The sequence below is a fragment of the Notechis scutatus genome, chromosome 10 (assembly GCF_049901735.1).
Source record: "Notechis scutatus isolate UNSWTSFEM ecotype Mainland chromosome 10, rNotScu1.2, whole genome shotgun sequence".
NCBI classification, from domain to species: Eukaryota; Metazoa; Chordata; class Lepidosauria; order Squamata; family Elapidae; genus Notechis; species Notechis scutatus.
Genome location: NC_142018.1, coordinates 12035343 through 12156999, shown reverse-complemented (window position 1 = coordinate 12156999; position 121657 = coordinate 12035343). Strand labels below are relative to the sequence as shown.

Here is a 121657-nt window from a genome sequence, read left to right as displayed (position 1 = left end):
CACACACACACACACACACACACACACACCAATTCAGCATTAATGCCTTTCTATGTTCCTGGGTACCGATTCTTCATAGCTTCTGTGAGTGTAGCATAACGTGGAGGGTTAGGGCAAAACATACAATATTTCCAATGTGTCTTTTGAACAAATTGGCAGAATTTTTTTTATTTTATTTTTTAAAGAAATCTTGTCAGTTTATTCTGGAATGAATCAAAATTCCAACCAGCACCTGGAAAAATGACACCTAGTTACTAATGCCAAGTTATTTCTCCAGGATGCCTTTTTTTTGTGTGTGTAACAAATACCAAAACAGGTTAATTGGTCTAATTACAGCAGTATTTAAAAACAATAGCTTAACAACTGAATGGAAGGATATTGTTTTGGTCATTTCCCCAATAGTTAAATTCAAAGGGATTTGGTAGTATCACACAAAGATTGTTGAGTGATATAAAACCTCTCCTAATTAACTGCTATTTTAGCACAACAATGACTGAATGACTCTAGAAGAAATTGAAAATCAATGGTGGAGACATGGCTATTGTCAGAGACTCCAACTGTTCCATCTTTGTCATTTTAACCCAAGATGACTCTTCCACGGTTGAAGGAACCATAGTCCCATTCGCCCCCAGCAGAAAAAAAACAAAAATTAGAACAAAATTCAGGACTCTTGAATTTTGCATGGTCATACTGGACAAAAATGATTTGCCAAAAGATTTTATTTTATTTTATTCTGGGGGGAGTGGGAAGTTTAAAAAGGGTAGATAGATATTGAGTGGCAAATTTGAGACAACTTGAAATGAATGTTTTAATTCCTGATACAACCCTAGAAACTGTACATGCGGGAGACTGCAGGTAGCCCTTGACTCACAACCGCAATATTTCCGATGCTAAGCAAGACAGTTGTACAGCTGTGTGAAAAAGTCCTGCACGCTTTCAGTTTTAAGCTGTATTTACATATGTTTAATCAACTTTTCACTCATAGAAACCATGCAAAATTAGTACTTTGATGAAAATTTCTATAGCCGGATTGAGATGCATACTTTTTATTAATATAACCAAAGTCTTTTTAAGGCACCATATTGTCACCAAAGATCACGTGCAAAGGCTTATACAGTCTATGCCAAAGCGATGCCGCCTGGTGATAAGCAATAAGGGCTGGCCAATTTCATAGTAGTAACCATGTTTGGTTACCTAAACGGTCCATTTCAGGGCCACAAATATTAAAAATGTTAACAAAACACTAGCTTTGGCCTTAGTAATTGCAACACGTATGCCACTGGGTATGCATCAATTAATCTGTTTTCATAGTCATTGTAAGCATGCATTGTAAGCATGCAAGAAAATTCCCAATCCCCATCCAAAGAGCACCAAATTGCAAAAAGCTTATGCTTTTCACTCAAAAACCACCAGTATTTAATTTAAATATAACAATATTTGCATAGCAGTTATCATAAAATATCATAAAATCAATGGCCTATCCAAAAAAAATGTCATAAACTGTAAAGCGTGCGGGACTTTTTCATGCCGCTGTAAAATGAGCCACGCCCAATTGTATTGCCTTTTTGTCCCAGCCGTTAAGTCAATCACTGCCGTTGCTAAGTGTGGTCCTTAAGCGAACCGCTCTTCCCCCATGGACTTTGCTGGTTGGGAAGTGATCACATGACCAACTCTTGGGCAACTGTCATAAGTACATGCCAGTTGCCAAGTGCCCAAATTTTGATCCCGTGAGTAAAAGGATGCTGCATTTGGTCATAAGCGAGAAAAGCTATCATAAATCAACTTTTTTTCCCACGGTTGAAAGTCCAGGACTGCCTCCCACAACAAAACGCACCATCACTCCTCCCTCAATCCTGAATTTTGTTTACAAAAATGTCACTTCCAAAGTTCTTTGGTTTGGAGCCATGACAGTGAAATGGACATGACATTCATTTTAGTTAGAGATAACGTCGATGTATAGCTTGCAGGCTTTAGCATTCATTCACCTAAAAATAGTCTTTCTAAATGTGTTGCTCTTTATAAGAGTTGTTCTACAATTGCGGGTGTAGAGTTAGACAACAGCTGGTACCTAACACTGTCCCCATGGCAAACATTAATTTTTATTAATGCTTTTATCATAGCTTTCCCCAAGAACTTGAGGGGTTGCTTGCTGAAATCCTCCGCTCATTTTATTCCCAAAACTCCAGCTGACTTTTCCTACTTTCTGGAGCTTCTGAGGTTTTAATCTTAACAGGTTTAGAATTGCATTGCGTTACAAGGTTATCCTCAACTTACGACCACAATCAAGCCCCTAATTTCCATCACTAAGCCAGACAGTTGTGAAGTGAAGTTTGTCTCATTTTACGACCTTCCTTGCCAGAGTCGTTGAGTGAATCACTGCAGTTGTTAAGGTAGTAATACAGTTGCTCAGTGAATCTGGCTTCCCCATTGGTTTTGTTTGTCAGAAGGTCGCAAAAGCGGATCACGTGACATCCCCCCCCTCGATGCTGCAACCGTCACAAACACGAGCCAGTTGCCAAGTGTCAGAGCATTTGCAGCATTACTACTACTGTGAGACAAACCAGGAGCAAAACACAGCACACAGAGACTTAGACATTTACCAGACATACATGTGGTAGGCAAATACCAGACAAGCAATCAATCTTCTTAACTCTGCACAAAAAACTCTGCAATGGATACAGGACACAAGGAGAGAAAAACACACCCTCTAATGGCTGCCTTTATATAGACACCTCTTAAAGGGGTAAAACTTCTGTGGACCCCTTCTTCGTCTAAAAACGGCAATACCAATACTGATTCATCTTCATTGCATCAGCCTTACATTGCATCAGCTTTACAGCTGGTCAGCTCTTAAATCCCAATACCTTAACACCAAGTTTCTGAATTTTGATCACATGCTGCAACGGTCGTAAGGGTGGAACATGGTCGTAACTTGCTTTTTTTCAGTGCCATCCGTAACTTCAAACGGTCACTATAAGCGAACTGTGGTAAGTTGAGGATTACCTGAGCTTTATCCCGCTGAAGCATGTCAAAGAAAGGCAGAGTTGCTTGCATTCACCTAACGTGCTGAGCTTGGTTTGTGTTAACCTCGATTAAGTGTGTGTGGGGGGGAGGTTGATGTGGCTTGGTGTGGTGCAAACCTCGTTTAGTTAACGATGCAGTGTATTTGTGCAAACCCGAAGAATGGGTTGTTTCCCCTAACTCAGTTAAGCATGGTTGTGTGGATGCAGCCTCTGACTTCCTTGTTACCAAAAAGTGCCCCTAAAGAATACAGGGTAGGACCCTTAGCGACTTGCTACCAGGAGCCAACAGCAATGTCACATATGCAGAGTGAAACAGGGTGACTTAAAGATGTTTAATATAGATGTATATAGAAATATATGTATTCAAAGCTTAGTTTTCTATGAATCTTGCTGTATCTTACCTGCCTGTATGAAATTCAACATATCCTGCCTGAGCATATTCAATTTATTGCTGGATTGTATCAGGATTTAATTTTCTCTGTCTGGATTGTGGTGTTTTTTTTTCTTTTTGGGATGGGTGGTGGGTGGGGAGAAGAAGCAGTTATCTGCATAAAAAGCAAGCCAAGGTTTAAATTCTTCCCCAATGGAATAGACCTCCAAGCATCTGTCAGAAATGGTACAGAGTCTCCTGCTTGGGCAGGGGGTTGGACTAGATGACCTACAAGGTCCCTTCCAACTCTGTTAATCTCTATCTATCTGCTATGCCTCAACAGACTTGCTGTCCCTACAGAACTGCCCCAGTGAGGCTCCGCTATTAAGGGATGGAGAGAAAGAGATGGAATATATATTGTGATTATGATTATTATTTTTGAGAAGATGATGCCTAACATTGAACAAAGACCTCTCATCTTGAAGAATTGGGATGGAGGTGTGTTGCTGCAGGTTTTCCGAGACAAGCATTAGAAAAAGAAGCAATGGGATCATAAGACTGAGAAACGTTGAATTTTTCTGATGAATTAAGAAAAGAATGTATTCTGTATATCTACGCACAGATACCCACACCAGCATACCCATATAAAAAACTCAGGAATATCCTCAAATGCTATAACTCAATAATGGAAAAATCATAATTGGGTTTAAGCAGTAATCCATATTGAGAACAAAGTACAGTATGTAACATATACCCACATGTCAAACACAAGTTCAGTCTACTGGTGACTGCAAAGATGGGGCTGTTTATCTAAATCAAAGAAAATTTAATTTTATCAAGGAAAAGATTGGGACTCGACATTTTTCTCTTGGGCTAGACTGGTCAGAAAGCTGGATTTAGGAATAATTTGAGCAGGGAAAATAACACTCAAGTCTACCAGCTTGAAGTGTGCAGAGATTTTTTTTTCTCTTTTCCTTTTATTGGATTAATTTACATCCATAATGTTTGATTCATTGTACAGTTGGAAAGCTGGGAGCGGTAGAGAGGGCTCCCATTTTGGATTGGGAATATCTGAGCTGCTGATTTTGGATGTTTTTGTTGAAGTCTTTCCTTGGGCTGCCCTTCGGTGGGAGGATGTGTTGAGGGCTAGAAGGAAGAGCAGTTTTCTGGAGCTACTATAGCCACAGGGAGCCCCAAATCATCAAGCAGAGAGAAATTGGGTTCAGATTAACAGCACACATGTGGTCTCAAATTAGAGACCGATGGGAGAACACCTTGACCTGGTGTAGCCAACTAACCCTGCCACTCCATTATTCTTTCATTTGGTTCCCTCACTAATGGCTGGGTGATCCCTTTATCAGGGCCATTCAAAGGAGGCTCAATTTGTTCAAGAGGTTGAGTATTTCATAACTCTTCTTCAGTCTGGTGTTATTTTGTTAATAAAAAGTAGGATGAGGGAATGGAGTATGTGTGTAGATGGATGGATGGATGGATGGATGGATGGATGGGTAGGTAGATGATAGAGGAAGGGAGGGATAGATAGATTAGATAGATAGATAGATAGATAGATAGATAGATAGATAGATAGATAGATAGATAGATAGATAGATAGATAGATAGATAGATAGATAATCAAGGAAAGGGAGGAAGGAAAAGGGAGGATGAAGGAAGGAAGGAAAATAAAAGGAACAAAAGAATGAAGGAAGGAAGGCTGAATGCTTATGTTTGACCAGCTGTATGAGAGAAAAGAAATAGCAGCTCCTTTTGCTCTGAAGTTCTCATCAGTAAATAAAACCTATTGCACTCAGTTTGACTACACCTGGTTTGAAATGTACTGTTAGGAAGAAGCAAATTGGGGCAAAGAGCCGTGAAAAGAAAGTGATGGCTAAGGGATTTAACAAGCAAGGTGTCTCAGGAATGCCTTCCATACACTTGAGTAGGCTTTGAACGTCAGCGTAGAGCAGAAGTTGGAGCTCTCATCCAATATTGATAACAAACAAGAGAAGCGTTGTTTTCACAAGGTCCATTTTGGGTTTTTGTGGCAGATCAGTTGCTGAAAACAACATGTGTTAAGCACTTGGCTCCCTTCAGTACAAGTTGTCTTTATTGGCCAGCACAGATTACAAGTTGTTCTTCAGCAAGCTGCTTATCTTATATTGTGGTCGTTCCTTCTGTACCCAAACCATCCTCAACAAACTTTCTTTCTTGTTAAGAATTGTTGCAATTTTTTTCTGTGAAAAGGCACAGGGAGTACACCACAATTAGCTCTTCTGACGCTTTGTAGGTCAAGCAGAGTATTTTATACAAAGAGGGCATTAGATTGTTTCAGCCCTGTGATGCCAATAAGTTGTTCATTTTGCTGGGCCACCTTAATTAAAACCACACACCTCTTTTCTAGATACTATGGGAATTGCATCAAATGATCTATATATGATCTTGGATGGTCTTTCATTTGTCCTTCCTGCTAAAAAGAATTGTAATTCCTTTTTGGTCTTCTTAGTCTATTTCTTCTTCTATATAACTTCTCCCTTATAGTGTGTGAATGAATTGATGTAGTAATACATTGCAAGAAGATTGGATTGGATCAACTGTTTTCATCCAGGAAAGAAGGAACACAAAGGATGCTTGAACTTTCCATTCTTGATTAATTCACAGTTCTATCCTGCAGTTTGTTTCTCAGATCTAGCAAGTTGTGAGTAATTGCAAGTGAATATCCCCTGTTCGGCACCCATGCCATATGGTCACTCTTCTGTGTGACATCCTGGCTAGGAGCAGTTGTTCACCCAGTCTCTTGTGGATCACCCAGATCAAAGATCTCCAAACTTGGCAACTTTAAGACTTGTGGACTTCAACTCTCCGAATGCTTGGCTGGGGGAATTCTGGGAGTTGAAGTCCACGAGTCTTAAAGTTGCCAAGTTTGGGGACCCCTAATCCAGATGATAGACTTGCATGAACTCTCCTTCCCAACCAAGTTTTAACATTTGCTTCAATGCATTGAACTGATCTGCTCAACCGATCTGAAGGCACCAGTTTTGCTCCATTCTGAATAGAGATCATGCTTTCTAGATAGTTTTGAAGATGAGAAATCCATATCTCTAAGAAATAACCTGGATAGTGAAGATAGCACTGAGGGTTCATCTCAGACTCAGTTTGATATTAGAAGTCATGGAGTATCACCAGTGGTGGGATTCAATTTTTACTACTGGTTCTGTGGGTGTGACTTGGTGGGTGTGGCTGGGGAAGGATACTGTAAAATCTCCAGTCAGAGGTGGTATTTGGCGGTTCTCCAAACTACTCAAAATTTCCGCTATCGGTTTTCCAGAACTGGTCAGAACCTGCTGAATACCACCTCTGAGTATCACGCTCCAGGATGAAAGTTTCTTGTGCTACGTTTTAATGAAATGAATCTATTCTCAATGCCAAACAACAGTATGGTATAAGATTATTTTTTTAGTTTTCTTCATGCTTTGGGGAGGTACTTCCTCCTCCTTCTACTCTCTTTTAATATGGTTCTAAAAATGTCTTTGTGAGCTTCATTCATGCCAAGTCCGATAGAGAGATGCTGGTTCTTCTGCATAGCCCCTTGCCTTCTTCTGTGGAATACTTCTGCACCATTATCATCCTTCAGAAAAGCCACCGTCCTTTCTATTAATACCCCTTTGTATGCAGGACGGAATCATCACCTATCCCTTCTGCTTAGATGAAGCCACATTTGCTCAGAAAGGCACTTAGTTCCCTGCTTGTTGGGCTTTAATTACACATTCCACAATCCGTTGCCATGGATTTGCACAATCAGGGTTGTAATTAACGTCCCTGGCTCAGAAGTTGAGGGGAAAAAATATATATCATAAAAATGTTGTGCTTTGGTGATCGTGACAATGTCTCCCAACACTCCCCCTTCTCCTTTGTTTTCTCCTCCTTTTGCTGCTGTTCTACTCAGGATGGAAAGTGTGGTCCTGATGGAAGAGACCCATATTTTCATTTATCCTATCAGTATGGCTGGCTTTTTTTACATTCTTTGCTGCAGAGCAACTGAGCATCAGTATGGAATTTGGTTGAATAGGTAACAAACTTGGCCAATATCCCAACTAGGTGAGTATCAAAAGGCCCTTATTGATGTTGTGAAGATAGAATTCCACCATCAAATGTTTCTGGTCCAAACATAACTGTAGAAGAGCACCAGTCAAGATGAAGCTACTTTTCCAACATGGTCATCTTCAGAAGAAAACTGATGGAGTGATGGAGGGGTTTGGGATAGGGCAAGGGTCTCCAAATTTGGCAATTTCAAGACTTGTGGATTTCAACTCTCAGAATTCCGCAGTCAGCATGTTTGGCTGGGGAATTCTGGGAGTTGAAGCTCACAAGTCTTAAAGTTGCCAAGTTTGGAGATCTTTGGGATAGGGAGATTAACAATGGAGCTATGAAGATAAGAAGAACTCTATGTGTTCCTCTCTTTAATAAAAGACAAGTGAGACATTGTACTTCTTCATTTCACTGCTTTGTTGATCATGCCCCTTGTTTAGTTTGGAGAATCTCAGATTCCTGGAAAAGCTAAAAGCGTAACACGGAGAAAAACATTTACATAATCAGCTCCATCGATCCCACTCAGAATTTTCTGGCTATTGTTTGTGGCTTTGTATTCCCACCTACTCATAAACAGAATTTGGAATGAACAAACAGGAACCAGGATGCAGATGGTCAACACTTTCCAGTTACATCTCAGTGTATTTAGCCTCTTTCTATCAAGTGATGATCCTTCCAAGCCAATATGTTCGGATTGTGAATTTTGGAGAGAAAAGGCTGGAGAAAGAGAGGGACTCCTAATTATCATATGCCAGGATCCCTGTGATCCGAATGGCATATTTCAGAAAGAAGAATTACACTTAAAATTATTAATTTTATCCTTTCTCATAAGGGGACAGAAGGGACAGCTAACCAACCGCAAGGTATGACGTAGAAGGAAGGATGAGTGCATTTTTTGAGGGGGAAGGGTAGTTCAGAAAGTCTACCCCTAGGAAAATTCAAGAACTTGCTGATGGACCAGTGATTGCAATTCTAAACCCCCTGAATTCTTTCCAGAGCAAATATATAGTAGAAGATTGTAAATACTTCTATGCTCATACTTCAGTGGCCAAACTCATTGCCATTTTGTAGCTCTAGGTAGATACCAAAAGCCCAATTGTCAGGTAAAAGCCGACAACAATGAAATCCAATTCAATTCAGTTTATTTGCTTACTCCCAATGGACAGAATCTTGCCAGACTAAAGGTATAACCTATTAACCTACTTGACATATCCTGAGAAATTCTAGGGTGAGCCCAATTGTCAGGTAGAAGCCCAAAGACAACAATGAAATCCAATTCAGTTTATTTGCTTACTCCCAATGGACAGAATCTTGCCAGACTAAAGGTATAACCTTCTAACCTACTTGACATATCCTGAGAGATTCTAGGGTGAGCTCAATTGTCAGGTAGAAGCCCAAAGACAACAATGAAATCCAATTCAATCCAGTTTATTTGCTGACTCCCAATGGACAGAATCTTGCCAGACTAAAGGTATAACCTTCTAACCTACTTGACATATCCTGAGAGATTCTAGGGTGAGCCCAATTGTCAGGTAGAAGCCCAAAGACAACAATGAAATCCAATTCAATCCAGTTTATTTGCTGACTCCCAGTGGACAGAATCTTGCCAGACTAAAGGTATAACCTTCTAACCTACTTGACATATCCTGAGAGATTCTAGGGTGAGCCCAATTGTCAGGTAGAAGCCCAAAGACAACAATGAAATCCAATTCAATCCAGTTTATTTGCTGACTCCCAGTGGACAGAATCTTGCCAAACTAAAGGTATAACCTTCTAACCTGCTTGACATATCCTGAGAGATTCTAGGATGTAGTTACCCTGAACCTCTCGCTTCCTCCCTCCTTCAGTTCAATAGTAAGCAGTCTCTTGTCTTGGATCCCTCTCTGGGAAAGCTCTGTATTTCCAAATCTTCCCTCACTGCTTCTCCAAGTACGCATTCCGTCACACAATGGTATTTAAATGAATTTGGTGCAGGAAGACAAATAGGAAGATGGTTCAGATTTGTGTGGCAAAATGTGAATTCCTATTTCTAATTGTAGATCTCATTAGACCGAAAGGAATTCAAAAATATTCAGCTTGGCGACACAATTCCTAATATCATGAGTTCTTTCTGATGAATTTAAAGAGTTAAACCTATAATCCTGGACAGGTTTACCTGCAAAGAAGCTTCACTAAACACAGAGAGACTTTTTCTGATCTATGGGATTTGCATTTTTTTAATGTATTAATAAGATGTCCCTGTCGCTTTTCTTTGTTTCTTTGAAACATTTTTTTTTGTGTGTGTGTAGACAAGCAAGACTTGCTTTTTGACTTCCAAAATGTTAGATGAAGTTTCATCTTCAGGACAGATAAAATGTCCTTGGGTGGTAGCTAGGCCTGAATTCTCTCTGTGACCTATAAAAATCTGATAAGATGAACTACTTTCTGAGCTGGCTATTCATGAATTCTTTGGCCAGAAAGCAAGGAACAAAGTTCCCACAGACAAAAGCCAATTTTAGTTAGCCTTCCTAGCTTTTCCTCCACTTCTTCCACTAGACTTTTTTTTTTAAAAAAAATGGCTTCTTGGCCCAAATCTTGCCCAAGATGTTATAACTAATAATAACAAACATTGGGAGAGTGGAGGAAAGAGATGATGAGCTGGACAGCTAGCTGACATTTTGAATAATTGCTGCAAATGTGTGACTGTATCAGAGCTCACAACTGACTCAAGTAAATGCTCCCCCTTACTTTTCTTTCCTTCCCATTGTTTAGCAAAAAAAAAAAAAAGCCAGAGGCTTGTAGCTATATGAAAGTATCTTGAAATCTTTTTTTTAAATATAATTATATCACCACTATTGTCACAAATGTGCTTTTTCAAAAGGCAGCTGGACTTTGTTTTTTCTTGAAGATGTTTCACTTCTCATCCAAGAAGCTTTTTCGGTTCTTAGTTCAGACAGAACTGAAGAAGCTTCTTGGGTGAGAAGTGAAATGTCTTTAAGGAAAAGCAAAGTCCAACTGCCTCTTGAAAAAGCAGCTTTGGGACAACCATGACCTGGATGACCAAAAATCTCCATAGACATATCACCACTATTGTAAGAAAGGAGGGAATGTTCTCAAACCATTTTGATTTCCTGCCCCAGACTTTAAGGAAGCACTTTAACCGATCGTAAGGATGATGAATCCTACAAATATATATTTAGCCAGGCACATTCACATGTCCCTGAATGACAAGGAGACATAATCTCCCTTGTGTCAAATGATCAAAGATGAATCGAAACGCGTTCCTGGCTTTATCCCAGAATTGTTTCGGAGGCAAACTACCATATAAGCATGTGGCCAAGAAGATTAAACATCATTAAACCTTGTATATTATTGTATAGAACTGCTCAGGAAAAAAAGAATGAAATTTAGAAGATAGTCGTTGTGTAACCTGAATTTGGATTATGGCTGTGTTTCAGCTGGCAAAGTCATGTTAGCAAGTGGTTTTGAACATTGGTTTCCATGTAGAAAACCAATTCAGAATATCTTCTGGTTTTTCTACAGAAGTCATTTTTTAAACTGTTGATCCCAACTAGGCTTATTAAAGATCTGATCCTACAGAACTCCCCTGGATTTGCAAAACTACATGATTAAGGCTGTCCTTGATGAGTGTTTTCAGTTTTGGCAACTTGAAAATGTGTGTGGACCTCAACGTCAGGAGGGGAATTCTTGAAAGTCCACACCTCTTCAAGTCAAAATGGGACAACTCACCGCAGCTGACTCGCCATGGAATAATTTAACAATTCAATTTAATTATTTAAAGTAAATATTTTTTTAAAAAAATTTGTCATTCACATTTCATTATCTCCCTCCTTTGGCATCCTTTCTTTTAAGGATTATATTTCATCATTTGTTTGATATTAGTATCACTCTTGTGCTGTAGTGAGCTGGCTGCGATGAGTTGGCCACTGCCCTAGATGGTACAATATTGAGATGAACAATCTCTCTGTAAAGGAATAAAATATTTTATTTTGCTGCAGGACGCCAGTGCTTTGCTTCTTTAATACTTTTTTGTGTATGTTAGATTTCACTACACTCTCTGGTAAATCTTAGAAATTCATTTTTGTTCCTTGTACCCCTAGATGGATTTAAACATCTTTTCTTTGAGAAACTTGTGTACAGCCAAGGTAATCTAAGTCATCTGCCTATATTAAAATCCAGCTAGCACTGTCTTTATACTAGTTGGTCTTGCCATAAGCCAGTTGCAAGACAGAAAGTTTTGTTTTGTTTCATTTTTAAAAATTCCTTGATGCATGGTGATGTGAAATTGAAAGGCAGACCATACATCTACTTTTGAATCCTAATTCTTGCCCTTGTACAGTATCCAGAAATGCATAAGAGAGAGTTTTTATATTTCTGAATGTTGTACTTTCTACTCCTTGCAAGCTTGGTAAATACATGATCTAAATGTCTTAAAAGGTTGTCTCAGTGTGATGAAATCTCCTGGAACCAGCTGGACATAAAGTGGGAGGGAGAGTTGGCAGCCATCCATCCCAAGCGTCAATGGTTTTCATAGAAAAGAATAAATAGGAGACATGGTTTTGAGGTTTTCCAGCGGATGGAATATTTTGAGATTCGGGCTCATTCACATTCCTGCAATTGCTTGCAAACATCTATATTTTGTATTCTTAGACTACAAGTTCCATTCAGTTGGGGAAAGTTGGATTCATTGATTAATTTCTTTTAAAAGGATTGCCTGATGGCCTCATTGCCATGTCTTAATGTCAGGGATGCTGGAAGACACAGAACTGACGAAGGCTAAATGCACTGGAAGCTTTCAAGAAGAGATTGGGCTACCATTTGTCAGAAATGGTGTAAGGTCTCCTACTTGGGTGGGGGTGGGGGTTGGACTAGATTACCTACAAGGTCCTTTCCAACTCTGTTAATCTGTAAATCTACTCTCCTTCAGGGGTCCTTGATGCTCGCTAAGCTGGGTTGTTTCTTTGCAGATGTTTCATTACCCAAACCAGGTAACATCTATGCAGCATTTTTAGCAGTTCAAGTTTGATGGATAATTCCTGCTGTTGTCCTCGTTGACACAGGTGAGCCAGGATGGGGTGGGAAGGGGCAGGTAAGGTGATTAATGCTGACCTGCAGTGCAGGAGGGTCAGTTTGGCCTCGAAGGAGACTTGGAGGACAAACCAGGAGACAATTTGGATGCTGAATTGTAGCTCAGTGACCTGTTGACTGGACATTTGATGAAGAGATCTGAGCTCTCTGTATGGTGAGGACAGCAACAACAAAGAAATAAACAGTTCATGACTGTTTTCAGAGTTGTGGAAGTAAAGCCAGTGTCCACCTACCATATCTCTTTAGGGCAGCGGTACCCAAACTTGGCAACTTTAAGACTTGTGGACTTTTACTTCCAGAATTGCTATGCTGGCTGGAGAATTCTGGAAGTAAAAGTCCACAAGTCTTAAAGTTGCCAAGTTTGGAGACCTCTGCTTTAGGGCCAACAACATTTTAACTATTTGTGTATATATGATGCCCCTTCATTTGAAAAGTCACATAAGCACAGGCATCTCTATTGATCTCTTGCTGTATACCAACGACACAAGACTGCACAACTATAAGGTATACAACTGTACTCTGATCAACTGCTCGATAGTGAGATGGGTAGTAGATAAATCTAATTAATAAATAAGAGACCTATGATGGATCGTTCAAGTAAACCATGAATAGTCTGAATGAATACAAAACTGAATGAAAAACTGATGGCGACCTTCTACCGCTGCACCATAGAGAGTATCTTAACTTACTGCACTTCTGTATGGTTTGCCAATTGCACTGTGGCAGATAGGAAAGCACTCCAGAGGGTTAACCTCATTGTCCAGAGGATCATGGGTTGCCCTCTCCCCTCTTTGGAAGAGCTTTATAGTTCAAAGATCCCTCTCATCCTGGGAACCCTTTTTTTAAACTATTACCATCTGGCAGACAGTACAGGATAATAATAAAAACAAGGACAAATAGGCTGAAAAACAGCTTCTATCCCAGGGCGGTAGCTCTGTTGAATTCTACTGTATACTGTAGTACACTGAAGATGGTTGTACGATGTGCAATGACAATAAAGTAAACTAAACTAGCCATAAGTAAAACCAGGGGGTGAGAAAAGATGAATGTTGAAATCTTGATTTTAAGACCCCTCTTTTAGCAGATTCAAGAGACCAAATTTCCATCTGAACGCCTCTTCACGGAAGTGTCAGGCCAGCCCATTGATTTACATGCATTTTTACATCAATTGCCACTATTTTCATTTACATAATGGCATTAGATGAATGACACCAATAGATCCAAATGACATAAATCACCACCAACACTTTGTAATGCAATAAACATTTGGCAGTAATGGAATCTTTTCTCTCCCCAACTGGTCCATTAAGTAGATTTCACTCTGATGATTTCACTGAAAGAAACAGTGCGAATATTATTATATCGTTTGGAAATATTCCCTGTTTCGTTTTTTTTTAAGAGATGGGGAAATGTGCTAAACCCTATCAAGATGGTTTTTTTCTCAAATCATGTATGGCCCTCCAAATGTTTTTTGGATTGAACCTCATCAATCTAAATGACAGGCTATATAAAGCTATGAAAACAGCACCATCTGGAGGAACATCTGCTGCCACCCATACAGATATTCCTCTTTCCATGTTCAAAGGAACAGTAGCCTAGCAATATTCATCTAGTGTCTGAGATACGATGAACGGTTGTAGGAACTGGGCATGGCTAGTCTAGTGGAGAGAAGGACCAGGGGAGACAGGATAGCAGTCTTCCAATATTTGAGGGGCTGCCCTAGAGAGTAGGAAGGGGTCAGGCTATTTTCCAAAGCACCCAAAGGCCAGAAAAGGAATAATGGATGGAAACTGATCAAGGAGAGATTCAACCTAGAAATAAGGAGAAGTGTTCTGACAGTGAGAACAATCAACCCGTGGAACAGAAGTTGCCTTCGGAAGTTGTGGGAGCTTCATCACTGAAAGCTTTCAAGAAGAGATTGGACTGCCATCTGCCAGAAATGGTGTAGGGTTTCCTGCTTGGGCGGGGGGGTTAGACTAGATGACCTACAAGGTCCCATCCAACTCTGTTAATTTGTAAAATATTTTGACAGCTGGTTCTTCTACCTGCTTCTACCATGACAGTCAGTGACCAAAAAGAAGACAAAACCAGGAGCTGTCATCTGAGATATTTGAAGAAGATTCAAGTTGTCTTTGGGTTTTTACACTGCCAATGTCAGTTTGAAATTACCCAGTTTTAATAACACTGCACACTAAAATCCATATGAAGAATGATGTAGCACAAACAGCAATGAGGTTTTTTTGAAAGAATATGATTTTCACACAGCTTAAACATCAATTTGTTGGTTATTTTTATGTGAATGCACACATTAAAGTTTTAGGTCAGGTTATGAATGACAAGAAATGTAATACACACAAATGGCACTAATGGAAAATGCAGGAAAAAAGAATCACATGCCTCTGAATGCTAAAAGGCATGTTCATCTCACCTATCCTTGGGGCTATTAGGATAAAAGTTTGAGGCAGACATCCATCGTTCACTACACAAAATAAGCAAGAGAAACCTAAAAGTAAACAGTCTAGACTTCTGCCAACCTTGGTGTCTCCTGAGGGGTGGCAAGTCAACTTCCAAGTTGTTTTTATTGACATAATTTCAGGGTTTAAACACACCCCCAGGTCTGGCTTCCCTACATGGCTGACATCATTTGGAAGGGGAGAATTTACACATTTTCCCCTCCAACTCCTAGCAACCTAATAACATATAGATTGAAGATATAATGATGATGTTATCCATTCCGTCGTGTCCGACTCTTGGTGATTCTGTGGGCCAGGTCTCTCCACATCTATCTTGCACTACTTCTTTTGAGTTGTTCTATGCTCTGGCTGGTGTGCGCTTTGATGGTGTTCCACTACCGTGTTCTTGGTGGCCTGGTTTCCTTTTATTGCTAATTTTTCCAAACATAATACCTTTCTCTGATGAATTTCCCCCATACGACATTATATTGAAAATTATATTGAAAATAGAACGTTACATGATTAGCATTGTTTTCAGTAAACGTGGCCAAAGGAGCTGGCCCTGAATCTGCAAGAAATCTTCTGGATACAGCAGGTATCTGGGCCCACTGTTCACATACAAGTAGTATGTAGTTCCTCCACTTATAACCATTTGTATAGCGAGTGTTCAAAGTTACGACAGCACGGAAAAAAATGACATACACCATGTATGAGCCGTGGTGGCACAGTGGTTAGAGTGCAGTACTACAGGCTATTTCTGCTGAAAGCTGGCTGACTGCAATTGGTCAGGTCGAAGCTTACCAGGCTCAAGGTTGACTCGGCCTTCCATCCTTCTGAGGTGGGTAAAATGAGAACCCAGATTGTTGGGGACTGACTCTATAAACCGCTCACTGGGTTGTAAAGCACTGTGAAGTGGTATATAAGTCTAAGGGCTATTGCTGTTGCCATTGCTACTCATAACCATTGGAGCATCCCTACGGTCACATGGTCAAAATTCAGATTCTTGGCAGTTGGTATGTATTGATGATGGTTGCAGCATCCCACGGGGGGCATGCGATCACCATTTGCAACTTTTCCAGCTTCCAACAATCAAAGTCAATGGAGGAAGCCGGATTTTGCTTTTAATGACTGAGATTCACTTAACTGCACTGACCCAAAGGTGCTTTTTTCAGGAGGCCACTGGACTTCTTGGTTTTTACTTGAAGATGTTTCGCTTTTCACCCCAGAAGCTTCTTCGGCTCTGACTGGATGGTGGGGAATGGAAGGATTTATATTCCTTGCAGGCAGCTGGTCATTTGCATCTTTTTTAGAGAGTCGTTGAGGCCACTTGGAGGTGTATCTGTGTCCTCAGGGTGACCTGAGTAGTGCAAATGGTTCCTGTAGTCTGCAATTTTTCCTCCCTCTGGAAATCCATTCCTACTCCCACATCATTCGAAGGGTGTTCAATCCCAAATTGTATAGCTAAAAGTATGTAGAGATTCTCAGTCATCCAGGTCTTGGTTGTCCCTAAGGTGCTTTTTTCAGGAGGCAACTGGAGTTTCTTGTTTTTTTCTTTTGAAGATGTTTTGCTTCTCATCCAAGAAGTTTCTTCAGCTCTGATTGCTTTGCTTAACAACAGAACTCCTGGTCCCAATTGTGATCATTAAATGAAGGACTACCTGTGTTCACCCAGCGCAGCTCACTCTGCCCAACTTCCAATGTTAGTCCTTCTCATTTGGTGGCCGCCTTAATTTTGTGGATGGCATATGGGCTGGATTCCTTGGGGATCCAAATTTCATCGCCTTCGTGGCCTCTTTGATCAGCTGCCCCTTCCAAGGCTGCAGTCAGTTCCGGCCCAAAGATGTTGGTGTTCCGGTAATTGGAGGTAAGATGGCTGAAAGAAGATTCAGAAGAGCTTTCCTCCCGATTTTCTTCATCTTGGTCATCCTGTAACTTTGTTGTCTCCAGTTGCAAGGACTCAGTCACATCTGCCTTTTTGAAGGCCCCTTTGAAGTCATGCAAGAAGGTTGTTTTGGGGGCAAAGAAGAGGAGGAGAAAGATCAGTCCTGTAGAAACCCCACATAGGAAATAAAAGCCCACCTTCTCGGGAACACCTGCAAAGAGAGAAGCTGATGTTCAGTGCATTTAGTCTGAATTCACAAACCTCACAAGCCATGGCTTGTTCAACCCTTGTTTACTTGTTTACATAACCGTTCCCTGAATGTGCACTGTTTGTCTAGGTAGAGGACTGTACTTGGCTTTGTTAGTAGCCTCATGAATCCTACAATCCAAAAAGTAACTGGTGAGGCCAGGAGACAAAAATAAATTTAATTTCTCTTATGTTTAATGAAAAATAAATACAATTAGCCTGTTCCTTCTCTACTAATGTTCAACCAACATACAGCGTGGCTTTGCATGTGATATGAACCACATCCTCTAATTCCTCAATCTTAAAGATGAAAAGTTAAATAGTTTTCTGGTCTCGAGGCTGGATATAAACTTGCCCTAAATTCTCAATGGTGAGAGAGAAATGAAAGAGTCACAGGGATAGTTGAATCCCAAAGGATTGCAAAAATCTAGCTATATACTATTAAAATTCTTGTGTCTGTAACCTTTAACTAGACATAAAGATATAGGTGAAGGTTCCCCTCACACATACGTTCTAGTCGTTTCTGGTTCTAGGGGGTGGTGCTCATCTCCGTTACAAAGCCAAAGAGCCAACGCTGTCCGAAGACGTCTCCGTGGTCATGTGGCCGGCATGACTAAACGCCGAAGGCGCACAGAATGCTGTTACCTTCCCACCAAAGGGGTTCCTATTTTTCTACTTGCATTTTTACATGCTTTTGAACTGCTAGGTTGGCAGAAGCTGGGACAAGGAACGCGAGCTCACTCCGTTACATGGCGCTTGGGATTCGAACCACCCAACTGCCGACCTTTCTGATCGACAAGCTCAGCGTTTCAGCCACTGAGCCACCACATCCCTTAAAATGGTGCATATGGTAGGGCAAAACCTTTTTCAATTAAGGTACTTTAAATTGGCTAACTTAACAGAGTCTGTCCAAAATCTAGCAAGCGTGACTCCCATAGAGTTAGAATTTGGGAAATTTTATAACACACTTTGCAACATGAAATTATCATAAAACATGTTATAACAAAATACAAAACACCACGGAACAATTCCTGCGGTCAACTGTTGATGTTTGACTGTGCTGTACAGTTCAACATGTGATACTTTCAACATGTGATACACCTCTGAATATCTCCCTGCATTTTGAAGAACTTCTCAACTACATTAGAAGCTCTGCCATGGTTGAAGGCATGAAGGAATCTGGTAAGGGAACGATGACTGGCGGTGGTCAAAGGTTGTGTCTCATGTAGGATGAAAATCTCATGTCACACCATGCACTCCTGTATGGCCAAGAAGGATCGCACGTACCCCAAATATGGGCTATTGTTTCCAGAGAGTTAGTAAATATCATCAGATTTTCTTGGAACCGCTTGGACAGCCTCGGCCCGGTGTACCAGCCACCTGTAGCAAATAAGGGGACAGGATGGTCTTACTAAGGATGCCTCCAGTAGCAAGAGAAGAAAGTTCCGGTTCTTAGTCTGTATCACTTATGGGACAAGCATAAACTCACTGGCTCATGCATCTTTTGAAGGCCACATCTTCCAGATAGGGGATGGGTGACTTTTTGACAACCAAAACCTATGTGTTACTCCCTAACTGACCCAAATCCCTAAACACGACAGACCCTCTGTAGTTGAAGCAATGATTCCTTTATTAGGACACCAGCAGCCCTGGCAAAAAAGTTATTTTCACCACAGGCTAACAAGTCTGTCCTGCAGGGAGATGGATAGTTGTCTGCCACCTATTCATCTCTGGCCCCTGCCTTTTATCCCCAGAGCTAGGGTGTGGCTTCGCTAGCAGCAGTTGCTCTTCCATCCTGAGGATCAGCCCATGGATTTCCACTGCTCTCCTCTCCTCTGCCTTCTGCGCAGCCATGCATCAGGCACTGGACCCAGCTGTTCCTCCTCTTCTCCATCAGCCACTGCCAGACCTGGGGACTGTTGACTCTCCATCTGAGGGCTGACAGGCTCCACCTCTGCCTCTCTTTCTCTCCCTCTCCCTCTCCCCCCCCCCCCGACAGCTCCATTCCTTCTTCCCCCTTGGAGCTCTCAGGTTGTCTTGATGCTGACCCTGACTCCCACACCTCCTCCTTCTCCTCTGATTCAGCTGCTGGAAGGGCCGGCGGCTGACAGGCCACAACACTAGGCCATCCTCTGTGCCACTAGTTTTGGTGGTCAAGAACTCCAGAAGGAGTAGGAATGACATCAGGCAAGGAAGTGTCTCACTGATGACATCATCAAGCAAATGGTATCGTTGATGCAGTTTTCATGATGATGCTCTGTTGATATGATCTCACGGGAGGTTTCCCAGATGCATGTGACCAGGAATAAGCAACTTTGGTCAGGTTGAAGGGTATGAGAAAGACCATACTTCAAAAAGCAGGGTGGAATCAGGTCCTCTGGAGGGAGCGAGGAAAGTTTAAGGCAGCCATTTTGCTTCTCTACCCATCCATCCCAATGTTCTAAACCAGGGGTGTCAAACTCGATTTCATTGAGGGCCACATCAAAGTTGTGTTTGACCTTGGGGGGCAGTGTTTGTGTGTGTGTGTGGCTAGGATGGGAGTGTCCAGCTTGATGTCACACATTGAGGCTCCGTTTTTGGCCACGACAGCCTTCCTGGGCTCTATTTTTGGCCATGATAGCCAGCAGCAAAAATGGAGCTCAGGTGGGCCACACATGGACTCCTCAGCTCCCTTTTCACTGGCAGAGGCACCACAGGCTGGTCCTTCACTATTTCCAGGGTGGGCCCATGAGCCAGATCTGGGCCCCGGGCCTTGAGTTGGATGCCCCTGTTCTAAACTGTGCAAAAATGGAAGAGATATTTACGACTCTATTTGCACAGATTGACTGCAGGCAACCTCAGGCATGACACTCCGCTAGATCTGTTCACAGTTATAACAGCCCCGTTGTCCCAATGTGGTTACCAGATTAATGCACTTCTGGCTTGCCACACTACAGTGAACCTAATAGTCTGCTATGTACGACATGCTAGTATGCCATCGACTACAAAAGCACCAAGCAACCCTTTAACCAAGCTTATGACATGGTGGGAATTCAGTCATTTCATTTCCCATCAGAAGCCAGTAGGAAATCATTTTTGCTATTATTTGGCAACCTGCCTCCATGTTCCAGTAGCAAGATCCCAGGAAGGGATTATGTTCTAATAGGAGGGAATTATGTCAGCGCTACAGGCTGCTACAGGTTTATTATCTATGGAAATACAACAGGGCTCTTGAGGGAATGCAGTTTTCCCTTGGGGAGCCCAACTGAAATCTCATGCCATGGGGAAATCAGAAAAGAGCCACTGGGAATTCTGAATCCCACTGGGAATTCTGTTCTCTTCAGGGCAAAGGGAATCGAAAGAGATGCTGGATTCAGAAGCTGGAGAATGGATTTCGCTGAGGGAGGACAACAATATGTTGCTTGCATTTCTTAAGCACTTCCCACTGCTACTGAGGGAGGGCTTCTCCCCTCCATTTGGCAGACGGAGGGTGGAGAATTTGAGATCCTTCAGACCTTGCTGAGCTACCAATCCCAGGACGGCTCACCCTGGTTCAATCCAACTGGTGCTGAGAGATGGACCATGGCAACATCTGGAGGATGTCAAGAGTTCTTTATAGGATGGGACACAGAAGAGGCACAAGGAAGCATCTTCCTTCCTTTCCTTGGGTTGACCTCCACAGGATTTTCTCCAGGGCAAATTTTGCCCAACTGGGCTAGATATTGTTGTTACATCCTCTCAACCCAGGGGTCCCCAACCACGGTCCGGGGACCCAGTTCACCGGTCCATGGAACAAGTCCTACCGGCCGCTGGTTGTTGGCACCGCCATCTTTTTGATGAAAAAGTGCTTCCGGTGAGCTTTTCCGGTAGAAAGCTCACCAGAAGCACTTTTCATCAAAAAAAAGATGGCGGCGCCCCAGCTGATGCCGGGTACTGGCCAGCGGCGCCCAGCTGATGCCGGTACCGGGTCAGCGGCATAAAAAGGTTGGGGATCACTGCTCTAACCCCCACTCCTTTACCCTTAAACTATCCACTATTGACCTCACCCCATTCCTAACAGGTCTGTAAGGGGCATGCATAAGTGCACAATTGTGCCTACTTTTTGTCCCTATTTATTCGTACCTATTTCCTGTATTCTTATTCATGTTTATACTTATACCTACTGTGTTTCTCATATAATAAGGCCGGGTCTTTTTTTTGGCGTTGGTGGGGTACTTTGTATCAGGGTCAACGCAGGCAGCACCATATTCGGGTGTGCAACAAAAGTACTTCCTAACAGTAAGCCCCCCCCCCGCCATTCCCCCCCATTTCGCATGTTTTAATATAGGCCTTAATTTGGGGGAGGGACTTAATTTCATTTCATGCCTATAAAACATGCTGGGACTTCCTATTGGGGGAGGCCGCATTGTTGGAGAAACAGGGTATTATCTTGTAAGCGATTGACAAATCAAATAAATAAGTAAAATAAATAAAATATTTGGGTCCCAGAATTCCCAAATAAAAGGCACCCCTTTGGGAAAATCATCCCAGGGGCACCCACCCTTTTTACAGTGACTTTCTATTCTGTGTGGAAAACAGGCTGTGAAAACTTGGCCTGTTACCTGAAGACCTGATGGAACCTATGGAAAAATGTAGCAAGAGCATCATCCCTCCAATTGAGTCGGTTCATGTTTCCAGCCTGTGATTGGCTGGCTTTGTTCAAATATTTTTTTTGGGGTCTTTCTCCAAATGTACTAGGTTTCCTATCCAACCCTGGTTTTGCCTTGGATGGCTGCTAACCAGGTCCAGTCTCTATGGAACTATTTCTTGAATGGGAGGGAGTTAAGTCCTTGTAGCAAACTTTGGAGCTTCATGTACACACCGCTGTTCTCTTCTACTCCTCTGCAGCCACATAGTGGTCCCAGATTTCTCCTCGGCATTCATGAATTCAAGGACTGTTATCTCTACACCATTTGATCAGAGATGGTGTTCAGCCAGTTCTGACTGGTTCTGGAGAAATGGTAGCGGAAACTTTGAGTCATTAAGAGAACCGGCCAATACCACCTCTGACTGGCCCTGCCCCCGTCTATTCTCTGCCTCCCATCGAGTCCCACCTGATCGGCTGGGTCTCCTTTTGTTGTCCTGCACAGGAGAACGGAGCTGGAAAGCAGGTTAGTGGGGTGGGGAGCAGTAGTGGGATTCAAAATTTGTTACTACTGGTTCTGTGGGCATGGCTTGGTGGGCATGGCAGGAGAAGAATACTGCAAAATCTCCATTCCCACCCCATTCCAGAGGAAGGATAGTGTAAAATCTCCATTCCCTCCCCACCCCAACTAACCTGCTTTCCAGCTCCCTTCTCCCGTGCAGGGCAACAAAAGAAGACCCAGCCAATCAGCTGGGGCTTGGGAGGCAAAGAATAGATGGGGTGGAGCCAGTCAGAGGTGGTTTTTGCTGGTTCTCCAAACGACTCAAAATTTCCACTACCGTTTCTCCAGAACTGGTCAGAACCTGGTGAATACCACCTCTGGTGGGGAGAGAATGGGATTTTACAGTATTCCTCCCCTGCCATGCCCACCAAGCCATGCCCACAGAACGAGTAGTAAAAAAACATTGAATCCTACCACTGCATTTGATATTAGAGAAGATAATCCCAAAAGTGCTTTTTCAAAAGGCAACTGAACTTTCTTGGGTTGTTTTTTTTTCAAAAACATTTCACCTCTCATCCAAGAAGCTTCTTTTAGTTCAGTTCTTAGATGAGAAGTGAAACATTTTCAAAGGAAAAAAAAATCTAAGAAAGTCCAGTTGCCTTTTGAAAAAGGACCTTTGGGACAACGATAACCTAGAGCAAGGGTCTTCAAACTTGGCAAGTGTAAGACTTGTGGACTTCAACTCCCAGAATTCCTGAGCTAACATGACCAGAGGAGGAGTTCTGGGAGTTGAAGTCCACAAGTCTTAAAGCTGTCAAGTTTTGAAGACCCCTGTCCTAGACGATTGAGAATCTCCATGGATGTAAGAAAAGGTTTTTGGAGAGGAGGCTTTCCCCAGGTACTTCTCCTATCCAGAGACGTACTGTGGATTAAAATCAAGGCGGAATAATTACCATGGGTGTAATCTGAGATTGAGAAGGGGTCTTCCCAGGATTCACGTGTTGCTTCTTCTAGCAACTGCCTTGGCACTGAAAGACACACAGGAGTGCAGGTGATGGGAAAAGCAAACAAAATATTGTATAATAATTATCATTTCCAGGGGCCATCTTAACATACATGGAAAAAAAAGTGGTGGGACTTATCTCCAGGGGGGATGAGTCTGCCTACCGTGATGAAGTGGGACCAGTTGCTTTCGTGGAGACAACAACTTGGTCCTCAACACCAATAAGACCAAGGAACTTATAGTGGATTATAAAAGGAACAGATCAGACATCCAGCCCTTGCTTATCAATGGAGGCAGAGTGGATCAAGTGGCCAGTTTTAAGTTTCTGGGTGTTACCCTAAAAGAGGACCTGACCTGGGGTGCTCACATTGCAGCCCTGGTCAAAAGGGCCCAGTAGAGATTATACTATCTGAGACTTCTCAGAAAACAACAACTGAATGAAAAACTCCTGGTGACCTTCACAGCACTGTGAAGCAGCATATAAGTCTAAGTGCTATTGCTATTGCCCTTCCCTCCCTCCCCAGGGTTAGAATGCAGTGTTGCAGGCTAATTCTGCTCACTGCCAGCAGTTTGATCTTGACTGGTTAAAGGTTGACTCAGCCTTCCATCCTTCCGATGTGGATAAAACGAGGACCCAGATTATTTGGGAAAAATAGGCTGACTCTATACACTGCTTAGAGAGGTCCATGAAAGCACTGTGGAGCGATATATAAGACTAAGAGCTATTGCTAAGTGATATCTCTATGCCAAAGCCCTAAACAGGTCTAGCTTGGAATGGAGAACTGGACCAACTGACCACTTAGCTTGTCAGTTGCGCGTCCTTCCCACCTCAAATATCGGCAGGTTAATTTGCTGTCCTACTTACCGCAAGTGTAGGACACTCTCAATTGTTTCTTCACCCCCGGGAAGCAAGGGTCTCCAAATGTAGCCGTGCTAGCAACAAGGGTGCAATTCCTCTTCTTGTGGCACCTTTGGGACACTCTTCTCAAGGCATCAGGAGCTATGCATTCTACAAATCACACACATACACAATGCAGTCAGCCCAAGTGGGGATGGAGAAATGGCAAATTCTGGAGGTTGGTGTCATGTCCCCATTGGAGTCTGAATCTGAGGAGGAAGATGAACAGCTGACAGGGAATGGGAGTGTGGCTCCGTTGGCTGTGGAGGAAACTGGGGAAGGGCAAAATCCGGCTGGGCAGAGCAGGGGAGAAGTAGAACAAGGGAGAGGGAATTCAGAGGAAGATCCAGGCCCGCCCCCTCTTTATCCTAGGGCATGCAGGGAAGAAGAGAGAAGAGAGCAACATGGGTTGCATGGATTAACGAGGGAGGAAAGGGCCCTGATTCCCTTCACAAGGCACACTTGTGGAGGGAGTTTAAAGGAGAGGCAGATGGGATGGACGGTTGTCGGGAACAAACATTGAGTTTATCTAATGTTGGCTGCTGTTATCTGAATTCCTGGCATCCTCCCAACAGATTGGATTTACTGCTATGTTACCTCACTTCTATAACTTCTTATCTTGCCCTGCCAGATTTATTACTTTATCTTGCTTTGTTGAATATATAGCTTAAAGTTTTTTTGTTTATACTATTTTGGATTGGAATATGTGCAGCCAAAGGCAGTTGCAGCTTCCTGGGTGAGTTTTTCTCCAAACCGGAAGGTAACTGGAACATGGGGGGGGCAAAGTTGGAGCTAATAAAGGGACCTCTACTTATTATCTGGCTGGGTTGCCTTTGTGCCATGCCCCAGGTCATCACAGTTGGCTCCGTTGTGGACTTTCCAAACAGGCCTCGAAGACTGACTGTCTACCACAGTCAGTCTCAAATGGGTGGTCGCAAGTTTTGTTAGAGTCAAGACACCATATTATCTCTATTATGCATTAGGTAGAGGCCCGCTTAGTATAAGGTTGGATGTGGCTTTTGTTCATCATTTATAAAATGCGAGCACGGTGTGGGTGAATCTGTCCCATCCTATTCAGATACTGAAAGCAAAGAAAGATGTTCACCAAGAGATGTTCCAGATGTTTTGCTCAGATGATGCCGAGAAGATCCTGGAGTTTAAAATATTTGGAGTGAATCAGGTCACCACACTTGGTGTCAAAGAGACTCCAAGTCTTTCAAGCTTTTTCAGGCCATGAAGCTGTTAGCTTTTCTTAAAACAAAACAAAAAACCAGAACCCACAAAATATCAGATGTGGGTTTCTGCTTTTATTTTATTTTATTTTATTTTATTTTATTTTATTTTATTTTTTATTTTATTTTATTTTATTTTATTTTATTTTATTTATTTTATTTTATTTTATTTTATTTTATTTTATTTTATTTTATTTTATTTTATTTTTTATTTTATTTTATTTTATTTTATTTTATTTTATTTTATTTTATTTTTTTTATTTTATTTTATTTTATTTTATTTTATTATTTTATTTTATTTTATTTTATTTATTTTATTTTATTTATTTATTTTTTTATTTTATTTTATTTTATTTTATTTTATTTTATTTTATTTTATTTTATTTTATTATTTTATTTTATTTATATTTTATTTTATTATTTTATTATTTTTATTTTATTTTATTTTTTATTTTATTTTATTTTATTTTTTTATTTTTATTTTTATTTTATTTTATTTTATTTTATTTTATTTTATTTTATTTTATTTTATTTTATTTTATTTTATTTTACTGGAGAACAAATTCACCCTTTTTAACAACGGATGTCCTCCGTGCATTTTTCTCCTTTTTGCCCTTCGTCTCTCTGGGAACCCTGCAGAATTGTTTGAATGGAACCCTGTTCTAGAAAAGCATTCCTGGACAGTGCCCAAGCTCCTTAAATGTTAGCCTTACAACACAGCAGTGTCATTGTGAAGTGTATTATTTTTGACCTCAGCATCTCTCCTGTCTACCTTTCAACTGACATAAGCCATCAAGGGAGAATAGGGTTGGCTAAGTGGAGAGCGAATTTCATGCCAATGTTAGTTTCTGCTGGATGGAGAGTCAGTACTATAAATGGGGAAAGGGCCAGAGCTGAGCTGGCAACAAACAGGCAACAAAAGGAGTGCAAGTCAAGGTCATGAGAGGTTGGCATCAACCCTTCCTAGAGTGTTCATCTTGGCAGTTGTCCAGCTACACCAATTGTTGACTTTTTGTGTCCAGTAATGAAGCCTCAGCTCAGAACTAACTGCATCCACCAGTTGGTAGGTTGGTTGTTTATTTATTGGTTTGTTTGTTTATTACAGTTATTTGCTACCTATCTTGCTGTGAGACTACTCTAGGTGGTTTACAATAATAAAAAGGAAGAAAAATGAAAGGAGTGTAAGCAGAACAGAAGTACAATAATATAACAGTAAAAGAACTACGACACAGGAACAGAATTAGAATAAATACATGCATATGATAATCAAGAAGATGGATGGGTGGAGAACAGAAAGCAAATGGGAGGGTAGGTGGAATATGCCATCAACCCATGTTAGAAATTCCATTTATATATAGCACTATAGACCAAATAAAATGCAGTCACCATGTGCTTTACTGCTTAACTGTTCTTCTGTAACTCAGAACAAAAAAAAACAGAGTATATTCCATAGATCTAAACTTGTAAACACTGCCATCTACTGGCTGAATACTACTGTAGTTGTTGCACAAAAATACATTCCAACAATGAATTCCAAACTGCCCCATTTGGTCCTCAGGCCAACCTGCAGAGCCAGGTCTTTAAACTCTTGCAGAAGGATAGAAGAATTATCCAACAGGGAAGATGAACCAGAGTGCATGTCTGAAGGAGGCGATACTTAAAGGGACCTGTTTCCCTTATAACACCTGTACACCATCACTTTCCCTCTCTAAGCCTCAGCATTTCAAAAGGCTGAAATCCATCACAACTGGTTCAACAACAACAAAGGTTCCTTCATCTCCAACTCAAAGGGGTGGGGGATGAAAAGAAGGGGGAAAAACAGTAGTGTGCCATTTTACAAACCACCATATGATCTGTGATAGAACTCTGGTCAATTTCAGCTTTGTTTGCTTGGACCAGGCTGCTTAAAGGAAGCTACAAAGCCAACCAGCTACCCTTCCCATTTCAGGACCTGGGATGTTGTCAGAGGATTTGATGCAATGGGGGAAACTTCTCCAACCAGTTGCCATGATGGAAATTCAGAGCAACCTTCAAGCTAGCACCAAATCCTGATGTGGAAAGGCCCATAGACTCACCAAGTGTAGTTAATGCTTAGGATTGTCTTAGCAGAGGCTGAGTTATCATGTACCTATTTCAGGCTCTGTCCCATTCATAGAATTACACTCCAGCTTTCCTCGCAAAGGTCGCCCATAAATCGAAGAATAAATTGCTAGAACTGAGTTGCTCCGACATTGTAGCCTCATCTTGTCATTTTCACATACGGTCTTGAGACGATAATTGGCTGAAAATGAAACACAGTCATTCCTCATCAATCTCTACCCACTCCTTGCTCCGTGATATTTTAAAATCTCTCTTCCTTTTATGAAGGCCATATTTGAGATAAGGAAAGGACTATCAGTACAAGTTTGACTCCCAGAACAACAGGCTAAATCTGAAAATGAATTCTTTTGAGCTGGTGTTAACCATTAATGATTGTAAGTGCTGGATAATGTATTGCATAGACCCGGACAATTGTGTTTTGTGCAATAATTCAATGACTACTGTTAGTCAAACTACAATTTAATATGATTTAGCTCCAAGATTTTAATCAACTGGGTTTGTTTGCAGTTATAGGTTTTTCAGATTAAGCTTCAAAATCACCTCTTCTAATTTTAGATGTCATATTTTCAACGGAAATTCAACAGGTGATCATATAAACTTTTTCTTTCTTTCTTTCTCATTCATTCATTCATGTCTGATTCTTGGAGACTGGACAAGTCCCTGTTTTCTTGGCAAGATTTTTCAGAAGTGGTTGAGCATTATCTCAGCTAGTGCTGAGAAAGAGTGACTGGCCCAAGGTCACCCAACTGGTGCCTAAAGCAGGACTAGAACTCAAGGTCTCACTGTTTTTAGACTAATGTCACAGGGGTGTCAAACTCAAAGCCTGGTGGCTGGATCTGGCCCACAGGATGCTTAGATCTGGCCCACAGACCCACCCTGGAAACAGTGAAGGACTGGCCCACAGTGCAGAGATGGTATTCAGCAGGTTCTGAGCAGTTCTGGAGAACCGGTAGCGGAAATGTTGAGTAGTTCGGAGAACTGGCAAATACCACCTCTGACTTGGAGATTTTACAGTATCCTTCCCCTGCCATGCCCACCAAGCCATGCCCAAGAACTGGTAGTAAAGAAAATTGAATCCCATCATTGCTACAGTGCCTCTGCCAGCGAAATGGGAGCTCGGGAAGGGCACGCTTTTATATATATATATATAAATTGCTTTATAATAAAGTGGAATTAACTTATTTGGTCTTGTTTCCTGTCTGGTCTATCTGGTAAGGCAGATAGGAGCTGATAATTTGTAAGGCCTAACCCAAAGAAAATCTTTGTGAGATCCAATCAAACCCAGTTCTCTCCAGGGAGGGAAGAATATATATATACATACATACATATATATACATATACATATACATATACATATACATATACATATACATATACATATACATGTGTGTGTGTGTGTGTGTGTGTGTTTCTTAAGTTTTGCGGGTACTTACATGTATGGTATTCAGCTTTGTTCGGTATTTTCCCGTCATTATAGTTGTGCTTTTAAAGTTGTAGCAACGTTTGACAGAATCTCATCTGCCACCATCAGGCTTGTGTGATTGGGTTCAGACGAACCCAATACACAAGCCTGATGATGGCAGATGAGATTCTGCCAAACATTGCTACAACTTTAAAAGCACAACTATAATGACGTGAGAAAATACTCCCCATCCAGTTCACAACTGCACAGTCTCTTGTCTTGGAGATCAAACACAACCCTGATGCGGCCCTCGATGAAATCGAGTTTGACACCCCTGCCTTAACCACAACACCAAACTGGCTCTCTTAGATTAACCTAGTGGGAAGCAAACAAGGCCCTGCCACTTCTTTGTTATGTGAACAAAGGATTCTCTCTATTGAGGACTCTCTGAAGAATCCTAGAGTTATTCAACCTTTCTCTAAGAAGTCTCTTATCTGCATCACCAGCTTTCGCCGACCCTTTTCCCAAAGCCCTCCAGATAGATTGAAACTTTTGGTTTCTACCCATGATGTTACAGCAGATTTGGATGACCTACTGCAACTCTTCAGAACTACTAGAGCTACATATCTTCTCCTTTCCCACACAGATGCCTTGCTGAAGTCACTTACCAGGTCTGCATTTGTAGGAAACCAACAAATATTTGTGTGTTCCTGGGCATGGATCGGGCCCAAACACTCGGCTGTGGACAAGGAAATGGCACCATCGGTGGTCCTGACACTCATCCATCATTTTCTGGTGGAAAAGGACAAGCAATAAGTGTAGCCATATCTAATTTAGAAAGACCATAAATAGTCCTTAGAAGGGCATAGGTTCTCCGCATCTCGACCTTCTCTAGAATTTGCAGTTTGTAAGCTTTCTCTTTCTCAGTTAATTTAGGGCTGTTGACTGGGGAATTCTGGTGATAGGCAGGATAGAAAAAGCAGGGTTGATGTTTCCACTTTGCTTCTTCCCAGCTTCTTTCATTCCTGTCTTGAAACTCCTAATAGGTATTAAGTGAAGTAGAGAAATCTCACTTACAAATGCAATGCACCAAGTGACTGAAAGTCTTGAATTTCCCTATGGACCAAGTAAACGAGAACGTTGTTTACACCCTTGTGGATCCATGGAGGTAGAAGCCTGATGTCCTCATACGGAGTCCTTTTTATAGCATCCCAAGACATGCCCCGATCTCCCCAGTCATCTCCCAGTTTGAAAGTCACACCAATACATGCTTTTAAGGGATTTTTAGTGTGTGCCAACCCCACACTAACATAGACCAGGTTGCCAAATGTCTTAACCAAGTCATACAATTGTTTGTGGTGCTGACACCAGGAGAAGAAGATGAGCAATTCCAAGATTGCTGGAGAAACTGGTAGACCCTAGATGTAAAGGGATGTATCCTTCATACTCTTGCAGGAACATGTACCAAAGAAGGGAAAGATGCTTTGGGGACCACCACACCCACTTTTGGACTAACCAAGTGTCTGCCTTGGGGAACATCTGTGGTTATGAAGGTCTGGCAAGTAGGTTGCTCAAGCAGGAGGACTTATATTTGAAGGTTCTGATCAAAGCCACCTGCTCCCCAGCTCATCTTTGAGAGATGAGTTAGCTTTTCCCCAAGCAGGAACAGCCATCAATGGTTAAATCGCTTAAAACAATAACATTTGCTGGCCATATTACCCAGAGCAAATTACAGTGGTGGGATGTAAAAATTTTTTACTACCGGTTCTGTGGGCGTGGCTTGGTGGGCAAGGCAGGAGAAGGATATTGCAAAATCCCCATTCCTTCCACACCCCACTAAGCTGCTTTCCAGCTCCGTTCTCCTATGCAGGGCAACCAAAGAAGACCCAGCCGATCAGCTGGGACTCAATGGGAGGCAGAGAATAGGTAGGGGCGGGGCCAGTCAGAGGTGGCATTTGCCGGTTCTCCAAACTACTCAAAGTTTCTGCTACTGGTTCTCCAGAACTGGTCAGAACCTGCTAAATACCCACCTGTGAAATTACGCCAGCAAACTTTTGTGTCATTTCATAGATGGTGGAGAAAACACCTTAGAAGAGCTGTCTCGATTGTGCCCTAACTTTGATTGTCCATTCTGTCACGTCTGACTCTTGGTGATTCTGTGGGCCAGATCTCTCCACATCTTTTGATCTTGCACTACTTCTTTGAGTTGTTTTATGCTCTGGCTGGTGTCAACTTTCATGGTGTCCAGCCACCTTGTTCTTTGGTGGCCTGGTTTCCTTTTATGCCCTAAGTCTAGTTTGGCTCTTTGTGTGAAAAAGCAGGAAAACATTTTTCCAGCCCATTCCTTCCCAGGTCTTTTAAGCCATCTACAGGAGAAATCTCAACATCAGCCAAGCCTTTGGGCAGTTCCCAAGTGTGTTGCTTTGCTAGCCGCTAGATGGCAATCTGTCTTTTCCGACACCTCCTCACTGGGAATTTCTCTCCTTGGCTCACACAACTCAACAACCAAAGGAGGGAATATGCCCTCTTGTCAACGCCCTAGTTGTCACACTTAGAGATAGGTTCTAGCTGTGGCTGGCAGGGGTTTCATTTAACTGAGGTTCCTCATGTTGAGAAGGCTGACACCAGAACAGCTTTTTCTCATTCTCTGTTGCTCTTCCTTTGCCCTCAAAGAAAGCGTGGGTCCTACAGCATAGAAGACTTTATTTTTCTGATGCTCCCTTCATTTCTGTTCATTTGTTTATTGTTATTGATTCTGTTTATTTGCTTAATGATTCCACACTTAAAAGAGGAAAACGGCTTTTTTTAAAAAAAGGTAGGGAGATGAGTTTCTCTCTCTCTCTCTTCCTAGCATTTTCACTTAATGTATTTGAATATAAGTAACTCGGGTTGGTAGTTGGGCTGTTGGTCTGAGTGCCGAGCTTGACAGTGTCGGAAGAAATGTCCATTTGGGTTCAGTTCCACGTGGGGAGAAAGACACTGGACACAGGGAGGAGGTTGTTTGGAAAGATGGTTTAATGGTGGAGAGGGCCACATGGTTTGAGGTCCTGGGCAATCAAGCACATGGGGGAGAGAGAGGGAGGGAGGGAGGGAGGGAGAGGGGGAGAGGGGGAGGGAGAGAGACCCTCTCTTGGGTTTTGAACTTGCTTCTTGTCCCTGTGAAAGAAATGTATTCTGATTGGTTGACAGACTCCCATGGGGCCATGCAGGGGTAACTTTGTAGGTTGTCTTGAGTCCCAGGCTTGGTTGAATCTTGCCTGGGTGATGATGTAATGAAGAGGGTTGTGTTCCGAAAGGGTATTGGACAATTCCTATGATGGCTTAATGGCTTTGTCTTGGATTGGATCTTGACCAAGGGCTAATCCTATCATGTCCTGAGGGTGAAGGTCTTTTGTCTTGCAGATAGGTTGGCACCAAAATATCTGCTGGGAGGGGGGGGCAGGGAGCTGAGGCTCTGAGTTTATGTCTTTAGAAACATATTTCTCCTTTAGGGAAAATATAATATTCTACCTTTTTAATATTTCCTAGAATGTTTCATTTTTCTAGGAGAGGGGTGGCTGTAGCTTTCGGCAGCAGTTTGTTTGCAAACATTTCATCACCATTCAAGGAGACTTCATCAGTGAGTTTTGGATTGGGCTCATCTGTGGACAGACGAGCACAACCCAAAGCGCCCTGATGATGTCTCCTCAAATGGTGACGAAAGGTTTGCAGCCAAACTGCCAAGCTCAGACCAACAGCCCAATTTTCACTCAATGCTAGGAAGATAAATGGTTCCCTTAACAACTGCAATAATTCTCTTAACAGCCCAAAAGGGTCATAAAAGGGGCACAACCCAGTCAACAATTGTCTTGCTTAGCTATGAACCACTCCGTTGTGGTCATAAGTCCACAAGAGGGCTGTGAAAATATCTGCAGACCCCTCACATCCCAGACATTAACTTTTTCAACTCCTACCCTCAAAACAATGCTATAGGGCACTGGACACAGAACAACTAGACACAAGGACAGTTTTTTCCAGAACACCATCCCTCTGCTAAACAAATAACTCCCTCAACACTGTCCAACTATTTACAAAGTCTGCATTACTCTTAATCTTCTCATCACTCCTTATCACACATCCCCTCCCACTTGTGACTGTAGGACTGTAACTTTGTCGCTTGTATCCTTACAATTTATACTGACTGTTTCCTAGTATGATTGGATTGCTTATTGTACCCTATGACTATTATTAAGTGTTGTCCCTTATAATTCTTGACTCTTGACGAATGTACCTTTTCTTTTTATGTACACTTAGAGCATTTGCACCAAGACAAATTCCTTGTGTGTCCAATCACACTTGGCCAATAAAAGAATTCTATTTTCTATTCCATTTCTATTTAAGTCGAGGACAGAATGCCTCTACAGAAAAACACTCTTTTGCACTGTTAGAATGTCTTACCTGGTGGGCTGTTGCAGACGAGCAATTGATGTCTTCTTCCAAAGAGATTTCTCCTGAGGCTGGACAGAGGTTTGGGCTGGGTACCCTTCGCCCATAGAAAGCAGACAGGATGGTAACGGAGGTCTTGTGGGGGCAAAGTATTGTTAGTTGCCCCCCATCGCAGGCATGGATAGTGTGGTTCTTCAAAACCTTCCTCAGATAACCTTGTGGAAGAGGAAAGTTGCAGACATCAGAAACCATGAAAATCTTACTTGTGCTGGACTTTAGACCAGGAGTCTCCATGCTTGGCAACTTTAAGATTTGTGGACTTCAGCTCCCAGAATTCCACAGCTAGCCATGCTGGGTGGGAAATTCTGGGAATTGGAATCCAGAGGTAGTGAGGGGAGGGGGGGAAGGGCGGAGGAGGGGAACTTGCCCCACTCACCCCACGCGCCTGGCCTGGCCACCGGGCTGCTTCTTTCCGCTTCTTTCTTCTTCTGCTTTTGGCTGCACGCAAGGAAAGCAGCAAAAGTATTTCTTTCTCTCCCCCAAACTCCGCCAGAGATGAGTCTTTGGGACCCTGCAAGGCCTCCTGCCCCAAGAGGCTGTGCCGGTGTGACAAGTTTCACAAAGACTCATTTCTGGCAGAATTTGGGGGAGAGAAAGAAAGACTTCTGCTGCTTCTGCTGCTTTCCTTGCACGAAGCCAAAAGTCTCTCTCTCTCTCCCCGCCCTGAGAATGGAGCTGGAGACGGTATCCTGCAATCCCAAATAAAGAACGATCGATCGGTAGGAAAACGGGGTGGGGAATTTTCCTGCGGACTTTTTGGGGGGATTTTCCCAGGGTCTCTTGGTCCGCAGGATTTAAAATTATGAGTTTGGTGGTCCCTGAGGTCCAAAAGGTTGGCGACCCTTGGTCTAGCCAGACAACCCTAGCATCCCCATCTTTCTCAATCCCAGAAGGTTCTGAAGGCTTCCGTCACACTTTTCAAGCCGCCCTACAGAACCAGCCAGCGCTATGTGGTATTTCATTAGCAGTCTGTTCCAGCACAAATTTGCTATTAAATATGGCAGGATTGGCATTAAATCACTGGGGGTGGGGGGACCCAGATGGACAGCATTGAACATTTGTGATGAAGTTATCACTTACTGCCCTGACAGGCCCTCGTATAGCTTTGCATTTTTAATTGCAGGAAGGTCATTTTCTAAACTGCTTCTTCTTCTTCTTTTTTTTTTTACGGTTTTAATAACACAGCCGTAAGTTGTGAGCTTGGTTCAAGCCCTACAAATGCTATTTCCAATTTATAGTGAAGCACCCTAGATCTGACAATATAACACAGAGAAAGATAAACAAATAGAAGCAATGCAAGCACAGTTGGCTAGTGACTGTAAAATAGGAAATAAAGATTTCTTTTTTTTTTAATATAGTTTATTAAATTTTTACAATTAAAACCAGTCACAATACATACACAAATAAGCAAAAGAAAGAAAGAAAAAAAGAAAGAAGAGAGAAGAGGAAGAGAGGGAAAGAATTTTGAGAAAAGAAAGAAAGAAAGAGGTTACAGGATTAAAATAAGAATACTTTTAATCCGGAAATAAAGATTTCTATTTAGGCTGGTATGAATTCAAGTCAATGGACAATAAAAAGCACCAGAAGGCAGAATTTAAATATATATATATATATGGCTGGAAACTAATCAAAGAGAGAAAATCTAGAGCTAAGGAGAAATTTCCTGACAGTGAGAACAATTAAATCCATGGAACAACTTCCCTCCAGAAGTTGTGAGTGCAACTTCAGAAGAGACTGGACAACCGTTTGTGTGAAATGATATAGGGTTTGCTTCTTAAGCAAGGGATTGGACTAGAAGACCTCCAAAGTCCCTTCCAATTGTGTTATTCTGACAACCAAAATTTTTCCTGTTTTTTTTTAAAAGTTTGGAGTCAAAAAAAGAAACACACGCACACACACAGTCGTCCCAAAGGTGCTTTTTCAGGAGGCAACTGGACTTTCTTGTTGTTATTTTCTTTTGAAGATGTTTCTCTTCTCATCCAAGAAGCTTCTTCAGCTCTGACAGGGAATGGGAATGGACACACACACACACACACACACACACACACAGAGAGAGAGAGAGAGAGAGGTCCTTTATTTGTCATTGCCACTATTCTTCTAAAAAGGACCTTGCTTTCTTTTGATTTCCTGCAGTTTTCCCTGCAGGAATAACAGATATTTAAGGACTTGAGTTAGAAGTTATCATCTCTCATCTTCAGCCACAGTCAGCCAGAAAATAGTAACTGCCAATGTTAAACCCGGATCCTCCTTCCTCCCAGTTTTAGCACATCGTCTCAGAAACTTACCTGAAAACTCAGGAGCTGCCTCCAGGAATGCTGGATAACCGGACAAGCTCACCATGGTTGCAACCAGCCAAAGCCAACCCATCAGCCAAGATCCAGGCATTGCATTGCATAGCCAGCCTTGGTGAAGCCCAGGCTCCAATGTAATCTGTTGGTCTCTCTCATCTCCTTCTGCTGCTGGAACTAAACACTCCTATTGTCCATTAACAATGAGCTGGTTCTGTACGTGGCTGGCAGCATGTGTGTGTGTGTGTGTGTGTGTGTGTGTGTGTGTCTAGCTAAGTAAAAGAGATCCAGTAAACCTGTGTTGGCTTTAGACATCAGCAGGCCCCAAATTAGCAACCAAAATAACGCTTGTCGTTCCACCGATGCATGCAACTTTTCTTTCTCTAAGTTCATGATTTTATTTAACTTTATTTTTGTGCGTGGCCTCTAAGCCAGGGGTGTCAAACTTGATTTCCTTGAGGTCTGCATCAGGATTTGTATTTGACCTTGGGAGGGCCAGTGTGTGTGTGGGTGGCCAGGGGGTGTGGCCAGCTTGATGTCACTTGTGGAGGCAAGTGGTCGTCAAGGGTAGCTCTGTGTAGAGCAAGTTGCAATGCAAGAACACAAGTGAATGGTTAAATGAGGAGACCCAAACAACTCATTGGTAGTCTCACACAACAATCAACAAGGACATGTGTTCAATTTTGCAGCTACTACGATTGTTGGCCCAGCAGGGACAAAAATTGACAGAGAAATGATTGAAGCCTGGAAAATGGACTCCTTGTCAGTCAACAAAATGCTGATTTACCACCAGCTTATCAGATAACTTAGAAGCCAAAGGTGCAGCTACACAAGGAAACAACCAGAGGTGGTATTCAGCAGGTTCTGACCAGTTCTGGAGAACCAGTAGCGGAAATTTTGAGTTGTTCAGAGAACCGGCAAATCCCACCTCTGACTGGCCCACCAACCCCATCTATTCTCTGCCTCCCATTGAGTCCCAGCTGATCCGCTGGGTCTTCTTTGGTTGCCCTGCACAGGAGAATGGAGCTGTAAAGCAGGTTAGTGGGGTGGGGAGGGAATGGGGATTTTGCAGGATCCTTCCCCTGCCATGCCCACCAAGCCATGGCCACAGAACCAGTAATAAAATGTTTTGAATCCCACCACTGGAAACAACAATCAATGACTTAATAGCCAGCCATTAACATCCTGATTAACAACTAATTAACAACACAACCAGGCACCATATAAATACAATGCATAGAACAGCCCAGTGCACATATTCTGGAGAGAGAAAGAAGTTTCCTGATGATGGACTCTAGCATGAGCCCAAAAGCTTGGAAGAATAAACCTTTGGTCCCAGTTACCAACTCAGATTGGATCCTGCAACAAATACAATTGCCTTCGTTCACAAGTTACAGTTGTCCAGCTTCAAGATCAACTAGTCTTATGTTACAGTCATTTCTTTAGTAATTGTTCAAAGTTATGATGGGGCTGAATAAAAGAGACTTATGACTGGTTCTCACAGTTAGGACCGTTGCAGAATCTCCACAATCACATGATCAAAATTTGGGCGCTTGGCAACTGGTGCGTATTTATGATGGCTGCAACATCCCAGGATTACGTTATTGCAATCTGCAACTTCCCAGCTTGCTTCTGAAAAGCTAAGTCACCGTGAGAAGCCAGAATCCCTTAGCAACCACATGATTCGCTTAATAGCCATGGCAAAAATGGCCGTCAAATTGGGCATGACTTATTTAACTAACCCAGTGCTCCTGGTCCCAATTTTAGTCATAAGTCAAGGATAACTCTGCCCAATGCTTCCTGATACAGAAAAGCCATAACAGGCACACAAAATATGATTGTCATTGTCAGGTTTCCAAATGATAAAATCCATTTAGGAAGAAAAGAGCAAAGTCCATCTTCCAAAGCAATTTCTTTTTTTTTAGGAAAGCATCGAATTGGCAAAGTCTGTTGTAATTCCAGATCTGACACAACCTGAAATTACACCACATAATATTGGAAATTAGAAACAGCCCCCAAAAGTCACATTCCCCAATAGAAGTAAATCACCATTGCCTGATGTCATCAATCTCCACCTCCAGGTCTCAGCAGAGTCAATTTCTGTTCCCACGGGAAGGAAAAAAACACTTAGCCCCGTGATGGCAAACCTATGGCAAGCGTGCCACAGATGCCATGCAGAGCCATTTCTCTGGGCACGCAAGCCCCAGCCAAACGTACCTGCACTGCGCATACGCGCGCCCAGGGGTGGGATTCAAAATTTTTAACAAACGGTTCTGTGGGTGTGGCTTAGGTGGTGGGCGTGGCTTGGTGGTCATGTGACTGGGTGGACATGGCTTGGTGGTCATGTTATTGGCTGGGCGTGGCCAACTCAATATCACTCACATCGAGGCACGCATCTCCTCGCCTGGCCTCTCATGACTGTGGGGTGCTGCAACAGTCGTAAGTGTGAAAAATGGTCATAAGTCACTTTTTTCAGTGCCATTGTAACTTTGAATGGTCACTCCACACAAGCAAAGTACCAGCAAAGGAGGGGGAAAAAACTCCAGAGAAGTTCCTGAGACAGGAAGTCTAGTCCTGCCAAGAATGTAAAAAGGGTTAACGGAGAGGCAGTTTCTGTAAGCAACACCAGAATGTTTCCTTCCTGCCTTCCTTACAGGATTAGGCCAGTAATTTCTTCGAACAACCGGTTCTCCGAACTGCTTAGAATGGTAACAACCGGCTCTAGCAAATAGGTACGAACTGGTAGAATCCCACCCCTGCGCGTGTCTCCCAGCTGATTTTTGGCCCGTTTGAGGCCATTTTTATCGAAACGGGCCCGTTTTCAGCCTCCCGAGGCTCCCGAGGCTTCCCCCGAACCTCCAGGAGGGCGAAAAAGCCCTCAAATGGGCTCCAGAGGCCTTCCGGCGGAAGTGCCTGTTTTTCGGCCTCCCGAGGCTGCAGAGGTTTCCCTCAAGCCTCTGGGAGGACGAAAATGGCCTCAAACAGGATGAAAATCAGCTGGGAGGTGCATGCATGCGCAATGCAGGTAAGAGGGCGGGGCGGGAGTATTGCACGTGCATGCTCAGGGGTGCATTGCATTGTGCGTGCCAGCACACATGCGCTTTTGGCACACCACAACAAAAAGGTTCGCCCTCACTGACCCAGCCTAAACAATCCTCTCTATCTCCTCCCACCTCAGGAATGTGGCAAGCCCAAAACCCTCCCCGCTCCCTAACCAGCAAAGAGAAAGGAAGAAAAAGAATATAAGATATGGCTAAATAAAATGGCCATGCACATGTCAATTTCGGGCTTGACAGTCATCCTGGCCCTTTTCTGAAGATGAAGGTGTTTCTGTCAGATCCGTGTATCTTTTCCTTTCTTCAATGAAAGAAGAAAAGGGGAGGGGGGAGACCGATAAAGAAATCCTTCTTGAATATATACCTGAATATATTTAATCTTATATCGAATTTGTATAACCTACACATGATACAATGGAGAGATGAAACCCAGATGGCCGGAACCCATCACCTCTGAGAGAGACAGCCAGGAGATGAAGAGACCATAAAAATTCCACAGTGAGATGTATCCTGGGAATCTCTGGAAAAGATCGTTCTAAAAAAGGGGGTGGGGGGAATTAACATGTTGGCTCTTCATTTTACTAAATACACATCAAGATAAGGGGAGGGGTTTTAAACTCCCTTATCTATCTCTGCATGCCTGAGAGACCTTAGACGCTGCTTTTAACCCCTACGTGAGTTGTCTCATCTCAGTAAAGGATTCCTTTTTGATACGTTTTCAGAAGTTCATTCTGGTTGATTGAATGGGAAAAGTTCTGTAGCCTGACAGTTTCTTTCTATTGATTCTACATTAAAACTATTCAGAGTTCTTATCGCCGTCCTGCCACAATGAGAATCTGAATGTTTACAGGGGTTCCACACAGCTCTAAATATTGTAAAGCTCTTTCCCATAAAACAAATCCAGAAATACTTATCCCTACCAGCAAAATCCTGTTTCATTCTCCCTTAGTCTCAAAAGCTCATTTAGCTGAAACCCAATTTCTTCCAGCAACTGTTCTTTTAATTAACTGTTTACTCTTTACCCTTCTTTTCAACAGCAACATTTAGCCAATTAATTAGATTATTTCTATTCGCATTAGGGTGGCATCACGGCTTTGGGTTTTCCTTCGTTAAACTGTTTCTGTTTCCCGATGGTGGCTCTTTTCTGTTTCTAACTGAGCAGAGGATAGCATGTCCTGGCCTTCCAGATGTTGCTGAAATATAATTCCCAAGATCCCTCACCATTGCTCATCCTGCCGAAAAGAGCTGAAAGTTTAAAAAAAATCCAGCAACATCTGAAAGCCAGAGACGCCTGTAGTGGAGCATTTGTTAATTCAATGTTTACACTGTTATTGAAATGACTGCATTGTGCCATGAGCCTCCAAGACATCCACTTAAACACGTAGAGATTCCCTGCCAAAAAAAAAAGGGGAATGGTTAAAAGCGGAAGAATTCCACTAGAGCAAAACACATGCATGCTTTAGCAATGTGCTGTTGGAAGTTAAAACCTACCCCTCTCCTAGAAAAATGAAATATTTTGGGATATACTAAAAAGGCAGAATATTTCCCCTAAAAAGAAAAGTAGAAACTCAGAGAGGCAGAAACTCACCCCCCCACACACACACACACACCTTTGCTAATGGACCATTACTCTGGCCTAGGCCAGTCTATTTTACATAACAAAGATCTACTCCAGGTAGAGCTATAATAGGAATTGCCCAAAGCCCTTTCATTACATCATCATCCAGCAAGGTTCAACCAAGCCTGGGACTCAGGGCAGCCTACAGAGTTGCCCCTGCATGGTCCCATGGGAGTCTGACAACCGATCAGAGTACAAGCTCAAATTCAAATCCCAACAGAGGATATAAAACAATTGCACTCTCAGCATCTTAGCCCTTCTTTCTTCCCCCAAGGCATGTGATCCTGTCGACCATTCAACCATCTTTCCAAGCAGTCACCATGTTTCCAGTGTCTTTCTTCCCCACTTGGAACTGAACCCAGAAGGATATTTCTTCCAACAATGCAAAAGTGATACAGAGTTTGAAAACTCGGATTTGGTGGAAGGGAATTTATGCCCATTTTAAAAGTCATTTTTTTCTAGATGTTTCGGCTAACCAGTGCTTCTGGCTGCAACACTTTTTAAAAGGTGAAGTTTTCAGGAGCAAATGCACTTTTAAAAAGGTGAATTTTACAGCAGCAAATGTGCTTTTTAAAAGGGGAAGTTTTCAGCTGCAAATGCACTTTTAAAAAGGTGAAGTTTTCAGCTGCAAATGCACTTTTAAAAAGGTGAATTTTACAGTTGCAAATGCACTTTTAAAAAGGTGAAGTTTTCAACAGCAAATAAATATGTAGCACCAATGCATTAGAGTTGAAGATATTGTCTTATCTGCCCCTTTCCATACTGAGTGAAGAAACTGAGGTCAAGAAGGACAAAACAACAAGAGGCAAATGTTTCTCGCCGAGGCTTCTTCTTAAGCAAAGCTCTGAAAGAAGGGCATTGTATACAAATGCAATGTCAATGGACAAATATCACCAGTTCTTCCTTGTGGTTTGCTTTGGAAAAGAAAAACAACAGCAGCAGCAGCAGCATAATCTCCTCCAATGTGTGGGCTTTTATTAAATTGTTTCAGAAGGAAAGGCCTCTCTTTTCAAAGAGAAAGATTCTTCTGCGTTTGAATTTTAAAGCATACCCACAAAATTCCTGCTAGGACTAGATGACCTACAAGATCCCTTACAACTCTGTTAATCTGCAATAAAAATATACTTGGGTCACTGCAGCACTTCTAAATGCTACCGGTCCCTGGTGTATTGCAGAGATGATTAAAAAACACACACACACACACACAAATGGTACAGTAAACTGATTTAGCAAACAGGCAAATGGTGTAAAGAAGGGAGTGGTGTGGTGGCTTAGAGGTGAAGCCCTCACAATCAGGAGCCTGTGAGTTTGATCCAAGGTAGAGGCAGATATTTCTCTCTCTGGGCACAATGAGGATATATCTGCTGAACAAAACTCTGCATGGGTGACAGGAAGGGCATCCGGCCAGTAAACACACCGCTCCATTCAATTGCCCAGACTCCACCCTGTAAAGGATTATGGGGTGGTTAAATGGAGATGATGACGACGACAAATGATCTAGAGAAGGTCAGAGAGCCGGTTTGGTGTCATTCTTCAAGGCTTCAGGCTAGGAACCGTCGGATTGGGAGTTCTACTCCCATCTTTGGCACAAAGCCAGCTGAGTGACCTTGGGCAAGTCATTTTCTCTCAGTCCTAGGTAGGAGGCAGTGGCAAACCACTTCGGAAAAACCTTGCCAATAAAACTGGACTTGCCCAGGCAGTTTGCAAGGATCAGACATGATTGAATAAAGGGAAAAAGAGAAAGGGGGGGAGAGAGAGAGAAGAAAGAAAGAAAGAAAGAAAGAAAGAAAGAAAGAAAGAAAGAAAGAAAGAAAGAAAGAAAGAAAGAAAGAAAGAAAGAAAGAAAGAAAGAAAGAAAGAAAGAAAGAAAGAAAGAAAGAAAGAAAGAAAGAAAGAAAGAAAGAAAGAAAGAAAGAAAGAAAGAAAGAAAGAAAGAAAGAAAGAAAATTTCAAACAGTCAGCTGCAAGCTATGTTCTCTTTTAGGATCCATTCTATCATCCATTCTCAAATCTACCTATCTGTCTGTCTTTCTGTCTGTCATCTGTCTCTATCCACCCATTCACCTACTTACCCAGCCAGCAATCCACCCACCCATTCATCCAGGCATCCATCCAATTGTAATTCATGATCAAATGCTTTATAAAATGGAGCATTTTTATTCGGAAAGACCATCCAATCATGTTCTCTTCTTAGGAAGAACATTCCACTTCTTCTAGTTCAACGGTCAATGTTCTCTCTTTCTAGAGAGCTTTCTGGAAAGTGACTAGAACTGGTCGGGAAGTGGGCTGGTTTAACCATCCCATCTCCACAGAGGTCTCTCTATCCCGAATTTATATTTTCATTCCTGTAAAGTTTGGAATCGCCCCCAAATGTGTTACACCGTTGCTTTGATTCATGGACAGGGCCATTTAGCTATGTAAAAAAAGTTCATCATATGGGAAATGAGTTTGTAAATAAAATGTAGGATGTCCTTGGGTGGAGGAATTCTTATACGGCAGAAATGTATGAAGTGAGTGACCTCTCTATCTACCGAGGTAGGAGATGCTTCCCGGCTCACTTCCTGTTATAGAAATTTTGGCAGCTGCGGAGTGGCAGTCCAGCGAAAGACGTATTCTGGGTTGCTTCTCTGAGAAATAGACATCTGGCTCGTTTGATATCCCGGAGAAGAACGTGGTATGTGGCTTTCTGATAAACCGTGTTGCTGAGTCATGGCTGGGAAGTCTTTACAGAGATCCCCCTCCGACTGGTAGCAGGTTGCTCGGCACACCTCGTCACAACTTCTGGCTGAGACAGGACTAAGCAAAGCCGCTTCCCACCAAGGGCGTTTCAGACATGAAAGCTCACCATCTTCCCTAGAGAGTCCCAGCCCTGCAAAAAATTACCCAGCGCATCTGCGGGGAAGACTGGTGGCAAACGGTCTGTGGTGGAAGGAAGTTCTCGGCAACTGTTGGTGGCCAGCTAAGGAGAGGATGGCAAGTTGGCTTCGTAATCCCTCAAAGGAACCAGAGATTGAGCTGTTTGTAAAGGTCAGTTCCTATTCGTGGCAAAGGTAGACTTTTGGGGCAGGTGTCAAAGGTAGACTTTGGGGGCAGGTTCAGAAGAATAAGCAGGTTGTGGGGCAAAATAACCACAACAGAAAACATAATGTGCATGATTGTGGGTGACTGAGACCTTTAAATCGAGAGTCTACAATTATGGAACTATGCTTCTGCATTGGTAGATTAAATGAAGGTTTTTGGACTTAATGAGCTCTATAGTTAGCTAATTGTTGGGTGAAGAGCTTGGATGTGGCCATTAAGAAACCTTTCCTAAGAATTTGGCCTCTTGCTTGGAGCTGACCAAAGGTTGAAGAGCTCATTTTGCCAATCAAAACTGACCATCAACAGATGTCATGGGAAGATCTCTCGGGATTTCATTGCAATTCATTCTTACTACTTGGAGAAAGGTAAAAGTAGCATGGAGGAGATGAGGGAGGTAGAAAATCCTTTGAGATGTAGCCAGAGGTGACACTTTATACTTAAGTGTCCTTGCACTATTATGGTGAGAATCCTGAACTCTGATACAAGAACATGAACTGAGTTAGGATTCACAAGTAAACTTAATCCTGTCCTCTTAGGAAGGCAAAAAACAGAGATGGAGTTTCCTTTCTCCATGTGTTAACCAACTTATGTGCCTGAGTTAATGATTTACCAGAAGTCATTCTCTTTCTTATCCTTTTTGTTATTATTCTTCCTTTTCCTCTCTCCCTTCCCCTTCCAAAACAATTATGTGCAAGAACCATACTCCATGCACTAATATGATTCTGATAAAATGAATTCCTATCCATAAAAACAGATGCCATAATAAATTGGGTGGCCTTTTAATAATGTTGGTTGGCTGCACTTCTGCAGAAAAGCTTCCATCTTACATGTCTGTGGAAAGACATCTTCATTCTTTCTATAGTTGTGGCACATAAAATTCATCTTTCACAACTCCCTTCAACTCCAGCCTCTTCCTTTTTTTTTCTGGATCAGAGTTTTGGTCAGGGAGTTACTATGTTTGTAAATAGCAAATTTCTATCACTCAAAATCTGCACCCAAATACATAAGGAGTTTTCGTTTTTCTTAAGGGACAGAGACAGATCTTCCTACCTTGGCCCTAATAAATCTAAAGAGCAACTGGTTTAAAACATTGATACAGCTCATCCTTCTGTGGATTTCTGTGGAAACCACCTTCTGTGATAAGAGCTGTGGTGGCGCAATGGATAGAATGAAGCATTGCAGGCTATGTTTGAACCTGACCGGCTCAAGGTTGACTCAGCTTCCCATCCTTGGGTAAAATGAGGACCCAGATTGTTGGGGGCAACAGGCTGACATTGTAAACCACATAGAGAGGGCTGTAAAGCACTGTAAAGCAGTATATAAGTGCTATTGTTATTGCTATAGTTAACTCTACCTACTGCCAGCAATTCGATCCTGACTGGCTCAAGGTTGACTCAGCCTTCCACCCTTCTGAGGTGGGTAAAATGAGGACCCAGATTGTTGGGGGCAATAGGCTGACTCTGTAAACCACTTAGAGAGGGATGTAAAGCACTGTGAAGCAGTATATAAGTCTTCTATTGCTTGGGAAGGGAAGGAAGGAAGGAAGGAAGGAAGGAAGGAAGGAAGGAAGAGAAGGAAGGAAGGAAGGAAGGAAGGAAGGAAGGAAGGAAGGAAGGAAGGAAGGAAGCCATGGTACAGTGGTTAGAATGCAGAATTTCAGACTACTCTGCCCATTGCCAGGAGTTTGAACCTGACAGGCTCAAGGTTGACTCAGCTTCATCCTTCTGAGGTGGGTAAAATAAGGACCCAGATTGTTGGGGCAACAGGCTGACATTGTAAACCACGAGAGAGGGCAGTAAAAGCACTGTGAAGCAGTATAAGTGCTATTGTTATTGCTATAGTTAACTCTGCCTACTGCCAGCACATCCTAACTGGCTCAAGGTTGACTTAGCCTTCCATCCTTCTGAGGTCAGTAAAATGAGGACCCTGATTGTTGGGGCAATAGGTTGACTCTGTAACTGCTTAGAGAGAGCAGTGAAGCCCTGCAGCAGTAATTATGTGTGATTGCTATTTCTAGCACACTCGTCCAATATTTCTCAATCTTGGCAACTTTAAGGTGTGTGGGCTTCCCCAGCATGCTGGCTTAAAGTTTGTCAAGATTGAGATGCACGGATGTAGAACCTGCTGTTTTGACTTGGCGTTTTTGGGTGAACCCGAATTATGGCTTGTAAACCAGGCTTTAGGCCTTTAACATGCATGAGCATTGAGCTGAATGTGATTGAAGTGTTTAAAAAAAGATCCTGCAACAAATAAAGAACCCATGCAATGTGTAAACTAGCTCCTCAGGTACATAATAGACAAGTCCCTCTGCTTTCAGTGTCTTGATTCTGCTATTTACCATAATTTGGCACTTAGCTCTAGCTGGTGGAACAATTTTCGGTTCTACAGTAAAAACTGACTTGTAAATTTTCCTATAGCCTCCTATAGTTAATACTATAAACAGGGACTCTATTTGGGGAGAGAATCCTTTTATTTATTTATTTCTTAAATCACTTAGTAGGGTTGTGCAGGGAAGAGAAACGGAAATAAGCCAGCTCGTGAGAAGTTCTTTCCACATTGTATGTTCAGAGTTTAAAAGAATATTCATGGAAAATTATGATTAGTTCGGCTACCACTTCCTTATAAGATCTAATCAAAAGGAATAGAAAGGAGGGTGGGGAAAATGGAGAAAGTGTACTATGACTCCTAGGGAAAACATGTGTGTTTTCCTTCCACACCTTTCCTTCTGGGGTTTTCCTCCCTCCTCTTTTGCTGCAAGCCAACAATATCAACACTTTGTGTTGTATCCAAGATTCCCCACTGGGAGGACTGCCTGTGCTCAGCAATCCTTTATCTCATTTCCTGAACAACTCACAATCGTAGACCCCAAAGTTGAAGAGGGCTACAATAGGTTGGCAAGCCACATGGGGAGTTTTCGGTATTGCTTTCACCCCTGATCCATCCCGCACCTAAAGAAACGGAAATCATGTGCTATTTGCTTTGAAAACAGAACAAAAACAATCGTACTTGCTTCCAGTTAGGAAAGATTTTTGGGCTTGGACAACCTAGAACTACGCCGCCTACAGTTTATTTTATTTTATTTATTTATTTTGATTTGTCAATCGCTTACAAGATAATAGGTATAAGTATATACATAGTTGTATACATGAAATGGGTACATATAAGAAAAATAAAAGAAACAATAGGACAGGGACGGTAGGCACGATTGGTGCACTTACGCACTCCCCCTACAGACCTCTTAGGAAAGGGGTGAGGTCAATAGTAGACAGTCTAAGGTTAAAGTTTTTGGGGTTTGGGGAAGAAACCACAGAATCAGGTAGAGTATTCCAGACATTGATCACTCTGTTGCTGAAGTCGTATTTCCTGCAATCAGGTTTGGTGCAGTTAACCTTGAGTTTGTATCTATTGTGTGCTCTTGTGTTGTTATGGTTGAAGCTGAAGTATTCACTGACAGGTAAGTCATTGCAATGCATGATTTTATATACCATACTTAGATCAGACCGAAGACGGTGTAATTCAAGGTTTTCTAGGTCTAGAATTTCAAGTCTGGTGGCATAAGGTATTCTACAATGAGTAGAGGAGTGGAGAACTCTTCTTGTGAAATATTTCTGGACTTTCTCAACTGTGCTAATATCAGATACGTAATGTGGGTTCCAGACTGATGAGCTGTATTCAAGTATTGGTCTAGCAAATGTTTTGTATGCTCTAGTTCAGGGGTCCCCAACCACCGGTCCGCGGACCGGTACCGGTCCGCGGAACAAGTCCTACTGGGCCGCTGGTTGCTGGGCGCCATCTTTTTTTGATGAAAAAGTGCTTCCGGTGAGCTTTTCCGGGTAGAAAGCTCACCGGAAGCATTTTTTCATCAAAAAAAGATGGCGGCGCCAGCGCTTCCGGTGAGCTTTTCCGGGTAGAAAGCTCACCGGAAGCACTTTTTCATCAAAAAAAGATGGCGGCGCCCAGCTGATGCCGGTACCGGGCCGCGGCATAAAAAAGGTTGGGGATCACTGCTCTAGTTAGTAGTGTGATATTACCAGAGAAAAGGCTACGTAGGATTAGGTTAACAACTCTTAATGCCTTTTTGGCTATGTAGTTACAGTGGGCTCTAGCACTTAGGTCATTAGAGATGAGTATTCCAAGGTCCTTTACAGAGCTTGGATCATCAACAAGCTCTTGACTATTCAGCTTGTATTTTATTTTCTGATTTTTTTTTGCCAGTATGTAAGACAGAGCATTTATTTTTTGAGATTTGAAGTTGCCATTTGTTTGACCATTCTGATACATAGTCTAGATATTTTTTTAAGGGTTGGACTTAAGCGTAGTACATAAAATTATCTGCTACAATGTCCTTCCAGACAATGACTACTTCAACTTCAACCACAACAATACAAGAGCGCACAACAGATACAAACTCAATGTAAACTGCTCCAAACTTGATTGCAGAAAGTACGACTTCAGCAACAGAGTGGTCAATGCCTGGAATGCACTCCCTGTTTAATACACTTCAACATGAGCCAGCAGTGTGTGACAGCAGCCAAAAAAGCTAATACAATCCTTGGTTGTATTAAACAGAGGCATAGAATCAAAATGATGTGAAATATTAGTTCCACTTTATAAATCCTTAGTAAATTTATAAATTTACTTTATAAATCCTAAAAACTGCATGCAGTTTTGGTCACCATGTTATCAAAAAGATGTTGAGACTTTGGAAAAAGTGCAAAGAAGAGCAACCGAGATGATTAAAGGCCTTGAGATAAAATCATATGAAGAACAATTGCAAGAATTGAAGTATGGCCAGTCTAGAGAAAAGAAAGACTAAGGGTGACATGATAGCAGAATTCCAATATTTGAGGGGGCCCACAAAGAAGATGGGGGGGGGTCAACTTATTTTCCAAAGCACCAGAAGGCAGGACAAGAAACAATGGATGGAAACTAATCAAGGAGGGAAGCAACCTGGAATTAAGGAGAAACTTCCTAACAGTGAGGACTATTAACCAGTGGAACAGCTTGCCACCAGAAGTTGTAGCTGCTTCATGACTGGAGATTTTTAAGAAAGGATTGGACAGCCATTTGTTAAGAATGGTATAGGGTCTCCTGCTTGAGCAGGGGGCTGGACTAGAGGACCTCCAAGGTCCCTTCCAGCTCTATTCTGATTGAAGTTGATTAAGGCTAACTTACAAACAGTCATGTACAAACAGCAGCAAACTTCACTCCCCCATGCATTGTTTAGCTCAGTAACAAAGACACATCTGTAGGAAGACTTCTTTCAAGCATTCTCTCTCTTTTTTTGTATTTTGTATTTTATTTTTTATATACAAAAAATCCATCCCATTTCAATTCTGCATTGATTAGGTACATATTTCAAATTACATAACTACTATTAATAATATTCTTCTTATTCAACTTAACAACATAACAATAATCACATTCCCATATATATAGTATAAATGAAATCCAATATGCCTATTACCTTAATTCCTCTTATTACTCTATGAATACATCTAATCCCTTTTAGTTTATTCTATTTTCTATCAATTGGTAAAACAAATCCCATACTATATAATATTCAGATTCTTCTTCTTTAATTTCTAGTGTCAGTCTATTCATTTCTGCACATTCAAATATTTTTTCAATTATTTTTGCTTCTATTGATATCTTATCACTCTTCCAGTTTTGGGCAAATACAATTCTAGCCGCTGTTAAAACATATATAATTAAATAAGTTTTTTCTTTACTATAGCCTTCTGGTACCTTTCCTAGTAAAAAAATATTTCAGGCTTCAAATCTATGTGTTGTTTGATCATTTTCTCCAACCATGTGTGTATTTTAGTCCAATACCTTTTTGCGTCTGTGCAAGTCCACCACATATGATAATATGTTCCTGGTATTTGGTGACATTTCCAACATTTAATTGATTTATCTTTAAACATTTTTGCTAATTTTGCTGTCGCAAAAGTACCATTTATAAAACATATTGTACAGATTTATTTTTATTTATTTGTTTGATTTATTTGATTTGTCTATTGCTTACAAGATAATAGGTACAAGTATAAACATAGTTATGAATACATGGATACATATAAGAAAAAATAAAGAAACAATAGGACAGGGATGGTAGGCACGTTGGTGCGCTTATGCACGCCAGATTCTCTTTATATGCTGTCAATATTGTCAGTTTATAGTTCCTATCCCTTAGTTTCTTCCACTTATCCAATTCCATAGCATATCCCAAAAAAATTTCCCATTCTATCATCGTTTCTTTGACCTGTTCTTCTTCCAGCATGTTTCAAGCATTGTCAATGGTGGAAGGAGCTCCAGTGTCATCAAAGTATCATTTCTCTGCTGAGTTGATTCAAACAGAAAAGAAATGCTATAGCATGAAGCTCCAGGTGTTTAACCTCTTTGGGGAGAGCAGAGAGCCAGCATCCAGAAAGCTAGACAATTCAGGCTCAATCTAATTGCTTGTCTTGGGAAAAGTGTCATTCAGAACAAATATATCACTTTTTTTGTTTTGTTTTGTTCCTATGGCAGGCTGGCTTGGACGGACAGAACATTGGAAACTGCCCATTCTGTCAAAGCCTCTTTATGGTATTATGGCTCAAAGGTGTCAGATTTAATGTCACCACTGTGGATATGACAAGGTAAGAGGGACGGAAGTGAAATTTCATGCATTCGCTGTTTGTTTGTGATCACAACTGAAGTCTTGCGTTCAAACCAAACTAGAATCTGAAAATGACTCATTGAATGGAATTCTTAATTGGCCAAGGGTGTTTGGACACACAAGGAATTTGTCTCCAGTGCAGAAGCTCTCAGTGAACACACTAGAATGACAGTGACAGGTCATAGATCATAAATTCTAAACTACAATCATAAATCATAAGATACAAACGATTGATAAATCATAATAGTAGTAGATGAGCGATGAGAAGATGGGAAAGATGAGAAGATGACAGGGATAATAGCAACACAGCCTACTACATGGGTCAATATTATTAATGGGAGTGTGCGCTTTGATCAAATCCTGCAATACATACTAAGGAAAAGTCTGCACAATAATGCCCAGGTGTGTGAAAAGATGGTTAAAAGAGGCAGCATACCTGGGAAATTAAAGACTCTGCTGCAGGCATGTTTGTACAAGTGTCCATCAAAACACAGGCAAACTTGAAAATTTTTCAAGATTGGCGAAGTGAAATTGAGATTTCTGTCCAACCTTTGCAGGTGGATCTTTAGGGATTCTTGGGAATTAAATCGGGGTCCCCAAACTTGGCAACTTGTGGACTTCAACTCCCAGAATTCTCCAGCCAGCATAGCTGGGAGTTGAAGTCCACAAGTCTTTAAATTGCCAAGTTTGGAGACCTCCGAGTTAAATGAAGGATGATCTAAGAAAAAAAAAAGAAGGTACAGTAGATAGAAAAGATGGAGAGATAAAACCAATGTCAGATGCATCTTTGTTTATTTTTTTCTTCTTCTGTGTTGTAATTTTGATTTAGGAAACCGGATGAGTTGAAGGATTTGGCCCCAGGCATCAACCCTCCATTTTTAGTCTTCAACAAGGAGCTGAAAACAGATTTTCTGAAGATTGAAGATTTTCTGGAGCAGACACTCTCACCACCTAAGTATCTTCATTCCCTATTTTGCATGCTCATTCAATTTCTTTCCAAATTTCTTTCCAAATTTTTATGTAGTGTATATTTGGAGGTGGAGACGCTTTGAGAGCTGTATGCAATGAAATTTCATTTTAATATATGCTGATTAGTGTACATTCAAAGTGACAATAAAGTTATTCTAAAGTCTAAAAGTCTCAAGAATGTCACTCTCTGTCTTTATCACTTCAGATATTCATTCTTGGCAGACTCTGTTGTGGGGGGAACAAGGCATTTTGGGGGTTTTAATGTTCAAAGTCATGTTCCAAGCAAGGCTAAATCTCAATACAGAATAATAGAGTTGGAAGGGAACTTAGAGGTCTTCTAGTCCAACACCCTGCTAAAGCATTTGACCCTATACCATTTGAGACAAGTGATTGTCCAGTTTCTTCTTAAAAGCCTTCAATGATGGAGCACTCACACCTGTTCCACTGTTTCATTGTTCTCAGTATTAGGAAGTTTCTCCTCAATTCCAGGTTGCTTCTCTCTTTAACAGATTAACAGAGTTGGAAGGGACCTTGTAGGTCATCTAGTCCAACCCCCCCAGCCCAAGCAGGAGACCCTACCCTATTTCTGACAAATGGCAGTCCCATCTCTTCTTGAAGGTCTCAAGTGATGAAGCTCCCATAACCTCTGAAGGCAACTTCTGTTCCATCAGTTGATTGTTCTCACTGTCAGAAAATTGCTCCTTATTTCCAAGTTGAATCTCTCCTTGATCAGTTTCCATCCATTATTCCTTGTCTGGCCTTCGGGTGCCTTGGAGAATAGCTAGACCCCTTCCTTCTCTCTGTGGCAGCCCCTCAAACATTGGAAGACTGCTATCATGTCTCCCCTGGTCCTTCTCTTTACTAGACTAGCCATGCCCAGTTCTTGCAACCGTTCATCGTATGTTTGAGCCTCCAGTCCCCTGATCCTCTTGGTTGCTCCTTGCACTTTTTCTAGAGTCTCAACATCTTTTTAGAGTATAGTAACCAAAACTGGATGCAGTACTCTAGGTGTGGTTATTAAAACGTCCAGAGATGAAACCCCCACAACTTGTGCAGGCAAGTTGTTCCACTGATTAATTGTTCTCACTGTTCGGAAGTTTCTCTTCAATTCCAGGTTGCTTCTCTCCTTGATTAGTTTTCACCCATGGTTTCTTGTCTTGCCTTCTGGTTCTTTGGAAAATAGGTTGACTCCCCTTTTTCTTTGTAGCAGCCCTTCAAATATTGGAAGACTGCTATCACGTTACCCCTAGCCCTTCTTTTCTCTAGACTAGCCATACCCAATTCCTGCAACTGTTCTTCATCTGTTTTAGTCACGAGGTCATTAATTATTCTTAGCTGCTCTTCTCTGCATGCATTCCAAACTTGCAACCTATAACCAGGCACATACAAAAGTCTCAATGCTTTGCTCAGTGCCATTTAATCCCTGCTTGGATATTCAGCCCTCTGAACCCTGTTTACCTTGAAGAACCGAAGGGACATGTTGCAGAGATGACTTCTGGCAGAGAGGCTGCAATCCGATGGTCCTTGATGAAAGAGGGACAGCTTGCAAGAGCCATCTGTTTCCCACCAGGACCAGGGAGGAAGTGTGGTGGCCAGAGAGATTAAAAACAATGGAGGGAAGTCAAGCATCAGACAGAGGACAAATGGAGAGGCTAGGGAAGAGAGAGAGAGAGAGAGATGGGCAAGCTTTTTTTTTGCAAGGGGAGGGAGAGGCACAAATGCTGCAGGAAAGCTCACAGTTGTGGTTACCTGGGTAGTTTTGTGTTTCTTTGCAGAACCACTGCCGAGGTAGGGTTGTCCATGAAAGTCCCTTCCTCCCTCCTTCCCTCCCTCCCTCTTTTTTTTTTTTTTAAAGGATTGAAAACTAGTCCGGGAGCCAAAAGAATTGCTCAGCCCCAAAGGTTCCAAGGGAGGCCAAGATGCGCTCATTGTTGGCAACCACTGTCTGAATTGTCTGGCTGCAGCTGCAGTAAACAGGAGCTTCTTTAAAGAACAAGAGCCCCAAAGGAGAGCATTCCTTGCAGTGCATCACGTGTGTGTGTGTGTGTGTGTGTGTGTGTGTGTGTGTGTGTGTGTGAGAGAGAGAGAGAGAGAGAGAGAGAGAGAGAGAGAGAGGCATAAGCTGTATTTTTAAGACACAGGAACAGGCAGATCATGCCCCCCCCTCCTCTCTTACGCTCTTTCTCTCTCTCTCTTTTCTCTCTATTTTTCTCTCTTTTTCTCTCTCTCTTTCTTTCTGTCTGTCTGTCTGTCTGTCTCTCTCTCTCTCTCAAACACACACACACACACACAGAGGAACTGCAGTCAATTGGAAGTGGGCTTCCAAAAATGAGTGCCCTTCTGAGGTCTCAGACTACAATATTCATAATCCTCCGTAGGCACGATCTTTAACTGGGGGAAATAAAGCCACCCAGAGTTGCTTTTGATCGTGAGATGGGCCACATATTAAATAAATAAACAAACAAACAAACACACGCACACGCATAATGGTTGGGGACTGTAATCCACCCCATCCGAAAGGGACCAGATTGGGGGAAAACCGCCATAGATTATACCAGGAGAATCGTGTTCTTTTCAATGCTCTCGATTTCTCAGTTACATTGTGGAAACTTACCAGAAAGGCACTAAAATGTCCAGAGGCATTTTTGGAATGGAAGGATAAGAAAATAGAGATGGCATGGTAATGTTGCTCTCTAGCGGCCAACGTTTTTAATTGCTTGTATTTACCTATCTGTCTCTTTTTTGCTTAGCCAGAATCATGAACATCACCACTCCTCCTCCTCCTCCTCCTCCTCCTCCTCCTCCTCCTCCTCCCCCTCCTCCCCCTTCTCCCCCCTCCTCTTCCTCTTCCTCCTCTACATCTCTGGATTTCAAGGACCCAACTGCTAGCAACCAGAGCCGAAACATACCTACCTTCTAACTTTAAAAAAGTCCTACAATAGCTTTAATAGTGATTGGATTTTTAAAATTTTACTACCGGTTTATTTTATTTTATTTATTTATTTATTTGATTTGCCAATTGTTTACAAGATAATAAGTATAAGTGTATACATAGTTGTGAATACATGAAATGGGTACATATAAGAAAAATAAAAGAATAAGAGAAACAATAGGACAGGGACGGTAGGCACGTTGGTGCGCTTATGCACGCCCCCTACAGGCCTCTTAGGAAAGGGGTGAGGTCAATAGTAGACAGTCTAAGGTTAAAGTTTTTGGGGTTTGGGGAAGAAACTACAGAGTCGGGTAGAGTATTCCAGACATTGACCACTCTGTTGCTGAAGTCGTATTTCCTGCAATCAAGTTTGGTGCGGTTAACCTTGAGTTTGTATCTATTGTGTGCTCTTGTGTTGTTATGGTTGAAGCTGAAGTATTCATTGACAGGTAGGACATTGCAATGTATGATTTTATATACCATGCTTAAGTCAGACCGAAGACGGCGTAATTCAAGGTTTTCTAGTTCTAGAATTTCAAGTCTGGTGGCATAAGGTATTCTACAACGAGTAGAGGAGTGGAGAACTCTTCTTGTGAAATATTTCTGGACTTTCTCAATTGTGCTAATATCAGATACGTAATGTGGGTTCCAGACTGATGAACTGTATTCGAGTATTGGTCTAGCAAATGTTTTGTATGCTCTGGTTAGTAGTGTGATATTACCAGAGAAAAAGCTACGTAGGATTAGGTTAACAACTCTTAATGCCTTTTTGGCTATGTAGTTGCAGTGGGCTCTAGCACTTAGATCATTAGAGGTGAGTATTCCAAGGTCCTTTACAGAGCTTGGCTCATCAACAAGATCTTGACTATTCAGCTTGTATTTTATTTTCTGATTTTTTTTGCCAATATGTAAGACAGAGCATTTATTTGTTGAGATTTGAAGTTGCCATTTGTTTGACCATTCAGATACATAGTCAAGATCTTTTTGTAAGGTAGCAGTATTGTCTGTGGTATTGAACAGCTTTACATCATGTGGCTTGGTGGGCGTGGTGTGGCTTGGTGGGTGTGGTGTGGCTTGGTGGGCATGGCAGGGGAAGGATACTGCAAAATCCCCATTCCCTCCCCATCCCACTAGCCTGCTTTCCAGCTCAATTCTCCTGTGCAGAGCAACCAAAGGAGACCCAGACAATCAGCCTGGACTCAATAGGAGGCAGAGAAGAGATGGGGTTGGTGGGGCCACTCAGAGGTGGGATTTGCCAATTCTCCGAACGACTCAAAATTTCTGCTCCTGGTTCTCCAGAACTGGTCAGAACCTGCTGAATACCACCTCTGTTTTGATTGCTTATTTAGTATCCCATGACTATCACTGAGTGTTGCATCTTATGATTCTTGATGAATGTATTTTTTATGTAAACTGAGAGCTTATGCACCAAAAACAAATTTATTGTGTGTCAAATCACACTTGGCCAATAAAGATCTATTCCATTCCATTATACTATTCTAGTCTAGTCTATTCTAGTCTATGCTCATCTAATGTCCTTGTTCTGTTCTATTCTATTCTTATTCTTATTCTGCATTCTATTCTTATTCTGCATTCTATTCTTATTCTGCATTCTATTCTATTCTTATTCTGCATTCTATTCTATTCTTATTCTCTAGGATTTTGGTTATTCAGGTTTTTGATCCCGGGTGTATCATCGTAACTTTGCTTTAAAAATCTTGTCTCCTTATCCTCAAGAGATTGATTTCTTTAACAATTGATTTTGAAGCAAATATCTTGTGTTATTCATTGGCGTGGTAGAAAATTAACATTACATTTCTTGTTAAGGTACCCACAGCTCACTCCTCAAAACAAGGAGTCCATGGATGTGGGCAGAAACATTTTTGCCAAATTCTCCGCATACATCAAGAACCCCCATAAGGAAGCAAATAAAAGTAAGAAACGGGGGGAAACACAGGCCTGTTTTTCTCACACGGGGATTTCTTTTCTTTTTTTAAAATATCTCTTACAAATGTTTGTGTCTGATAAGCAAAATTAGTCCTTGATTTGCAATTATTCATATAGTGACCATTTGAAGTTACAACAACACTGAAAAAAGTGACTTATGACCAATCCTCCCACTTACAACCATTCCCCATGCTCACCTGATCAAAATTGCCTTGCTTGGCAAATCGGCATGCATTTAGGATGATTCAATGTCCCAGGTCATGGGATCATCATTTGTGACCTTCCCAGATGGCTCCAGAAAAACCAAATCAAATAGGGAAAGCTGGTTTCACTTAGCAACTACATGGCTCACTTAACAACTGTGGTACAAAAAGATCCGTGGTGGCGCAGTGGTTAGAATGCAGTATTGCAGGCTACTTCTGCTGCCTGCCGGCTGCCTGTAATTTGGCAGTTCGAATCTCGCTAGGCTCAAGGTTAACTCAGCCTTCCATCCTTCCGAGGTGGGTAAAATGAGGACCCAGATTGTTGGGGGCAAGAGGCTGACTCTGTAAACCGCTTAGAGTGGGCTGTAAAACATTGTGAAGTGGTATATAAGTCTAAGTGCTATTGCTATCTAAGCCGTGATGGCGCAGTGGGTTAGAATGTAGTATTGTAGGCTAATTCTGCCTATTGCCAGCAGTTCGATATTGACTGGCTCAAGGTTGACTCAGCCTTCCCAGGTGGGTCAAATGAGGACCCAGATTTTTGGGGGAATACTCTGTAAACCACTTAGAGAGGGCTTTAAAGCACTGTGAAGTGGTATATAAGTCTAAGTGGTATAGCTACTGCCCACCCTCCCTCCTCCTTCCCTCCCTCTCTTCCTTCCTAGTGGTTAGAATGCAGTACTGCAGGCTAATTCTCCCCATTGCCAGCAGTTTGATCCTGACTGGCTCAAGGTTGACTCAGCCTTCCATCCTTCCGAGGTGGGTAAAATGAGAAGCCAGATTGTTGGGGGCAATAGGCTGACTCTGTAAACCACTTAGAGAGGGCTGTAAAACACTGTGAAGCGGTATATAAGTCTAAGTGCTAGTGCTATCTAAGCCGTGATGGCGCAGTGGGTTAGAATGTAGTATTGTAGGCTAATTCTGCCTATTGCCAGCAGTTCGATCTTGACTGGCTCAAGGTTGACTCAGCCTTCCCAGGTGGGTCAAATGAGGACCCAGATTTTTGGGGGAATACTCTGTAAACCACTTAGAGAGGGCTTTAAAGCACTGTGAAGTGGTATATAAGTCTAAGTGGTATAGCTACTGCCCACCCTACCTCCTCCTTCCCTCCCTCTCTTCCTTCCTAGTGGTTAGAATGCAGTATTGTAGATAATTCTCCCCATTGCCAGCAGTTTGATCCTGACCGGCTCAAGGTTGACTCAGCCTTCCATCCTTCCGAGGTGGGTAAAATGAGAAGCCAGATTGTTGGGGGCAAGAGGCTGGCTTAGAGACCGCTTAGAGAGGGCTGTAAAAGCACCATGAAGCAGTATATAAATCTACATGCTATTGCTATCAAAAAACTGGGAGTGACTAATTTAACAACTGCCTTGGTTAGGAATGGAAATGTTGGTCCCTACAGTGGCCATAAGTTGAATATTATCTATAATCCATTAGAAGTGAAGAATGATGCATTGGCTTCCACTTTTTATCCCTTGTGCTCCAGATTTGGAGAAAACTTTACTGAAAGAGTTCCAGCGCTTGGATGATTACTTAAGAAACCCCCTGCCTGAAGAAATTGACCAGAACTGTGCTGAAGACCTTCTGGTTTCTGAAAGGAAATTCTTGGATGGAAACCGGATGACATTAGCAGACTGCAACCTTCTGCCCAAGCTCAACATCATCAAGGTGAATGCATCTTGCTCTTGGATGGATCTTCATCTCTTTTTCTCAGATGAGTTACAGCCCTTGTGTTAGGTCTTCCTTTCTCATCCAAATTTGTGGTGAAGCAGTTTATTGGTGAATTGTTTGTTCTTGACAAAACTCGTTTTCTCACTGGCATTCCCACCCCCCTTTGTTGGTTCTCTCCCGTTTTTCTAGATTGCCGCCAAGAAGTATCGCAACTTTGAGATCCCTTCGGAGATGACTGCAGTTTGGCGCTATCTCCGTCATGCTTATGCCCGGAATGAGTTCGGCCACACTTGTCCAGCTGATGAGGAGATCGAACGCACTTACGCCAGCGTGGCGAAGAAGATGAGCTAAAGATCATGCTCTGGACGTTGGTGCCTGCAAAGCAAGGGTGGGATTCTACCGGTTCGGACCGGTTCTATAGAAGCGGTTGTTATGATTCTGCGCAGTTCGGAGAACCAGCAAATCGTGACCCTGCCTGGCCCCGCCTCTATCCGCCCACCCCTCCCCTCCCTGCCCAGTCAGTCCTTATCACACCTGTGCGACATCGCTGACTGCGTTCTCCCCTGCCCAGTCACTCTTTAAGGTATTTTTCCCCCTCCCAATGATCAGCTGTTCTGATGATCGGCTGTGCTGGGATCCCCCTCACTGTCTTACTGCTTCTCCCAGGAGGCTTCCCTGAGGCCCAGGAGGCAAAAAGGGGTGCATGGAGGGGGGTGGGAGCAGGGTATGTGTGTGCTGCGCCCCCATGCACACCATTTTTTTTGCCTTCCTGGGCCTCAAGAGAAGCTTCCTTGGAACAAAAACACCTCCCCCAGGAGACTTCCCTGAAGCCCAGGAGGTCCAAAAATGGAGCAAAGGGGTGGGGGGGGTGCAAAAAAAGAAGAAGAAGCCACACCCACCCAGTCACCTGACCACACCCACCTAGCCACGCCAACAGAACTGGTTGTTAAAAAATTTGAACCCCAACCCTGCTGCAAAGGTCTACCAAGGGAGTTGGGTGTGCAGTACTGACCCCAAGCTGAATATTCTTCTTACACTAGTCTTAAAAGAAAAATACTTTGTATTTTTAGGGGGGGGGGGGAATCATTGTAGTCATCTTTTCTTGCCAAACCTTTTGTCCATCAGTTGGCCATGTACGAGAGATTCTTCCCTTGGCATTTCTTCACCTGCATGCACACTTTTCATGGAGCAAAGGTAGTTAAATCTGACCCTCCAGCATGGTTAGTTCTAAGTTTTGTTAAGAGATTCCGAGACATTATTGTAAGACTTCCAAGAATATGAACCGTCAACTGATAACACACTACTCTGTTGAAGAAGATTATGTGCCTCTGCGCCCAGGAAGGATATTTTTTTTTTCCACCCAGACTTCTAGGTTGGGGTTTATAAATAGCCTGAGTGCCATCCTTGCATTTTCTTCCCTTGGACAACAAAGATGCCCTCACTGTTTGATCAGAAGCAGCTCTGGAAAACATCTGCAGGTGCTGCAGTTGAGCAGATCCTGTTGAGGGTCCTTGTCCTTCTCTTGGGTGGGTTGAGGCAAGCAACGAGGGAGGCTACAGGCTGAAGAGGTAGCACTACTTAGTCTCTTGCTGCGTTGGTCTTCCTGCCCTTTCTTGTTTTCATTCTGATCTGCAGCCTGCAGCTAGGGAAAACTCAGATAGCTCTTTTACACAGGTGCCAGTGAGTTGCTGGCAGAGAACTCTTAAAATTGGGGTGAGGACACACCCCTGAGGCTGTAAGTTCTCCACATCTGCTGGACGTCTTTTTGATGGTTGGCTTGTGTCAATCTTCTCTGCTCTTATGTAGCAGCAAGAGCTGCTAAAAGTAAATAGAAAGCAATTGTGGTGTAACCCATTATCTGGGTAGAACAGTGGGTAGGGTTTGCCTGCCTTAACTTGTGAAAATATATTGATAGGGTTAGGGTTAGTTTTTAGCCTCAGCATGACAGGCGAGCCAGGTGGTTTATTTAACAAGCTTTAAAAAAAATACTGGCTTAGCTTTACCTGCAAGTCAAGCCATGAACCGTTATAATCCTGTTTACTATTTTGCCCCATTTTTGAGCTCCTTGGCATCAAGGCTCTTCCTTGTGACCTCTCTTGTGGAATCAAGTTAAAGTTGTCCATCATATAAATAGGTAACATAACAAGATACTGTAGATCTGGGTGTCCAGCCTAAGCAACTTTAATACTTGTGCACTTCAGCATCCATAATTTAGATACAGATACAGATTATTAGAGTTGGAAGGGACCTTGTAGGTCATCTAGTCCAACCCTCTGCTTGAGCAGGAGACTCTACACCATTTCTGACAGATGGCAGTCCAATCTCTTCTTGAAAGCTTCCAGTGATGAAGCTCCCACAACTTCTGTTCCATTGGTTGATTGTTCTCACTGTCAGAAAGTTTTTCCTTATATCCAGGTTGAGTCTCTCCTTGTTCAGTTTCCATCCATTATTCCTTGTCTGGCCTTCGGGTGCTTTGGAGAATAACTTGACCCCCTTTCTCCTCTCTGTGGCAGCCACTCAAATATTGGAAGACTGCTATCCTGTCTTCCCCTGGTCCTTCTCTTCCCTAGACTAGCCATGTCCAGTTCCTGCAACTGTTCATAGTATGTTTCAGCCTCCAGTCCCTAATCATCTTGGTTGCTCTTCTCTGCACTCTTTCTAGAATCTCAACATCTTTTTTATAGTGTGGTGGCCAAAACTGGATGCAGTACTCTAGGTGCGGTCTTACTAAGGCTTTATAGAGTGGTATTAGTACCTCATTTGATTCCCCAGCTAGCATGTTCACAAGTCCACAAATCTGAAAAGTTGCCAAGCTTGGACACCCCTGCTGTAGATGAATAAGATCAGTCTTTGCAAAGCAAAGATACAGATATTCACTAAGTACTGGGAAACTGCACAATTGAAGAGTGAAAATCTTCGTTTAACCTAAATCATCTGAGTTTTTTATGCAAGACACACCTTAGGAGTCACAAAACACTAAGCCACAATATCTCTAAGAGCTTTTCAATTTCCTCTGTAGCTATAAGGAAAGAAAAATCCTAGCTTTAAAAAAAAATGTGTCTGTTTTCTTTGGATTCCTGTAATGATAATAAACTTTATTTTATATACAACCTCCACTGCTGACTTAGATGATATTGATGGTAGTTACTGATATGTAAGGTTCAAAGGTTCAACGTGTTTCTTCCATCAAACTCAGCTAAAATCTTGTAGCTGGTTCGAGAGATATTAAAGTCACACATTACATGCAAAAATGCAGAGATCCAAGAGAAAATACATTCCAGAAATAATGTCCGCAAGCTGCTTTTTCAAAAGGCAACAGGTCCTTTGCAGTCATCTGGTCATTAGTACTCTCTCTGAGTGGTAATGGCAAGGAATATGAATCCTTCCATTTCCCCACCCTTTAGTCAGAACTGAAGAATTTTCTTGGATGAGAAGCAAAATGTCTTCAAGGAAAAACAAAAAAAAATCACATTGCCATTTGAGGGGGAAAAAAACACTTTTGAGGCAACCATAACCTGAATGACTGAGAATTTTCATAGACTTCCACAAATAATAGAACTCTTTTGAGGCTCACTATTAAAGAAATTGCTGAAGATTTGATGCACACGGAGTTTGATAAATCTCAAACCAAAATAACTGTAAGCCAGCTTTTCCCCTACAATGCCCCTTCATTCTGAATAATTTTCTTCTTAAATAAGAACTCATGCTAACCTCATCCCACTCCGATATTTACAAAATGGGTAGAACAGGAAGGAGAAAAAGAGTAGAAAATATTCTTCCCGTATCATAAATCTGTCAGGAAGGCTGTTGAACTTTGCTTGCTTTCTCCTCCTCCAAGAAGCAAAATTAAATTTTATCTCCAAATGTTCAGGAGAAGGAAGCTTCAGTTTGCAGTTCCAAGAACGGCTCATTAAAAGTGAATAGCTAAAGTTCCAGGAGAAGAGTCCTGCTTGGCTGTGGTAATCACAAATTAGGTCACTGGTAGCATCTTTTCAGAGGAATAAATTTTGTTGAAAGCATAAACTTTCATGAACTACGGCTCTCGTCATCCAATGTGGAGGATCTACATTTTACAAGCTTCATCCGATACACACGAAGCTTCTGCATTTGACGAAATGAGCTGTAGGATCACAAAAGCTTATGCTTTTTAATCAAATCCATATATCTGAAAAGATGCTACCTTGAGCCAGCCGTGTGCTGCAGCTGCCCAAAAAGCCAACACAGCTCTAAGCTGCATTAACAGAGGGATAGAATCAAGACCACATGAAGTATTAATACTACTTTATAATGCCTTGGTAAGGCCACACTTGGGATACTGCATCCAGTTTTGGTCGCCACGATGTAAAAAAGATATTGAGACTCTGAAAAGAGTACAGAGAAGAGCAACAAAGATGATTAGGGGGTTGGAGGCTAAAACATATAAAGAACGGTTGCAGGAATTGGGTATTTCTAGTCCATAGGTCTTCAAACTTGATAGCTTTAAGACTTGTGGACTTCAACACCCAGAATTCTTGAGCTAACATGACTGGAGGAGGAATTCTGGGCGTTGAAGTCTACTAGTCTTAACACTGTCATATTTGAAGATCCCTGGTCTAGTTTAATGAAAAGAAGGACTAGGGGTGACATGATAGCAGTGCTCCAAAATCTCAGGGGCTGCCCCAAAGAAGAGGGAGTCAAGCTCTTCTCCAAAGCACCTGAGGGTAGGACAAGAGGCAATGGGTGGAAACTAATCAAGGAGAGAAGCAACCTAGAACTAAGGAGAGATTTCCTGAGAGTGAGAACAATTAACCAGTGGAACAACCTGCCTGCAGAAGTTGTGAATTCTCCAACACTGGAAGTTTTAAAGACGAGATTGGATAACCATTTGTCTGAAGTGGTGTAGTGTTTCCTACCTGAGCAGGGGGTTGGACTAGAAGACCTTTAAGGTCCCTTCCAACTCTGTCATTCCGTTTTGGTGAGATTGGGTTCTTGATTCCAGTGGGAAAATGCTTGAGATACCTGCCATCTCTCTTTTACAAGATGGACTATGGCAGCACCTTTTTTACAAATTGCTCACCATCAGAAGGCCTTCACACAGATCATCATTATCATCATCATCATCATCATCAGGCCCCGTGTGGAGCACATGTGGCAGCCAATGTTTTCCAGTGGTTTTGATCATTCGCAGCATCTTCAGCATTGTCCCAATCTTAAACTTCACTTAATGAAATAAAATGAAACCTAAAATGGACACCTAACATCAAGAACGTCATCAGAAAAGCACAACAAAGAATGTTCTTTCTGTGCCAACTCAGAAAGCTCAAACTGCCCAAGGAGCTGCTGATCCAGTTCTACAGAGGAATCATTGAGTCTATCACTCTATAACTGCCTGGTTTGGTTTTGCAACCCAACAGGACAGACACAGACTTCAGAGGATAATTAGGACTGCAGAAAAAACAATTACTACCAACTTGCCTTCAATTGAGGACCTGTATACTGCAGGTCAAAAAGAGGGCTGTGAAAATATCTACAGACCCCTCACATCCCAGACATAAACTGTTTCAACTCCTACCCTCAAAACAACACTATAAAACACTGCATACCAGAACAAGTAGACATAAGGACAGTTTTTTTTTCCTGAATGCCATCACTCTGCTAAACAAATAATCCCCTCAACACTATCCAACTATTTACAAAGTCTGCACTACTATTACTATTCATCTTCTCATCACTCCTTATCACCCATCCCCTCCCACTTGTGACTGTATTACTGTAACTTTGTGACTTGTATCCTAACGATTTATATTGACTGTTTCCTAGTATGATTGGATTGCTTATTGTACCCTATGACAATCATTAAGTGTTGTACCTGATGATTCTTGACTCTTGATGAATGTATCTTTTCTTTTATGTACACTGGGAGCATTTGCACCAAGACAAATTCCTTGTGTGTCCAATTACACTTGGCCAATAAAGAATTCTATTCTATTCTATAACTTAATTTAAACTTCATTAACGTAAGAGCTTCGCCTGGGCCAACTCTGTTTTGAGATAACCCAGCCGATCCCAAGTCTGGATAAATTATTTGCGGGGAGGGGGTTGGGCATAGGGATAGCAACCCTACCCGGTAAAACTAAAACATTGCTGGAGAAACAGGAAGCAAACTGAAACTCACAGAGATCAGAAGTGTTTTATTTATAGTGCAATGCAAAATATTTAATCTTGACCCACATGACATTGCTCATCTAGATTAGATGGGGAAGTGATGAGTGGCTGCAAAAGTGAAAGCCCACGTTCTGGAACGCTTGATCTGAAGATGTTCTCTTTGGGGGGAGGGCTGGAAATTGCAGTTTGAGCAGACAAGGCACAGCTATTTCCCAAGTTCAGTTGGTGACACAGTACTTCCAGAAACAAGCTGGAAAAAAGAAATAGATGAAATTTATTAACAGCAAGGTCTGTGTTCTCTCCCTTTAGGAGACTTCTGCTGTTACAGTCGCAATATTATGAATTCTCCTTGTCCTCTAACTACCTTCTGGTTGGCTGAGGATTAAGGGATTGGAGTCCGTACATTGGAAGGGTATTATGATAGAGGAAGCTCTCCTATGGGGAGATATAAATCAAAGCCATCAATCCCCCTGAATTCTCCCCCAATCTTATCCTCATTCATGGGTCAGATATATTTCCACCCATGAAGTCACCTCCCCACCCCACCACCAAAATTGTTAATTTGGGCAAAAGGTGACTCAATCAACAGTGTTCATGTCAACCTACAGTGACATCAGGATGACAAATGCCATCACTCTGCTAAACAAATGATTCCTCAACGCTGTCCAACTATTTACAAAGTCTGCACTACTATTACTATTAATCTTCTCATCACTCCTTATCACCCATCCCCTCCCACTGGTGACTGTATGACTGTAACTTTGTCGCTTGTATCCTTACGATTTATATTGACTGTTTCCTAGTATGATTTGATTGCTTATTGTACCCTATGACTATCATTCAGTGTTGTACCTGATGATTCTTGACTCTTGATGAATGTTTCTTTTCTTTTATGTATACTGAGAGCATTTGCACCAAGACAAATTCCTTGTGTGTCCAATTACACTTGGCCAATAAAGAATACTAACTCTAACTCTAACAATACATGAGTCACAATCTCACTGAACAGCTGGCGCAATTAACGTAATGCAATCATGACATTTGATCCAATACGTCAGTCCCATCAATTACATGATGCAGGCATGATATACATATCATCCTATGTCCCTCTAGCAACCATGTATAGGTTCTACTACAGGAGTAATAAATAATTGGCAGCTCTATGTGTTTATTTGGGGCATATTTTTTTAAAAAGGAAACGTCCATGGTTTCAATTGAGGGGTGTAGAATATCCTTTCCCCTCGTATTTTTAAGAATTGAATTTTGATTTTGATTTTTAAATCTTCCCAATGCAAATGTTTTGCTTGTGCTACAATATCAAGATTCTTTGGAGTCTGCAAAAAAGCTTTGGAGAGGTGTGGTAACCTGAGTGTCCATAGCTATGGATTGCCCATCCTTATTCTATATGGGCCAGAGTTCTTCACCTCGGGTAAGAACCAAGCTAATTTTAACTGATCTCAAAAAAAAAAAAAAAAAAATTAAGCAAGATCATGATTTGTTTAGTGTGGGTGGGAGACCAGCAGGAAGTCCAAGAGCTGAAGATGTCAAGGCTCCAACAATATACCCCCATTCAAATCCTAAGTCTCTAGCCACATCTCATAGAGTAAAAAAAAAATGATTTATTAGGAGTGACATGTCGGCATTACCTGGGTGCAGCCAACTCTAAGACACATCATTCATTTCCCCCTTGACCCTGGTCTTCCCCCCACCCCCTGGATGTATATTCTCCAATGGGACACATCCATAGCCAGGAGTCATCAATCATGCTCTCCAGTAACAATCTTGTGCACCAACAGCTTCGGCTGCCTAGCAAGTATCCGAAGCATTTAAGGAATGCACTACTTTCCCCACTCCCTTTCTGTTGCCAACTAAAAAGACCAAAGAAGTATTTTTTTTAGTTGACAGAAGACTAACTTGGAGAGCTGGGGGGTGGGAAACATCCTGCAAGAAAGCAATGACAAACCAGCTCAGGGAGTTGTCTATGAAGTCTCCAGTGATTGAACTCAACTCCGTTGGAGAAGGTGATTGAGGCCCAAAGATAGCTCACCTCTCTTGTTTGGTTTCTGAGGAGACTGATCTGCTTTGACAAAAGCTTGGGTCCGGAGCTTATCTGCAGCTTCCAGTTTCCATAGTATTGTCTTGACATCTTCAATCTAAAAATAATAATAATATTGTTACGATGACCAACGGCTTTGTAAGCTCAAACTGCCCAAGGAGCTTCTGATCCAGTTCTACAGAGGAATTATTGAGTCTGTCATCTGCACCTCTATAACTGTCTGGTTTGGCTCTGCAACCCAACAAGACACACACAGGCTTTAGAGGATAATTAGGAATGCAAAAAAAACCAATTGTTACCAACCTGCCTTCAATCGAGGACCTGTATACCACATGAGTCAAAAAGAGGGCTGTGAACATATCTACAGACCCCTCACATCCTGGACATAAACTGTTTCAACTTCTTCCCCCAAAACAACACTATAGAGCACTGCACACCAGAACAACTAGACATAAGGACAGTTTTTCCCTGAATGCTATCACTCTGCTAAACAAATAATTCCCTCAACACTGTTCAACTATTTACAAAGTCTGCACTACTATTACTATTAATCTTCTAATCACTCCTTATAATCCATCCCCTCCCTCTGGTGACTGTATGACTATAACTTTGTCGCTTGTATCCTTACGATTTATATTGACTGTTTCCTAGTATGATCTGATTGCTTATTGTACCCTATGATTATCATGAAGCGTTGTACTTTATGATTCTTGACAAATGTATCTTTTCTTTTGTGTACACTGAGAGCATTTGCACCAAGACAAATTCCTTGTGTGTCCAATCACACTTGGCCAATAAAGAATTCTATTGGGGGAACATGACCCTACTAAACCTCTTTGTTAAGGGAGAAACAGAATTTGCACTACTCTGGATTTTACAATGTGTTCTATCAACAGAAGGTGCATCTTTGTTGAAAATATGTGTTCCAGACATGAGAGGTAGGTGGGTGGAATTATCTGTAAAACTCACGAATGCTGGCTAATCTTGCAAGTGAGGAAACACCAGCTTGGAGAAATATACACAGAATTCTACACATATGCATTTTTCAATTTAAAAAAAAACCCTCAAATCCAAACAAGACCAGACGAAAGGAACTTATGATTGGAAAGAATGAGCAAATGAAGCAAAATAAATTTGACAAGTTCAGCCATTTTCAGTAGCTTCGGGCAATAACTTGGTCTGTGCATACATACAGCAGATGGGTGCACTGTGTAAATTAGTCCTGTTCACACACAACAAATTGGACAGACTGCCTAGAACGCTCACCAGATTTGAAGGGGAATCGTCCTGGCTTGGTTCCTTTCCTCCTACAAAGAGACAAAGAGATCCAGAAATAGTTATCTCCCCAAACAGAGAAGAAGAAAGAGAGAAAATGAAAATGTACACCATTGAAATGTTGCATGGTCATTTTGCAAGAACAAAAGAGAGCGAAGACAAGGTGGGCGATATTAGTGGAACGTTTTATGATCTATGCATCTGTCACTTGACTCCATCAAATCACCAAATAGATTTGAATATGAATGCCTTACTAGCTCCTTCCTCTTTCTAGTTTAAGCCTCTGGATTGCTGATTGCATCTGGTCTTTTTTTTCTCAAACATTTTTTGATTGCATCTGATTTTTTGAAATTGCTCCATACAGTGATGAAGAGCTCCTGGAAATAGGTACAATTGGATGACATTTGAGTTGGCCCACCACTGTTATGCTAATGCAAATTTCAAGAAATCTATGGATCTATTCATCTTGATTATGCTTATATTTGAATAAGTAACATTTGTTAAGAAGGTTTCATAAAATTATGTTCTTATTAGTAAATAAAGTCTTGGAAAACTAAGATAGACAGATTGAGCAACTTTGCTCTATGCCATTAGGAATGGCCCCATCCAAACACAATTGAAGACATATATTTGAAATGGGTGGACTGACTACTATTAACACAAACTTTCTGAATGGAGTTCCTTGTTAATAATCATGCAATTATCGTGTCTAAGATCAACATTGTATGTAAGAATGTAGTAGAATAAATTGAGGGAATGGATATTATCATATTTATAATTGACTTTGAAAAGTGGGAAGAAAGGGAAAGAAGGAAAGGAAGAGAAAATGATATCAGGTATCAATTCAGATCTCCCTGGATAAATTAAATCAAACACCATTCCTTTCAAATGTCGATTCATTTTTTAGTTGTAAGAGTAACTGTAAGAACGTGAAAAACTTAAGAGCAGAAACAAAAATACTTCGTAAGTGGTTTTTATGCTGCAGAAGGACATGGACAAATAAATAGCTAATTGTATCTAGTGTCATAAAAAATACCAATAGGAAACAGACAGCAACACAAACAAAAATTCTTACTTTAAGATCAGAGGTTTATTGTTTCTAATAATTTGGAACGTAAGAAATGAATAGATATAAAAGATATAATAGGAATAATACACATACATTAATAAGCCATTGCAATGGGGTCCAATAACATATAACAGGTCCTGCAAGGACTGCCATAAATCAAAGAGCCCCAAGCTGATCTCCAACGCTATCCTTTATACTTTTCTTCTAATCACATACACACTTCACAACTTCACTGTCACTTTCCTTACACACCTGTGTACATTACTTTCAGTTCCTCATTTCCAACAGTTTCATTCTTCCTGTTTTAAACTTATCCATCCAAGGGCATACTTTGCAAAAAATACGTTTTCACAGTTAGCAACGGCTCAGCAGGATTACAAATGAGTTCTGGTATATTTTAAAACCATCCTAGCTGAAAACTTTGGTTCGTATCTCTTTCTTCTGGGGCCTGCTATCACCCATAGGACTTATTGAATCTAATAGATCAATAAGTTACATCCTTGATTCTCACACTAGTATGGAAATCATTCCTGGTTTTCCTTCAGTAAAGAGAAAATGAATTATGCAGTAAGGATGTCCCTTAGTTAATTCAGAAAAAAAATCCCATTCTAAACTAGATACTGAAGATGGAAATGCAATGAGGACTGAGATTAAGATGCAATCTTGTTCAACACATTGCGTGCATTGTCACAAGGAAGGGGAGGAGGAAGGGGAAGGAGAAGATGGTAAACCTTTCATCTTCACTAACCATTCCACCATCTATCTTTCTGGATCTGATTAGTTTCTTCTTCCAGAACAGAGTGAGCTGAATTCATGTTCCGAGGTTGACGAAGCCCAATAGAAGGTACATCATCAGGTACGAAGCTCATTGTATTGTCTACCAAGTTAAAATCTGTAGGCACAAAATCTGAGCAGAAGTGATGGGGTGGGATGGTTTCCAACTCTACAAACATCTTAAGAAGAAGTAGACAGACCAGTACACAAATGGACAATACTGAAAACAGAAGCTGAAGGACTCTATTTTGATCTTATGGTATTATCAGCAAATCATGTCTTGGTAATAATATCAGCCCAAGTCAGAGATGAACTCCATGGAGGACCAAAGACTGGGATAAATTTAAGCCAATTTTCTTCATTTTCTTCAAAGAAAAAATTCACACTGGGTCCAGAACCACAATAAAACCCACCAGTCTTCCTAGGTCATCTCCTTGTGTGGGTAGACACCCAGAAGTATTTTTCCATAAATTCATCCATATATTTTAATAATATATCTTTGCATTAGATAATTTTATAGCTGAAGTAGACAAAGCCTGGAGCCTGGCTTAATTTCTCCTACATGGGACTTGGTTGTACAATACCGAAGCCAATTGCTTGGATGCAATAACATTGTTGAATGTATAATCTAACTCAGGGGTCTTCAAACTTGGCAAGTTTAAGACTTGTGGACTTCAACTCCCAGAATTGCTGAGCTAACAAGACTGGAGGAGGAATGATGGGAGTTGAAGTCCACAAGTCTTAAAGCTGTCAAGTTTGAAGACCTTTGATCTAACTTATAGACTCCCCAAATTCATGGCCACTTTAGGAAACCAGAGAGTGCCCAAGACCCATTTTCCCCTACCAATCATCCTCCAGATATCTTAGAAGAACAAACCCCTTAGTTCCCAGATGGAGGGCAGCCAATGGGAGAAGACCTTGATCCAACAGGTTCTTGTTACACCTTCTGCACTTGAAAGCTAATACGACATTTGGATTCATGATAAGCAAAGGCCCTTACCTTGCATGCCATCAATATCTGGATAAACTGGGTAAGCATTCATACAGCAGCCTGCTGAAAGCATAAACAGGACACACAATATCTGGGGATGCATCTCTGTTTCTTTTTGATGCCTCTGCAGCTTGGATCAGTCATCAGACTCAGGAGCAGAAGGGATCTCCTTTTATACCTTCTCCATCCATCCATCTCTGCAGGAGGATCAATACGTTATCATCAACTTGCAAATGACTCTCATTGTCCAAGCCATCCATCCACTTCAGTGACAAACCAACAAGCCTTATTGCACATTTTGTCATCCTAGTGCATCATTTCCACCCTCCCCCTTTTGTGCTTCAGTTATATCATCGCTTGAACAGGTAGCCCTTGATAAATATTTGGCCTGGGCTGGAGACTTCATCGCTGTTTATTTCAATCCGGACAAACTTGGAATAGAAACAGTAAATTGACGTCAAATGCTTTTGGAAATGGATGGTTTTGGCCTGGGCTGAATGGGACTGAAAGTGAAATGGATGTCAGCTTTCTTTAGGTATGAGTAACTAATCAGCATTTCCTTTTTACACACTACTTCTGTGCAAAAATCATCTCCCCTTTCCTAAAAAAAAGGAGGAACATCCTTCTAATATCTCCCCCTTAGTGATCTATTTCATTCCCACGTCTTAATAAAGCTTTGTTGGAATCATGAATCTTTCAACAGATCCCACAACATGTAGAGTTGTGAAATGATGTATAAGGTATAAAAGGAGGGTTTGTTAGAATAGTGTAGACTCCAGATATTACAATTGTTGTAACTGGGCTGTGATTCTATAGAAGGGCTCAGCCTTGATCACTTCCGGAAGACATTAATTGACTGCCTTTGTTGGCTTCTATTGATGCATTGATTGTGTTAGTGTTGGTGATTGTTCTCCAAATATTTCTCCAGAATGATCTGTCTTCAATGTAACCTTTTAGATCTGCTAATGATGATCTCTTTGCTGCTTTTTGTCTCTTCCTTTTTTTCCATTGACTTCTCCAACAATGATTAACTGGAAACTGTATCTCCGCATAATACATCAAAAATGTTATATTGCCTTGATCATTAGTGTTCCCTGTGAGAATTACAGAGGATTTCTTCTGTGACCAAAGTTCAATTGCTCATTCTATCTAGCACCAAAGTTCAATTGCTCATTCTATCTCATTTCTTCAAAGTGCAGCTTTCACATCCATACAATCTAACAGGAAAAAAAAAAAACGTTGCCTGAACCATTCTGAACTTCACTGGTATAGATGTATCACAGCAGTTAAGTAACATTCCCAGAATCTTCTACTTGCATTAAAAAATGCTGACCTGCAGTGTGGTTTTTGACTGATGGATCCTTTACTATTGATTGGTTTGAGTGTGTGTGTATTTCCAAAATGTGTTATTACACAATGAACAAACAATATTGGAAGATCTATGTTGTGGTTGGATGACCCAAAAGTAGCATCTGTCATCTCTTATTTCCCTCCATCCCACACTTCTGGTCGCAGTGGGATTTGATCACTAGATCTTGGATCTGGGATGGGGACTCTTTAGAAGACCACACATCTCTATTTCTTCATATAGGAATCCAACTCTGCTTCATTTGGTAGCAGATCCCAAAACATCTGCCTCAAAGTTCAGCTGTGGTAACTTCATTGTGCACCTTTCTTCTTCTCCTTCTCCATCTTCTCCTCCTCCTCCTCCTCTTCCTCTTCTTCCTCCTCCTCCTTTTCTTCCTTCTTCCTTCTTGTTCCTTCTGTTTCCTCCTCCTCCTCCTCCTCCTCCTCCTCCTCCTCCTCCTCCTCCTCCTCCTCCTCCTCCTCCTCCTCCTCCTCCTCCTCCTCTTCTTCTTCTTCTTCTTCTTCTTCTTCTTCTTCTTCTTCTTCTTCTTCTTCTTCTTCTTCTTCTTCTTCTTCTTCTTCTTCCTCCTCCTCCTCCTCCTCCTCCTCCTCCTCCTCCTCCTTCTCTTCCTCCTCCTCCTTTTCATCTTCCTCCTTCTCCTTCTTCTTTCTTCTTGTTCCTCCTCCTCCTCCTCCTCCTCCTCCTCCTCCTCCTCCTCCTCCTCCTCCTCCTCCTCCTCCTCCTCCTCCTCCCTAACATTATTCTGCTATGGCAGGATTAACTTTTCTGTAATGTTTCTGATTGCAGGAAACCAGAAAAAGGCTTGCATGAACTTGTTCAGAAAAGTTATGGAAGTTCTTTTGAAACTCATTTGTCATCCTCAATGTTGAAAGACTCATTTTCCCTCTAGACGTGCATTTGTGGCTCATCTGTGAGAAGTGAGAATGACAGATGATCTCAAATCCTCATCCATCTTGACCTGGTATGTTGGAGTACCTTATTGTTGCTTGAGTTCCCTTCCCCATAATCACATCCATCTCTGCCCTGTCTTCAATTTGTTCTTTTTTTTCTGGATGTCAGGCATCTCCAGATTAAAAGTATTTAATCAAGTCTTACCACTATGGCTAGTTTAAGGCAAAATGGGGCATCAGAGAAAGCTGTCCAAGGGCAGGGATGTGGAAGTATGGTTTTCCATGTTCCTCCTCAACAAGCAAACACCCATTATACAGGCGATACATATGTTTAGATCTCACTTTATCAAAAGCAATCCTAACGCAACTTTGAAGACACAAGCACAATGAACCTAAAAGGGGAGAAATGCCCAACACTCATAGTTATGGTGGAGATCATCAGAGTTCTCTATTGCACAAAACTTTCTGAACATATGACATTTTTTCAGCATCCTCTCAAAACAGGAAGAGGTAGATTGGATCGATTCTGCAAGGGGAATAATTCCATCATTTTGAGTTTATTAGCAAAGACAAATCAGGGCTGCATTTGTAATGATAGGTGTGAATGACCTTGGGGGAACAGGTGAAAGACCATAGGCTAAGCAATGGTCTTTCACCTGTTCCCCCAAGGTCAGACAAGCAATAGCTAAGTTCACAGAAGGAATACAGGCAGGCCAAATCTCCTCCAATGCATCCAGTTTCTTGCACTGTATAAGTGGGGGAGGAGGGTGAAAAATATACTTTCAGACTTGCAAGATTCTGTTGATGTAAACTTACAAGAAAGTTAGAGCAATTAATGCTGGGTGTGCTGCTTATCTGGACTACCTCATAAGGTTGCAAACCTGAAAGTGCATCTTTTTGGCCCCCCCTCGCTTTAATGGCCCAAAAACTGAGGGATGGTCCCTTCTAAGATGTTTACCAAGTCCCTGTTCCTGCTGCTGCCTGTTGTCTGCCTGTTGCTTGGGCTGCAGCTCTTCCTTCTGTCTCCCAAGGTCAGTCCTGCATACCATTGAACAATGTGGATTATTTTTCTACATAACAATAGCCTTTAGATGTATCTACCTCCTCATAGTGAACTGCCTGGATGGCTTACAAAGTAAGCATTGTTTGCATATTGTCCCCAACAATCTGGGTCCTCATTTTTACCGACTTTGGAAGAATGGAAGGCTGAGGCAACCTTGAGTCCCATCAGGATCAAACTCTAGGCTGTGGGCAGAGTTTGTCTGTAATGCTGCTGTCAGCCCTGAAGCTGGCCTGACTGAGGCTATTTTGAGACTTCAGCGCTGACACACTGGAAGGCTAGGAAGGGGGGAATAGAGATAGGCTAGGATGGGGAAAGGACTAGGAAGGGGGGGGGAATAGAGATAATTGGGGTGTTATAGTCAAAACAAAATACTTTCTCTTGGGAACCAAGGACATTCCTGCAGATGCTTGGAAGGAGAGGACTGGAGTCGTCTAGCAACTAGACAGTATCCTGATTAAACCATGTGACTGTTTTTGAGAAAGTATAAAAACTTTTACTTTTAACTGGGTGAAAACTACGGGAATAATCAGAGTCGGTTTTCACCAGCCTGTGCCAATATGACATATCCAATAAATTTATTCGTTGAGGAATCTACCTGCCTCAGAGGTTGTTTGCTACAGGTATGTTACTTGGAACCCTGACAGCTGCATTCTAACCACCAGGGATCCATGCTACATGTATGCCAAGCTTTATGCTGGCTACATAGTTCAAAGCCTTTACTGTCATTGTACATCATGTATGCAACGAAATTGGTTTAGCCTCTACTGGTACAGTCCATACACACCAAGCTGTAGGGAAAATGTCTCTTGCGAAAAAGGGCTGATTCAGCAACGAAGTAAAAATGTGCGGTGTGATTATTATTATTATTTTTAAATAATTCTTATTCCAACCACCTCTGCTCTAAAATAGAAAAAAATGATGAAGTAGCAGTTTCCTCTCTCTGCACGATGCTTAATACTTAAAACAGGAACCTCTTCATATTGCAGAAGGGGCTGAAGATTTTAACCTGAATTCTTGTTATTAAAAAAAAAAACTGCTCCCTTCCAGGAAATTAAAGTAGGACTTTCTGTTATCGAATCAACTCCTTCCATGCAGAGTTTTAAGAACATTCTAGTCCTAGTCCTATTATTAACATTCTATTTATAACCAAAAGTGATACAGTATTTCTTTCTTTTTTTCCTCTCTTATAATATTTGTGAATGAAGGCAAATATACATTTCCAGGATAATGTTTCACGATCCAATCTGTATCAGTTACTGGGACTAGTAGTTTATTTTTCTCAGCTTTTCGACTCGTGTTGGAGCCCAGAATGTGTGCATTGGGATGTTCTATAAGTAGTATAGACTGGGTGAAACCAGGCTTAATAGCAGTAACTGTGAGAGGGATCTTGGAGTATTAGTGGACAACCAGCTAAATATGAGCCAGCCGTGTGCGGCGGCAGCCAAAAAAGCTAATGCAATCCTAAATTGCATTAACAGAGGGATTCAATCAAGATCAAGGGAGGTACTAATACCACTCTATAAAGCCTTAGTAAGACCATACCTAAAATATGCATCCAGTTTTGGTCACCACACTATAAAAAAGATGTTGAGACTCTAGAAAAAGGGCAGCCAGGATGATTAGAGGACTGGAGACTAAAACATATGAAGAATGGTTGCAGGAACTGGGCATGGCTAGTCTAGTGAAGAGAAGGACTAGGGGAAACATGACAGCAGTCTTCCAATATTTGAGGGGCTACCACAGAGAGGAGGGGGTCAGGCTATTTTCCAAAGCACCTGAAGGCCAGACAAGGAATAATGGATGGAAGCTGGTCAAGGAGAGATTCAACCTGGATACAAGGAAATATTTTCTGACAATGAGAACAATCAACCCATGGAAGAGAAGTTGCCTTCGGAAGTTGTGGGAGCTTCATCACTGGAGGCTTTCAAGAAGAGACTAGACTGACATATGTCAGAAAAGATGTAGGGTGTCCTGCTTTTTTTTTGTGGGGGGGGGCTGGACTAGAAGACCTACAAGGTTCCTTCCAACTCTGTTAATCTGAATAAGTGCTGATTTGCAAGTCACTATTTGGATGGTGTAGAACAGGAGTCCCCAAACTTGGCAACTTTAAGACTTGTGGACTTCAACTTGTGGAGTTGAAGTCCACAAGTCTTAAAGTTGCCAAGTTTGGAGACCTCTGGTGTAGAACAACAGCCCCCAACCTTTGGGGGACCAGCAACTAAGTTCCATGGAGGTTTTTCCATGGACTGGAGGGAGTGTGGTTTTGTGTGTGCTGCTTGCATCCCGTAGATGGAGCTTGTTTGTGCGGCCATTTCTGGCATGACGTGGACCAATACCGGTCCACAGATAGGGTTGGGCACCCCCAGTGTAGAATATTCATGGAATGAGCCTAAAGATGACAGGATGCTGCTATGATTGGCTTTGCAGTATCTGTGGTTCTTCTCATACTTACCACGATCTTGGACCTTTGGGAGATGTGTTTGGCCCCAACCTTCTTGCATTTGGCAAGCAGATAAAGTCAGATCTGGCCTGTCCCACACTCTTTCAGCCTGTCAGTCTTCAAAGTAGACCTGACTAGGAAATTAGGCAGGCAGGTCAATTATTGTTTATTATAAAGGTAGAGTAACAGTCTTGCAAGTCTAAATGCACTGCCCCATTCCTCCCATTTTGTTTATGAGAACCGGGGAGTGCCTTGTCCGAGACATTTTCTTTGATTACAGTTCTGCACTGGGACTGGGGTTCTTTTATCTGTTGTTTTGGTAGCCGTTTTTCCTCCTATCCCTCCAGGCCATTCCCTTTGCACAATACAGGCTCTTGAAAGGGTAGCTATCACAGAAATTTCAGCTACTGCTCTTGGGTTATTGCTTCTTACTGCTAATTGAATGTGTGTCTGTGTTTGTTGGTCTCTACCCAGACTGTACTAGGATTAAGGCAGGCTTTAAACAATTAAATAAATCAATAATTCAAATGAAGACAATCTTGCCCATGCTCCTTTTTATGTCCCTCTGGATAGTGACACTGGTTGTGTTCAAAATTTCATATCAAGTGACTGTGAGATTTAATATTACAATTTTTAATTACATGGGGCATCAGCAAAGGAATGTATGTTGTCCAAATTACCTTAAACATGGAAGGCGTGCGTAGCAGAACTCCAAGGGCAGAGCATATTGCATGGGATTGAACGTTCAGCTTCGTTATAGCATATTAATGTTTAAAAACAAGAGGATTAACAGTGCTCCGTAGCACCTTAAAAGTTTCAGCTTCTCCATGAAAACAAAACAACAGCCAAAATAGCAATAGCAACAAGACTTATATACTGCTTTATATGCTTTAGAGCCCTCTCTAAGGGGTTTTACTATCTCAGCATCTTGCGCCCAACAATCTGGGTCCTCATTTGACCGACCTCAGAAGGATGGAAGGCTTTCATTTGACCGACCTCATCAGGATAGAACTCCTGGCAGTAAGCAGACCGTCAAGCCCCAAATTGACGTATGTGTAGCCATTTTAGTTAGGCAATATTCTTTTTCTTACTTTCTCTGTGGCAGTCATTGGGGAAGGGTTTCGGGCTTGCCGCATACCTAAGGGGGGAGGAGTGGAGATAAAGAGTTGTTTTGGCTAGGTGATCTTTCTTCCCGTGGGAAACGAGCTGTCCATGCTTGGATCCCTTGAGGTGGAGATTTATGACATCAAGCAACATTGAATTACTTCTATTCGAGAAGGTGACTTTTGAGGGTTGTTTCTAACTTGTAATATTGTGGGGTAATTCCGAATTGGGTCAGATCCGGAATTACCATGGACTTTGCCAATTTGATGCTTTCCAAAATAAAAGAAATCTTTTTTTTGAAGATGGACTTTGTACTTTTCTTTTTAAATGGATTTCATCACTTGGAAACCTGACACAGAATCACCCTGCAAATATTGCATTCTACCATTGCTCCAGCATGACTCTTAATAAATAAAAGGAAACAAGGTAAAAATTGAATAATAAGTCCCAAGCAAGTTTATTTAGCTACAGCTACTCTGCAAATGCAAGCAAGCCATTATTTTCCATTTTTCCACCCATAATATGGAAGTAATAATACCAGGCTCCACAAAATTGTTCCCAACAATTGCAAGATGCATGAAAAGTTGGGTAGGCATCTTGATATCTCTTTTGGTATCAGTCAGAATCTCTCCTCCATCTGATTCCAATCTAAACATGGCTGGCTCTAGCTTGAGTTACATCTGAATAATGCTCACCTGCCTAGGAAAACAATAAAGCAATAAAAATCATCAGAGGATGTAGGACAGGGGTGTAGGACAGGTAGAGTTTGTGGGTGGAGTCAAGAGAGGAATCAGCCCGGAATCATTATGTTCCCACAAGCGGTCCAGGTCCAGCCTCTTTTGAATTCCATCGACTCTTATCGTCTTCTTTTAATGGTCTCATAATCCCTTGCGGGATGGAGTCTGGGCAACTGAATGAAACTGAGTGTTTACTGGCTGGATGCCATTCCTGTTGCCAATGCAGTCTTTTTTCAGCAGATATATCCATTGACTCTTATCTAGCACCAATTTAATGCTGACTGCAAGTTGGCGATTCTTTGTATAGGCATGACCAATAAATCACCTTAACTAGAAGTTAATGTGTGGTCCTGACTCTTTGCGCTTGACAAGGGGGTCAGTTAGAGTTGCTGGCAAAGTGACCCAACATCAGCAGCTTGACTTCTGGAAAACAGGTGGTTTACAGCTGGCGGTGCCCACCCTGGAAGTCATTTTGTGAGAACACTATCAAAATCCTCAATGAAGGTTGATTCCCCTGGTATAAAGTGCTGAAAGGTCTCTTTGGACAGCACTTCCATGTGGGGGATAAGATCTCGGAAATACATCTTGACATACTTACGGAGGCCTGGAGTTGAGAACAGGCCCCAACACCTTCAACCATTTCAGCCATTTGATTCATGACAGGTGCTGTGGCCCGCCGGTGGCCAGAAAATAGTGAGGTTGGGAAAGAACCTGGGCCAGTCCTGGAGGCTGAGGAAGGCTCAGACGAGGGCTCTGCATCAGAGGCAGAGATGGGGCCAGGGCAGGCTGGCAGTCATCAGCTGCCTTCAGGCTCAGACAGCAGTGAGGAGGAGGAGCTTCTGGAACCTGTTCCCAGCTTGCGCATGAGCAGAGCTGCCAAAAGGAAGGCACAATTAAGAACTCAGGCTCGACATGGGAGGTAGATGATGAATGGCCACTCAACCAGGATTAAAAGAGAAGCAAAAGGGGAGGGGGCTTTTGCAGGAAACAACTTGCTCGTTCCTTCATTCCAGCCTTGTAAGGATTTGTCTGTATAACCCAGCCCTTCCCTGTCAGCACTGAGTATGGAATTATTTACTGGGCAGCATTCCAGGCTTGATAAAGGTCTGAGCTAAATTAGTATATCTTCGCAAGACTGTTTGCCAAGCTGTTCGCTGACTGTGAATGAAATAAATTCACATTAATGTAATAAAAGAGGGTTTTTGCCGGGGCTCAGAATTGACTTAGTGCTTTTTGGGGAAGCCTAGGAGAGAACAACAGGTATAATAGCCTCAGGTGGTGTTCAAAGATGACAATGGTTCGAAGTGAATAAAAAAATCAACAAGACCATAGATCTCCAGGGTCAGGTAATACATTACATTATATTGATTTGTCAAGACAGCAATACATATTTCATCCTAGTGGACCCATGAGAATCAAGTGCACGGTTTTCCACCGCAGGCACCCCAATCCAAAAAGTAGTGTGTGCAAAACAGTTAAGGATCAACCATTCACAGGATAAAGTCCTTCTGCCAACATAAAGCATGACTTGAACACCCGGTTCTAAAGACCCTCCTCTAATTGCTATGGAAGAAGAAGGTGCCTAGACAGAACACTGAGACACTTTTAGACTCTACCAGACGTTTTCTTGAACTCATCAACATGTCTTTCACTGGGCTTGGTTCCTGCCTGTAGCTTCTCCCACCAACGCCATCAACATCAACCTCCACTTGAGTAAGAAGTCCATGAAAAGGTGAAGCAAAGCCAAGGTCCCAGAGCTCTTTCTTGGCACAAATTGAGAGGGGAGCCTTGGTTTCTCCTTTTCTTTCTATCAGAGGAATGAAATTCCATCAAGATCTCTCTTGTTCTAAAATTATTTCTAAGCAGAAAAAGGAAGGAAGGAAGGAAGGAAGGAAGGAAGGAAGGAAGGAAGGAAGGAAGGAAGGAAGGAAGGAAGGAGAGAGAGAGAGAGAGAGAGAGAGAGAGAGAGAGAGAGAGAGAGAGAGAGAGAGAGAGAGAGAAAGAAAGAAAGAAAGAAAGAAAGAAAGAAAGAAAGAAAGAAAGAAAGAAAGAAAGAAAGAAAGAAAGAAAAAGAAAGAAAGAAAGTCAGTTCAAGAGAAGAGCCAGTTGACTCCTTCAGCACTTTGGCTTGGCTGGCAAATGATCTAACCTGGTCAACACATTCTTCATGACCCCATGCCTATTCCCTTGGGTTGCCTAGGAAAGGTGACAAGGCCCTTCGACACCTCAAGCCCAGACACCTAGCTCTAGATTTCACAGATAGGGAGGTGTGCTTCTTGTTTTGTCTCCAGGTCCCGGGAAATTCGCGTTAGGATTGGCCGGGAGGAACCCAGCCCCCGAAGGCCTTCTCCAAGTATTGTGCCATGGCCAAGGTCAAGTGGTCATTATGAGGTCCTGCCACCACCTGGATACCTAACGGGAGTCCATCCTTGCTCAAGCCAAGAGGACACTGCGTCACTGGTAAGCCCAGAATGTTGAAGATGGCTGAAAAGAAAAAAGAAAAAGACAACAGAGAGGTCAAAGGTAGGGAACGCTTTTCTGTAAAACCAGAATAAAGCATTTAAAGAGGAATCTTTTGGAGCAACTGCAGCTTCCAAAGGGATTCCAAAAAGATTCTCTGGGATTATGACATCAGGTAAAAGGTAAAGGTTCCCTTGCATATACGTGCTAGTCGTTTCCAGCTCTAGGGGGCGGTGCTCATCTCTATTACAAAGCCATCTCTGCATCGGATGCAGGACGCCCGTCCGAGCTCTCCCCACACTCCTGGACTGGCCCATGTTCCTCCCCACTGACTCTGCTGCCATCTCCGCAGGCTGCCGGCGGACCACAACGAAGGGTAAAGGTAAGGTTCTCCTCGCACATCCGTGCTAGTCATTTCCGGCTCTAGGGGTCAGTGCTCATCTCCGTTACAAAGCCGAAGAGCCAGCACTGTCTGAAGAAGTCTCCGTGGTCATGTGGCCAGCATGACTAAAGACCGAGGGTGCACGGAGCGCTGTTACCTTCCCACCAAAGGGGCCCCTATTTTTCTACTTGCATTTTTACATGCTTTCAACTGCTAGTTTGGTAGAAGCTGGGACAAGGAACGGGAGCTCACTCCATTACTGGGTGCTAGGGATTGAACCACCAAACTCACCGACCTTTCTGATCGACAAGCTCAGCGTCTTAGAAAAGCATATGATCATTCTTTAGACATGACGCTATGATAGTTAGTTGGAAGATTCCAGCCTTCATTGTTGGGCTTATTGAAAGCAAGAATGGAAGGAATGCTGCATGCAGCATGAAAGACCCAATGACTGCTAGAGATCAGAGGAAATATAAAAGGGCAACACTGCCAGAGGGTCGAATTCTGCCCTGGTATAAATAATCATAATGCAACAATACCTTTAACACTTCCACCTCTGCCTATCCCAGGCCCTTGGGAAGGACTTGATGGATGGATAAAAATGCCAAATCCAAGTTAAACCAACTGGAGGATTGTGCGATGAACCATAATAATAACTTTATATGTTGGCCAACTCCTAGCAACCCTGGGCAGTTTACAAATTGTTCAAACAGAGAGAGAAAGGGAGAGAGGGAAGGAGACACAGACACCGAGAAAGAGAGAGAAAGGGAGAGGGAGAAAGGGAAGGAGACACAGAGAAAGAGAAAGAGAAAGAGAGAGGGAGGGAGAGAGGAAGGGAGAGAGAGGCACAGAGAGAGAGAGAGAGAAAGGGAGAGGGAGGGACAGACAGACAGACACACACACGCACACAGAAAGAGAGAGAAAAGAGAGAGCGAAAGAGAGACAGAAACACACAGAGAGGGAGAGAGAAGGAGGGAGGGAGGGAGAGAATGAGAGAGAGAAAGAAGATGACAGAGCTATCAAACCCAGATGGGAGCAAAGAAAAAAAGGGCTTCTTCAATCTTACCAAAGACCTGGCTGAAGATTCTGATCCATTTTAAAATACATTCCAAACCATCCTCCCTCTCATTCAGAATACTGTCAATACTCTCCTATGGATCAGTACTGAAACTACAATTTCTAGTTAGATTGCCTCTCTTCTCCACGGAACCCCAATGCCACAGCAGGAGAATGGCGGGACTGCAAACTATATTGTGCTGCATTTGGCTCTTGCAGGGTGTGGAAGCCCAGGAGAAGTGGGTGCATGCAAGTCCACGCTTGCAAAAAAAATAAAAAAAATAAATCAAGTTTCATGTCTCCTGTGTAGCAAATCCTAGGCAAACTCCACCTATTTTGGACCAGCTCCCAGCTGTCATAGCTCAGTCCAGGGCTCAAGGGAACCAAATTGCCATCAGAAAACTTCATCATGGAATCTTGCAGAGATTAGAGATGGGGTTGATAGGAGTCTGTGTTAAAATACCCCCCTTATAACCCCATCGATTGCTACATTCTAACTAGGAAGATAGTTAACCATTAAAAGCAGCCACTTCCTTTCCCAAGGTTCTGCACAGCCTTTAAAACAAGCAGCTGCTTCAATAAGCCAACTTCTCAAAGCAGTATCTTTTAAGCTCAGCAGAAGCTCGAAGCAGGACACAGCTGCTTTTATGAGCAACAGAGAGATGCTTATGAAAACCCTTCTTCCACATGTCTGGAGCAACCACGACTCCCACACCCTTGTCCGTTCAGGTATGACTACATCAAAATGTCTACTGCAGCAAACGTTCCTTGCTTCTGCCAACCATTTACACCCAATTTCCCAATGGTAGCATGTTGAGACTTTAATGCCTTCAGAGCAGGAAACTGTCAATTGCAGCATCCACAAATAGCGTCACATCAATCACAGCAATTCAAACAAGGACGGGAGCTTCTTACCTGTATAGGCAAAATTGAAGGGCATGCCCAGAGGCGCGTGATGCTTGGGAGCTACTACAGGGTGTGAAGGGTATAACAAGACACCGTTCTCTCCTAATAATTCCACCACCTCTGCCTGAAGGCTCTGTGCCATGCTGGCTAGCTTGGCGTTTGCCTTGGAATTGTATTTCATCACCTTCTCTGTTATTCCTAAGGCTGGGGAAAAAAACAGGTTGGGACAGAAGTCCAATGCACAACAAAAAGAGATTCGTTCCACATGTTTAAATAGATTGTGCTACGCCATGCATTGTGGGTGTTAGATATGTGGCTTTCTTGATTTTGGGGGAGGTGCAGGTCCCCCTGGGAATTTCACCAGACCAGGGGTCTCCAACCTTGTCAACTTTAAAACTTGTGGACTTCCAACTCCTCCCCATAGCTGGCTGAGGAATTCCAGGAGCTGAAGTCCACAAGTCTTAAAAGTTCTTAATGTTAGAGACCCCTGCACTAGACAGATGAGTAGAGTCCCATGATGTAGAGCAGGGGTCTTCAAACTTCAAGCTTGACAGCTTTAAGACTTGTGGACTTCAACTCCCAGAATTCCTCCTCCAGTCATGTTAGCTCAGGAAATCCTGGGAGTTGAAGTCCACAAGTCTTAAAAGTTCTCAATGTTAGAGACCCCTGCACTAGACAGATGAGTAGAGTCCCATGATGTAGAGCAGGGGTCTTCAAACTTGACAGCTTTAAGACTTGTGGACTTCAACTCCCAGAATTCCTCCTCCAGTCATGTTAGCTCAGGAAATCCTGGGAGTTGAAGTCCACAAGTCTTAAAAGTTCTCAATGTTAGAGACCCCTGCACTAGACAGATGAGTAGAGTCCCATGACGTAGAATCATAGAATTCTAGGCTTAGAAGGGATGTTGGAAGTCTTCTCCTCTAATCAACATCCTACCTAGGGCAAATCCTTTAAAAAATAGAAGCGGCAAAGTACCAATATTAAGAACTGCCCCGGGGTCTTACCAATGGCTGGAAACGTGTGAGAAGAGAGCCTCATCATCCATTTCACCAGTTCCCATGATGGCCATACTGGTTTTCCATGGTCTCCAAGCAAATCAGTGAAGGTTTGATTTTCCTATGTACAACATGGACAAAGAAGCACAGATGGAGAGATCTCCGGGACATTTCCTTCTTCTGGCCCATCTCTTCATTCTTAGTATTATTTTTATGGAAAATTGGCAGCTGTAGCTGACTTTTCAGAGGACAATTAACTAACACGTTGCAGGAACCAATCAACAATACCAGAGGTTTAGTATTTTGTGCTTTCCATGCTGAAGCCCATTCTCAGAAAACTCCTCTCTACTGGAAATTGTATGCTTTGGCTCTTCTATGCATAGTACTTATGTGGTGTCTGGCTGGTTGATTGGAGGGTTGATGGCTGGTAATTGGCTGTCTTTTCTTTGTGCTGCTGAGCCTTTGGCTCCTAAGTACCTCATAAGCCCGCGATGGCAAACCTACGGCACGCGTGCCACGGGTGGCAGGCAGAGCCATCTGTGCGGGCACGCGATCCCCAGCCAAACTTACCTGCACTGCGCATCCGCGCACTTCTCCGCTGATTTTCAGCCCGTTTGAGGCCGTTTTTGCCCTCCCAGAAGCTCGAGAAAAGCCTCTGCAGCCTCAGAAGGCCAAAAAACGGGCCTTCCGGAAAGACCGGAAGTGCCAAAACTGGCCCATTTTGAGGCTCCTGAGGCTTCCCTTGAGCCTCTGGGAGGGCAAAAACAACTTCCCCCGAGGTCCTCCGGAGGCTGAAAATGGACACCTCCGATATTTCTGGAAGGCCCATTTTTTGGCCTCCCGAGGCTGTAGAGGCTTCCCTCGAGCCTCCTCGAGGGTGAAAACAGCCTCAAATGGGCCAAAAATCAGCTGGGAGGCATGCGCATGTGCAGTGCAGGTAAGGGGGCGGGGCAGGGTTGTTGCGCGTGCATGCACGGGGGGGCAGGGCGCACTGCATTGTGGGTAACGGCACGCGCCGTTTTCGGCACACCACCACAAAAAGGTTCGCCATCACTGTCATAGGCTGATGATAAATCAGCACTCCTTTTTTAAAATACATTTATTTTATTTTATTTTATATAAACAATCCATCTTTCATCTAAACGGTGTGTCGTCTGAGTACAAATATCTTGTGCAATAACCATTACAATTAATACATATTCATTACTATCATATCATTTACTCTATTCTTACTTCATACACATGATATATCTAATTATATACACATGATGTATCTAATTATAACAACAATTCTTAGCATATTTAATTTCTTATTCTCATGTTTACTATTTTTCGCTAGTCTTCTTAGATTTTCTAATTTCCATTTTTATTCTCCGGCCATTGATAAAATGATCCCCATACCATATAATATTCAGTTTGTTCCTTTTCTTTCATTCCGAGTGTTAACCTGTTCCTTTCTGCACATTCTAATATTTTCCTGATCACATTCTCATCTGTCGGGATCTTTTCATTTTTCCAATTTTGTGCAAATACAATTCTAGCTGCAGTCAATACATGAATGATTAAGGATAGCTCTTCCTTACTATGTATTTCGGGTATAATCCCCAACAGAAATATTTCTGGTTTTAAATCAATATGTTGCTGTATCATCTTTTCCAACCATGTTTTTGTATTTTTGTCCAATATCTTTTAGCTTCTATGCATGACCGCCACTTATGGTAATATGATCCAGGTGTCTGATGACTTTTCCAGAGCCTTGGTGGCCCAGTGGTTAGAGTGCAGTACTGTAAGCTACTCCTACTGCAATTTGGCAGATCGAATCCCGCCAGGCTCAAGGATGACTCAGTCTTCCATCCTTCCGAGGTGGGTAAAATGAGGACCCAGATTGTTGGGGGCAATAGAATGACTCTGTAAACCGCTTTGAGAGGGCTGTAAAGCACTATAAAGCAGTATATAAGTCTAAGTGCTATTGCTATTTAGCAATCAGCACTCCTTTTGACTGATAAGAGGCCCTTTTCTCAGGCTTCAATCGTTTCCCTGGCTATTTTTCTACCTGCTCGGCCAACAATCTCGTGTTCTTGCAATCTGGTAGTTAGCTCCCTCCCTCCCTGTCCTACCTAGTCACATGGGCAATCCATGCATACCAGATCTTCTCTTGGAGGGCCCAAGGTTGGATGCCCCTGTTTTAGAGGATCTTTCATTTGGGGGTTACTCTTAAGGGGTCTGTGCTCCTCCTATGCTTCACCTGTAACTTTGTCCTGGGGGAGGGCCAGTCACTCAGGCAGGCTGAGGGTAGACATTTTGGAAAGACGTTTGCAAAGATTTGCCTTTGACATACCTGATTATTACTGCTCTTGGAAGACATCATAGCTGACCAGATCTGGAAGGAATATTTCATTTTGCGGATGGCCACGCTCTCCACCTCAATCCCCAGGTCCGTCTCTAAGTGTGCCACCACCTTTAGGATAGCAAAGAGAAGGAGAAAGGGAAAAGAGCCATCAGCTTCCCTCTGAACCTTTTATGGTCGTACGTTGAGGACTTCCTGTACAATGACTTTCCAGCTGTCAACCCAGAATTTTGATCCTATGATCATGGGGATGCTGGAAAGGTTGTAAGCATGAAAAAAGGTCGTAAGTCAAATTTTTCAGTGCGGTTGTGAGAAGAATAGAATAGAATAGAATAGAATAGAATAGAATAGAATAGAATAGAATAGAATAGAATAGAATAGAACAGAACAGAATATAGAATAGAATAGAATAGAATAGAACAGAATAGAACAGAATAGAACAGAATATAGAATAGAACAGAATATAGAATAGAATAGAATAGAATAGAATAGAATAGAATAGAATAGAATAGAATAGAATAGAACAGAATAGAATAGAATAGAATAGAATAGAATAGAATAGAATAGAATAGAATAGAATAGAATAGAACAGAATAGAACAGAATAGAACAGAATAGAACAGAACAGAATATAGAATAGAATAGAATAGAATAGAATAGAATAGAATAGAATAGAATAGAATAGAATAGAACAGAATATAGAATAGAACAGAATATAGAATAGAATAGAATAGAATAGAATAGAATAGAACAGAATAAGGAATAGAATAGAACAGAACAGAACAGAACAGAATAGAATAGAATAGAATAGAATAGAATAGAATAGAATAGAATAGAATAGAATAGAATAGAAATTTATTACGGTCTTAGACCAGCAATAGACATCACTATTTACAATATAGTGGATAAAAACATCCCTGTTAAGAAAATACATGTTCTCAAACAGTTAGGGTCACTCCCTGGTTTATATAAGTATGTGTGTAAATATCATTTTCCAAAGAAAATGTTCTATCTCCAAAAATTGGCACAAATTGACAGCTATAATTCTGTAACCAATTTTTTTCCTGTAGACACTTGTGACTTAAACGGTCACGAAATGAACTGGAATAGAGTAGAGTAGAGTAGAGTAGAGTAGAGTAGAGTAGAGTAGAGTAGAGTAGAGTAGAGTAGAGTAGAATAGAATAGAATAGAATAGAATAGAATAGAATAGAATAGAATAGAATAGAATAGAATAGAATAGAATAGAATAGAATAGAATAGCTTTATTGCCCAAGTGTGATTGGACATACAAGGAATTTGTCTTGGTGTAAATACTCTCAGTATACATAAAAGAAAAGATACATTCGTTAAGAATCAAGAATCATAACGTATACTTAGTGATAGTCATAGGGTGCAATCAGCAATCAAATCATACTAGGAAACAGTCAATATAAATCGTAAAGATACAAGCGACAAAGTTACAGTCCTACAATCACAGGTGGGAGGGGATGGGTGATAAGGAGTGATGAGAAGATTATAGTATAGTAGTGTTATATAGTTATAGTAGTGCAGACTTTGTAATAGTTGAACAGTGTTGAGAGAATTTGTAAGCTGAGGACTAACTGTATTTAAGCTGCTATCTAAGTGATGGCGAACCTTTTCAGCACTGAATGTGCCCAAACTAGAACACAGGTGCGGGGGCAAAGTGCGTGCGTGCCGGAGCGCTGGAAACTGAAGACCAGCTGGCCGGTGCACATATGTGTGCTGGAGAGCTGGACTTCACGTGCACTAGAGTGCCGGAAACCCAAAGACCAGCTGGTCAGTGCATATGCATGTGCCAGTCAGCTGGTCTTCACGCGTGCCAGAAACCTGAAGGCTAGCTGACCTGCATGCATGCCTACGGAGAGGGTTCTGCGTGCCACCTCTGCATGCCATAGGTTCGCCGTCATGGTGCTATCTGATTTCTGCAATGGCACTCAAGCTTTGAAGCAACCAAAAACAACATCTTCTTACTTTCCGATGAACTTGGAGAATCTCATTAGCGACCGGTAAGAGGAAAATGGAGCCTCCGTCATGTTCCATGGAATAGAACTTTATATTCTGCAACGATACTGGGTCATCCAGCTTCAGTCTGAAGAAGGAATAAGATGGAAAAGGCAGCCATGAAGAACAATGGAACCTTATCATGCTTTAGAAGAAAAGCCAATTGAAATCGGTACATGGGATTTGGTTTAGTCCAGCTCCTTGGTAATACCATCTACTAGATGTTCTGAAACCTGTTGGGTCATCCTTTGAGAAGAAGGTAGTATAGCTTGAGGTGACCACATTTAGAATTAAAGTTTAGGCTGACCATGTGCATGGACAGTCCCATGATCCTCTAAGAAGAGAGTTCTGACCAAGGCTTCCGAGGCCATAATTAATCATACGCTTAGTCCAAACAACTCTCTTTTTATTTCAATGCTGGGAATTATGTTCATTCCCAGCCTGTAATGAGTCCCAAACAATCCCTCGAGATAAACACCCACCTTTTTCTCCTTTGAATTGCTGCCAGCTAGAGTGCCAAATTAACTGTTAAAAAAACCAACTGAAGTACAAAGTCCACACAGAACTTCAAGGTTTAATCTGAACAGAACGAACGACTTTGCTTCCTGCAAAGGTTTCTCTACCTTTGCCTGTCCTTTATACCTTATGGGAGGGGCAATCACCTCCCAGCCTTACTCCTGAGTCGCCCCTTTTGTCTCAGCTGCTCTTGCCTTCTGGCAGCTCTGCACACATGTGCACTGGGAACAGGTTCCCCTTGCTCCTCTGCCTCGCTGCTGCCAGATTCTGGAGGCTACAGAGTCAGCACATAACTCCCAGATGGCCCTGGCCCCATCTCTGTGTTGGACGCAGGACCCTCGTCCGAGTCCTCCCCACACTCCCAGACTGGCCCATGTTCCTCCCCACTGACTCTGCTGCCATCTCCGCAGGCTGCCGGCGGACCACAACGAAGGGTAAAGGTAAAGGTTCTCCTCGCACATCCGTGCTAGTCATTTCCGGCTCTAGGGGTCAGTGCTCATCTCCGTTACAAAGCCGAAGAGCCAGCACTGTCTGAAGAAGTCTCCGTGGTCATGTGGCCAGCATGACTAAAGACCGAGGGTGCACGGAGCGCTGTTACCTTCCCACCAAAGGGGCCCCTATTTTTCTACTTGCATTTTTACATGCTTTCGAACTGCTAGTTTGGTAGAAGCTGGGACAAGGAACGGGAGCTCACTCCGTTACTGGGTGCTAGGGATTCGAACCACCAAACTGCCGACCTTTCTGATCGACAAGCTCAGCATCTTAGCCACTGAGCCGCCACATCCCTAAGAAGAGTACACGTCATAAATAAAAGATGGTATTGGCAAATGAACTTTAATAACAAGTCAATACTTAGTTACCTAAACAGAGAAACAGAATGACTCGGCAAAAGAGGCAGTGGAGGTGGGAATGACTTTTGACTTCCAGCTGGCTTCCCCAATGACACTGTTTGTGGGAAACTGGCAGGGAGCGTCAATGTCCCAGGAACGCTGCAGCCATCATGAATACATGCCTGTGACCAAACACCTGAGCGTTGATCACATGACCATTGGTGGTAGGTCACTTTTCTTATTGTAACTTCGAACAGTTGCTAAATAAATGGTTGTTAAGCCTAGGACTACCTCTACTACAAATGAACCAAAGCCACCTACTTGGAAATGTTTGGTCCAGCCATGACTCTCAGCAGGAGTTCCATGTCTTCCGCATAGCGACACATAGGTCCAGTGCACAGGAAGTTTGTACGATTCCCAACCGCATCAGGAAACTGACCGTCATTGGGCACCACACCTACATAAACCCACCGAAGCAGAGTTCAGTCCTGCACAACAAGCCACCTTTCTCCTAGTCTGGCATTCACAGTTGCTTCCTTTCCTAGGTTGTCTTCCACTAACCATGGCTTGTTTAGTAACCATTTGTTGAGTAACAACTTAACAGCTGCCTTGCTTAACAACAAAAATTAGGATGGTTGAGCCACAGTTGCACAGTGGTTAGAGTGCAGTACTGCAGGCTATTTCTGAGGACTGCCAGGTGCATGCAATTTGGCAGTTCGAATCCCACCAGGCTCAAGGTTGACTCAGCCTTCCATCCTTCTGAGGTCAGAAAAATGAGGAGCCAAATTGTTGGGGGCAAGAGGCTGACTCTGTAAACTGCTTAGAGAGGGCTGTAAAGCACTGTGAAGTGGTATACAAGTCTAAATGCTCTTGCTATCTAAGCTGTGGTGGCACAGTGGTTAGAATGTAGTATTGCAGGGTAATTCTGCTAACTGCTAGCAGTTCGATCCTCACTGGCTCAAGGTTAATTCAGCCTTCCATCCCTCCATGGTGAGTAAAATGAGGACCCAGATTGTTGGGGGCAAGAGGCTGACTCTGTAAACTGCTTAGAGAGGGCTGTAAAGTATTGTGAAGTGGTATATAAGTCTAAGTGCTATTGCTCAATTGAGGTTTGTAAGTTGAGGACTACCTGTATATTTGGTGAGATGTAATATATAAAATGTAATCATCATCATCTAACAGAGAGGATGCAATTAAAACCATGCATCATATTGATTAGTAAAGCAAAGAAGCAAAAAACGCCCATGTTATTTTAATATAGCATTAGCTCAACCCTTTAACACTTGATTAATTCTAGACCAAGAGAGAGACGTCTTGCTTCGTCTCATTTTTACAATATAAAGGCATTTGAAAATATGGATAAAGAATATTTTTTTAAAAAACCCTACAGACATTAGGGGTGTAAATTTCTTTTCACCTCTTCCCCCCGCCATCTACATAGGATCATTCCTTTCATTAATAATAATTTTAATTATTAATATTAATTTTTAAAAAATTCATAAATAATAACATTCATAAATGTCATGTTTCAGAGTATAAGTGTGCAATAGTTCTGATTCAAACCAAATGCCTTTTGAGTTGAGTTCCTAGCATCTGCTGCAACACCTTAAATGAAATGCAATTGTTTAATCAATGAATCATTAATTAATAATGAATTAAAAGGTGCAACGCCATGCTTTTGTTATTTATTTATTTTTAAATTACCGGGACTTCCTCTTTCTCCTTCTTGTTTGCTATACAAATAAGCATAAAAGGCACATGTTAACCATGTGAAACTTCCTCACAAATCATTCTCATGCTTATTCCAGCAACATTTTTGTCCACAACACTTGGATTTAAGGGACAGATAGAATAACAATTTCATACATCATTTCTTTGTCTGTTTCTAAACCTCAGAGCTATTTTTCTGCAGACTTTCCCTGAATGATTTTGAACTCTCACAAGAATTGCTATTTGCATGTTGCAAGTTCACTACAGTGTGTCCTTTTTCACACTGTTGTTGTTTTCATAGTGAAAAAACAATACGTTTTCCCAAACTGCCAAATTAATCTTTTCCCCCCCACATTGGCCTTTGTTGTTTCTCTGTACTGTATCTTTTTACTTCTTTCAGTGCTTTCTTACTCCATTGCAACTCCTCAGATCAAATGCCATTGTGCAATCTTTGGAAAAGACACACTGGTGGATAAGTATATAAGTATGAGCCAGCAGTGTGCTACAGCTGCCTAAAAAGCCAGTGCAGTCCTAGGCTGCATCAAAAGAGGGATTAAGCGTTAAGATGATGAGAAGTGATGGTACCACTCCACACTGCACTAGTGAGGCCACACTTTGAATACTGCATCCAATTCTGGTTGCCACGATACAAAAAAGATAAAAAGGTAAAGGTTCCCTTTGCACACATGTGCTAGTCGTTTCCGGCTCTAGGGGGCGGTGCTCATCTCCGTTACAAAGCCAAAGAGAGCCAGCGCCGTCCGAAGACGTCTCCGTGGTCAAGTAGCCGGCATGACTAAATGCCAAAGGCGCACAGAACGGTGGTCCTATTTTTCTACTTGCATTTTTTACGTGCTTTCGAACTGCTAGGTTGGCAGAAGCTGGGACAAATAACGGGAACTTACTCCGTTACACAGCGCCAGGGATTCGAACAGCTGACCTTTCTGATTGACAAGCTCAGCGTCTTAGCCCCTGAGCACCGCGTCCCTAAAATAAAAGATACTCGGGTCTTAAAAACGGTGCAGAGAAGAGCAACAAAAATTATAAGGGACCTGGAGGCTAAACTGTACAATGACCAATCGTACCAATAGATACGTTTAGCCTGATGAAGAGAAGGCTGAGGGATGACATAGGATAGCCATCTTCCAATACTTGAAGAACTATCATAGAGAAGCTATGACTCCAAAGCACTTGAGGGCAGGAGAGGGAGTAACAAGTGGATGCTTTTTAAAGAGAGATACAATCTAAGTAAGGAGAAATTATCTGACAGCAGGAACAATTAATCAATGGAACCGTTTGCCTCCCAGGGTTGCGAATGCTCCATCACTGGAAGTTTTCAAGAAAAGATTTCATAACCATTAATTCAGGATAATAGAAGGACCCCTGTCCTGTTTTGGGCAGGGGGTTGGAGTAGACGATATCTAGGGTTCCTTCCAACCCTATGATTCCTGTCTATTTTAAGGAGTCCCAGACAGGGGCCATATTCATGCCTTTACCAGTGTCTCTTCAAACATTAAGCACTGCAGAGCCTTACATGACATTTTCGTTATTATTTTTTTCCTTCAATATATTTTTATACTGCCAAGTCTTCTAGGATTCACAGTGATTTAAAATGTATATGAAAACACCCAAATGGTGTTTTTTTAAAAAAAAAATCATTACAATTCCAATATCTTCAAAACAAACAATTTGATCGTCTTGTGACTGTTTAAAGATAGGGAAGTCAAAAAAATTCTCCCCTCTATGGCCAACGATCAATTGGAAGTCAATCAACTTTCAGTTCACCGCAGGAATAATCAGACTGAAGGAATAATCAGACTGAAGGGGAGAAGCATGATTCAATTAGGTAAGGTCAAGGTAAAAGTAAAGGTTCCCCTCGCACGTATGTGCTAGTTGTTTCTGGCTCTAGGGGGCAGTGCTGATCTCCATTACAAAGCCGAAGAGCCAGCGCTTGTCCGAAGACGTCTCCGTGGTCATGTGGCTGGCATGGACTGAATTAATGTTAGTAATGTTATTAATGTAAAAATATTATTAATTCAAACTTTTTTCTTAGTTTCTTTTTCTCTCCCTTCTTTAATTTATTTTAATCCCTGTAATGTATGCATTGTTTCTTCATTATACAATCTCTGATGCTTTTTTTTATGAGAGCGGGTATGTTATCGTCACATTTTTTAAAATGAGAAAAATGTTGCTGGCTCTTGTGGTTAGAAAGGAAGACAACACTGGCTGTTCTTTTGAAGGACAGCTGAAGCTCAGATTCTTTGGCCACCTAATGAGAAGAGAGAACTCACTGGAGAAGGCCCTGATGTTGGGAAAGATGGAAGGCCAAAGGAGAAAGAAACGACAGAGGATGAGATGGTTAGATAGTGTCACTGATGCAGTGGACATAATTTGGGCCAACTCTGGTAGGCAATGGAGGACAGGAGGGCCTGGTGTGCTATAGTCCATCGGGTTTCAGAGTTGGACATGACTTAGCAACTGAACAAGAGCCATGAGGCCGCAGTGGTTAGAATGCAATATTGCAGGCAAACTCTGCCCACAGCCAGGAGTTCGATCCTAACCGGCTCACTATTGACTCAACCTTCCATCCTCTTCCAAGGTCGGTAAAATGAGGACCCATGTTGTCGGAGGCAAGAGGCTGACTCTGTAAATCGCTTAGAGAGGGCTGTAAAGCACTGTGAAGCAGTATATAAGTCTAAGTGCTATTGCTATTAGGAGCCCTGGTGGCACAGTGGTTAGAATGCAATATTGCAGGCAAACTCTGCCCACTGCCAGCAGTTTGATCCTGACTGGCTCAAGGTAGACTCAAGTCTTCCATCCTTCTGAGGGCGATAAAATGACCCAGATTGTTGAGGGCAAGATCACTCTGCTAAACAACTAACTCCCATAACACCGTCAAACTATTTAGTAAGACTGTATTACTATTCTTCTCATCCTTCCTATTATCTATCTCTTCCAACTTATAACTATAACCCTGTTGCTTGTATCTTTACAATTTATATTGTTTTATTTGTTCCTTAGTATGATTTGATTGCTTACCTATGACTATCACTAAGTGTTGTATCTTCTGACTCTTAATTAATGTGTTTTATTTTTTCTTTCATGTACACCGAGAGCATATGCACCAAAGACGAATTCCTTGTGTGTCCAATCACACTTGGCCAATAAAGAATTCTATTCTATTATATACTATTTGTAAATGGGTCAGAGAATCCTGTAAAGCACTATGGAGTGATATATAAGTCTAAATGCTACTGCTAATCACAAACTTGTCATTAGAACTGCTTTTAGGGAGGAATAACTAGTCCAGTGGTGACTAACCTTTTTGGGCTCCTGTGCCATAAATTGTGCACGCGCTTGCACACTCACGCTTGTATGCCAGCACCCAGAAGGCAATGCACGCTCCCCCACATGCCCCCTACGCATGCGCGTGCAATCCCCACCCTCCCAACCCCTGCCGCCCCCTTACCTGCACTGCGCCTCACATCTGTTTTTCAGCCGGTTTGAGGCCTTTTTCAGCCTCCCAGGAGCTTGAGGAAGGCTTCTGCAGGCTTCTGCAGGCCGAAAACTAGCCCCATTTCGTCACTTCTGGTATTGTCGGAAAAACAGGAAGTGATGAAACGGGGCTAGTTTTCGGCCTGCCTGCAGAAGCCTTCCTCAAGCCTCTGGGAGGCCGAAAAAGGCCTCAAACCTGCCGAAAATCAGCTGTGAGGAGCGCACATGGGCAGTGAGATAAGTTTGCCTGCAGCTTGCGTGCCGGCACAAATGGTTCGCCCTCACGGAACTAGTCAATACCTGTGGTGGGCTTGTGTCCAAAGATCCCATTGAAGAAGGCGGGTATACGGATGCTGCCCCCGATGTCTGAGCCGATACCAATCAAAGAACCAGCAGCTGCTAGGGTGCAACCTTCACCTCCTGCGTGAAAACAAACACCAGATTGGCACTCTAAATAAAGACCAGTCAGAGCATGATACAAGTCTGCCACATCTGTTCTGGAAAGAGCAGTTATACTACTCTGGCACTGACAACAACTTCAGAGCCTATGTTAATTTTTTTTATTTATCTGCAAAAATATGCATATCCAGGGCCACAGCTGAGTTATAAGCAGGTTTTAAGCGCACCTGGCTGATAAAAAAATATTTAGGTCAGTGTTTCTGTTTTATGCACCCACACACACCCCACACACACCCCACACGCACACACAAAATTTCATTAAAGAAATTTCTAAAAGGATAAAAACAATATATTGGGGAAAAAGGACACTAAAAAAACCAATAAATAAGTGAAAAAAGGAGGGGAAGGGAAGGGAAGGGAGGGAAGGAACGGTGGAAGGGAAGAGAAGGGGGAAAGTAAGATAAAAGAAAGGAAGGGCAGGTTATCAATATTTTCTTAAAAGCAGTGGCAAGCATATTTATGTTATCCTCTCTGTAAGATTACCACATACATTTTCTACTTCCCGTTGTTTACTCTTTCTAATCATCAAACCCATCAGCAAAAAGTCCATAAAGGGTTTCCCAATTTAATAAATGTAGTTAATGTCCTTCCCTCAATCAAACAAATCCTTTAGGCCAGTGTTTCTCAAACATGATGTGAGAACCCAAAGTCTCAGCCAAAACAACAGACAAGAGACACTGTGAACAAGTCCAGGATCTACTAACTTTTGTGCAAAAGACAGCATTTAAGTCATCTTCTGGGCAGAGGCACCAAGGCAATTTAAAAAGACGATTTTACATATTTTTATACACATCAAGACTCACCTCCTCCCACCTTCTCTGCTGCCCCATTGGCTAAAATGGTTGAAATTAATATTGGATGATTCTAAGATGATTTTTAAAATTATGCCTGGGTTCACAATCTAGCCATAGTGACATGCTTAACAATTTATCATTTGCTTATCATTTGTTCAGCAGTTGCTACATCCTGCTCTGTTTAACACTAACTGGCTTCTCTTCTCAGCCGGCATCACAACTATCCTCAAATAGATTCCTGCTTAAAGTTCTGCTGAATGGATTTAATCTCGTCAGCACTTCTGTCTGTGTTAATGTTTCACCGGGTTTTTTTAAAGGATATACAGAAGAGACACATATAGAAGAGAAATACGTTGATCCTTTTACATTTTTCTTTTACAGGAATATTTTTTTTTCTTTTTTACTTTTCACACGTGGCAACTTTTAAGCTATGTGGACTTCCATTCTCAGAATCCATGGCCAGCTGGGGAATTCTAGAAGCTGAAGTCCAACATCTTCAAAGCTGCCAAGTTGGAGAAACCTGACTTAGATGGGGGAAGGAGAAGCTCCCTTGCCCAATCCACTTAACTGAGTGGGCTCCTGCCATGACTTGTTTTAGCAGGGCAGCTTACCAAATAAACTCCAATGGTGGGTTTGCACAACCCACACTGACAAAACAAATCTGATGATAGTTTAGCATGCTGTGTGAGCCAGGGCTCTCTCAAAATCACCTCAAGAAGAAACCCTGGGTTTTCTAGCAACTTCAAACTTAATAAGTGTTTTTTTCCCAGTGAGACCGGTCTATCAGGGCAATCTAGTCTACCCCGCTATGGGATGAAACATACTGCTTCTGCTTTCGCCTTTCAAGGTAATGGCTCCTCCCTCAAGAGGATAAAAGCCAGGTTTGGAAAAGCGTTCTTTGCAGACAGCAAAGAAGCTCTGAAGCTCAACTGGGGGACATCTTAGTTCGTGTTTGGAGAATATTGTAAAATAGTTCTTATCTCTGGGTTTTTGGCAGCCTTGACAAACAACTTGGCAAGGCTCTTTCTTGTCGGAGCTAATTAGTGGAAAGCAGCCTTCAGAACAGAATTTGATATTAAACCTTAAAAGGTGGGGGCAGCTGCCTTTGTCTGTGTTTGCTCTTTGGGAACCTGGTTGGGTCAGATCACCACTGTTCGACTCTGCCGCCGTCTCCGCAGGCTGCCGGCAGACCACAACATGGGGCGACCCACGATCTACTGACCTGAGCTGCCTCCTACAATGCAGTCAAGGTTGTAGGGGTTGTTGGATCGGCCGTAGACAAGGTTGCTTGATTCAAACCACATGCACAGCTCGCTGCAGTTGGTCACTCCCAGGGGAATCGCACCAGCTTGCTTCAACCGGGATACCACAACAGCGTCCGTGGTGGAGATCAAGTTGCGGCGGTTAACCAATCCAGAGGAATTGGGCATCCCTACCAAGATCCAGAAACAAAGAGTGAAAGACGTCAGAGTTTCACCTTATCCGAGAATCCACAGGTAAGGAAAGGTGGAAAAAGTACGAACAAGAGGGTTTGTCAGCGTTCCAACTATGAGATTCCAATGTCTCAGTTAAAACAACAGGCAGGAGACACTGTGAACAAGTCCAGGATTTATTGACTTTTGTGCAAAAGATGACGCTTAGTTCTCTTCTGGGCAGAGGCACCAAGGCAATTAAACAGACAATTTTACATATTTTTATACACATCAAGATTCACTACCTCCTACCTTCTCTGCTGCCCCATTGGCTAAAATTGCTGAAATTAATATCGGATGATTCTAGAATGATTTTTAAAATTATGCACCACACCAACACTGCACTCTACAGTAGAATTCAAAAGAGCTACTGCCCTGGGATAGAAACTGTTTTTCAGCCTATTTGTCCTTGTTTTTATTATCCTGTACTGTGTGTCAGATGGTAATAGTTCAAAAAAAGGGCTCCCAGGATGAGATGGATCTTTGAGGATGTTTTGAACTTTCTTAAGGCAGTGGGAGCTATAAAGCTCTTCCAAAGAGGGGAGAGGGCAACCAATGATCTTCTGGGCAATGACATTAACCCTTTGGAGCGCTGTCCTATCTGCAATTGGCAAACCATTCAGAGGTATGAAGTGGTAGAAGGTCACCAGCAGTTTTTCATTCAGTTGTTGTTTCCTGAGAAGACTGAGGTAGTATAATCTCTTCCGGGGCCTTTTGACCACTGCTGCAATGTGAGCACCCCAGGTCAGGTCCTCTTTTAGGGTAACACCCAAAAACTAAAAACTGGCCACTTGCTCCACACAGTCTCCATTGATAAGCAAGGGCTTCCACCTATTCTCTGCCTCCCAAGTCCCAGCTGATCGGCTGGGTCTTCTTTGGTTGCCCTGCACAGGAGAACGGAGCTGGAAAGCAGGTTAGTGAGGTGGGGAGGGAATGGAGATTTTACAGAATCCTTCCACTGCCAGGCCCACCAAACCATGCCCACGGAAATGGTAGTAAAAAAATTTGAATCCCACCACTGATGGCGAGAAGAATGAATCTTGCGAGTTTACCAGGCGGATGGCATAAGGAACAAAGCTGTTACAGGATCTGGTAGTCCTGCTAGAAATTCTTTCTAGAAATACTAGAGAGTTATCAAATAATAAGAATAAGGAGAAAGAGAAGATTATTCTGATGTCAGCTGGTGAATGGTATTGCATTGGAATTTGGTCCGTCCTTGTTTCTAATCCTCTGGGGTTAGGGTTTTCTTTTTGTTGGTTCTCAACGTTAGCAGTGGAACAGCATCCAAACATTAACAAGGCAGGCAGGCAGTTTTTGTGCTGAGCACCCCCTAAGCCTTTTGGAAAAAGAGAAGGATGTGCTAATGTTCCAAGAAAAAAGCACCAGGGAAGAAAGAGAGGATGGACAGGGACAACTTCAGGAGAAGGGTTTGGGGTTTGGCTAGTCTAGAGAAAAGAAGGGCTAGGAGTGACATGATAGCAGTATTCCAGTATTTGAGGGGCTGCCACAAAGAAGAGGGGTGTCAAATTCTTTTCAAAGTTCCAAAAGGCAAGACAAGAAACAATGTGTGGAAACTAATCGAGGAGAGAAGCAACCCGGAATTAAGGAGAAACTTCCTAAAAGTGCAGACAATGAACCAGTGGAACAGCTTGCCACCAGAAGTTGTAGGGCTTCATCACTGGAGGCTTTTAAAAAGAGACGGGACAACGATTTGTCTGAAATGGTATATAGGTCAGTGATGGCGAAGTTTTTGTTGTGGTGTGCCAAAAGCATGCATGCGCGCAATAGCATGCGTGTGTGCCGGCACCCACAATGCAATGTGCCCTGCTCCCCTGCCCGCAACACCCCTGCTCCGCTCCTTACCTACACTGCGCATGCACGCGCCTCCCAGCTGGTTTTCAGCCCGTTTGAGGCCGTTTTCGCCCTCCTGGAAGCTCTAGGGAAGCCTCTGCAGCCTCGAGGGGCTGAAAACGGATGTTAGGCATCCCAAATTGTCCATGGTAATCCATCACTCTGAGACAAGTATAATCTCCAACTGATTTATTAGGAACAGCTCTGGTACTTCTATTAAATGTCCAAACTGAAAAATCATTTTCAGCGCGTTTCACAAAATCCACCTTCTCTCCTCCCACTTCTTACATTTCATTAATCACGAGAACCAATTAACTGCAGCTGGAATATCTCAGACAACGGACCCATTTCGGCACTTCTGGAAGGCCCAGTTTTTCGGCCTCCCGAGGCTGCAGAGGCTTCCCCCGAGCCTCCAGGAGGGCGAAAACGGCCTCAAACGGGCCGAAAATCAGCTGGGAGGTGCACGCACGCACAGTGCAGGGGGAATTTGGCCAAGGTCCCTTCCAGCTTCTATTCTATTCTATGAATTCGGATGCTGTACAATCATCTAAAATATGAAACTCCTCCCCAAAATTAAGCAAAAACACAAAACAAGCAAGACATTAGAAAAGGTGCATTAAAAAGGAAAATACAAATGCAGTAATGTATTAATCAGTATTCAGCTAGGGGGGAATACTAGGTGTATATGTGTTGTGGTGGTGGTGGTTTTTCTTTTTAATGTACTTCCGAGTAGCTTTTTTTAAATGTCGTTTTCCTGTAGACAAAAATCTTGCAGACTAGAGCATTTAACTGCAAAATTATTAGATGTATCCTGTGAACTGCTTTTTCTGCATACCCCAAATTCCAAACTTTGTTGTCTCTTTGCTCCCTGGGAAAGTCACACACACACACACACACACACACACACACACACACACACCCTGCAAACCTGAACTACATTCTATCACACCTTAGGTCGAAGACTGAAGTCAAAAAACAGTGGAAAGAAACAACCCCAAATCCAGCTACTCACCATATAACGCAAAGGCTTCTTTGACAGTGACAGGAATGCCCAGCAAGGGGAATTTTTTCTGGAGTGATTCTTCATCATCCTGGCCCTCAGACAGCAGCTGATCAACAACCTGAGCCTCCTGCAAGGCAGCCTCAAACCTGAGCAGATGGGTGAGGAAAGAGCGGGGAGGTAAAAAAACAGAGATCTCTAGCTGATGTTTTAGGGCAGGGATCCCCAACCTTTTCGGCCGCCGCGCCCGGTTCCGGCGTCAGCTGGGCGCCGCGACCCGGTTCCGGCGTCAGCTGGGCGCCGCCATCTTTTTGACGAAAAATCACTTCCGGTGGCGTCACGGGTGATTTTTCGTCAAATAATGGCGGCGCCAGCGCTTCTGGTGAGCTTTTTCGGGTAGAAATGGCTTTCTACCCGGAAAAGCTCACCAGCGCTGCGCCGCCATCTTTTTGACGAAAAATTGCTTTTTTACCAAAAAGATGGCGGCGCCAGCAACCAGCGGCCCGGTAAGGCTTGTTCATGCGCCGGTACCGGTCCGCGGACCGGCGGTTGGGGACCCCTGTTTTAGGGGACTGGAGGCTAAAACATATAAAGAACAGTTGCTGGAATTGGGTACATCTAGTTCAAAGAAAAGAAGGCCACACTTGGAATTCTGCACCCAGTTTTGGTCGCCACGATGGAAAAAAAGATGTTGAGACTCTTGAACAGGGCTCTTCAAACTTGACAGCTTTAAGACTTGTGGACTTCAACTCCCAGAATTCCTCCTCCAGTCATGTTAGCTCATGAATTCTGGGAGTTGAAGTCCACAAGTCTTAAACTTGCCAAGTTTGAAGACTCTATCCATCTATCTATATATATATCCTCCTCCCTCCTCTCTCTCTGCCCCCTTCTATCTAACTCTCTTTATCTATTCTACCTCTTTTTCTCTATTCCAGGGTCTTCAAACTTGACAGCTTTAAGACTTGTGGACTTCAACTCCCAGAATTCCTCCTCCAGTCATGTTAGCTCAGGAATTCTGGGAGTTGAAGTCCACCAGTCTTAAATTGCCAAGTTTGAAGACTCTATCTATCTATCTATCTATCTATCTATCTATCTATCTATCTATCTATCTCTATCCTCCCTCGCTCTCTCCCTCGCTCTCTGCCCCCCCTTCTATCTAACTCTCTTTATCTATTCTCCCTCGTTTTCTCTATTCCAGGGGTCTTCAAACTTGACAGCTTTAAGACTTGTGGACTTCAACTCCCATAATTCCTCCTCCAGTCATGTTAGCTCAGGAATTCTGGGAGTTGAAGTCCACAAGCCTTAAACTTGCCAAGTTTGAAGACCCTTGCTCTAGAAAGAGTGCAGAGAAGAGCAACGAAGAGGATTAGGGAGGCTAAAACATATAAAAATCTGAATGACCACAAGATGACAGCTAAGTAGTTAAATCCTTCCCCATCTCCCTTAATCAACGGTGGAATTCTGCAACCCAGATATGGAAATCCTACTTCTATCTATAAACAAGGCTGCCGAAAATAGGTCAAGTGCATGAGAAATTGATGGGAAATTATTCAAAAGGAGGACGGTTTTGATTGTGAGATGCTTCAGATCAAAATTGTTGAGCAGACTCTTCTTATCTTGGAAACACCCAACGGGAGCCTTCCTCCTCCCCTTGTCCAGTAAGCAGCTCCTATCTTCTTATCTTGAATTCAGCATTGTACAAGGTCAGTGAAATGGTGAGAAAGGGCTTGGAAGGAGAAAAAGTTGCAAAAAAAATTACTTTTGCTACGCCTGTGTAGCAAATCCCTAGAAAGGGGATGCTTGGAAGAAGAATTCTCAAGGCACAGCCCCCAATAGAGGGGGAAAAAATCAGTAAGAATTTGAAACAGGGAAGAGTTTCCTCCAACAAGCCATACCTGTCTGCTCTTTCTTCCCCAAATAATAGCCCAGTACCTGTTGGACAGAAAGTCAAAGTTTTTCCAGCTTACCTGTCTTTAACAATAGCATTGATGAGTGGGTTCACCTGCCTGTTCCTCTCAATGTATGCTTCAAGAAGATCGACGCACTTCAACTGCAAGGGAGGAAAACACATTTTAATTACATAAATTATTTCCTGACTGGGTTTTACAGCAAACATCTATCATTGGCAACAGGAAGCTAGGGTTTGGTCTCTAAAGAAGACACTTCCTAGTTCTCCCCAATCTACATCTGCACTTCAGCACCCTGTAAAGAAGATGGAATGCAAAGTTAAGAAGGCTACAGACCTGGTTGAAGGACACCTCGCAGTTTACATTTAGCCTTAAAAGGGTTGCCAGACATAAGATAATGCTATGGCAATCCATGTTCAACAAAAGCCTAGTCTGCTGATCCAGTTCTACAGAGGAATTGTTGAGTCTGTCATCTGCACCTCTATAACTGTCTGGTTCGGTTCTGCAGCCCAACAGGACAGACACAGACTTCAGAAAATAATTAGGGCTGCAGAGAAAACAATTGCTACCAACCTGCCTTCCATTGAGGACCTGAATACTGCAGGAGTCAAAAAGAGGGCTGTGAACATATCTACAGACCCCTCACATCCCGGACATAAACTGTTTCAACTCCTATCCTCAAAATGACACTATAGAGCACTGCACACCAGAACAACTAGACACAAGGACAGTTTGTTCCTGAATGCCATCACTCTACTAAACAAATAATTCCCTCAACGCTGTCCAACTATTTACAAAGTCTGCACTACTATTACTATTAATTTTCTCATCACTCCTTATCACCCATCCCCTCCCACTTGTGACTGTAATTTTGTCAGTTGTATCCTTACGATTTATATGGACTGTTTCCTAGTATGATTTGATTGCCTATTGTACCCTATGACTATCATTAAGTGTTGTACCTGATGATTCTTGACTCTTGATGAATGTCTCTTTTCTTTTATATGCACAGAGAGCTTATGCACTGGAGACGAATTCCTTGTGTGTCCAATCACACTTGGCCAATAAAAGTATTCTATTCTATTCTATTCTATTCTATTCTAGCTCCAGTTTGGACTGAGGTAATTTGTTCTACAAGGCACTTCATTTGAAGGCCTCAAGGAAACTTCAGCTGGTCAGGCCTAAAGCTGTTCACACAATATTCATGTTTGTTCATTTGACACTGCTACTTCGGCAGCTAAGCTGGCTACTAGTTGGCTTCTTGGTTCACATTCAAGGCCCAGTTGTCCCTTTCAAAGTTCTTCAAGGCTCAATGCCTGGTTATCTATTATTGTCTACTGCAAGCTGAATCTGCCCATCCAATAAAAGAAATAATTTTGCTGAGAATCCTTTCCTTCAGAGAATGGCACCCACAATGGCACCAGGAGACAAATCTTCTCAGTGATGGCCCCCTGTTTTCCCCACAACAACAACCCGGTAAGGTGGGCAGAGCTGAGAGAGCGACTATCCTAGGATTAGGGATGGCAACTCTCCTGCTCCTTGGGGTGAAATAGGAAGCTACTGGAAAGATAGCTAAATAAATCAGTGCCATACAGCTAGTCCTTGCCTTACGACCGCAGTGGATCTCAAAATGTCTGCTTTTAAGTGAGACATTTAAGGGAGTTTGGCCCCATTTTACGAGCTTTCATGCCAGTTGTTAAGCGAATCGCAACAGTTTTTGAGTTGGTAACGTGGTTGTTAAGTGAAACAGATCCCCCTCCCCATTGCCTTTGCTTATCTGAAGGTCACAAAAGGGGATCATGTGACCTTAGAGACATAGCAACGGTCATCAATATGACATGGCTGCCAAGCATCTGAATTCTGATGACACAGCCATGGGGCTGCTGCAAAGGCTCTAACAGTGGAAAAACAGTCGAAAGTAACATTTTTTCACTGCCGTTAACTTCAAACGGGCACTAAATGAACTGTTGTAAGTCGAGGACTACCTGTATTGCTGCAAGGGGGCAAGGGTTTGGACCTTCCAGCACGTTTAAAGAGGAGAAAAAGCCACACTATTTACAATCCAGCTTCATTCCCTTTAACCAGGAGTGGGATTCAGCCAGTTCGGGCCGATTCAGGCGAACCGGATGTTAAATTTACATCTGGTTCGCCAAGCCAGTAGTTGAACCGACTGGCTGGCCCCACACAACCCTCCCAGGAGTCTATATGAAGCCCGTTTTGGATGCAGCTAAGTGCAGGGTCTGGACAGAGGCTCTGGGAGGGCGAAAAACGGACCCTCCCGGAAGTTCCAGAAGTCCAGAAATGGGCCTGTTTCCAGCTTCCGGAGTGCCTCCGGAGCCCGAGGGAGGCCATTTTCGTCCTCCCAGAGGCCCGAGGGAAGCCTCCGGACTCTGGGGAAGGGGAAAAACAGCCCTCCCAGAAGTTCCGGTAGGCCACGCCCACCCAGCAACTGGGCAGAGAACCGGTTGTTGGGGATTTTTGAATCCCATCCCTGCCTTTAACCAGCTGATGTAAAAATGCTCTCAAAAGGCGAGCGAGAATTAGCAAGAACTCTATATTTAAGGTAGTGTAAACGCTGCACAAGTCTCCTTGAAGATCAGGCCAATCTTAGCCAATGTGTTGTTTGTTTATATGTTTTCCAGGTTTCCATAAATAAAGGATAAGGCATTCAGTGAAGGAACAAACACGAAACTGGATGGGAGGTGACAGGAAGTGCACCCAGGAAAACCCTTAGGACTTCTGACTTGAGTAATTTCAGAAGACTTGAGTATAGTATTTACAAACCTACGTGTGTAAATTAGGTAGCTCAACACCTTGGCTCTTGGTTTCAGGGGGGTGGAATAACGTGAACTAAACCGGACAGGCTTTTTTGACAACACCTATACAGGTAGTTCTTGACTTACGACAAAAAGTTTGTTCAGTGACCATTCCAAGTTGCAACGGCACAGGAAAAAGTGACTTACAGCCGTTTTTCCACACTGATGACCCCAACCATGATGACGGGATCAAAATTCAGGTGCTTGGCAACGGGTTCATATTTACGACTGCTGCTGGTCATGTGATCTCCCTCTGCAACCTTCTGACAAGCCAGGTCAATGGGGAAGACAGATTCACTTAACAACCGTGTTAATAACTTACCAAACATCAAGAACGTCATCAAAAAAGCACAACGAAGAATGTTCTTTCTCCGCCAACTCAGAAAGCTCAAACTGCCCAAGGAGCTGCTGATCCAGTTCTATAGAGGTTTAATTGAGTCTGTCATCTGTACCTCTATCACTGTCTGGTTTGATTCTGCAACCCAACAGGACAGACACAGACTTCAGAAAGTAATTAGGACTGTAGAAAAAACAATTACGACCAACCTGCCATCAATCAAGGACCTGTATACTGCATGAGTCAAAAAGAAAATATCTACAGACCCCTCACATCCCGGACATAAACTGTTTCAACTCCTTCTCTCAAAATGATGCTATAGAGCACTGCACACCAGAACAACTAGACACAAGGACAGTTTTCCCCCCGAACGCCATCCCTCTGCTAAACAAATAATTCCCTCCACACTGTCCAACTATTTACAAAGTCTGCATTACTTTTACTAATAATCTTCTCAATCACTCCTTATCACCCATCCCCTCCCACTTGCAACTGTATGACTGTAACTTGTGTCCTAATGATTTTTTATATATATAAATTTTTATTGGTTTTTAAAACAAACATAAACAAACAAAACATAAAAACATCATATCATCTTCCATATATGTACATACAGTGTGCCGGTTGGTTTACAAATTGTTTTGTGCTTCCATTTCATAGTCTTCAATTATAATTACATTGTATATAATCTCGTATTTTCAATCAATATATTAAATACATTATCATTATTAATCAATCATTTGACTATACTTTTATTCATTCATGTTTCCCAAAATGATATTTTACTTAATTTGTTTTATGACAATTCATATTATCATCCCAGATCTATCCTAGAATCATTTTGTAGATATAATAAGAAAAGAATACATCTTTATATATTTATTATTTTCTAAAAGTCTACATATTTCATTACTATATTTTATTGTCTAACCATTGATAGAATAGATCCCAAATTTTACAATCAGGTATTTCAAGTCTTTACTTGACTTTAATTTACTTTAATTTTACAGGTAAAATTCCCAATAAAAATATTTCTGGTTTCAAATCTATATGCTTTTTTGTCATTTTTTCCAACCACGTGTGGATTTTAGTCCAGTATTTTTTAGCATCCGCACAAGTCCACCACATATGGTAATATGAGCCAGATATCTGATGACATTTCCAACATTTTTTAGATTTATTCTTGAACATTCCTGCTATTCTTGTCGGGGGAAAGTGCCACCTGTAAAACATCTTATACAAATTTTCTTTATATGCTATTGATATTGTCATTTTATAATTTTGAGACCACAATTTTTGCCATTTCTCTGGATCAATCCCATATCCAAAATTCTTCCCCCAAGCAATCATAGTTTCTTTAACTTGTTCTTCTTCTAGTTTAATTTCTAATAAATATCCATACATCAAATTTGTAGCTTGGTAATACAACTCCCAATTAGGCAAACCAAATTCTCCTCTTATTCTAGCATCTTGCAAAAGTTTTAACTTTATTCTCGCTTTCTTACCTTGCCATATATATTTCAACACAATTTTATTTAAATCTTCAAAGTAGTCTTTTCCAAGCCTAATTGGAATTGTTTGAAACAAATATAAAATTCTGGGTAATATATTCATCTTGATTGTTGATATTCTCCCTATTAATGACAGTTGTAATTTTTCCCATTTCGCCAAATCTAGCGCTATCTGCTGTTTAAGTTTGATATACCGTATTTGCCGGCGTATAAGACGACTTTTTTGCCCTGAAAAACATGCCTCCAAGTGGGGGGTCGTCTTATACGCCGGGAGGACTCCGACTCCCACTTTGAGCTTGAGTTGCAGCCGGGAGGAAGCTGGGGGAGCGGGGTGTGTGTGTGTGTGTGTGTGTGTGTGTGTGTGTGTGTGTGCGGGTGTCACTCGCCACGCGCTGCGCAACCTTTCCCCCTCTTCCTTCCTTAGCGGTGTGGGGAGGAGAGGATTCGAAGATCCTCACGTGCAGCATACTTTTCTTTTTCTTTTTGCACGCAGGTTTTGCATGCGGGCGGCTGTAGGTTAAGGATGGGGAGCCCCGGGTGGGTTATCAGGTTTTACGGTGCTTCCAACATGTGCGAACGGTGGGAGAGCGGAGAAGAGAGCGAGCGGCGCCCCGCTGTGTGAAATCCTGCCGTCAAAGCAACACTGGGGGAGGCAGGGTATAAATTACCAGGTTAATGTAGCAATGGTGATTAATGCCCAGAACATTGTTTGCGGGTATTGGGGTATGTGTGTGTGTGTGTGGTGGTGGTGAGGAGAGGTTGTCCTTTGAATGCGGAAAAGTAGGTGTGACCTTGTGTAGGAAAATAAAGAGATCCTTTTTAGCGTGTTTGGCTTCTTTGCCTCCCCTCGTTCGTTTTGACGTGGAGATAATGGCCTTCGGGCGGGAGGAAGAAAACGGTAGCTGGATCATTTCAAATTTCACTTACTCTCCTGCCTCACTTCAATATGTCTGAGCGACTCCAGATACTGGAAGACTTTTTGAATGAAAGTGTTACCTCCATTTTTTTTAAAGAGGGCCACTTGGGGAAAAAAAAGATTCTAAGGAATTCCTTGTTTCTTGATTAAGAGAAGGCATTGAATATACTGTTCCTTGGCAGCCTTTTCAGTGTCCGGGTTTTAGTGTGTGTGTGTGAGAGAGAGAGAGATCAGCTGTATTGAGAAGAGAACGTTTCCTGTGTTCTCATTTTATTTACAACATATTTTACGCTTAATGGTAAGCAATGAAAAATATTTTTAAAACTCATTTCTAAACTCCATAGCTATTTGCATATTCTTGGTTCAAAATTGGATTAGCTCATTTCAAAATTGTCCAAAGCAGAAAAGTGCGTCAAAAAAAAAAAGTGCAAAAGTGGAAGGTGTGTGGAAGAGGGGTAGTCTTATACGAGTATATACAAACTCTATATTTTGAGTGGAAATGTTGGGGGTGTCTTATACGCCAGTCGTCTTATACGCCGGCAAATACGGTAATTATTCTCTTTTAGTGTACTGCATCTTGCTGTCAAGTATATCCCCAAGTACTTGATCTTATTTGTGACCTGAATTTTCAATAGGTCTGCCAATTCTTCCTTTTGTCCTGATAGCATATTCTTTGTCAAGATCTTTGTCTTAACTTTATTTATTTTCAAACCAGCCACCTTTCCATATGTCTCTATCTTTTCTATCAATTTTGATGCTGTTTCTAGTGGGTCTTCTAAGATAAAAACCAGATCATCTGCAAATGCTTGCAACTTAAATTCTTCCTTTTTAATTTTCATCCCTTTTATATTCTTTTCATCTCTAATATTTCTGTTTAGCACTTCCAAAGTTAACACAAACAACAGAGGTGATAGTGGGCACCCTTGTCTTGTTCCTTTTCTTATATTAATAGAATCTGTCAGTTTTCCCTCTATCATTACCCTTGCCGTCTGCTTATGATATATAGCTTCTATTGCTTGAATAAATTTTCTAGCAAAGACCATCTGTTCCAGCAGTAACAACATGAATCGCCAATTCACATTATCAAATGCCTTCTGTGCATCTAGAAATATCAAAGCCATTTGTTTTTCGGGATGTGCCTCATAGTATTCCAAAGTGTCCAAGATTACTCTCATATTGTCTTTGATTTGTCTCTTTGGCAGAAATCCATTTTGGTCAGGATGGATAAAATTATTTAAATATTTTTTAAGTCTTTCTGCCAATATTGAAGAAAAGATTTTATAATCTGCATTTAGCAGGGAGATAGGTCTATAGTTCTTGATTTGTAATGGATCGGTCTCCTCTTTTGGAACAAGTGTGATATAAGCTTCTGACCATGATTTAGGTATCCTCTTCTTTAACATAACTTCATTCATAACTTCTAGCAGTGGAAAATTCAATGATTCTTATAAGGTTTTGTAAAATTCTGCCGGAAGTCCATTATTTTGTTTCTTAAGTGCTTCAGTTAACTCCATCATCATTATATTGCTTTCTAACATTGTTTCAATCTCTTTAGGTATCTGGGGAAGATTAGCATTCTGTAAATACTGTTTAACTCTTTCCTCATCAATATTCTCTTGTGTGTATAGTTTCCCATAATAGTCTCGCATGATTTCCTTCTTCTCTTTACTACCATAGCAAACTTGGCCTTGGTCATCTATTAATTGTGATATTTTCCTTGATTCTTTCTCCTTTCTCAATTTATATGCTAACCCTCTACCTGGTTTATTTGCATCTTCAAAATAGTTCTGTTTGGCACCTCTAATTTTTTGTGCTAGTTCTTCTTTTTCTATTAGACCCATTTTATGTTTGGTTATATCCATTTTTAACTTAATGTCCTTTCTCTGTGGCATTTTCTGTAGCTCTTTTTCGAGTCCTTTACACTCATCTTCTAATGCCTTAGAGGCTAATCTTTTCATGGTATTTCTTTTCCTTGTATAGCCTATTATCAAGCCTCTGGCATATGCCTTCATTGTACCCCATACATTCTGGATTCATGTATCTTCTTTTTTGTTTTCTCCAAAGAAAAAGGCCAATTCTTTCACCATCCACTGTGTGAAGTCTTCTCCCTTTAAAATAGTATTATTTAATGTCCATCTGGATCTTCTTCTTTGTCCTTTCCATTTAATTGTCTTTGGATTGTGATCTGCCCAAGTACTTATTTCAATATTTATTTCTTGAATATTAGTTAACAATTCTGTTGACATCCATATCATATCTATTCTGGACCATGATAAGTATCTATTTGAGTAGAAGGTGTATTGTTTAGTTTTAGCATTTCTTTCTCTCCATGTATCTTTTAAATTTATTTCATCTACCATTTTAAAAAAAGATTTAGGGAGAGTCTTTCTATTTTGCTTTATTGTTTTCTGTGCTGTGTAGTCCAGTTTATTGTCTACAATTCCATTAAAATCTCCCATCATAATTATATTGACATAGTCCAGTTCAACTATTTTCATATGTAATTTTTTATAGAATTCTTCTTGTTTGTCGTTCGGGGCATAAATTGCAATGAGGAGTGTTTTCATATTATTGTCCATTATTTCCACCATTAATATTCTTCCGTCGTCATCAGTATAAATCAATTTCGCTGAGATGGTCTCTTTAATATATAAAACCACTCCTCTTTTCTTACATTGTGTCAAGGAAGTGAATATTTTCCCTAATTTTGGCTGTATCAACAATTGTTCATATTGTTTTTTAATATGTACTTCTTGTAGGCAGATTATATCAAATTTTAATTTCTCTAATTTATGAAAGATTTTCCTTCTTTTAACGGCTGAGTTAAGTCCATTTATATTCATTGTAATCAATTTTTTCTCTTCCATGGTTATATTTTGTAATTAGGTTTAACAGCTCTCGTGGATCTTGGTTCACGTTGTTCTTTAGCTTCCTCCTTTCCACCTACTGCACCTTCTTCTTTTTCAGTCGTCATTTGGGAGTCCTCTTAGAATTCAATTAGTGAAATTTCTTTTTCTGCCTCTTCCTCCCCTCTAAAAAATTCTGTGTAGAATGATTCAGCTTTCTCAATTGAGTCAATTCTATATCTCTGTTCTTGCCATGTAAACATTAAACCTTCTGGAATCAGCCATCTATAATTCACCTCTTTTTTAAGTAATAATTTGGTCAAGAATCGGTATTTCCTTCTCATCTCTCTCACTCTTCTGGGTACTTGTTTCAAGACCACAATCTCCTGATCTTTGTATTTCAATGTTTTCTCTCTTGCCACTTGCAATATTTGCGTTTTAATGGCTTTCTTCGTAAATCTGATGTGAACTTCTCTTGGTAAGCTATTTCTCATCGCATATCTTGTGAAGATTCAATAAACCTCATCTATTCCATCCATTATCTTCTCTTCAGTTATTTCCAAAGCTTCAGCCAATATTTCTTTCATTATCTCAGCTAGATTTTGTCCTTTTTCTTCCTCTATGTTTTGGAATCTAAGATAAAATTCTGATCTGTCCATCTCCCATCTCAGCATACCACTTTTATCTTGTTCAACCACAGTTAATCTGTTATCAATGTCTCCAATCTTCTTGTCTCTTTATCTTCTTCTTCAATTTTTTGGAGTCTCTCATCATACTTCATCATCATTTGTTGGATGTTCTCCACTTTTTCATCGGTTTTCCCTGTTCTTTGTTCAATGTTCTCTGTTCTTTGTTCAATGTTCTCTATTCTCTTTTCAATATTCTCTGATCTTGTTTGAATATTTTGAATTCCTTGCATAATCATCTGCAGGGTCACTTTTTCTTGTTCTTTTTCTTGCCTTAATATTGTCTGTATTGAACGTTGTCCTCCAGATGGTGGAGAGGAAGAAGTGGAAGTTGAAGAACTAGGAGCTGTTAACAACTCCTGGTTCTATCCTAATGATTTTTATTAACCGTTTCCTAATATGACTTGATTGCTTAATGTACGACTATTATTGTGCTGTACCTCATGATTCTTGACTCTTGACGAATGTCTCTTTGCTTTTACATACACTGAGAGTATTTGCACCAAGACAAATTCCTTGTGTGTCCAATCACCCTCGGCCAATAAAGAATGCTATTTTATTATTCTAAACTGTGCCAAGAAAGCTCGCACAATGGGGCAACACTCACTAAGCAAATGCCTCACTTAACAACAGAAATGTTGGGCTATATTGGGATCATAAGTTGAGGACTACTTGCATAGGGTAAAATAAAACCTACGAGGGACAGAATATTTATTTTAAAGTGTCTGTGTGCATGGCAGGGGGAAGGAATACAAGATTTAACTCCCACTTCTTGATCATCTGTTTACTTCTTGCAAACTATCTTCTTCCTTATAAACTTATATGCACCGGTAAGTTAAAATCCCTCCTGAATTTTAAGATGCTATTAACATGAATGCCTTGTTACCTCCCTTGTAATGCTTTACAGACTGGAAAAGGGGATTGTTTTAAATTCCTTGACCCCAAGATTCAATTTCCAGAAACCAAACCTCAGCAGGATTAGAATAGTGCTATCTTATTTTTAGGATACAGGATGCTTTTGTTGCCCCCTAGCTCAGATATTTTCTGTAAGGAAAGCTAAGCTTTTTGTGCTTGGCGTTCATATCAGCATGGGAGGAAGACTTAAAATAGGAGTCCTTTGAAAGCAGGTTAGACTGGAACAGTGTTATTTGTGGTTGTGATTGCACCGCTCCCTTTCTCGTCTGACACTAATGCAAAATTGGATTATTTTTTTCAGCCCAAGGCTGGAAACTAAAGTTTTAGAGGGAAAGGGTTCAAGGCAAAGAATTTAGGTCAGGGGTCTCCAACCTTGGCAACTTTAAGACTGGTGGACTTCAACTCCCAGAGTTCCTCAGCCAGCTATGCTGGCTGGAGAATTCTAGGAGTTGAAGTCTACAAGTCTTTTTTTTTTTTTTTTAATAAAATTTTATTGGTTTTTAAAACAAACATAAACAAACAAAACATAAAAACATCAAATCATCTTCCATATATGTACATACAGTGTGCCAGTTGGTTTACAAATTGTTTTGTGCTTCCATTTCATAGTCTTCAATTATAATTACATTGTATATAATCTCGTATTTTCAATCAATATATTAAATACATTAATATCATTATTAATCAATCATTTGACTATACTTTTATTCATTCATGTTTTCCAAAATGATCATATTTTACTTAATTTGTTTTATGACAATTCATATTATCATCCCAGATCTATCCTAGAATCATTTTGTAGATATAATAAGAAAAGAATACATCTTTATATATTTATTATTTTCTAAAAGTCTACATATTTCATTACTATATTTTATTGTCTAACCATTGATAGAATAGATCCCAAATTTTATAAAATTGTTTATCATCTTGTTCTCTAATTTCAAATGTCAATCTACTCATTTCAGCACATTCCAATATTTTCTTAATGATTTCCTCCTGTGATGGTATTTTCTCATTTTTCCAGTTTTTAGCAAATACAATCCTAGCCGCTGTTAATACATTTACAATCAGGTATTTCAAGTCTTTACTATATATTTCAGGTAAAATTCCCAATAAAAATATTTCTGGTTTCAAATCTATATGCTTTTTGGTCATTTTTTCCAACCACGTGTGGATTTTAGTCCAGTATTTTTTAGCATCTGCACAAGTCCACCACATATGGTAATATGACCCAGGTATCTGATGACATTTCCAACATTTTTCGGATTTATTCTTGAACATTCTTGCTATTCTTGTCGGGGGGAAAGTGCCACCTCTTATATCTTATACAAATTTTCTTTATATGCTGTTGACATTGTCTACAAGTCTTAAAGTTGCCAAGTTTGGGAATTCTAGGAGTTGAAGCCCACAAGTCTTCAAGTTGCCAAGGTTGGAGATCCATGCTTTCGGTCATTCTCTAGATGTGTAGCTGTCCTAGAACACCACAGGCTAACTATGACACCTTACGACCTGTGGACTTCAACTCCCAGAATTCCTGATTCCAGCAATTCTGGGAGCTGAAATCCACAAGTCTTCAAGTTGCCAAATTTGGGGACCCCTGATTTAGAGGGAGGGTTTAAAAAAAAAGAATGAAAGATAAAAAGTCCTAGTTATATTTATCCTCATGGATTTGGGCTTAATATAGACCTCCATCCATGATTTTCCAGGTGCAGAGTGGGAGGCAGAGATATTATTTAATACGGACATTGAAACCAGTCTCTCTCTCTCTCTCTCATGGCCATCTTTAACCACTTTTCAGGCACCCCGGTACATTTGTGGGGTGTTTTGGAAATGGGATCACTGCTTGGTGGCCTATCCGGGCTGGATAAAAGGCTACTGGGCCTCCTCTCCGGTTGCCACTAAACGTGCTTGCCAAGTGATGGGACTTGCAGTCCAGCCCTAGAGGAGCATCCGCAATAAGCCCTCCAGAAGGCAGTCAACTGCTCAGATAAAAACCGTAAGGGCAACCATCTAAATGAGTAAAATAAGCACACCCTCTTTTCCTCTTTCCACCCAGATGGGGCATAGGGAAGCAGGAGAGAATGCAGCCTCCAAGGTTCAAATTCACGGAGGACCACCTGGGCCAACCTACCTCCCATGGATCAAATAGGAGTGGGGGGACTCTTAAAAGACCCTTCAAAGGGATGAATAAACGCATGCATCTTTTCTTCCTCTTCCTCCTCCCCTTCTTTTCTTCTTCTTCTTCTCCTTCTCCTCCTCCTCACCTTTCTCCTTTGATTGGAGTTCCCCCCCCTTTGCAAAACTCTAAGCAAACCTAAACCGAGTCTTCTTTCTTTCCTTCTTCTGCTTCCCTCCTTTTTCTCATCTTTCCCCTTCCTTTTGACTTTCCCTTTTGCAAAATCTCAGCAAGCATAACTAAAGACACTTTCCTTCTTTTTCTTTCCTTGTCCTTCCTTCTTCTTCTTCTTCTTTTTCCTATCAGTTCCTCTCGATGGGCCTTTTCCCCATTTGCAAAACTCTTAGCCAACCTAATATAATAATAGTAATAAAACAAACAAAAGACCCACATTCTTTCTTTCTTTGAACTTTGTCCATCTTCTTTGTTTTCTGGTTTCCTCACAATTTGACTTTCCCCCTTATCAAGTAAGTAGGTAGGTAGATAAGTAAGTAAGTAAAGTAAGTAACTAAAATAAGTAAGGTAAGTAAGTAAAGTAAGTAAGTAGGTAAAGTAAGTAAGTAAAGTGTAGTAAAGTAAATAAGGCAGGTAAGTAAGTAAAGTAAGTAAAATAAGTAAGGTAAGTAAAGTCAGGTGAGTAAGGTAAGTAAATAAAGTAAGTTACGTAGGTAAGTAAGTAAAGTAAGTAAAATAAGTAAGGTAAGTAAAGTAAGTAAAGTAAGCAAAGTAAGCAAGTAAATAAGGTAAGTAACTAAGTAAAATAAGTAACTAAGAAAAGTAAGTAAAGTAAGCAAAGTAAGTAAGTAAAATAAGTAAGGTAAGTAAAGTAAGGTGAGTAAGGTAAGTAAATAAAGTTAAGTAAGTAAGTAAGTAAAATAAGTAACTAAGCAAAGTAAGCAAAGTAAGCAAGGTAAGTAAGTAAAATAAGTAAGTAAAGTAAAGAAATAAATAATCAATCAACCGCCCCACCACCCCCTTCCCGTTTCTTACGGGGCGCCCCGCAGACCCTGGAGGAGGCGGGGTGGGGTCCTCCTTCGCCCTCCCTTACCTCCCTGCGGCGGATGCGCCCGGCCAGCTCCCGGGCGGAAAGGAAGAGCAGCGGCTGGTCGGGCGGCGGGACGGCGCGCCGCGCAAAGCGCGATCCCCGGGACCCTTTGCCTTTCCAGCGCAGCAGGGCGGAGACGCCGAGCGCCAGGCTGAGCAGCGCCAGGAAGGCGCGCGAGAAGCAGCGCAGCACCTGGACCAGGCAGCGCTCGGCACGGCTCAGCGCCATAGCCCGCCGTTGCTTTGCCGGTCTCTGCGGTGAAGAAAAAGCAGCGAGGGAAGGCAGCCCGGTGGGCAGGGCGAGGAGGGCGGGGAAGCTGCGGGAGAAAGAGGCGGGGGGAGAGCTCGGCGGAAGGCCGGGACCCGGTTAACCCTTGCAAGGGAGGCAAACGCCGGCCGGGATGGATGCCCGGCGTTGCGCATCCAATGGGGATTTTGAGCGGCGGCCCCTTTAAGAGGAGGGGAGTTGTGGACTTCAACTCCCAGGATTCAGCTGGGAATGGGGCATCCTGGGAGTTGAAGTCCGCCCTTCTTAAAGGGGCCGCGGTTGAGAAAGTAGAGTAAGAGAATACACCAACACAAAGGCAGGGATAGACTTTGGCATTATCCATCTAGTGTGGGTTCTGAGTTGCGGTATCTTGAAGAGGGGTGTGTAGACTTCAACTCCCAGGATTCAACTGGGAATGGGGCATCCTGGGAGTTGAAGTCCGCCCTTCTTAAAGGGGCCGCGGTTGAAAAGTAGAGTAAGAGAATACACCAACACAAAGGCAGGGATAGACTTTGGCATTATCCATCTAGTGTGGGTTCTGAGTTGCGGTATCTTGAAGAGGGTGTGTGACTTCAACTCCCAGGATTCAACTGGGAATGGGGCATCCTGGGAGTTGAAGTCCGCCCTTCTTAAAGGGGCCGCGGTTGAGAAAGTAGAGTAAGAGAATACACCAACACAAAGGCAGAGGTAGACTCCGGCATTATGGCATTGTGGAGTGTGGATTCTGAGCTGCTTGAAGAGGGGTGGGCTTCAACTCCCAGGATTCAACTGGGAATGGGGCATCCTGGGAGTTGAAGTCCGCCCTTCTTAAAGGGGCCGCGGTTGAGAAAGTAGAGTAAGAGAATACACCAACACAAAGGCAGGGGTAGACTCTGGCATTATGCATCTAGTGTGGGTTCTGAGTTGCGGTATCTTGAAGAGGGTGTGTAGACTTCAACTCCCAGGATTCAACTGGGAATGGGGCATCCTGGGAGTAAGTCTGCCCTTCTTAAAGGGGCGCAGTTGAAAAAGTAGAGTAAGAGAATACACCAACACAAAGGCAGAGGTAGACTCCGGCATGGCATTGTGGCGTGTGGATTCTGAGCTGCTTGAAGAGGGGTGGGCTTCAACTCCCAGGATTCAACTGGGAATGGGGCATCCTGGGAGTTGAAGTCCACCCTTTTTAAAGGGGCCGTGGTTGAGAAAGGAGGAGAAGAAGAGAATGCAAGCAACACAGATGATAATGCACACACAAAAAAAGACTTGAAATGTTAGTAAGGTGACCAAACGTCCTCCTGTAGAGAGGACAGTCCTCCTTTTGTAAATTCTGTCCTCCCTCGAGAAGTGTCCTCCCACATGTCCTCCTTTTTGATATTTGAAGGCTAATCTGTAAATCTCCGTATTTGATCGATGCCGATCAGATCTGTTATGTGTGATGTAACATATTTGCATTTGATATGGCGATTCGTCAAGGCTCGGTACAGTGTGGCAAGACGCGATTATGAGACACATGCGCTCCACACAGAATAATTGTTTTGAGAGAGTGTGCTGCGCGCAAGTGGCTTTGTTTTTTTTCTTCAATGTATTTGTGTCCTCCTTTTCATTGTAAAAAAGTTGGTCACCTTAATGTTAGGCTTAGACAACTTAGAACTACGCCCTAAGCGTAGAACATAAAATTATCCATTGCAAAGCCCTACCCATCAATGACTACTTCAGCTTCAACCACAACAATACACGAGCACACAATAGATACAAACTCAGGGTAAACTGCACCAAAACAGACTTCAGCAACAGAGTGGTCAATGCCTGGAATGCACTACCTGACTCTGTGGTTTCTTCCCCAAACCCCAAAAACTTTAACCTCAGACTGTCTACTGTTGACCTCATTCCATTCCTAAGAGGTCTGTAAGGGGCGTGCATAAGCGCACCAACACACCTAGCGTCCCTGTCCTAATGTTCCGTTTTATTCTTATCCAGTTCCTGTATTAATGATCATGTTTATACTTATATCTGTTATCTACATGCTCAATAAATAAATAAATAAATAAATAAATAAATAATAAAAATTAAATAAATAAATCCCAAAAGGGTTTTTTTCATTTATTAATTTAATTTAATTTATTTGTCAAAAGCTTACAATATAACAGAAACAAAAATAAACATAAATTTAAATATAAGAAATAGGAACTAATAATTGGGGACAATAGGACAGGGACGATAGGCACGATTGTGTGCTTATGCACGCCCCTTCCAGACCTCTTAGGAATGGGGTGAGGTCGATAGAGGTTAGTTTGAGGGTAAAAGAGTGGAGGTTTGAACAGGTGACAACAGAATCAGGTAGTGAGTTCCAGACATTGACCACTCTGTTGCTGAAATCATACTTCCTGCAATCGAGTTTGGAGTGGTTTACATTTAGTTTATATCTGTTGTGCGCTCTCGTGTTGTTGTTAAAGCTGAAATATTCATTAACTGGTAAGATGTAACGTATGATTTTATGTACTATGCTTTTTTTTTTTTTTTTGATGAAAGTTTTATTGATTTTAACAACAAAAAACACATAAAACATAAAACATAACATAAAAACATCATCATTCTTCATAAATTTACAGACAGTGTATCGGTTGGTTTACCACTCCTTTTTGTGCATCCATTTCATAGTCATCATAATAATTATGTTACATAATAACTCATCAATCAACAATTATATATCCTAATATCATTATTAAACAATCATTTGACTATAATTTTACTAATTCATACTTAAGCGAGATAACTGTAATTTAGTTAATTTATTTTATAACAGATCGTAAAATCATACCAAGTCTATCTTAATAAAACATTCTAAAGATGTTATCAAAACCAAAAAAAAATGTATATTCATTATTTCCTAGGTTACTAAATATTCTATTATTATATTGTATTATTATTGCATTGGTAAAAAAGATCCCAAACTTCATAAAATTGTTTATCTTCTTGTTCTCTAATTTCAAATGTCAATCTACTCATTTCAGCACATTCCAGTATTTTCTTAATAATTTCTTCCTCTAATGGATTTTATGTACTATGCTTAAGTCCAATCTTAGCCGGCGTAGTTCAAGATTGTCTAAGCCTAGAATCTCAAGTCTGGTGCTGTAGTAGGGTATTCTGTTGCAAACAGAGGAATGTAGTACTCTTCTGGTAAAATACTTCTGGACTCGCTCAGTTGTATTTATGTCTGATATACAGTGCTGATTCCAGACAGCGGAGCTGAATTCAAGTATTAGTCTAGCAAAGGTTTTGAATGCCCTAGTTTGCAAATCAGTATTACCAGAAGAGAAGCTTCAAATAAATTTACAACTTTTAAAGCCTTTTTGGCAATACTGTTGCAGTGAGCTTTGGCATTTAGGTCATTTAATAGGAGAACTCCAAGGTCCTTGATAGAGTGAGTGTCATCAACAAGGTCATATCCACCTAGCTTATATTTGTTATATAGATTTTTTTTTTTTACCAATGTGTACGACAGAGCATTTGTTGGTAGAGAGGCAAAACTGCACTTTCTGGTTTTTCTTCTTTTCTTCAGAGCAGAAGAAGCTTGAGAAGCAAAACTTCTTCAAAGAAAAACCAGAAAGTCCAGTTGCCTCCTTGAAAGAAAGAAAGAAAAAAAACCTTTGGGACAACCATGATCTGGAGGACACCAATATACCAAGGCAGGGGGTAGACTCTGAGCGGCTGCCTCTTTAAGACGGGGGGGGGGGTGGATTCCAACTCCCAGGATTCAACTGGGAATGGGGCATTCTGGGAGTTGAAGTCCGCCTTTCTTAAAGGGGCCACGGTTGAGAAAGTAGAATAAGAGAATACACCAACACAAAGGCAGAGGTAGACTCCGGCATTATGCATCGACTGTGGATTCTGAGCTGCGGTGTCTTGAAGAGGGGTGAGCTTCAACTCCCAAGATTCAACTGCTGGGAGGTTGGCTGGGGCATTCTGGGAGTTGAAGTCTTCCCTTCTTAAAGGCCATGGTTGAGAAAGCAGGATAACAAGAGTGGAATGTTTTTGAAGGCCTTCTTTCTAGTTCAACACCTTGCTCAAGAAGGAAATCCTATACTATGTCAGACAAATGGTTATCCAATCTCTTCTTAAAATCTCTTCCAGTGTTGGAGCATTGACAACTTCTAGAGGCAAGCTGTTCCGCTGGTTTAATTATTCTCACTGTCGGGAAGTTTCTCCTTAATTCCAGGTGGCTTCTCTCCTTGAATAGTTTCCACCCATTACTTCTTGTCCTGCCTTCAGCTGCTTTGAAGAATAGGTTGACTCCCTCTTCTTTGGGACATTGGAAAACTGCTGTCATATTACCCTTAATCCTTCTTTTCATTAAACTAGACCATTAAACTGCCTGGACAAGATTTCAGAAGTGGTTTGTCATTGCCTCCTTCCCAGGGCTGACAGAGAAAGACTGGCCCAAGGTCAGCTGGCTGGCCTTAGGGTAGTGGCTCTGGGCCTCTGGGAGGGGGAGCTGCAGCACATGGAAATGTAGGCATTTTAAATAAAATGGGTTATCTGGAAAGCTGGTTTGGTGGAGTGGTTAAGGCCAGCAGGTTTCATCCAGGGGTGGGATTCCATTTTTTTAACAACCGGTTCTGTGGGCGTGGCTTAGTTGGTAGGCATGGCTTGGTGGTCATGTGACTGGCTGGGTGTGGTCAACTCAACATCACTCACATCGAGGCACGCATCTCCTCTCCTGCCCGCTCATGACTGTGGGGATGCTGCAACAGTCGTAAGTGTGAAAAACGGTCATAAGTCACTTTTTTCAGTGCCATTGTAACTTTGAATGGTCACTCCACACAAGCAAAGTCCCAGCAAAGGAGGGAAAAATAACTCCAGAGAAGTTCCAGAGACAGGAAGTCTAGTCCTGCCAAGAATGGAATAAGGGTTAACGGAGAGGCAGTTTCTGTAAGCGACACCAGAATTTTTCCTTCCTGCCTTCCTTACAGGATTAGGCCAGTAATTTCTTCCAACAACTGATTCTCCGAACTGCTTAGAATGTTAACAACCGGTTCTAGCGAATAGGTGCGAACCGGTAGAATCCCACCCCTGGTAGAATCCCACCCCTGGTTTCATCCGTGTTTTAGTTGTGCTTTATTACAAAGCCAGCTGGCTGACCTTGGGCCAGTTTCTGTCTGTCAGTCCTGGGAAGGAAGCAATGGAAAACCACTTTTGAAATCTTGTCTAGGCAGTTACCATAAATTAAAACTGGCTGGCTGGCTGGCTGGTTGGCTGGGAAATTGTGGAATCTTAAAATTGCAAAGGTTGAGAAACACAGCCCTGGCCTCAAAGACAGTACTGAATAGGGCTGATAAATCACTCTCACGCAGTCCATCAATCTCTTCGGTCACATTGTCATGCTCAGCCACACGATGGCAGCATTGCGTGAACTTCTTGCTATACTTCCTCCTCTCTTGGTAGAATCTACAATATGACAGTATTGCAGCTGGAGAGGGATAACTCTAGAAACAAAACAAAAAATCAGAAGGAGCCGTTTAAGGTTTTGTAAGGCACCATCTGATGGGCCGGGAAGAAAAGCATCTGAGGAACGTTCAGATCTTTGCAGCGTGGAAACTGGGGATCTGAGCTTAGCAGGTAGATGATCAGTTTTACCCCTATATCTAGCATGCTGCAATATTTGGTTTGAGCCAGGTCGACCAGTCTAATCTCAGGTAATGGATATCCAAATTAGAAAACCCTTCTCTATTCATAGGCAGTGGCATATTTTTGAATCCGGCCGTTCCCTATTGTTGAAATAAAAATCCAGTTTTGTCCACAAGCATTCTGCTTTTCCATGAATAGGAAAAAGACATGTTCTGTTATTCACACCTCTCTTTGTTCCTTAGAATATTCTAAATTATTTTAAGAAACAAGGAGAGCAGAGGTGGGTATTCAGCCGGTTCTGACCAGTTCTGGAGAACCGGTAGCAGAAATTTTGAGTAGTTAGGAGAACCGGCAAATACCACCTCTGACTGGCCCTGCCCCCATCTATTCTCTGCCTCCGGAGTCCCAGCTGATTGGCTGGGTCTTCTTTGGTTGCCCTGCACAGGAGAACGGAGCTGGAAAGCAGGTTGGGGGGAGGAGGGAATGTGGATTTTGCAGTATCCTTCCCCTGCCAGGCCCACAAGCCACGCCACGCCCACAGAACCAGTAGTAAAAATAATTGAATCCCACCACGGAAGGAGAGGTGTAAATAATAGAACATGGCTACCTGCATGTCTGATAACAAAGTGATTCTA

General features: G+C 42.0%; 3 protein-coding genes across 5 annotated transcripts; 1 reads left to right on the top strand and 2 right to left on the bottom strand.

Annotated features, from left to right (window-relative positions):
• Positions 1-14666: 14666 nt before the first annotated feature.
• LOC113416595 (protein eva-1 homolog C-like) lies at positions 14667-35857 on the bottom strand. 2 transcript variants are annotated; one of them, XM_026674606.2, is made up of 8 exons: positions 35656-35857; positions 33323-33525; positions 29554-29677; positions 27512-27664; positions 24119-24262; positions 23204-23278; positions 18433-18525; positions 14667-17110 (listed from the first exon to the last, which is right to left on the bottom strand). In XM_026674606.2, exons 1-8 carry the CDS (start codon positions 35753-35755, stop codon positions 16728-16730), a joined length of 1275 nt encoding a protein of 424 aa, XP_026530391.2. In that variant the 5' UTR covers positions 35756-35857; the 3' UTR covers positions 14667-16727. The 2 variants fall into 2 exon arrangements, with proteins under 2 accessions (XP_026530391.2, XP_087828255.1); XM_087972129.1 differs by lacking the exon at positions 18433-18525 and having other exon boundaries at positions 35656-35845.
• Positions 35858-42759: 6902 nt separating this feature from the next.
• Positions 42760-58319, top strand: CLIC2 (CLIC family member 2). Its single transcript, XM_026674699.2, has 6 exons — positions 42760-43359; positions 49942-50051; positions 50901-51026; positions 55800-55906; positions 57606-57787; positions 57980-58319. Exons 1-6 carry the CDS (start codon positions 43303-43305, stop codon positions 58139-58141), a joined length of 744 nt encoding a protein of 247 aa, XP_026530484.1. The 5' UTR covers positions 42760-43302; the 3' UTR covers positions 58142-58319.
• A 5621-nt stretch (positions 58320-63940) lies between these two features.
• Positions 63941-115591, bottom strand: FAAH2 (fatty acid amide hydrolase 2). 2 transcript variants are annotated; one of them, XM_087972376.1, is made up of 13 exons: positions 115155-115438; positions 101961-102043; positions 100006-100142; positions 96893-97102; positions 94718-94837; positions 89537-89672; positions 87840-87957; positions 85840-85959; positions 83511-83622; positions 82516-82710; positions 67257-67297; positions 65982-66087; positions 63941-64184 (listed from the first exon to the last, which is right to left on the bottom strand). In XM_087972376.1, the coding sequence occupies exons 1-13, from the start codon at positions 115377-115379 to the stop codon at positions 64153-64155; spliced, it is 1635 nt and encodes a 544-aa protein (XP_087828502.1). In that variant the 5' UTR covers positions 115380-115438; the 3' UTR covers positions 63941-64152. The 2 variants fall into 2 exon arrangements, with proteins under 2 accessions (XP_087828502.1, XP_087828503.1); XM_087972377.1 differs by lacking the exons at positions 63941-64184; positions 65982-66087; positions 67257-67297 and adding an exon at positions 77399-80186 and having other exon boundaries at positions 115155-115591.
• Between the last annotated feature and the right edge of the window lie 6066 nt (positions 115592-121657).

Excerpts from the sequence above, each read along its gene's own strand:
- FAAH2 (XM_087972376.1), bottom strand. The coding sequence starts at position 115,379 with ATGGCGCTGAGCCGTGCCGAGCGCTGCCTGGTCCAGGTGCTGCGCTGC. Across the intron at positions 94,838-96,892 it reads CATTGTAGGAGGCAGCTCAG|GAGGTGAAGGTTGCACCCTA; the intron begins GTCAGTAGATCG and ends GTTTTCACGCAG. Across the intron at positions 66,088-67,256 it reads ACGATTCCCCTTCAAATCTG|ATTGAAGATGTCAAGACAAT; the intron begins GTGAGCGTTCTA and ends TATTATTTTTAG.
- CLIC2 (XM_026674699.2), top strand. The coding sequence starts at position 43,303 with ATGGCAAGTTGGCTTCGTAATCCCTCAAAGGAACCAGAGATTGAGCTG. Across the intron at positions 43,360-49,941 it reads AGATTGAGCTGTTTGTAAAG|GCTGGCTTGGACGGACAGAA; the intron begins GTCAGTTCCTAT and ends TTCCTATGGCAG. Across the intron at positions 55,907-57,605 it reads CCATAAGGAAGCAAATAAAA|ATTTGGAGAAAACTTTACTG; the intron begins GTAAGAAACGGG and ends CTTGTGCTCCAG.
- LOC113416595 (XM_026674606.2), bottom strand. The coding sequence starts at position 35,755 with ATGCCTGGATCTTGGCTGATGGGTTGGCTTTGGCTGGTTGCAACCATG. Across the intron at positions 29,678-33,322 it reads CGTCTGCAACAGCCCACCAG|AAAATGATGGATGAGTGTCA; the intron begins GTAAGACATTCT and ends CTTTTCCACCAG. Across the intron at positions 18,526-23,203 it reads AATCTCAGATTACACCCATG|GTGGCTGGTACACCGGGCCG; the intron begins GTAATTATTCCG and ends TATTTGCTACAG.